The sequence below is a fragment of the Setaria viridis genome, chromosome 2, assembly GCF_005286985.2.
Source record: "Setaria viridis chromosome 2, Setaria_viridis_v4.0, whole genome shotgun sequence".
NCBI classification, from domain to species: Eukaryota; Viridiplantae; Streptophyta; class Magnoliopsida; order Poales; family Poaceae; genus Setaria; species Setaria viridis.
Window position 1 is genome coordinate 10,153,821 of NC_048264.2, and position 143,341 is coordinate 10,297,161.

Sequence of the window (143,341 nt, forward strand, 5' to 3'; positions counted from 1 at the left end):
TGTTGACACAGAAAGCTAAGTCTGGTCTTGTTAGAGTAAGTTATTGCAAAACTCCTACAATACTTCTATAACGAGTGCTATCATCTTATCCAACCACTACACCTTCATGTTGTGAGAGATTTTCACTAGCAGAAAGGGGAGTAGGCGATGGCTTACAATTTGACATACCTACTCGCGCCAATATATCATTTGCATGTTCTTCTTGTGATAGGAGAAGTCCTTCTTCCTTCTTTTGTACTTCTATTCCCAAGAAATAATGAAGATCTCCCAAGCCTTTCAGAGCAAAATCCTTCTTGAGATCAATCAATAATGCTGATACGACTTCACTAGAAGAGCTTTTCACAATGATGTCATCAACGTATATGAGCATGTATACTAAAACATGTGACTTTTGGCAAATAAATAGAGAATTATCAGATTTGCAAGCTCTAAACCCAAGATCTAAAAGTTTAGAACTTAACCTTGAATACCAAGCTCGAGGGGCCTGTTTTAATCCATAGATAGCCTTGTCCAATCTGCAAACAAGATGTGGATTTTATGCACTCTCAAAGCTTGGAGGTTGTCTCATATAAACCTCTTCTTCCAGAACACCATGAAGAAACGTGTTCTGCACATCTAGCTGTTTAAGACACCACCTTCTAGAAACTGCAATAGAGAGGACCAGTCTTATTGTAGCAATCTTGACCACGGGGTTGAAAGTATCTTCGTAGTCAATACCATATCTTTGTCTAAACCCTTCGCAAGTAGGCGAGCTTTGTATCTATCAATTATCCCATCTGATTTCTTCTTTACTTTGTAGACCCATTTACAATCAATCACATTCTTGCCTTTCTTTCCTGGAACCAGATGCCAAATTCGATTCTTTATTAATGTTGTATATTTTTCTTGCATTGCCTTCCTCCATCTATGATCATCAAGAGCCTCTTGTAAATTATGTGGTTCTCCTGTATCCCACAGAAAACCATACCATACTGTCCCATCTAGGAACTTCTTTGGCTTGACAATTCCATGTTGTAATCTTGTTTGTCTTCGTGGTTGTACTTTTGGTGAAGAAACAGCTGCAGGTGTAGGCACATCCGGTGAAGAAGCAGCAGCCGTAGGTGATCCTGGGTGCTCCACAGAAGATCCACCACTAACAGGATCAGCTGGCGCAACAACAGAAGGGGATGTGCGCGGGGGAGTGCTTCCTGCCCCCTCCCCCCCCCCACACGTCGACTGCAGAGAGGCTTGTGGCGGCAATAGCCTGATAATGGAGGGTGCAGGCGCGGCAGGCGTAGCAAGTTCGGGAGCCCAGATCTTCTGCGCGCGGGTGTGAAGCCACAGAGGGTCAGGAACTAGCACCGTTTGTTGCTAATTGTCCTACACATCCAAACTTTCCAACACATCTTCTGAAACAACTTGAATAGTAGCATTAGGAACATGGCCAAAACAACTTACATCCCCAAGATTTCAAAGAAAGTCAGGAAGAAGAAGGATTTCTTTCCTAAGAAGGGCACCAGCATTAGCATGAAGATGTGCAAAGGGAAAATATGTTTCATCAAACACCACATCCTGAGAAATATAGATGCGTCCAGTAGATACATCAAGGCACTTAAACCCCTTATGCATGGAACTGTATCCTAGGAAGGCACATCTGACAGATCTATAAGCAAGCTTTCGAGAGTTATAGGGTCTTAGGTTGGGCCAACATGCACAACCAAAGATGCAAAGAGAGCTATAGTCACATTTTTCATGAAGTAATCTTTCAACAGGATTATCATAATCAGTGACCTAGCTTGGGAGGAGATTAATAAGATATGTGGTCATCAGAAAAGCTTGGCCCCAAAATTTGAGTGGCATGGATGCCATGGCTAGAAGAGAAAGACCAACTTCAACTATGTGGCAATGTTTTCTTTCAGCTACACCATTTTGTTGATGAGCATGGGGGCAAGAGACTCGATGTGCTATGCTAATTTATTGGAAAAAAAGAATTGAACTTCTCATACTCCCTTCCCCAATCAATTTGCATGATACAATTTTCTTGTTCAACTTGCGCTCTACTAGATTTTGGAAGTTCTGAAAAACCTGAAAGATGTCAGATTTCTTCTTGAGGAGATAAAGCCACGTGTATTTTCTATAATCATCAATGAAACTAACATAGTAGATGTGATGATCAACGGATACGGGAGTAGGTCCCCACACATCTGAATGTATCAACTCACGAGAAGAACTAGATGTATTCATAGAATTGGAATAAGGTAACTGATGGCTCTTGGCCATTTAGCAAGAGTCACACACCGACTCAGATTGTTTATCACTAACACAAGGTAAATTATTTTTGCTAAGAACACGCTCAACAATAGGGAGTGCAGGATGACCTAATCAACTATGCCACTTGAAAGTGGAGGGTTATTGACTCCATAAACTTGATTGCTAACTTCTCCTCTTAACATCTGCGACTTTAGTGGGTACAATCCACCTTGGCATCTACCTTGATGGAGAACTGTCTTCATTTCCTTGTCCTTGATGAGAAAATATTTGGGGTGAAATTCAAGGAAGACATCATTATCAGAGGCTAAGCGATGAACGGAAACAAGATTTTTGTGTGTGCTAGGAACATGAAGAATATTCTTTAGATGCAAATTTTGACTACGGGTATGTAAAGTTGAATGGTCAATGTTGCTAATGCACATACCTGATCCATTAGCCGTCTGAACTTGATCACACCCATTGTATTTGTCTCTGACGGTCATCTTGTCAAGCTCACTGGTAATATGATCTGTAGCACTACTATCTGCATACCAGTTAGTATCATACCCATAGCCAGATGTTGTTGCGCCTGCCATCTTGTTGTTGTTCTGTTGCTCCTCATCATCATACCTATACCAGCACCTTGGCGCCTCATGTCCTACCTTCTTGTAAATCTAACAAACCGGCTTGGCGCTCTGCTATCCTCCTTGCCTTGTCTGATTGTTGCTGCTGCTACTGCGGTTCTGACCACCACGGCCACTGCCGCCACAACCTTTGCGACTGCCACCACGACCTCTATAGTTTCCTTGTCCGCGGCCTGCCATGTTAGCCGAGGATTGGTACTGGCCTCCCTCTTGATACATCTCAAGGCAAAGTTCATAGGACACTAGCTGAGAGTATAATTCAGGGAGAGAGAGGGCTTCGGATTGGCCAAGTATAGCAGATACAAACGAGTTGTACTCAAAGTCAAGACCATTGAGAATATGCGAAGCCATCTCACCATCATCGATGATAGTGCCTGCAGCTGCAAGCTCATCCTTGATGGCGCACATCTTGGTGTAGTAGGTCGACGATGTCATGCTACCCTTCTTGAGAGTAGCGAGCTGCATGCATAAGTTTGTTACGCGCGCTCTGGAATTCGCCGCAAACATGATCTGCAGGGTGCTCCATGCTTCTGTTGAGGTCTTCACCATCACCACCGGCGCCAGCACGTCCTTGGTGATGGAGTTGAGCAGGTAGCTCAGTAGCTTTTGGTCCTTGGCAACACACGAGTCGTACTCGGGGTTGTGGACTTGCACCTTCTTGTCCACCTTAGCCACCTCGATGATCTTGGGTGGCTCGACATAAGTCCCCTCAAGGATCCCCATAGGCGCCATGGACGGTGGGAAGGAACTAGGCTTTCCACAAGAGAAAGTTCTCTTTGGTGAGCTTCTCCGGTACAGGCGGTCCAAGCTAAGCCAGCGCTGATGAAGAGGAGGACGCCATGGCTTAGATGGAAGGTTTGTAGATGTGTATGGAAGAAGATGCTTTGATACCATGTAAAATATGGTAGAACATGGTTGCCTAACCTCGGCATTGCCAAGGTACATGTTTATACAGGGGCAAAACACCCAAAGAGATTACAAGAGATAGATGTGATCCTGGTTGGTGTACACTGCTGGAATACCCTGAATTGACTTATATGGTTACAAGAAATACAGCAGCAAGCGGGGTGAAAGGAATTAACGATCAATTCACCAATTCGGAGTACCAGTTCCAAAACCAAGATTTTAGGGGTTTTTGGAACTTGTACCAAATGGATTGTACCAAAATTTTCAAAGAAAATATATTTAAGAAATATAAATAACCAAAATGTATTTGAATTTCATTATATAACTTCATGAGCAAACTATTCAAGCCTTCTTTGCTTCTTGCCTTTTTTTAAATCCCGCAATCATACTTTCTTACTCTAGAAGACACGACAAAGAAATGGATCTCCATGTTTCAAGATTCGCTTATAACAAAAGCTAAATTGTGAAAGATGGCGAAGTTCATGGTAACCAATAAAAATGAGAAATTCGATTGTGATTAAACCTTGGTGTGAAATGCAATGACTTGGGAATACTAATAGAACCAAAGGTCAAGCATACATGCATGGATCTACTTATGCACCGTTACGCAACGCAATTGAGAAATAAGAAATTTGATGAGAGATTGGGAGTGCAAGCATGGCCTCAGGACAGGACTGATACTTCCTACTCGGCAATACACGATTACGCAGACATGACCATGGCAGCTGTCGTCAACTCGCAGTCACGAGACGCGGCCTCAGCGCCTGGCGTCGATCGCAGAGCGTCCAGCTTGGCTGTGTCGAAGGCAAGGCGTCTCCGCATCTCGGGCTCTCGGCGTCTGGCGTCCATTCCATCCGTCCTCCGAGTGACCGTGTCTGTTTTCAATGCCTGGGCTCCTGACCTTTCATGTGAGCTTGGAAACTTGGAAGCACATAGGCTAATTAACTCGTGGTTAGGTGCCCCTTAAATTTTGAGGGCCTGGTGTGGTAGCTCCACTTGCATGGCGGCTACTAAAGCTGCATTTTCCAGCAGTGAGCAGAAAACACAACACATCAGCAATATGAACACCGGTAAAAAAAATTCTCCATAAAGCTTGGTTATAACAGCCAAGACGGTAGAATAGCACAAACCTTCTCCTATAGTAGGAACGGAAGGCATGAGGAACAATTCACGGGTATTGCAGAGAAGTACACGGGTATTGCAGCAGTGGAAGTACATGACACGGGGATCACAACTCACCTTGCCTCTTTGAGCATCTGAGAAAGCCAGTTAGCTTACATGATAGTGTGGTGTACACTGGAGCTTGGCCAAACAGAGTATGACCTATCATGCTCCAGCTCCTGCAGCATTCAGCGCCGGGGAGATGATGCGTAGGAATGGTTCGTGGGCTGTGTCGGATTGGCCAATCGATGTAGTGTCCTTCGCTCTTCTCTTCTTCCAGCTTTGATTTCCCTAGCTCTTCGGTCAACAAGCAGACGCAGTTTTCCATTTGCAGGAATATTCTCAGGTGCCATGTCCATGTTTTACTGCTCTCAAACTCTCCAACAAGCAGCTATGATGCGCCACGTGAAACAGAGGAGTTCGATTCACGAGTCTGTATTGACCGTTTACCATTACTTGCTAGGATGATCAATAACAACGCCCTCTACTGCGCTTGTAATAATGCTCAATTAACACTGCCTGGACAACAATTTTCCGCCAAGACAGCATCTTCCGTAAGATGCTCCCTCTGTTGGCTTTTCTATAACACGCAAGAGAGCTGCGCATCTTTAGAGAGGAAAACAAGGCTCAAATTACAAAACAACGTCACCCCACTTTGTGCTAGGGCAGGGGATATTGGGGTTAAAAAAAAGACTCTTACAGGAAAACAGCACTAAGGACATGACCTCGAGGAACCCTGCACACTCTAATCAGACACCATACCCATGTCATAGTATCAGTTATTATAGTCCAAGCGAGCGTAAAAACGGTACTGCTTGATTACCATAAAAAATACGCGTGCAACCAGAGTGTGAACAAGTAGATCAACAACCTTAATGCCTACAACCACACTTGTCTACTTTACCAAAACAAAATATAGGAGCGTCGAGAACAGGAGACGGAGAATAACCAATGCAAAGAAAAGAGAAGGAAGAGTTTTTTTACGGTACACAATATTATTACTTAGTGGTATCTAACTGTTAATAATATAATTTAGTAATTGTTACATTGTGAAATTTGATGTTTCAAATGGAATGGTCTTTTAAACTTTATGCTAGTGTCAAAAATAAAATTATAGTGATATCATTTGTGTTCTTTTATCATGATATTTTTATACTACATATATACTGCTAATGTATACTACCTATACCATATGTGAAGATTTTAGTAGTATACAATTAATCTTGACCGTCAGATGTTTTTATACTAATCCTTTTAGAACACTAGTATAGTCTAGTATTATGTACCATAAAAGAGGTTGCGGAAGCACAAGCACAAGGAGTGGGAGACATCTGGATAGACAGAGGTGACCCTCGGCATAAATAGCATCCATCAGGTCTTGTATCATCAGTAATTAAATCAACCATAAAAAATGCCTGCATATCATTACCATGAATCCTTCTGATGCTTGAACAAACGAATCATTGGTTTTGAGTAAAATGGGGGGTGCCGGCACATCATGGAACCAACTTTCCTCTCGTAGTGTTAGCAACGGGAAGGACGACGCTGCCACTACGGACAACACCGGCGCATGTGAACCGCAACATCTATGCCAAGTCTACACCAAGCAGGCGCAGATCTTGGCCATGTGCCCATGTCGTCATCAAGCACCTCCACTTTTGTCCCCTGTGATGCATCTGCTCTAATCCTTAGTCTAGGTGTTCTAGTGTAAATTGGTCATCTAGTGATGTCATTGTTCCTATAAATTCCTACAGTAAGATCAACTGATTATGCAGTTGCTGTGCTTCTGTGACAAATCAGAATCAGCCGCGGCAATTTTAGCCCATTGCATTGTAGTAAAACAGTAGTTTAACAGGAGTGACCTCAGGAGAAGAAAATAGTGCATTGTGCTAGGATCAAGGTACAAGTCCTCTACGGTTGCCTTTACTAAATTCATGCAGCTGAGATATAGGTGACAAAACTCAAAGCACTCAATGAGTACACTAACATATATTGTAGTCAAGATGAAGTGAGATATTGACATATTGAATGCCATGTTGTTAAAAGTTTTTATCACAAAAAATGCTGCAATAGTTTAATGTTCCATCAACCTTCACCTATATAAATGCGAAGGGGATGCATATATATGTCTTCACCTCGAGCCCCCATGTTCCAGTTAAATGATATACTACATCATCAAAATTTTGACACAGCACTGTTCCTTTTACTGAATACGTTAGCATCCACAAGAACAAATTAGACTATTTGACAAACCCTTTAAATATGTGAGGAATATGTGGGAATAGAAGACATCAAGGAAGAATCAAATACCAAGAGTGGGAATTCCAGTTTTCTTGGAGCTATGCCAAGAGTTATCTGGCGCTCCTTCTAGACGAAATGATAGCTGCTGAAACGTGCAGGCAAGTTCCACGGGCTGGCCTGACCAGTGTTTAATTCACTGATACAGCCTCCAAAAAGCCACTTGCGCCTAAGGACATGCTACGTACTCCTAGTCACATCCTGCATTCCTGTGACTACTATGTGGCATCCGCCTTTCTGATAGCCCCTAGGTGTTTACATTGAGAGAAGGGATTGCTGACCACTTGCAGCGGCGATAGCACCGGTGCTATCTGAGTCTTTGGTTCCTATACAGCTATGGAGTGAATTGAACTGAAAATAGAAAGAAATTAATAAATTGGGATTCCTCTGTATTACATTGTCGAAAGTGACCACCATGCTTCATTTATGTTACAAATCCAATTCCCAACAATTCTGGGTAAAACATCATCAAGGTGGAAGCTTGCTTGAATGGTGAAACACCACACAGATTGTCCAGATACTATGCTCATGGCAAAACCAAGTTCGAAGATTCTTGAAATAGGTTTAGCAGCAACACATAGTTTCAAATTCTAGATTGAAAAATCTACTGAGACAAGAGTTCATAATAGAACAGCGGATCTTTTTGCAAAGGGTCATCTGATTATTTTTCAAAAAAAAAAGAAACATTGGAAATCCTTCACAAAACTAATTAACTCCACAGGCGCAATTGAAATGCATATTTCACCTACAAATCAGTAAGGACAGCTGGCACAAAATTTAAAAGTACTGTGTTTTGATGAACTGTTGATACTTCTCCATTGGATCATTTATGATCATTTGCTGCTGGAGCCAGCACTAGTGGCACTAGTAGGACCATTGAACCACGGTGAAAGAGATAGAGCAATGCATAAAGATAACAAGTGGCTTGAAAAGATGAGGAATGAGAATGAGACCGCAATGGGCAGTGGACAAAAAAAGACGGCAGAAGAACACTTCCATCTCCAACTCGTAGACACTACGGGAAAGCTACAAATTGCCGAGTGCCCCAGGCACTCGGCGAAACCCTAAAACCACTCGGCAACGTGTTTGCCGAGTGTAACACTCGGCGACGAGCACACGGCAAAGTTTTACTCGGCAAAGTTGACTTTGCCGAGTGTCTTTGGTCGGGCACTCGGCAAAGGGTGTGCCGAGTGGCACAAAACACTCGGCAAACAATATTTCCAGAAAAAATAAAAAAAACATACCCGGCCACCGGGGGCAGCTCCAGCTGGCCGCCGCCGCCACGCCCAGGCCATCCACGGCCACGGCCACCACGCCGCCCGCTACCGCCACGCCCGCTGCCGCCCGCCGCTGCCGCCACGCCGCTGCCGCCCCCCGCCACCACGCCGATGCCGCCACGCCGCTGCCGCCGCCACGCCCACTGCCGCCCGCCGCTACCGCCCGCCACCACGCGCCAGATCCGGAGGGGAAAGAGATGGGGGCCGCCAGATCCGCGCCAGAGGGGAAGAAGGGGGCACGGATCCAGCCGGAGGGGAGGGAGCCGGGGAAGGGGAAGAAGGGGGGGGGGGGCGGCGGCCAGATCCGAAGGGGGCGGCGGCGGGCGGCCGGGCGTCGGGCGGCGGGCGGCCGGGCGTCGGGCGGCGGGCGGCGGGGCGGGGTGATATGAACCCGCTAGGGTTGATTCCCGATCTTTCGATGAGAGGCATGGGATAACTCGATTGGTCGATGGAGACGACGTTCACGGCCCGACTACAGCTTTCCAAGCTGCGCCTTAGCAACCGATACACCACCTCCAATGGCTGCCGCGAACTATGTGACGAAATGTGCAAAACATTCTCAATTTTTTTCCACAGCCTCCACCTATGATATCATCACATCATGACAAATCTCATGATTTTCAGACTTTGCTTGTTTTTTTATAATTTAAAAATACCACTGCCACACGTTCGTGGTCGTGTTTCCTGAACAAGATGTTCGAAATTTCTTGTCATTTCATGAGTCAGGTCTCAAATAGGGCCGAATAATATGAATATTATTTTTCTACTCATTTTGTTCCATAATTTGAATCATTTGCGGTTCAAATTTGACTTATACCAAAAATTTCCTTGAAATTCAATTAATTAAATAAATATAGCAAATAAATCCAAAAAATATACCAAATTTTAACATGGAGTACCACATGTTGTATGTGGGGAGTAGAAAAAATTTCATGGCGAAAAGCGGAAAAAAAATTATTTTTTTGCCGAGTGTCAAAAAAAACACTAGGCAAACCCCCCTATTTGCCGAGTGTTTTTTTTGACACTCGGCAAACTACCCTCTTTGCCGAGTGTTTTTTTGACACTCGGCAAAGAGGGGGCTTTGCCGAGTGTTTTTTATTTGACACTCGGCAAAGCCTCAATTTGCCGAGTGTTTTTTTTTTGCCGAGAGTTTTTGGCTTGGCACTCGGCAAAGAGCTTGTTTGCCGAGTGCTCGCAAAAAAACACTCAGCAAAAAAAATACACTCGGCAAATTTAAGGTTTCCCGTAGTGAGAGGGTGAGAAAAGGGGGTTTGGGCCCTTGAGCATCACACGTGCCTTGTGCCACCACTGCATGAGTGTTGTTGCTAGCTCCGGTACCACCAACTTAATTGGCAACCACATCCGTGCGTCACCACAGGTCCCTTTGCCGCATCGAAGAGCACTTGAAATCACCCATCAAGATATGAAAGACTGGAAATATTTGGTTGTATCTGGTAGAGGTACGGTATTGGTAGTTACATTGCAACTTGCAAGCATTATATTTCTGCAAAAAAGAGGCTCTAGTATTGCGAATGTGCTTGCTATATGCAATAGTATTTGTACTGTTCAAAGAAATATTATCCTTTTTTACAAACTGAAATGCGACTGAACTCATCTTGAAATGATTTGTAGTTAGAACCTTATGCATCTGTCTACAATTGTTTTGGATTTTTTTAGGAACCACAATGAAATATTGTTTGTGTCATGGTTTTTCAGTCATCAAAGATTACTGTAAGTTTAACTTATGACATGCTATGCAGGAACCTAGCTTTTCAATTACTGTATGGATATCCATACTTCGGACTACACTACATTCCACGTGAGAAACATCATGTACCCTTGGCTCATTGAACATCTTTGATTTCCTTAATTTCAAATTATGATAATACAAAAAGAAAGCACTCTGAAGAGAAGAATTACATGATCAGGAGTACAGAGGAAGAATATTTATGACAAAGAGTGGATATATAACACAACCTAACTGGAGATATTATAAGATGAAATGATCACTTGAATAGCATTGTACACATGCAGGGAAATATTTCTTGTTTATTTCTCCGCTTCAGAAAAAATATTTTCCTCATTTCTAGTCCTGCAAAAATCATATATAAAAAATTTACACCAGAGTAAGAAGAAAACTTCGCATAAGGGATTCGTATTTCCAGAAAGAATGGAACGTCACATAGTCGTATACAAGAAGGCTTTACGTTACAGTGAACCAAGAAAGTATCAAGCTAGAGATGAGATGATAAAGCCATTTTTCTATAGTCTTGGTCACCAAACCATATTAATTCACATTAACTTATGGAGTTATGGTAGAAGATGATACTTCAAACAGATGTGCAACTGTTTATTAAATCAAATTAATATGAAGCAAATGAAATAATTAATTTAAATCGATGGAACCATGATAAGCTTTGCAATGTAACTATTATAATTGAATTAAATTGACCAATACTATGTTGTCTTATATCCCTCAATGAAACCTGTTCTTAAATTTTGAGAAAGTTTCCTCATTACCATGTCTTATTGTTTACACTACTGCAATTGTCTTATTGTGCCATTACCATCCAGTCAATGGACATGGACCAATGTTTGTCTGCTTGTCTGCTAATTTTCTTGAAATACCATATTGCCCTTTTTGACTAACCATAGCAGCTATTCTTTTGCACATGCGACTGGAGATTGTCTTGCAGCCCTATAGTTGAACTGACTTTTTTTAGTAGTACTAAAAGTGTAAGGGTAGTATCATTTTCTCAAGATGTGCTGACTTGATTGTAATGACAAAAGAGAACTATGAACTGTTATGAAACACTACGAAGAGATGGGCAATTTTTTTGTGGCAGATGGGAGAATAGCACTGAGCTTAGTGGGAAAAGGAAATGTGCAGTTCTACTCATCGTACTCTCCCAATCGGTGATAAGCTTACTCAAAAGAAAAGGTAAAAGCCCCTGAGGTAAGATTATAGCTACATGGATTCACTTTACAGCTCTGTGGAGAGTGCTGGTATTTTGTTACAGTTAATTCAAAAGTAAAAAAGTGATGAAAACCATTTAAATAAAATAAAATGCAAGAATTTGGAGCTTATGGAATCCTTCTGAATCTATAGTTATATTTATGAAATATTTATCCACAAAAATGACAAAGTTTCAGTCTAGCATAGTAAGTGATCAGCATCTAATGATGAGCGATAATTAGCTGGCATACCAAAATTTCAGATAACAGATACCTTGTCATCGTCGTCATCGTCATCTCCCTTCTTAAGACGAGTTGTTCCCCCCTCTTTGCTTATTGGTATTTTCATGTGTCCAAAAGGAGTATTGACATCAATGTGTCCCTTTATGGTGTAACCGGTGCCCTTTCCCCTAATCATATCCCACATAGCTGATCCGAAATCCTTAGGCCTGAAACTGATTGGTAAGTTCATAGTTGTTATTTCCTGTTTCTTAATATTTGTAGATTCTTTGAGCTCAGCAGAAGCAATGCTCACGTCAGCGAGCCACACTTCATAATCCATTGCATTCAGACCCAAGTCAAAATCGTTTTTGTTGTCCAGATTCAAATGGAGGGTTGCAGTTGATTCTTCAAAAGAGAACTGTTCAAACTTGATCTTATCAATGTTAACATCTGGCTTGTATGGCACTGGAATCTCGCCATTTTTATCTAATGGTATAGAAATCCTTCCAATAACAGGGATATCTATGTGAAGAACTACTTTGACTTTGTAAGGAATGATGCTTCCAGGCTTGATTTCCTTGTATGTGCTCCTGATGTCATCATAAATGAGTAAAAAGGGAATTTTAACAGTCTCTGAACCATGAGCATGTATGGTCCCAGCATCAGGAATTGTTCCAGACACGAGCTTTCTTTCTTCACTTTCAATCAAGTATTCAATGTCGACAAGAGGGATGGGGACAGGGTTCGGGTTCGCAATTAAAACATCAACAATAAGCTCTATCTTTTCCAGGCTGACGTGGGGTATGTGAATTCCAGTAACATCAGCAGTAGGCTTTCCGAAGCCTACCACTTCTTCGATCTTTTCACCAACATCTTGGATGAAATCCTTAACCTTGTCAAAGAAACCTCCCTTTTCGTCATCATTGTCTCCATCATGGTCTTTGTCGACTTTCCTTTCTGTCACTTTTGGACTGTCCGAGGATGACATCCTTCGATACAGATAAAAAAAAAAAGTTGACATATCAGATTCCATCATCAAATTTCACACTAAACAATGTCATTAAATTTAAAATAGGAAAAAACACATATTTTGTGCCCAAGATGTGTGCATACTAGCCATATAATATGTTTCCGTCTTAATAATGTACAATAAAGACATCAAACAAAAAGGCACGAACTTAAATGAAAGCGTTCTACTATACGTGAGGGAAATGAAAATGGCTACCATCAAAATATACCATAGTTTAAAAGCAATAGACTGAAAAAAAAAACTGACTATCTATCACACCAAAGAACCATCATGTGCTAAAATCCGGTATGAATATAGAGGAAGAATTTCTGTCCGCAGGTCACTTAGACAATTGCGATTTAGCATATAGTGCTTAAATATAAGTAGAAAAAACAAAACCTTCTTGGCACAAATTCTGACAAATCAAACAACATGATGGTACACAAAACGTAGTTTTTGCTGCTCTTCTCTACACTTATTAAATCAACTAAAGCCATTTGATATTAAGAATGCATTTTATAGATAAATATACACATGTTATTTCAACACTTCCCAACTAAAATATTACCAAAAATCCACTATTATCAAACTTTTCAAAATTGTTTCAGAAAACTTGTCCAAAATGCCAGGTATTATCTTTGATATCCAAAATGGAATGATAACCATGATTCACATTGATCCACAGTTTCAAAACACAGCCACAGTAGCTCTGTACCCATTTACCAAGTCTCTAGCCCTTCCCATTTTTGTTGTAAACCACTTCTAAAAAATTAAAAGCATGTTTAAGACAGAGAGTCCAGATTATCTGAGACTGAAATAAATATAACAAGAAAAAAAACAAATGCAATGGCAAACAAGTAAAATAGGTATAAAGTCCTTGTTTTTTCAAACAAAAATTAAATAATGGTGACCAAATCGCCAGGTGCCGTGGTTTGCTCTGACAGGAAATTAATCTTCAGAGATAGCAGAATTTATCAAATGCATGCACGATGCCTATCTGAACCAGCGATCTAATATTGACCCCCACAACCAGCGATCACCATTGGCGAGGTGACGACCAAATTATTGGATGCAAACGGAGGAGGCAGGGTGGATCACACAAAGATGGCCAGTCACCAAACACAGCCAGCCGGACTCAGCATCGAGATCATCAAGCAAGCAGCAGCAGTTAATTACCTGACAGATCAACAGAAAAGCGCACCTAGGATAGAGGTGTCCTAGGGGAGATGAAGGTGATAGCAAGGCAAGCAGAGGAGGTAATGGAGAACAATGTTTTTGGGAGGAAAAGGAGCCAGTCAATGCAAACACAAATGAGGAAATAGAGGCTATGTTTAGCACCTAGGATGGAGGACAAAGTTTGGGAGAGGAGCGGGGAACCCGGGCCGCCATGTGGGAGTTGAATCCATGGCTACCAATAATAATTACCTGCTTCAACAACGGTTGCCTACCAAGGCCCAAGCTTGGGTCATCTAAATTTGATTATGGTAATCCACTCATTTACAAACGAAGTTAACTGCATGCATGTGATTGGAGAAGAAAGCTTTTCCAGACAACATGCATGAGATAGAAGAAGACAACATATATAGTTGATATCATCCTTTTGCATCAACTTTTTTAAACTTAAAAAGGCCACAACTTTAAATTGACCGTCCAAATTAGAGTCCGATCACACAACATGTTTCTTTTGACAATTGCTTCAAATAAGAACACACTTGAGCATATTTGGATGATATTTTCTTGAAAGCAACTTAATTTTGTGGCACAAAAATGATTCAGAATGTATATAGCTTCCTTACTAAATTTGATAAACTCACTTACAACTTTATGAACACTTTGATACGGATTGAGTTGGTAAGTTGACTATTTGATGTCTACAATATGACCAGAATACAGACAGTTTTGAGTTAGAATGTGTGCAAAGGTGGGTAAAAAGCCGAGTTGAAGTTAGTGTGGCGGAAAAATCGTAAGCACTTCAATTAATTCGTCAAGCACTTTCTAATTCCAATGTAAAATTTGTTTCGGTATAAAAATTACTCCAAATACTGATAATATGGATTCAATTTGGGAAAGCATTGTGGCATGTATACTTTCTGTACCGTCTAATATTAATGGCATCAAAGCTATATATCTGTATGCACCTAGCTCCTTTCCAAAAGCAAAACTTTCTTTACGTCTCTCCCTCAGTCCCTCTAGCTCCAAGCAAGCATGTGAATACACAAAAACAAAAACTGATGATGTCATTGTGCTGACAAATTAATTTAAAACTTAACAGGTTCTGGAGAAATTCAAAACAGAGCATCCAGATTATAATCTGATTATACCATTTTTGCTCTTTTTTAGGAGCAATTTTTTTTAAAAAAAAAGCCTCACATGTATATGCTTTGATTGTATTTTTCGTTAAGCAACTTCACGGTGAAAAATGTTTTAGACAGTATTATAAGTCTCTTACACACTGGTGGAGAACTCACCTATTATCCCGGTTGGTAGGGTGCAAAGATCTCGGAAATGCATCCGGGATAAACCAAAAATTCCCGAGCTCCCAGGAGGCCCCCCCACACGCGCAAGTCGCAAGTCACGCGATTTTTCACGCGAAATATGCGCGTGCGCGGTTCGTGGGATTCGAACCCACAACCTCCAGCCTCGCGCGTAGCTTCCTTGCCATCCCACCTACACACCACATCTGACTATGTAGGGGATACTATCCTTTTGTATTAACTCGTGGGGGACCCTTTTATCCCGGTTGGAAACACCAACCGGGATAAAAGACCCCCTTTTATCCCGGTTGGTGTTTCCAACCGGGATAAAAGGGTCCTCCCGATTTAATTCCTTTCCAGTCACTTTCCAGTCACCTCGTTGGGGGCACTTTTATCCCGGTTTGAAACACCAACCGGGATAAATGACCCCCTTTTATCACCAACCGGGATAAAAGGCTCTTGACCCTTTTATCTCGGTTGGTGTTACCAACCGGGATAAAAGGGGGGGTCTTTTATCCCGATTGGTGTTTCAAACCGGGATAAAAGGCCTCTCAGAGTCTTTTTTTCCCACTAGCCTTTGCAACCGGGATAAAAGGTCCCGGTTGGTGAGCCCCCCACCAGTGACCGAGTTTTAGTCCCGGTTGGTGAACCTTTTGTCCCGGGCCAACTTTAAACCGGGACAAAAGGGGGTGGATGGAAAGTCATTTCTCTACTAGTGACAACCTTTGAAAAAAAATTAGTACTACCTATTATAATTGTGTCTCAATAGATGTAGAATCTTTCTGAATACTTTTTAGGTGAAATCTAGCAAAGCGAATTTGACCTAACTATTATAGTTTTCCTTTCTTTGCATAAGGTGTGATAAGTGATAACTAAACGTCCATACATACCACTATACTAAGTAGGTGCTCGAAGCTGTAGCACCACTTTTTGTTTTTGCACCGCAGTTTTCACCTTTCATATCAACTCCAGTTTAAGATATTTCTCAAAACAATTTTCAAGTAAAAAAGATCTCTATCATTTTTTTCTTAGTCAATGGCCATTCTTCAGATATTTTTTTAAGACATGCAAGCACGTTTTTCATTAAGAAGAAGAGAAGTTTAATTATATACAACAAGGACAGACGACCACACAAAAACAAAAACATTATCCGAGGATGCAAACAACAGCCCTCAAAAGCAAACACCACAACCTAAGGTATTCTAAGGCGCATCAACAAGCAAAGTCCTATGAAGCCAAACCGACCTAAAGTCCTCGCTTCCTCCAATATTACCGGTGCCAGGCCACAGGTTGCAGCACCCCCTGCTCGTGCACCCATCTGTTCTATTCCTTCCAGAGCAGCCAAACCAAGGAATCAAAGTCTTTCTGTTGAGTTTTAGCAACCCTCCTTACTTGGATCCACCATTCGGCGAAAGGAGCCTCGACCTGTGGCATGAGCCACTGAAGACCAAAGAACCTGAGGACATGAAACCATATCTCATGGCTGTGTACATAACCCGTGAGTAGGTGGTCCATCATTTCGACCTCTTGGGCACACAGCACACATTCATCTCTATCACTCAAACCATAATGACGTAGCTGGTTAGAAGTCCAACAACAACCATGGAGCACAAGCCAACCAAAGAAATGACATTTCCCAGCTCCCATCATAGGCGTCTGTCCCAGAAAGAGAGCACGATAAGCCGAAGCAAAGGAGAAGAGACCTGATGGCGACCACTTCCAAATGAACTTGTCCGAAACTTGACGAAGGCTTTGATTCCTTAGTAGGTTCCAAATTCGTAGATATTGGACAACGACCTAAACCTTCGGGCCTGAGAAACATCAAGAACCCAACGTCAACCTTGAATAGCATCCCTGACAGTACGGGTGTTTCTTACTCATGTCGGGACCACCGCACAGAGATCTGGGACCAACATTTTGATGGAGCAACCATTGATCCATCTATCCATCCAGAATAGAGCGCTAGCGCCATCACCCACTTGAACAGTCCTTGAAGAATGCCTTGGTAGTCATTTTCTCCTTAAAGGTGAAGCCCGATCAAGTCTTATCATCATCCGTACGTGCCAACCACAACCAACGCATCCGGAGGGCTAATCCCATGAGCTACAGATTGGGAATCCCCCCTACTCCTTGGAGCAGCAAACATTGATATAAGCGACCGCGCACTTGCCGCCCGAGGTTACCTCTATCTCGCACCAGAGAAAACCTCTGATAAGAGTGTCAATAGCCTTGATGGCCCAAGGCGCGATCTCAATAGCCATAGAGATGGGGATGGGGATGGCACTGAGCATCGTTTTGGTGAGGATTAAGCGACCACTTCTGTTAAGCATCCTACCCTTCCAGGCTGGTAGGTGCTTGGCGACCTTATCCACGAGTGGTTGCATGGCTACCTTTGGTAGATGATGGATGGAGAGGGGGACCCCCAGGTATGTGCAGGGGAAATCCGCGACCTGACACGTTAGCATCTCAGTGAGGAGAACCTGCTCCTCCAAACAATTAATGGATTGGAAAGGCTTGACTCTTGGAGTAATTAGCCGCCAACCCGGAGGCCCTATCAAACAAAGATAGGATCTCTAATGAGAATGAGATCTTGAGCGACCGGAGATATGAAAATGACCACATCATCAACGTAAAGAGAAGCTCGCTGCTTGATAGCTGCCGGACGGCTCGAGTACCCCCTTCCATCCACCAACTTAAGCATGGCATTAAAACACTCCATGACGAGCACGAATAGCATAGGCGAGAGGGGATCACCCTGCCTAAGCCCGCGACCATGGCAGCATTCAAAAACTGATGAGATCTAAAAAAATATTTTGCAAAAAGTAACCTAATTTTCTTGAGCTTCTTATTTGGCCCACAAATTATGACATATATCAATCTACATTATTTTATCCTACATTTCGAGTGTGGGTTTTTTAGCTGCAGCCATTTTTTGCAAATAACAAACATAAAATTGATTAAAAATTTTGGATGCATTGAATTTTTTTAATTTCAACTCAGAATAAACAAAATAGTCAAGTGGTTTTACTTGGAATTGCATTAAACAACAAAAAAAAAAGATATTGACCCTTCAACAATAGGTGAAGAAAAGAACATTTATCTCGAGCTCAATTCAATTTGAGGATTTTACCTAAAAACCGTTACTGCTAAAACATGACGATAATCCTAATTTACTAGCATGGTGATATGGGTTCAGCGTGTTTCCAAACTTTTAAATCGCAATGTTATTTATGGTTAATGCAACACAATATCCAACATGAAAATATTAAAACAAAATACCCAGAAAAGTCATAAAACATAAGCTAAACATTAGGCCCAAGAAACAATTTCTCAAAAAAAAAGCCAAGGCCCAAGAAACAAGCCTGCTAAGTAAAAGCTCACAATTCATCAGGACCATTTTAAAGCATTGATGCCACCAAACCATCATGAAGAGCTTTTAAAATTTGACTGAAATCGACTACATCTCCCTAGTGTTGTTTGGCAATTTCGAAACTTATATGAAAATAAAATGTATTTGGATGATGTTAAAAGAATCGCTCCAACTGTTTAGTCCTTCATAAAAGACAAACTATAAACTACGTGCAACATCTATCAAGCTTTCACGATCGAATTTGAACTAACCAACCATACTACCACAGCATGGACTCTAGACAAATTTTCATGTACTAGTTCTTTCTAGGTTGAAAAATACTCAGAATACGTGACGGAACAATATTCTCAAAAGCCCAAAACGACGTGCTACGAAAGTAATTGTCTTGCAGGAGAGCACGCAACGCCGGCCTCCGTGGGCCGGGCTGGACCCGCGCAGCGAAAACGAGCCGCCGGCCGGGTAAACTAAAGGAACCAACAACAACTTCTGTTATCGTGTCCTCTGCCGCCGCCGTGTTACTCCAACCTCTGCTTCCTCCGCGGATTTCGTGGTCTCTCCCGCGCCGCCGACGGCGCGAGCCGACAAGCCAGGCTTTTTCCTCCCGCCGTCCGTCCCTGCCCTCCGCCGGCACCAGGCAGGGCGGAGAGCCGCCCGGACTCGGATTGACTGGTTTGTTCTCTTTCCTTCTCTTATACTCTTGTTCGTACGTAACCCTAGCATCCGATCCGACTAAATTGAAACCTTTGCGTTCTCCCCGTTCGGTTAGTCGGGGAATTTGTTTGTTGCGTCGCGCGCTGCGAATTTGATCATGTATTCGTTCCCAATTCGATCGCCGTCTACTTCCCCCAACAGAAATTTGGGGATTCAGTAACCCCTAACGCAACACGTTAAGTCCGCCCCCCTGAAATTAGGTGACAGATTTTGTTTCTTGCATGGCGTTTCCGCGAGTGAAAGCACGTTTTGGTGCAAAAGGTATAGGGGGAGGATGGATTTTAGATGAGGAAGGCCCTCTAAGCTCTGCCCCTGCAGAAAATGCAGAGTTTCAGATAACAAGGATCATCCCTGCGGACTCCTCTCACCCAAGCCTTAAAGTTCTGGAATGTTAAAATTTACAGTTTTGTCTATCCTGAATCCCTCATGGTCAATCTGGTACATTTAGCCGTTGGCATGTGCTTGTTTTTCTTCATCGAATCAGTCACATTTTTTTGCAGATGTTTGTACATCTGCAGGTATATTAACCATTTCCTCATTGTAGGTTTTGTTATTTCACAGGGAATTATGTGCTAGACATCGATTGCCATGTCAGCACGTAGGGAGGTTGTCTCGTACCACCCGCTGCCTGCACCAGGAGCAGTGAACAGCTTCAAGGATGAGATCCAGTCAAAAGTTATGGAAACGGTTGGCAATGCAATCAACTCATTTGATCCAAAGTCGTTGCCTCAGCATATAGAAAGGGGATTGGGAACAGCTGGAAACATTATTAATTCATTTGAGCCAAAGTGGTCTGGGCAAAAGGAGTTTGATTTTGGTGGGGAAGCTGATCCTCTTGATGGATATCAGTGCCCTGATGAGTATTGGGGATCTGCACCAGCAAAGGCGCAAAAGCCAGTAAACCTTAAGAACCTGCTGGGGGGTGCGATTGCAATCATTGGTCGTAGTTTGAAAAATACTGAAGTTGAACAGCCAAAGGAGACTAAGACCAGCGTCTCTTTCTTGGGTTCAAGTGATGATGGGAATACGTTCTTGCATTCCTCTGTCTACATGCCAAGTGCTCCACCAGTGCTTGATGAAGAAGCCCTGAATTACAACATTTATAGGGCTGTATTGGAAGCAGAGCCACCAGAATGGCTTCCTGACAGTTATGCTAGATCCTGCATGCAGTGTGCTGCTCCTTTCACTGCTGTCACCCGAGGAAGGCATCATTGTCGATTCTGTGGAGGGATATTTTGCACGGTGTGCTCAAAAGGACGATGTCTTTTGCCTGTCAAGTTCCGTGAGCGCAATCCACAAAGAGTCTGTGATGCTTGTTATGATAGGCTTGATCCATTGCAGAACCTATTGATTAATTCTGTAAGTAATGCCTCACAAACTGCAAAGCATGATGTGATGGATTGGACTTGTGCAAGAGGGTGGTTAAATTTGCCAATCGGGTTAACAATGGAGCATGAGATTTACAAGGCAGCGAATACCTTGAAGAGTTACAGCCAGGTTATTGAATTTCATTTTATTCTGTATCTGCATGTTAGTCCTTTGAAATATTTAGAATCTGAATCTAATACTCATTAAAAAATCTCAATGCAGGTTGCAAGAATAAACCCTGAGAAGTCTATTCCCCATGCAGTCCTTAATGGAGCAAGTGGGCTTGCCATATTGACAGTTGTGAAAGTTGGTGCTATTCTTACTTACAAACTTGGGACTGGCCTAGTAGTTGCTCGGAGATCTGATGGGTCCTGGTCTGCACCATCTGCTATACTTTCTGGTGGTTTTGGATGGGGAGCACAGGTAATAAGTTTGTTGCTACATTTTTCTTTGTGTAGCCAACTTTTAATTGTCACTACATAAGTCATAAATGCCACTGCCTTTTGTTGCTAGGCTACACATTCAGCACACCTGTTTATTTCTGTTGCACGCTATATTGTGTTTTCTTAGGAACGACAGGCATCATATATTTGCTTACGAGAGGCACATCGTGTTAGATTTAACAGTGTTTCTGTCTTCACTATCAGAAAACAAAGTAGTTGGTACTATTTTTTGAATAAAGAAACTGTATCTTGCCATGGGTCTCTGGCTCATCTCATTTTTCAAGGCAGATCATGGAATGATTGAAGAAAGGAGAATTGAGATCATAAGAATTGTGCAGCCAAAGATTACTCACTCTATCTTCTTTCTAAAGTGTTCTGTTTAGCAACTACACCAATGATATGTTGTTTTCTAATTCATTATGTATATATTTTTCCTATGCCCTTCAAATTTAGGGGCAGAAATGAACATACATTTACGTTTAGGTAGAAACAGCAACAAATCGTGTTGCCTGGGGTTCTGCAAATCTTCATTCAGAGATAAACATGTGCAAAACTTGCTGCTTTTTTTCGAAAATGGTGCACTGTGATTCCATAGGTTGCCAGCCGCAATAGTTATGCAACAATACATATTTGTGCTGGTTGTATTTATCTAATGATGATTTATGTTTTGGGTCATAGTAGTCCTTGTCTTTTCGGATAATTTCTGGTTGCATCTTTACATGCTTGCACCTTTGCATAGGTTGGTGGTGAGCTAATGGATTTCATCATAGTGCTTCGGGGTCCAGAAGCTGTCCAAACATTCTGCAGTCGAATGCATTTTTCGCTAGGGGCAGGTGTAAGTGCTGCAGCAGGACCTGTGGGCAGAGTACTAGAAGCAGACATGAGAGCTGGTGATAAAGGATCAGGAGTTTGTTATACATATAGCTGCAGCAAAGGTAACACTGTTGTCTTTCCTTGTAGCCTTCAAACCTCTTCATGTCATTTGATGTTTGCCAATGCTTATGGACTCTGGGAAAAATTAAATTGCAGTGACCATACAATTTATTGCAAGACAGAAAAATTAGCTTACAATGCCTTTATGCTTATTTATCTGAATTTGGTATATATATCAAGGTTTGCGGAGTCAGAAGTTCAGGGTATAATCAAAATTGAATATTTAGTTGTCTGGATCTTGGCACATTTGTTAATATCTTTCCAGAGTGAATGATAACTAAGATATTCTTTTGAGTTAATTTCCCATCTCTTCAATATTAGCCATAGGGAACATATGCTTGGGCGTTCATGTGCTTAAAATTTTTACCATACTTATGGGCGGACCTGTGGCTTTCATCCGCTACAACTAATTTCACATGTCCTTTTTTTTGTGACCTGACAGGTGCATTCATTGGTGTTTCATTAGAAGGGAATCTAGTTGCCACGCGGATAGATGCTAATCTGCGTTTTTACGGCGACCCATATCTAACAACCAGCGACATTCTTATGGGGCATGTGGAAAGGCCAAATGCTGCCAAGTTTCTTTACACTGCGTTGGATGATCTGTACTCAGGGCTGGAATGCTAGATCGACATGAAACCGAACTGTACATATGTGCTTTGATTATTTCGACTGTAACAAGCTGTATATATCCACGAAATGGTCCTCGTTTGGTGGGCGAAATTGGTATAAATGAAATGCCCAATAGTCTGGTACGGTCTTAAGATGAAGTTCTGTGAGTTAATTGCTTTAGCTGTGCAAGTCAGCAAATGGAAATCATTGGGAAATATCTTGGGCCTCGGCCAAATCAGATGGGTAGTTGTTGGCTTCCACTTAGTCAGGGGAGGTTTGATGAGGATTGGAATATAAATGACAACAGTTCAACTGCAGGCAGGTTTATGCTATATGTCGCATATGCGACAAATTCGCATCCTATCGCTGCCGCTGCCGGTAGGGTCAGGGGCTTGCTGCTGCTAGGGTTAGGGTTCGGGGTGGGGGGGGGGGGGGGGGGGGGGGTATTGGGGTTCGGTTTGCTAGGGTGGGGTCTCCAGTGAGCTCTGGCTGTAGAGGGAGGGTCTTGGGCGGCAGCGGTGATAGGTTGTGGGTGGGGTGGCGCCGCGGCGGGTGCTGCCGGCCATGGGTGGCGGAGGATAACTGGTGGGTGGTGGAAGAGGCGGTGGCGTGACGGCAAGCTCCTCGGTGGGTGGTGGAAGAGGCGGTGGCGTGACGGCGAGCTCCTTGGTGGAGCCAGGTTAGGGCAGCGAGAGCCGCTAAAGATGGTGCAGGAGGGTGGGGTGGAGCCGACCGAGAGGAGACAGGTGGGGACAGGAGGTGAGGACGGTAGGCGGCGGCAGCGGATCCGGCGGCTCCTGTCGCCGGAGACGGAGGTGGATGGCGGCGCGGGGAGAATGGGGCCGAGCGGAGGTATTGGGCCTGAAGGCGACAACGTGAATTTTGTCACCTTCAGCGACGTATAGAAGCGCCCTGGTTTGAGCGCTGCAGTCGATGATGTGTCCTCAGGGTTGAATTTGAAATGCACCAGAATAACTTGGGTGTCCGCCGTGGAATTTGAAATGCACTCTTCATCGTTGTGTTGGTGGATTAAGTAACATAGTATCATTGTTCTTTGGGCCGGCCTTTTCCTTTTGTGTAAGGCCCAAATGACGGTTTTTTTGCTCATAATAGAATGTTATGGTCAAAGCATTTTTTTTTTTGCGAAAGAAAGGTTCAAAGCATTTTGGGAGTGACATACTATTTTGTCTCTCCCCGTCTTTCCCAAAAAAAAACAATACATAAAAAAACAGACGTCGCTGATGTCCACGCACATCAAAGTCGGAACACATGCGTTTAGACGTTTAGTTCACTCGGTGAAGCTAGCTGTGCCGCTGCAAGCACTCCACGAGCTCGTCGACGTACCGCTCCTGCCGGCCGCCGTCGTCGCCGACGACCAGCTCCCGCAGCCTCTTCGCGTTGAGCGCGAGCTCCTTCCCCTCCTCCTCCACCATGACGCGCGTAACCGCGGCAGCAACGTCGTCCCTGCTGAACCCGCCGTCGTCGTCACGCCGCGCCACCTCCACGCCGACGCCGCGCTCGGACATCATCCGCGCGATGAGCCCCTGGTCGACGACGAACGGGAGCATCACCAGCGGGTGCCCGAAACGGAGGCTCTCGGCGACGGAGCCCCACCCGCAGTGCGTGAGGAAGGCGCCCACCGCCGCGTGCGCCAGCACGCGCACCTGCGGCACCCAGCCCATGCACGCCGCGCCGCGACCGCGCGTCCGCTCCTCGAACCCCTCCGGCAGCAATGGCTGCTCGCCGGTGCCGGTGCCGCCACCGCCGCTCGGCGGCCGGAGCGCCCACAGGAAGCGCACCCCGGAGAGCTCGAGCCCCAAGGCGAGCTCATGCACGCTCGCCGCCGTCACCGGCGCCTCGCTGCCGAGCGCGACGTACAGGACGCTCCGCGGCGGCTGCCCGTCGAGCCACTGCAGCGCACCAGGCCGCGCCACGGCATTGCTATGGCCACCGCCGTCGCGCGCGTCCTCCTCCGGCTCCGGCAGCAGGAGGCCGGCAGGGACGGCGGGCTTGCCGAACAGCTCGGCGAGCAGGGGGAACACCGTTCGGGGCTCGGCCTCCGGGCAGCTCCGGAACACGAGGAGGCGGCAGCGCTCCTCGGTCCTCCAGGTGCGCTCGATGTCGGAGACGCCGGACGCGTTGGGCCGGAACGCGGCCGCCATCCACGCGGCCTCCTGGCGGCGGAAGGCCAGGGACGGTGGGGAGGGGAACCACCTCGGCATCGGCATGAAGTCGTCGACGGTGACCCGGGGATGGCTGGCGTTCTCCCGGCGTGAGCCGTTGTACGCGAGCATGGTGCCCGTGACGATAAGGAACATCGCGCAGGGAACCTGAAAACTGGTACCAGTTTAGAAGTGGAAATGCAGAACAGTGTAACATTGTTTTGAGTTTTCAAGGTTAATAAACATTGCTATGCATCTAAACATTCTTTGTATCTAGGTGTATATCAGAAAATATATACTTAGCAACGATAAAATGACCTATAATTTTGGACATCCTTCAGACACATTCATGGAAAAAGAAGAACATTTAATTTGTATCGAGATTGTACGGATAATGCTGAGAATCGACCGCTTCATTTTGTCAGGGATGCTTTAATAAATTTCCGGCAACACGCAGGTGAATATGCAATGTTTTATGAGGCAGCAGTGGAATTTCGTTATTGCAAATGATTGTTCCATGGCTTGTCGAGTGGTGAGCCAACTGCAGCAGCTTAAATAATACAAAGGCATATCAACCAACGAATACCAACAGTTACAACTCAATGACAACCGCCGCCTCATCTTACAAATTTTATATTTTCGCCTCCCCACGTTACCTTTTTAGCTTTGCAACCAGCCATCGTTGAAGATAATAACCTCTGGGCTAAAGTTTAGCCTCCCACTTTAGCCTCCATTTTAGCCCTTTGGAAGCCAAACAAGTGGGCTAAAACATGGACATGGTGCTAAACTTTAGTCCTCTTCTTTCCTTTAGCCCCTCCAAGGGGTGCTAAAAGTGGTCCTCCCGCACTACTTGCCCTCCCGCACCCGCACTGCCCTCCTGCTCCTCCGCGCCGCACCCGCATCCTCCACTTGCGCCACAACCGCACTCCCTCATGCTCCTCCATCCCATATCCACATCCTTGCCCATTCGCGCCACCGCCGTGCCGAAACGCCGCCATCCATCGCCCCCAGCTTATGCCGTCGCCGTGCAGACCCACTGTCGTGCCGCGCCTCTGCTTTTCATCCCATCCCATGTCGAGCGCCTCCCTCGTTGCCACCAGGCCTGCACCGCCGTCCTCCTCGAGCTACCTGCGGTGCAGATGGAGGGCCACGGCGACTACGACTTGAGGGATTTGTTCTCCAAGTCGGATCCGGTTTTCCCCACCACTGGCTACGGTTTCTTCTTGCAGGCGGAGTCTTCCCAAGCTCCCCGAGCGGGCATGCAGGCATTGGACCTCAACTCGCAGGCGGAAGATTTCCCAAATCTCACCTCTTTATTCGGAGATGCTTCGGGGAGATGGACTTGCCAGGGGCCACGCCAGTCGAACCCTCGGCTTACGCGCGTCTCGCAATGGCAGACGAGGCGGTGGCAGGGTTGTCCGTGGTGGAGGGCGTGCGAGATCCTTGTTCGGTGGATGGCGTGGCGGATCCTTGGCCGAGGGTGCTGCCAGCGGCGGAGGCCGTGGCGGATCCAGGATGACCGGCGGAGGGCACCGAGTTCGTCGAACGATGAGTGCCGGTGATGCAGAAGCCGTGGGAGAAGACAACTTCATTGATGTTGATGTAGAAAATGGTGAGGATGATGTCGAAGAGCAAGGAATTTTCCCAAACTCTGGTAACCATTTTAGAGACCTCAATCTTGATGTGAAAATTGTTGCAATTGTGTTCTAGATTGAGGTCAGAGATATATTTGCTAGATGACATGTATTGTTATTGCAATTGCTAGATGATATTTTATCTGTCATTGTTGTTCATACATATGTATTGTCTTCTGCATTGATCTCAATCTATGAATTCTTGCAATTGTTTGCTATTATAATCTAGCAATTCTTGCAATTCTTGCAATTGTTCTGTAATTGTTTGCCTATTCTTGTGTTCTGCAGTAGATAAAATGTGACAAGGCACAATGGTCAGAACAAAATACATATTTGTTCTGTGATTTGTGTGTTGAGCAAATTAGAGCAGGAAATTATCACAAATGTACCATGTCAGGATGAGGGTACAAGGTAATTGCTGAAAAGTATTTCATGAAAACTAGACTGAAGCATGACAGGAGGTAGCTAAGGAACAGGATTCACCAACTGAAGACTCTTTACACCTTCTGGGGGTTCCTGCAAAAACAAAGTGGCTTGGGCTGACACCTCAATGTTACTGTTTCTGCACCTAATTGGTGGTGGGAGCAAAACACAAAGGTACATATTCTTTGTTTGCATCCAATCATTTTGTTGCCAACTCAGTTGTTTAATCTTAACATTCACCTTCTTTGCAGAGCAAATTAGAATGTAAGAAACTAAAAGATGGTCCTCCAGAGTATCTTGATTAGCTTGAGAAAATGTTCCATGATGTTGTTGTAGATGGGTCCACCTCCTACATGGCTGGACAAGAGGAGGAGAAGGAGGAAGGAGCTGAAGAAGGAGATAAAGAAGATAATGAACAAGATGGGAACCCTGATGATTTGGATCATAACCCAATGAGCACTAGTAGTAGGAAGAGGTCAAGTAGTACTAGCACCAGGTCCATTGCAACAAGTCCTGGAAAGAGGTCCATGAGCCCAATGGTTAGGATGATGAGGGAGCTAATTACTAAATGGTCTGCATCCGAAGATGAAACTCAAAAGGTCTTGAAGAAAGCTGCCACTGAGAAAGGTCAGAAGAGGAACAAGTTGGCAGATTCTGTTAAGAGGTGCCAGGATTTGGCTTTAGAATGTGGGGCAAGTCCTGACAGTGTTCATGTGCTACAATTTTTGAAAAAGAATTTAACAGAGAATTTTTCTGCAACATACCGACTCCTGAAGCAAGGCTGGTATTCTTGAAGAGATAGTGCTAGAACAATAATATGTATTAGTTATGAGTTAACAATATGTTGCTATCTTGTTGTTATTGTATTAGCAACAATATGAATTTTATGTGGCTATTTCTATAAATTTTATGTGGCTGTTTCTATGAAAGAACTATTTTGTTGTTTCTAATTTCTTACTAACCTGTTATCTTGCTGTTGTTGTTGCTATCTTGTTGTTGCTATGTTGCTATCTTGTTGTTTCTAATATCTTACTGACCTGTTTCTTTCTTGGTCAACTAGGATGGTAATTCTTCAAGTGATTTAGATGGTAATTCTTCCAGTGATCCTGATGGTAATTCTTCAAGTAAGGATGAAATTGAGAAGATGGTACTCATTCGTCGTAAGAGGAATCGGCAGTTACTGAATTTGGCCCTCATGTTTGGTATGTACTATGAAACTTTCATGCATAAAGCTCCAAGGAGGGTAGCCAATGTACCGGACATAAAATGGGTAGCGAAAACACTATCAAATAGAACCTCTGGCTACAACATGTTTAGGATGTGTAGACCATTATTTCATCAACTTCATGATTTGTTGGTCGAGTCCTATGGCTTGAGGGCAACAAGAAGAATGTCAACGTTGGAGGCTTTAGGGATGTTCCTATGGATAGTTGGTTCACCTCAGTCACTTAGACAAGCTGAGGATCGGTTTGTGAGATCATTGGATACAATAAGCCGTACATTCGATAAAGTTTTGTCTAGTGTTCTTAAGCTAGCAGTAGAGATTATTAGGCTATTGGACCCTGAATTTAGGATGGTCCACCAAAGATTACAAAACCCTCGGTTTGCTCTGTACTTCAACAATTATATAGGAGCAATAGATGGGATGCATGTACCAGTTGTAGTACCAAGTGATAAGGTGGTTCAATATACGGGGAGACATGGATATACCACATAGAATGTTCTGGCTATTTGTGACTTTGACATGAAGTTTACATTTGTTGTTAGTAGATGGCATGGATCGCTACATGATATGAGAGTGTTCAATGATGCTATAACCAAATATGGTGACAAGTTTCCACATCCACCTCTAGGTACACTACTCTATATACGATCATTACTACCTCTTAGATGAACTACTTCACTTACCTGACAATAATATTTTTATTTGTAGGGAGTTTTACCTAGTTGACTCGAGGTACCCTAACTGTCCGGGTTACTTTGCACCGTACAAGGGTACAACCATCTCCCGGAGTTTTGAAGTGGCCCAATGCCAAAAGGTATGAAAGAGACATTTAATTTCACACATTCGTCCCTTAGAAATGTCATCGAGAGGTCCTTTGGTGTTTTAAAGATGAAGTTGAGGATTTTGTTGGATATGCCAAGTTTTCCAATGTTGAAGCAAAGCAAAATAATTGTAGCATACATGGCAATTCACAATTTCATTTGGTATTGCAGATAGGGCCTTTGATTTGTGCGATTGTGATGAAAACTATGTTCCAATGGCCGAACCATCTACCTCTCAAGAACATGCACAGAATACCCATGCAGGGGACGAAGACCGTAACATGAATGCATTCCGTGATGAAATAGCTAACGGTTTGTACAATAGATCATAGCTAATGTGTATGGCTGTCTTCTAAGGACAATGACAATGGAATTGATTCTTTCTGTGATTTTATGGTTGTTTGGACAATGAAAATAAAATTGAATGTTTATGTATTGCTTCAATATTTGAGGGAGAGAGGGGCGCACAAGCACCCTAAACCAGCCGTGCGGGAGAGAGTTGACACGGGAGAGCGCACGGGCGCGGGAGACCTGGCGAGGGAAAGGAGGGAAGGAGGGGTAAATGAGTCTTTTGTACACTCATGTGCTAAAGATTAGCCCATGTATCCAAACAGCAAAAAGGGGTACTAAAGGGCTAAACTTTAGCCCAGGGGAAACAAACAGTGTCTAATTGGACAAACTTTTGTTCGCATCATATCTTTCCTTTTCTTTTTGTTGATGTTAGGTGAGAAAACCTCTATCTTAGTCCACTAATTTGTCGTGAAACGCGATATTGTAATACAAACCCTATACAATATATGACGCGGTAGTCTAAGGAAAGTTATGGTGGCGGCTGGCTGTGACGACCGACCCCAAATCTTCCGAGTTAATCCTAATCTGAGCCCCTGATCACCCGTCTTAGCTTTCCCAGCCTAAGTGATCAACCTCCAGACCGGTCCCGACCCCTGAGACCCGACCCCTCTCCGCTGGTCCCCAGTTCCGACCCCACCGACCCCAACTCACCCGCCGAATCTTTCCAAGTTATCCCCAACACCTCCCTTCAGTCTAACCAGTGGACCCACGAGATCTTTTCTCCTAGATTCCCCGCGATAGGCGCACTCGAGTTGCATGCCCGCTTCAAGAGTTTCCCCGCCACGTGGCTCAACTTCTCCGACGTCTGCCGCTCCGCCTCGTCTCTGGCCCGCGACTGAATGGATTCTCGCGCCCCCTTCCCCAATCGCAGCGGAAGCCCCTCTGCAACCTTTCTGCAGCACCTCGCCACCCGCGCCCATCATCACACCGCCAGATCCCGGCCGCAGAGCCCGATGTCGCCCGTCTTTTCCGTCACTTCGACACAGTCGCGCCGCCTGGTCTTCGCTACCCGACGATTCCTCCTCCGCCAACCCTGACCACGGCAGCGACAACTCCTTTCCCCGCCCTGTCAGGAGCCGCCCGACAATCTGTTACTCCGTGCTCGCCCGCGCGCCCACAGCCGCCTGTCTTCTCACCTGTGCGCCCTAGATTCTAGCGCCGTTAACCCGATCTTTTCCATCAGTTTCACCGCACGACGACGCCCGCCTCCGCCAAATCTCAACCACCGGCATACCCGCTCCTGCGCCGCCCTGACGCCAGAGCCCAATGACTGCTGGCGTCATCCCTGAAGTCCTGCTCCACCGCCCTCGTCGCTCAATCGCCACCCAGGCAGAGCACTCCATTGCTTCTTCCCCGGCCTTCGCACCGCTCCCCTTCTCACTCCCGCGCCGCTATAAAAGGGAATGCGCGAGCCCCGCTGGAGTTCCCTTCGCCATCGCTGCCTTTCCGCCATTTCTCTTGCTCCCTGTTCGAGCTTCCACCGCCACCACACTAAGTCCCTGAGGAACTCTCCTCTCCGCTCCACTCCGTTTTTCCCTAAGCCACCCAGCCGCTTGCTCCTCCGTGCTGCGAAAGAGCTTACTTGTGATCCACAAGAAGCACCGCCGCCGCCGGAGCACTGCTGGACCTAGCCACTGTTCAAAGCCTTAGCCCCTCCGCCCAAGTCTGCTTCTTCCCGACCCCAAGCGTTCCTCGTAAGAAGAAGGTAAGCTGCCGACCCCTGGTCCGCCTCGTCCGACCCCTATCCACTTCGCCCGACCCCTCTTATCTGCCCGACCCCGGTTCCGTCTCGCCCGACCCTGTCTGTTCCGCCGACCCTTCTCCGCCTCGCCCGAGGACTTGGCTGTATCCTTTTCTTCAAACAGAGGGTGTATGTGTAAAACTTGGGGACCTTTCAGCGTTGAGTCTGAGGACCCCTAGCACACCAAACCCTCTAGTTTAAGGGTCAGATCATAAGTTCCTTTCCTCCGACCCTTACCTCTTGATCTCCACCAACTCTCTTGAACCTTCCCACCCTTCTGCTTTTTGTCGCAAGTTTCTGGGCTCAGACTTGCAAGTGTTGCTATTGAAATAACCGTCTATGCTAACTAATGCATTGCATTCGTGTAGAGCTGCGCCTCGCCGACGGCTTCTACGAGCTGCACCCGGCGCCAGAAGACGACGGTGTAGCTGAGCTCCTGCCCTCTGAAGCCGAAGCCGCCCCAGAAGTCGAGCAGTTCTCTTCCTCCTTGCTCGAAGGCAAGCCCTGGTTGCATGAAAGCCCTGTGTTGTTTTACCAGACTTGCGCATGCCTTTTTTAACATGCTTGTGCATTTACGTATAGGAGTTGTTTGGAACCCTAGATGCATAACGTAGCTCCCCTGATCTGAACACTAGCTGTTGGATCGAGTAGCTGCTTGCTTAAATAGGAAGCGGTAAAAGTCGAGTGATTTCCTGTCACTCGCGAGTTGTAGGAGTTGGTTGTCTTCCTTCTGTTACAACTGTAAGGACGATGGACGGGGTAGGGTTTTGGGTAACTCTTTGGTGGTCGGTTGATCGCCCCGTCTGTCTATGAACTTGCTAAGGCCCGACAGTGGTGGTGTTCGTGATCAAGTGTTTGAAAGTACTAACCTCATACTTAGTATGGGATGAGGAAGCCTAGTACCGGATTGAACCTAGACGTGAGCGGTCGCCCCATTGTTCTTGGAACGGAGTTTCCCCTGCTGGATGTCGCACGTGGTGGCAAGCGTGGTCACAGAACGGCAGAGGCCGGGTCTGTGGAACCTTGCACCAAAGGAAATGGGCCCGACACGGGTTAGGGGATTGATGGGGAAGGCCGACACGGGAAGCGACCTCCGGGTGCGCGGATGTCGTGAGGTTAGGTTCACCATGCATGGTTAAAGAACTCGAATCGATTCGTTTGCCTCTCACAGTTTGAGACTGCTTGATCGCTATGCTACCCTGAGTAAGAAAGATATATGATGATGACATGGTCTTGTTGATATATACATACCTTGGTTGATTCTATGATTGATTAGAATAGTTGCAAAACTTAGACTGGATAATGAACGTAGAACCTGAGCTAAAACTTGAAAATAGGGTTTCACATAGTGCTTCTTGGCAAACAGACCCCTCAACCAAAGAGCCTTGCATGTCTAGCAGTGGTGGAGTGGTTACTCCCTGTCAGTTAAGTCTTGTTGAGCTTAGTAGCTCAGCCTTATTGTGGCTCCTGTTTTCAGGTGAAGTTGCTGCTCCCGACCCTTCTTCTGCTGGCACTTGGCCGCCCCAGCTCCCTCCGGGTTGGACGGTCGAGTGGGATCCCTCCTCGGATGGCGAGGAGAGGGATCAGTGATGTCCCAGCTGGCCTCACCAGGGATGTCCGACCCCGACGTTTTGCTTCCGCTAGTGATTTTACCTTCTGTTGTTTTTCTTGAAACCTTGTAAAACTCTAATGTTTATTTCATAACCAAGCTAAGTGGTTAAGCTGTTAACTCAATGGACTTGTTGTATTCGCTGGAACCGCTCACCTTCGTGTGGGTTTGCTAAATGGTCCTGTTCAAGTGGTTAAATCGGAAGAAATCCGACGGCACTTCGTGTTTACTCGGTTTAGGCATGAGTGTCGCGTATTATGCGGCTAAATCATGTTTAACCAAGTAGATCCGAAGTGGATCCGCCACAGCTGGTATCAGAGCCGGTTTAGAAATACAGAGAACACAACAAGCCCTAACACTTCTTTAAAAAGATAAAAGTTGCAAGAAACTCCTTGAAAAATATCGTACGATCGTTAAGGATGACTTTAGTACGAGAGGCCCTAGGGAATTTTGGGGGTTGTTTTAGGTGGCTAATATTTTATTGGTTATCTTGCTAACCCTTCCAGCACTTCGCCACGTTTATCATACGTGTGCTGAGTTCCGCATCACGAGTATGCGAGGGATGATGGGGAGTTCTATTCAAAGGACCCTATCATCGTGGTTGTTTTCACCTACGTCTATCATACGTGCGCAAGTTCCGTATGTAATCCATACGAAGGTTGGTACGGTTCGATTCCAACGAGCCTATCAGCACGGTTGTTCGCCACGTCTATTATACGTGCGCTGATTCCGCATCGCGAGTATGCGAAGGGTTATACGGTTCCATTCAAAGGGAACCTATTTCCACGGTTGAGTGCTGTCCATGCAGCCTTAAACGCATGGGTGCCGTTCCTATAGTGAGCGGTAATGTTTGGGAACGCTTTCGTGGGTGATGGCACGAAAGGTTCGTGTGGTGGTGTTTTCTGCAGGTACACTAACCGCGTTTGCTTAAGAGACGTTCCTAGAACTGACTAGCTATTATAGGGAGAGACGTACTTGTTGCCTTGCCACCGGCACTGACCGCGTAAGACCCAAGTTTTGGGCAGTTGTTTTGGTTAAGAGTGAGGTAGGCCGTGCATGCGTCATAAGCTAAAATCTGTGAAGTCACTCTCCTCAAAAGCAACCTTGCTAGGAAAAAGCTCTTCTTAGATTCTAAGGATTTCTAGTTTCTTCCAGTGTTCTTGGTTAAAACCGAATGCTTTCTCTGTCCGACCCCTGACCTTTGGAGTCTATCTCACGTGGTTTTGGTTTCTTGGTTCCAGATGGCCGTCCCCAGACATGTTCTGTTTGGAGCGGATGGTACCTTCCAGTCAACCTGTCTACACTTTGAGGGCTTCCCCGCGATTTTGTGGGACACCTTGAAATGGTTCGGGTACCAGTCCCCACCATTGTACGCAGGACGACTGTACCTGGAGCAGGGCATCCAGACGTGCAACGTACAGGCAGTAGTACCTCCTCCTCCTGTGCGGCCCGACTGGCCCTCATTCGGGATATTAGCATACGGTCTTGCTCCGGAGGACACCTGGGAGTCCGCCGCTCTTCAGCTCCTTACCCAGTTTTGTCAGCTGCACCCCCTGGAGGTCACACTAGACCCCATCGGCCTGTTCCCTTCCAGGAACCGGGTTGATCCGGCGTGGCTCGACCGCGTTGGAAATATCGAGGTGTTGGCCACTACCTACTTCATGGTCACCATCTCCACCAACATCCGCTGTATGACAGCCCTCTATCGGCTGATCGAGCTCCAAGGAAGAGCCATGACCATCCTTGCTCGGACCGCAGTGAATGCTCAAGGACACCTCCAGTCAGCCAGGAGAGACTTGGTAGGCCAAACCTACCAGCTTATCCAACGAGGCATTCAGATACATGACATGCAAGACAGAATCTCCGAGCTCGAAGGAGAAGTAGCCGACCTAGTGGACGGCATGATCGAGCTGTCAGAGGAGAAAATGGAAGTGGAAATGGAGCTGGCGGTTGCCAATGCTCACCTGGACGAGCATCAAGCTGAACTTGACGATATGCACGCCCTCCATATGCAACTAGAAGCTCAAGAGGACCCTGAGGAGGATGAGGGAGCGTCCAGTATGGACATCGAGGAAGACGGCGCCCCTTCTCCTACTCATAGTGTTTATTTGTAGATAAAGAGTTGCAAGGGACTCATTCTTTTGTTGTACTCCTCAGCAGCCTAAATTTTGGAAAGAATTGTAATAGGTTAGCCTTGAGTCGAGTACTCCCTGTGTGGGACTACCTCTGTAAAGATCCCAATGAAGTCAATTCTTGAGTCTGACCTTTAACTCTTGCAAAGTGTTGGAATGTTAGACTAAGTGAGTTGTGTCGCGACCCCACACGTTGTTTTCTGTGGGTCTGTTCAAGTTTGGCCGACCCCGGTTCGCGAGATCGGATGCGCCGACCCCTCGAGGCAGTTCTCCGCCTCGCCCAACCTTTCGAGGCAGTCTCCGCCTCGCCCGACCCCTTTTTAGTGTGGATCGTTGCCGACCCTTTTTCTCGGGAGAGTCACCTAACCCGACCCCGTGGCTTAAGTTCGGATTCCAGGAGTCTGGGTAGGGTATGATTCGCCCGAAGTTGAGTACAAGGCTAAGATAAACGCTAACTAACATGAGGATGAGAAGAGTGTATCTCCCCTATGAGGACGTGAGTTGCATTATCAGCAAGAGTTGTATCGGAGAAATTAACTTATGCGTTCCATCTGTTGGAGTACTTCTAAGGTTTTGAATTTAATGGAACGTTAACTCTTGCAGATGGCGCATCACACCAGATCTGGTTCTGTGCCCGGCAGCAGCGAGCAGAGACAGGATCTTCCCCCACCCCCGCCCTCGTCTCCACTAGAGGCAATCCTAGCGGCTCAAACCGAGCTGCTGAGGCATCTTGTAAAAGGACAACAGCAGCAGCCCCATGGTGGAAGGGCTCAGCAGCAGCCACATGTTGCTCGCTATGAGGACTTTTTGGGGACGCAGCCCCCTTTGTTTCAGAAGACACAAGAACCGCTCGACGCCGACACCTGGGTTCGTACGATCGAATCCAAGTTCGAGCTTCTCACCGCCCCGTGCCCCGACCATAGCAAGGCCCGGTTTGCAGCTCAACAGCTGTGTGGTTCCGCCCGGCTCTGGTGGGACCACTACCATGCCATGTTGCCAGCTGGCCATGTGGTCAGTTGGAACGAGTTCAAGACCGCGTTCAGAGCGCATCACATTCCGGAAGGTCTCCTGGAGCGCAAGCTCAACGAATTCCTGGCTCTTACCCAGGGAACCCGCGATGTCCTGCACTACGCCCAAGCTTTCAATGACTTGTGCCGTTATGCCGGCTATCATGCGGACATAGACGAGAAGAAGCAGGACAGATTCCGCCAAGGACTGAGCTTGGAGCTCAGAGAAAGGTTGAACCCCATCAAGGTGGACACCTACAACGAGTTGGTCAATCTGGCCATCTCTCAAGAGGATTGCATGCAGGCTCTCAAAGCTGACCAGAAGAGGAAGGCCTCCGTGGCATTTCCGAGCCAGCCAACTCGAAGGTTCAGGATGGTTCCTCCACAAGCGCCCAGCCGACCCCAGCAGTCGGGAAGGTGGATTGCCCGACCCCCACCAGCAGCAGCGCCCCGTTTTTCCGGCTTCCAACCACAGGCGCCCCGGCCGACCCCACCAGCACCACCCTGCCCTGCAACTAGTAGCCGCTGCTTCACCTGCGGCAATGAAGGGCATTTTGCTAAGGACTGCCCCAGGAACAGGAATCAGCAGCAAGGCCAGAACCCCATGGCGAACAGAGGAAGAAGGCCCAAGGTGCAAGTTCGACAAGGACGGCTCAACTACACCAGCTTGACCGAACTCCCCAAAGGTGCGCCAGTAATGACGGGTATTTTCCTTGTCTTAAGTCAACCTGTTGTTGTGTTGTTTGATTCGGAAGCCTCTCATAGATTTATCAGGAGTAAGACTAGAGAAAGATGTGAGCTGGATGTCGGTCACACTAAGGAATCCTATGTGATCGCCACTCCGGGAGGAAAGATAGCCTCGGATCAGATCGTTACTCTTGTACCTCTCCAGCTAGGCCCAACTCTTTTTAAGGAGAATCTTATCATCCTTGACCTGGAAGGAATAGATATCATCCTCGGGATGGATTGGATGGCTAGACACCAAGTGGTTCTAGATACAGCTGCCCGAACTCTCCACATCAACTCACCCTTCCATGGCAGTTCTATCCTATCCTTGAAATCTCCTAAGTCCGCACTCCCTTGTGCGTACCCTCTATCGAAAGCCTGACTAGAAAGCCTCCCTGTTGTCTGTGAGTACCCTGACGTGTTCCCAGAAGACTTGCCTGGCATGCCACCTGATAGAGATGTGGAGTTTTCCATAGAATTGATCCCCGGCACCGCACCGATATCCAAGAGACCCTATCGGATGCCACCTGCTGAGTTGGCCGAGTTGAAGACCCAGTTGCATGATCTGTTGGAAAAAGGCTTCATCCGACCCAGCACATCACCTTGGGGTTGTCCCTGTTGGAGGTATGCCCTAGAGGCAATCATAGAGATGATGATATTCCATTTGTATCCATGATTTGTATGTTGTGTTCATTGAATATCCATTGAAGGCTACTTGAATTGATTTGCAATTATGTGAATTGTATGTGAAACTCTTTACTTGTATGGTTATTCTAAAGTTGTCCCTAGTCGGAGTTCATGTGAGGACACACATGAATATTAGACTAGCACATGTATTAGTTGATGACTATGTTTCACAAGTCATGGACATGGAGATGTTGAACTAATATGTGGACACATGTGGAGACATGTGCTAGGACTGACCCAACACGAGAAGTAGTTCTCTCTTTAAACAACATATACGCTTTGTCCTTAGACCTGAGATTGTCGCATGTGTTCTAGATGTGGATTGACCTACTTAGGGGCTATCAAACGCTACGCCGTAACAGGGTAGTTATAAAGGTAGCTTTCGGGTTTGTCAAGAAGCATGCTATGAGACATGGTCAATCAAGATGGGATTTGCCCTCTCTGATTGAGAGTGATATCTCTGGCCCCTCGAGTGATCGGATCCGAAAATGCATGGCCATGCTACGTACGGTTAAGAGTTAACCTACAAAGGGATTCTGAATCATAGGATCGAGAAAGAGCGGTCGGCTTGAAGCTAGACCAAATATCGTGAGGCAAAGGGAATAGCATGTATATTATGTTGTGATGGTTCGTCTGATATGATCTTCATGTGCGTATAGGAGTTGGCACGTCTTGCTAGAGGCCGCTACCGACTATTGGGCCGAGTAGGAGTACTCGGGCCATGTCTATACGTATCCGAACCCATAGGGTCACACACATAAGGGGCTGGAAGCCCAATTCGGATCTGATCCGAGTTGGATTAGGTTTAGAAGTACTAATGGGCCTCGGATCCAGAGGCCCATCAGGAACCTCTATAAATAGAGGGGTGGGGGCGCCCTAGGGTTCACACCTTTTGGCGAAACACACCTGCCGCGCCTCCCACGCCCTCGCCTGTTGCAACTCGCGGATCTAGCAGTCCGGCTTGCGACGCTTCCTCCCTGCACGTGTGGATACCTTGGAGGTGTTGCGCCTGCAGCACTTGGACGAGCCATCGACGAGCCGCCGACGAGCCACGACGAGCCGACGACGAGCCGCGGCACCGGAGGCGATCTTGCTGCACGTGGAGGAGCTGCTGGGCGTGACATGATCGACTACGTACGACTACGTTGATCGACTATGTACGACTACATGATCGTCTTCACTGCATCGACGCATATCTACATCTTCCGCACCAGTAGTGCGTCGAGTGGTAATCCCGTGATCCTTATACGGCAGTTCTTCCTGGTTATACGCGGTAGAAATTTTGATTTGCGCTAGTGTAGCCTACCTCGTATCCCAACAGTGGTATCAGAGCCGTAGCTGCTTAGTTTTGGATTCGGGATGTGTGCATATGGAGATATGCGAGTTTTCTGTTTGATCTATGTCCTGGTTTCGTGCCCTTGCTGCAATGGTAGTGTAACGACATACTCCTACCGGTCGGTTTCCTCCATCGGAGTTAAGTGATACACGTAAATCCAGTTGCAGTGAGCGAAAATCAATATGATTGGTCGAATCAAGATCCAGGGTCATACGCCAGGCGCATTAGATGTGCAATAGTAGATGGGATCTACTGCCGGGGTCGGGATTTTGCCGTATGTGTATGCTTCGGTAAATCAGCCGTAACTTTTCGGTACGATCTCGGATCGGGGCGATTTTTATATGAAAATTGATCTACAGAAAAAGTTACACATGAAATTCAACTGCTTTGCCGTTTTCGGCGAAATTAGATTTCCCAAATTCGGCTTGGAAGATTGAGTTTCGGGCCTCCCAAGTTTGGAACGTTAGGACGCCTAACTCTGTTTTGCAGGATGTATGTATGTATCTTGTGATCAGTATGGCCCTTTTGTGTATGTGATGCATGTGTGTAACTCATTCGTGACCTGCGTGTCGTGCGTACGGCAACACGGCAGGAGCCATATGTGTTGTCACTTTATTGTATTTAATGGTCTGCGTACCAATCTGTGATGATCCAAGCAACTATGTAATCTTCATTACTAGATTCTTTACTAGCTATTAGGTGTAATAGCATGTTCTAGTTCTTGGAGGACTCATCACCAGGAGGATGGCGCACATGGAACATGGAGATCGAGATCACCATGGTGAACAGGTTCTATGGAGATGGAGATCACCATATGAAAACGGGCCATACTGTGTCACAAGCTGTGTGAATGCTATTCTGTTTATGTTTTACTTTCTGCATGCTGTGATGTTAGAAGTAGAACGATCCCTCACAAAGTTTAAGTTAGTATGCCCTCCCAACTAAAACTTGCACCGTCCCATGTCTTGTACAATTAGTGGTGGGTCTATGAAATTAGGGTGCCACTAGTTTTCCTTGACTATACGTGGAGGAGCTGCTGGGCGTGACGTGATCGACTACGTACGACTACGTTGATCGAATACGTACGACTACGTGATCGTCTTCACTGCATCGACGCATATCTACATCTTCCGCACCAGTAGTGCGTCGAGTGGTAATCCCGTGATCCTTATACGGCAGTTCTTCCTGGTTATACGCGGTAGAAATTTTGATTTGCGCTAGTGTAGCCTACCTCGTATCCCAACAGTCCCGCCCTATTTGTGAAGAAGAAGGATGGCAGTCTACGCATGTGTGTGGACTACCGACCCCTCAATGCGGTGACCGTAAAGAACAAGTACCCACTTCCACGCATTGATGTCTTGTTTGATCAGTTAGCTGGAGCAAAAGTGTTCTCCAAGATGGATATTCGTTCAGGTTATCACCAAATCAAGATCCGACCCTGCGACATACCCAAAACAGCCTTCTCCACAAGATATGGACTCTACGAGTACCTGTCATGTCCTTTGGACTCACCAATGCACTCGCCTATTTCATGTACCTCATGAACTCGGTGTTCATGCCCGAGCTGGACAAGTTTGTAGTGGTGTTCATTGATGATATCCTCGTGTACTCGAAGAGCGAAGAAAACATGCCGATCATCTTCATGTAGTTCTCCAACGGCTGAGAGATCACCAACTCTATGCCAAGTTCTCCAAGTGTGAGTTTTGGTTAGATAGTGTCAAGTTTTTGGGACACACTATCTCCAAGGATGGTATAGCCGTCGACCCCTGTAAGGTATAAGAAGTTATGGACTGGAAGCCTCCTGCCTCAGTGCACCAGATCCGAAGTTTCCTTGGACTGGCAGGCTACTATCGGCGTTTCATACCGGATTTCTCCAAGATAGCTAAGCCGATAACAGAGTTGTTGAAGAAAGAGGTCAGATTCATATGGGACGACAAGTGTGAAGAGGCCTTCAAGACCCTGAAGCACTTGCTGACCACAGCCTCAGTTTTGGCTCAGCCCAACCCCTCTAGGCCGTTTGACGTGTACTGTGACGCCTCTGGCACTGGACTTGGGTGTGTTCTTATGCAAGACAACCGAGTCATTGCCTATGCCTCACGGGCATTACGACCTCATGAGCTGAACTACCCGACCCATGATCTTGAGTTGGCAGCAGTGATTTATGCCTTAAAGATATGGAGACACTATCTGATGGGCACCCACTGCAACATCTACACCGACCACAAGAGCCTCAAGTACATCTTCACTCAAGCCGACCTCAACATGCGCCAAAGGAGATGGTAAGAGCTGATAAAAGACTATGACTTGGAGGTTCACTATCATCCCGGCAAGGCCAACGTGGTGGCCGATGCTCTTAGTCGCAAGAACTGTTGCAACTGCTTGTTGGCAACAACCTTCACCGAGACCTTGTGTCATGAGATGGGGAAACTTAGTTTGGAGATTGTTCCCCATGGAACCCTCGGCCACATCACCCTTGACTCAGTTTTGGAAGACCAAATAAGGTCAGCACAAGTGGAGGATGAGGAAGCAAGGCGGATCATCCGGAAGATCTCATTGAAGGATGAAGGATATAAGCAGTTTCGGCAGGATGAAACTGGAAAAGTCTATTATGGAGACCAGCTTATTGTACCAGCCGACCCCAGCCTTAAGAAGCAGATCTTAGATGAAGCTCATCTCTCCAAGTTCTCAATCCATCCTGGCAGCAATAAGATGTACCATGATCTCCGCCAAACCTTTTGGTGGAGTGAAATGAAGCCGGAAATCACCCGTTATGTTTCAGAATGTGACACTTGTCAACGTGTCAAAGCCAGCCATCTAAAGGTAGCAGGTACCCTGCAGCCCCTCCCCATTCCCTCTTGGAAATGGGAAGACATCAGCATGGACTTCATAGTTGGACTGCCCCTTACATCACAGCGATATGACTCCATTTGGGTTATAGTGGACCGTCTGACCAAGTCTGCCTACTTCCTTCCTGTTTGCACCACCCACACAGTCAAGCAGTATGCAGAGTTGTACCTCGACCGCATAGTTTCCCTACACGGTGTACCCAAGACCATCATCTCTGATCGAGGAGTTCAGTTTGTGGCACGCTTTTGGGAACAGCTACAAGCATCCATGGGCACCAAGCTCATCCGTAGCTCAACCTATCATCCTCAAACAGATGGTCAAACCGAAAGAGTCAATTAGATCCTTGAAGATATGTTGAGAGCTTGTGTCATCCATTATGACAAAAATTGGGACAAGTGCTTACCCTTGGCAGAATTCTCCTACAACAATAGCTATCAGGCCAGTTTGAAGATGGCACCGTTTGAAGCCTTATATGGCCGGAGATGTCGGACACCATTGAACTGGTCCCAAGCAGGAGAAAGACAGATCTATGGCCCTGACTTAGTGGCAGAAGCCGAAGAACAACTAAAGGTAATTCAAGCAAATCTCAAAGCTGCCCAATCTCGACAAAAGAGTTGTTCCGACAGGCGAAGAAGGCCCCTACAGTTCGACATTGGTGATCATGTGTATCTTCGAGTCTCCTCGACCAAAGGAGTGCAACGGTTTGGAGTGAAAGGAAAGTTGGCTCCCCGCTACATTGGCCCTTATGAGATTGTGGAGATCTGTGGACCCGTTGCTTACCGGATTCAACTCCCAGAACAGCTATCGGCCATACACGATGTCTTCCACGTGTCTCAACTGAAGAAATGTGTCCAAGTTCCAACCGAGATCTTAGAGCAAGAGCAGCTTCAGATCGAACCCGACCTAACCTACGCCGAGTACCCAGACAGAGTTCTTGACCAGAAAGAGAGGCATACCCGGCGCCAAATGGTCAGGATGTACAAGATCCTCTGGAGGAACCACACGGAGGATGAAGCAACGTGGGAAACAGACGAGTATTTGAACAAGCACTTCCCAGGTTTTCTGTCTCGCCAAGGAGGTAAGAACGGCATACCCTACTTTTATACCTAAATCTCGGGACGAGATTCTTTTTAAGAGGGGTAGGCTGTGACAACCGACCCCAAATCTTCCGAGTTAATCCTAATCCGAGCCCCTGATCACCCGTCTTAGCTTTCCCAGCCTAAGTGATCAACCTCCAGACCGGTCCCGAACCATGAGACCCGACCCCTCTCCGCTAGTCCCCAGTTCCGACCCCGCCGACCCCAACTCACCCGCCGAATCTTTCCAAGTTATCCCCAATACCTCCCTTCAGTCTGACCAGTGGACCCACGAGATCTTTTCTCCTAGATTCCCCACGACAGGCGCACTCGAGCTGCATGCCCGCTTCAAGAGTTTCCCCGCCGCGTGGCTCAACTTCTCCGACGTCCGCCGCTCTGCCTCGTCTCTGGCCCGCGACCGAATGGATTCTCGCGCCCCCTTCCCCAATCGCAGCGGAAGCCCCTCTGCAACCTTTCTGCAGCACCTCGCCACCCGCGCCCATCATCACACCACCAGATCCCGGCCGCAGAGCCCGATGTCGCCCGTCTTTTCCGTCACTTCGACACAGTCGCGCCGCCTGGTCTTCGCTACCCGACGATTCCTCCTCCGCCAACCCTGACCACGGCAGCGACAGCTCCTTTCCCCGCCCTGTCAGGAGCCGCCCGACAATCTGTTACTCCGCGCTCGCCCGCGCGCCCGCAGCCGCATGTCTTCTCACCTGTGCGCCCTAGATTCTAGCGCCGTTAACCCGGTCTTTTCCATCAGTTTCACCGCACGACGACACCCGCCTCCGCCAAATCTCAACCACCGGCATACCCGCTCCTGCGCCGCCCTGACGCCAGAGCCCAATGACCGCTGGCATCATCCCCGAAGTCCTGCTCCACCGCCCTCGTCACTCAATCGCCGTCCAGGTAGAGCACTCCATTGCTTCTTCCCCGGCCTTCGCACCGCTCCCCTTCTCACTCCCGCGCCGCTATAAAAGGGAATGCGCGAGCCCCGCCGGAGTTCCCTTCGCCATCGCTGCCTTTCCGCCATTTCTCTTGCTCCCTGTTTGAGCTTCCACCGCCACCACACTAAGTCCCTGAGGAACTCTCCTCTCCGCTCCACTCCGTTTTTCCCCAAGCCACCCAGCCGCTTGCTCCTCCGTGCTGCGAAAGAGCTTACTTGTGATCCACAAGAAGCACCGCCGCCGCCGGAGCACTGCCGGACCTAGCCACTGTTCAAAGCCTTAGCCCCTCCGCCCAAGTCTGCTTCTTCCCGACCCCAAGCGTTCCTCGTAAGAAGAAGGTAAGCTGCCGACCCCTGGTCCGCCTCGTCCGACCCCTGTCCGCTTCGCCCGACCCCTCTTATCCGCCCGACCCCGGTTCCGTCTCGCCCGACCCTGTCTGTTCCGCCGACCCTTCTCCGCCTCACCCGAGGACTCGGCTGTATCCTTTTCTTCAAACCGAGGGTGTATGTGTAAAACTTGGGGACCTTTCAGCGTTGAGTCTGAGGACCCCTAGCACACCAAACCCTCTAGTTTAAGGGTCAGATCATAAGTTCCTTTCCTCCGACCCTTACCTCTTGATCTCCACCAACTCTCTTGAACCTTCCCACCCTCGTGCTTTTTGTCGCAAGTTTCTGGGCTCAGACTTGCAAGTGTTGCTGTTGAAATAACCGTCTATGCTAACTAATGCATTGCATTCGTGTAGAGCTGCGCCTCGCCGACGGCTTCTACGAGCTGCACCCGACGCCAGAAGACGACGGTGTAGCTGAGCTCCTTCCCTCTGAAGCCGAAGCCGCCCCAGAAGTCGAGCAGTTCTCTTCCTCCTTGCTCGAAGGCAAGCCCCGGTTGCATGAAAGCCCTGTGTTGTTTTACCAGACTTGCGCATGCCTTCTTTAACATGCTTGTGCATTTACGTATAGGAGTTGTTTGGAACCCTAGATGCATAACGTAGCTCCCCTGATCTGAACACTAGCTGTTGGATCGAGTAGCTGCTTGCTTAAATAGGAAGTGGTAAAAGTCGAGTGATTTCCTGTCACTCGCGAGTTGTAGGAGTTGGTTGTCTTCCTTCTGTTACAACTGTAAGGACGATGGACGGGGCAGGGTTTTGGGTAACTCTTTGGTGGTCGGTTGATCGCCCCGTCTGTCTATGAACTTGCTAAGGCCCGACAGTGGTGGTGTTCGTGATCAAGTGTTTGAAAGTACTAACCTCATACTTAGTATGGGATGAGGAAGCCTAGTACTGGATTGAACCTAGACGTGAGCGGTCGCCCCATTGTTCTTGGAACGGAGTTTCCCCTGCTGGATGTCGCACGTGGTGGCAAGCGTGGTCACAGAACGGCAGAGGCCGGGTCTGTGGAACCTTGCACCAAAGGAAATGGGCCCGACACGGGTTAGGGGATTGATGGGGAAGGCCGACACGGGAAGCGACCTCCGGGTGCGCGGATGTCGTGAGGTTAGGTTCACCATGCATGGTTAAAGAACTCGAATCGATTCGTCTGCCTCTCACAGTTTGAGACTGCTTGATCGCTATGCTACCCTGAGTAAGAAAGATATATGATGATGACATGGTCTTGTTGATATATACATACCTTGATTGATTCTATGATTGATTAGAATAGTTGCAAAACTTAGACCGGATAATGAACGTAGAACCTGAGCTAAAACTTGAAAATAGGGTTTCACATAGTGCTTCTTGGCAAACAGACCCCTCAACCAAAGAGCCTTGCATGTCTAGCAGTGGTGGAGTGGTTACTCCCTGTCGGTTAAGTCTTGTTGAGCTTAGTAGCTCAGCCTTGTTGTGGCTCCTGTTTTCAGGTGAAGTTGCTGCTCCCGACCCTTCTTCCGCTGGCACTTAGCCGCCCCAGCTCCCTCCGGGTTGGACGGTCGAGTGGGATCCCTCCTCGGATGGCGAGGAGAGGGATCAGTGATGTCCCAGCTGGCCTCACCAGGGATGTCCGACCCCGACGTTTTGCTTCCGCTAGTGGTTTTACCTTCTGTTATTTTTCTTGAAACCTTGTAAAACTCTGATGTTTATTTCATAACCAAGCTAAGTGTTTAAGCTGTTAACTCGGTGGACTTATTGTATTCGCTGGAACCGCTCACCTTCGTGTGGGTTTGCTAAATGGTCCTGTTCAAGTGGTTAAATCGGAAGAAAACATGCCCATGAATGCCCATGAACTTAGCTGAAGATAAATAAATGCATCCTTTCCACACCGTTTAGACCCATGCCCATGATTTAGTGATATACATGCCTGCAGTTTGGGATTGATCATATATATGTAGGACTTTTTGAAAACTTGTAAAAAAGCTTCTTTCGACAGAATAAAAGAATAAACTAATTAAAATCTCCCGTGTATATCTTTTGTTGATATACGATGTTCTTATTGAGACATTTAGTTGTCTTCAACTGCAGATTGCACTTTGAAACAAAACAAAATGGTCTTTTGAGATGTATGCAGAAGCTGATTATTGCAGAAAAAACAAAAAAGCTAAGATGATGCGATTAATACAAAATCATATGGGAAAGAAATAAAAATTTCGTGTGTATAATCTCTTGTGAGTTGAAATTACAAGAAAACGATGCCGAGAGCACGTACGGCTCACCTGGTGTTGGTCGGCGATGGGGCACAGCCAGTGGTGCGCGAAGTCGAGCACGACCCAGTCCGGCCTCCTCTCGAGCTCCCCGCTACGGCCATCGGCGGAGCAGGCGGCGGCGAGGAAGTCCGCGAAGGGCGCGGCGAGGCCGTCGAAGGCGGCCTTGAGGAGCTCGACCTTCTCCGGCGGCAGGTCGGCGGTCGACTCGGCGCCCTCCGGCAGCCCGTCCACCGCCGGCAGCGGCAGGGCAACCATCCGGACTTGACCGGACAGGCCGGCGGCGGGCACCGGCGGGAGCCTGGCGACGTTCCTCGGCGTGGAGACGAAGGTGACGGCGTGGCCCCGCGCCGCCAGCCGCTTGGAGAGCTCGAGGAAGGGGATGAGGTGGCCGAACGCCAGCCATGGGAAAACCACGACGTGGAGGGGAGCCTGCTGCTGCTGCTCGTCTCCCGCCATTGTTGTGGCTTTTGTGCTTAATTGCTCTGGCGATGGGGTGGTGGCGGCACATCGGCTAAAAATGCCATGGCACTGTGTGCCAATGACAAGTGGGGCCTAAGCACTAACATCGACGCCAAGACCACGAGGAACACGTGAGGTGTAATTTAACTCGTAATGTCGTTGTCGTAGCGATTTTTTAATTACCCGCTCATTTCAGATCTTTTTGTTTCCTCCACCTTTATCCGTACCAACAAGCAAGTGAATATCCAACTGAATTATTATTCACGGCAACTTTATATGCACGTCACGCTTCTGTAATAAAGCAGAAGAACATCACTTGCAAAATGCCTTTTTTTTTAGGTCACCAAGTTACTTTAAGTGATAAGGGTATTAATTACAAACGTATTCCGTCGGGGTGAACCACGGACATCGACCTACGACGTTATCATACAACGCATCGCCAAGTAAGATGGAAATGTGAAAATGGATATCCGAATTATCCGACATTCGTATCCACTAAAATGACAATATGGATATCCGTATTCGTATCCGAATTTAATGTGGTACTAAAATGGATACATCCGAATTCATTTTTCTTAATTTTCTCTATCAGATTCCGCATTCGTATTCGACAATATCCAACACTATCCATATCCGACCATATGAAACTAGTTATCTCTATAACTATGATAAATGATGTTAATTTGAATATAACTAATAGTATATCATTGAAACTATTCGAAAGTTATCTTTATAACTAATAATTAATGATATTAATTATATTATTATTTAATATTTGTATCCAGAAAACTATTTAAAATTTATCTCTAATTTGAATGACCAATGTCATTAAAGTTAATAATAAATATATATGAATATTAAATTTATTTTTAAATACTCTATTTTATCTATTTATTAATAAAAAAATTTATATAGTTTTATTATTCATAGATAAATGTTTATATATTTATTGAAATATATATTTATCCATAGATTAATTTTTTCATAAAGTGCACTATTTTAAATAATTATTAATTAATGTAATATTTTTATGAGCGATCTTTGTATACACTTGTTACGTAATCATACTTTAGTCTCTACTTGTGTAATGATTTTGTTATTCAAAAATCATCAATAAACAAAATAAGTAAATGTTATCTTCAGTAAATATCCGATGGATATCCGAATCCATCCGGGATATTCATTTTGTATTCATATTCGAGAACATTCAAATTCATATTTGTATTCAATTTAAAGTTTGGCAAAAAGTGCTATCCAGATCCAATTCCACGTGGATCGGATCCGAATTCTGTCCCTATTGCAAAGGCATGTGAACTACTCGGTTCCCTTTGCTTATTTTTAGCACGTGTCACATCAAATGTTTAGATACTAATTAGGAGTATTAAATGTAGACTATTTATAAAACTCATTACATAAGTGGAGGCTAAACGACGAGACGAATCTATTAAACCTAATTAATCCATCATTAGCAAATGTTTACTGTAGCAACACATTATCAAATCATGGACTAATTAGGTTTAATAGATTCGTCTCGTCGTTTAGCCTCCACTTATGTAATAGGTTTTGTAAATAGTCTACATTTAATACTCCTAATTAGTATCTAAACATTCGATGTGACGGGTGCTAAAAATAAGTCAGAGGAACCAAACACGCCCTTAGTTCATGGACTGCTCGGAGCTGGTTAAAGACCGTGCGGCTCTTGCTTTGACCTTCTGGACAATGAGATCGTACAGTCCCATTGCTTCTCCACGGATGTTTCTTACCGCATTGGCGCAATAACTTGCCACTAGTATATCACTTTTTTTTTCCGTTAACCCATAAAAACAATAGTGCTTATGATTTCCTAATAAAGTGACGTGGAATCAAAACTATGGTATACTGTACTCCCTCCGTTTATCTTTATAAGGCGTACGCGCATCAAGATTCAAACTTTGTTATATTTGACCAATAATTTAACTAATAATTTTTTATTTTTATGATGTAAACTTGAATTGGTTGGATTTGTAATTAAATGTACTCTTCAATGATTATAAGTTTAGAACCATAAGCAATATAATATAAGATAAAGTAATGATCAAAGTGTAATTTGGGAGATCATACCATGTCACATCACACTTATAAACGGAGGGAGTAGTAAACAAGCTAAGATAAATAGATTCTTTTTGGCAAAATTGGATATCTACCATCAAAAGAACCAATGTGTGGCTATTTACCATCAAAAGAACTACCCTTAGATTTTTACCATCAAAAGGTTACACGTTAGAGGTATGTACCACTCCGTTCACTTTCGTCGTTCGTTCGCTCGTTTTACGGTTTTTTTTTTCTTTTGCTGATCACAATTGCTGGCTTCCAATTTTACCCCTCGGGCCAATTCCTCAAGTGCGCTTGTTTTGGGCCCAGAATCCCCGACGCCCCACACGCGGAAGCCTCGTCCGCACGAAACGAGCAGGAGCAGGCGACCGGCGGCGCGGCTCGCCCGTGCATCTCCCACTCCCAGGCGACGGCGGCCTCCTCCACCCTCCCCTCCACAGTATGTGCCTCCTTCCTCCTCTTCCTCCTCCATTGCTGTTCTGAACCCTAGGGTTTTCTCCTCTCTTGTAGTGCCTAGAAATCGACCCGGAATCGAGGCATATGGATCCTGCAGACGTTCCTGAAGGGTAATAACCTTTCTCCTCTCTATCAAATCGCTGCAATTTCTTGTCATTTTAACCTAGTTTGCTGGTTTGGGATGGGGAGGAGGCGAACAGATGGCTTTGTGAAGGGTACAATGGTCACAGTTAACTTGGAGATAACAGAAAATGGTAAACATCCAAGAAGTGTTATCTTTTAATAGTATATTTCAATAGTTCAATCTTTTGATTTAATGGTAGATATCCAATTTTGCCATTCTTTTTTATGTAATAGGAGGGGTGTGACCCTACTGGTTATATATTAAAACATTAAATAAAGTATTTTACAGGAACAAAAAGATCAAAGAAAGAGAACATTATAACAGATATTGTAATCGTTCCTGAATTCTAGGGAGATATTTCTTTTTTTTGCCCTATGGATAACCAACAGAAACTCTTTGATAAAGACTGCTATTACGGCCTCCACCGAAAAAAGTTGATGGTTAAAGATCATATTGTTCAAACCAATTAAGTTCCAACATGCAGAGGCGAATTGACAATGGAGGAAGAGGTATTCTATGTCTTCATCATTTGTATTTGTACAGAAAACACAACTGTAGTCTTCAAGAAACATTGCGTTGGAAAAGAGGCATTTTACAATTAATTTTAATTCGAAATATTAAATAAGACATGGCATACATGATAGCAAAAACAAGAGCACGATCCATTGTGTCTATAGCAACGAACATAAAGCATGCAATGGCTACAACAAGAAGTAAATAATGAACTAGTAAGTTCAGTAGTAAGTTCATGAGAGAGTACCCTACAGCAGGGCCAGTGCTGGGGGTGCCAGATGCGCTGTTACTCGACATATCGAGCTTGTTTGGTATAGTCGATCAAAGGTGATGCCATGCAGATGCGTCTCAGGAAGTAGTGGTGCGTAGCAAGCTATTGCGCAGATGTGCTTCTCAAAAACTTGATCCCTCTTCTACTCCCCAGGTGCAGTGTCATGCAAGAGCGCAGCTTTGGAGGCCTACTCTTTCAGCGTGTTCTGTGCACACAGTTCGTCGGAATGCACGGGGACAACAAAATGCAGTGCAACCGAGGAGACAGCTCTGGTGGGTGGTGTCACTAAACAGTCTTTGCTGAATCACAGTAAAGGTAAAAAAAACCAACATGAATGAGAGACCAAGTTCAGATGTACCTTAGTCTATTTGTGATGAGTGATTGATTGGATTATTTGAGACTTTTCCGGTTGAGTCCATATTTCATATGTGCATGATTATGCTAGTGGCTAATGTGCTTCTTTGGCTCAAGTTTCATCTCAATTCGTTGTGGTTCGAGGGAGTACTTTTTGTTTGAAGTTGGACCTGTTCTTTATCGACTAGTACGGCGTGCGGCTCCTGTACGTTTTGATTCAATCGGTGTAGCACGTTGCGACAAGGAGTCGCGCAGAGCAGGCTGGCACGCGCGAGACTCACTGCGGATGCGGGGGGGGGGGCTTTAATGGATTCAGAAGATAAGATTCCAACATTTTCCCTGGATTCAACCTTTCAAAAGATAAGATTTCAACATTTTCCCTGGATTCAACCTTTCAAAAGATAAGATTTCAACATTTTCTCAGTAGGATTCCACAATTTTGAAAAGCTAGATCAACATTTAAAAAATAATATCTTCAATATTTTTTCAAATCTATTTCAACACTTTTAGCAGATTGATTCAAAATTTGTAAAATACTAGATCGACATTTTGGAAAAAAAAATAGATCGCCATCTTTTCTCTAGCGACGGTGGCGGCGGGCGGCTCCAGCTCCTGTGACGGCGATGGCGCGCAGCAGCAGGAGCACCCGCGGCATCCAGCAGCAGTGACGACGCAGGACGGTCGGCCTGGTGGCACCCTCTCCCAGACGGTGGCATGCGTGGAGGCATCCTTGCCGAAAGCGGCGCCTGCGGGGGTGCCGGCGGGCGCGGACAGTGGCAGGGGGTAAGTTGGGGTGGCTTTGGACGTCGACGTGCGTGTGGGTGACAGCTAGGGATGGATTCGGATCGGATACGCGTGGAATCAAATTCGGATAGCACTATTTACCACATTTTAATTCGAATTTGAATACGAGTACGAATATTAGCAAATACGAATACAAAACAAATAGTTCGAATTTGAATTCGTATTTGGATACTTGCTCAACTTATAACATAGCGTCCTAACGAGTATCAATTTTCCTTTTATCGATGGTTTTATAATTGATCAAAAATCATGTTACAAGTAGGGAGTAAATTATGAGCATAGTACATAATAGATATCTTAATGAAAATAACATATTTATTACTAAATAATTGAATATATCAAAATAAATATAAAATTAATTATTTTTATAAATATATATCATTTAATAATAAAAATAAGTTCATTAATACATTTAAATATGATCTATTCATTTCATAAATAATATAATGTATTTAAAATTAATATGATTAGTCATATAAAAATTAATTAAACTTTATCATTATGTATCACTAGTAATATTAGGTTAACATAATTAGTCATTTGTCATATAGATAATTTTTTAATAGTTTAAATGGTGTAAATAATTGTTTTATTAATATTAAAATTAACACCATTTGTAATTAGTATTTAGTAATATAAATAAGTTTTAGATGGTTTCATTAGGTACTTTATTCCTTGCAGATACGGATAGTGTCGGATATTTCATATTTTTGTCGAATACGAATCTGAAACTAGATAGAGAAAAACACTGTAAATCGAATCCAGATACATCCATTTGACATCCACATTAAAAACGAATACGAATACCGATATCTGGTAGTTTTAGCGGATACGAATTTGGATAATTCGAATTTTCAGACATCCATATCCATCCTAGGTTGACAGCGGTGCGTGCGAGCACAGGAACGAAGTGGCGGACTGAAACCTGGTGCCGACTGACGAGGAAGCGCATCTGACGGATGAGAATCACCACACCAATCTTAAACACTGGAAGCCCAATAGTTAACGGGCTTCCGGAAACTATATAGGAATCCCGGAACCAGGCAGGTTAGCAGCGTCGCGGGGACCTGCTATCCGACGCAGGCCAGCTCAGGCTGGTGGCCAAGCAGCCCAGCGGAGGAGGCCGCAGGCGGCCGCCGAGGCTGGAGACGAGCCAGGCCGGCAAGGCCTGCCTGAGCGGGTGGCCAGCGGCCCACCCAGGCGCAGGAGACGGCGGCCTGGCTGGCTCGCACCTTGCGGCCCAGGCTGCTTGACCAGCCCAGCAAGGCGACCAGGCTCGCTCCAAGCAACGCAGCCCAGCTGCAACTCAAGCAGGAGCCCATCAAGGTGAGTTTTTTTAAGCCCTTTAACCTATGCAATTGTTAGTTAATCACTACATCTTTGCTTAGCTACTTAATCAGTACTTCCACTTGCTAATATTTGCATGCTTAGCCAAGTACTCTTTGACTAATCTTTGACTGATTAGTCAAGTTGCGATTTAGTAGTGGGTTTAGCTTTTCAGAATCTCATTTTGCTTCGCTTCCGCTTCGTTGTGAGCGTCTCAGGAATCATTCCTGAGGTGATAACTTGACTTATGTCATCTTAGTGATTTGATACAAAGTATGTTTGGATTAGTAATCAGGATATAAACTTTATTGTTGGAGAGAATTTCAAAGGCTATCATTTACCCATCCTCTAATCGCCCACTCGGTCCTTCAACAAATGTCCATGCGATCGTATACGCATTTTACATAAAAGTCGTCGAACCCATACATAGCCTCAATTCCTCAAAGCACCTCGGTGAAGCTGTGCCGCTGCATGCAGTCCACGAGCTCGTCGACGTACCGCTCCTGCCGGCCGCCGTCGTCGCCGACGACAACCTCCCGCAGCCTCCTCGCGTTGAGCGCGAGCTCCTTCCCTTCCTCCTCCACCATCACGCGCCTCACCGCCGCGGCGACGTCCTCCCGGACGAACGCCTCGCCGTCGTCGTCGCGCCGCGCCACCTCCACGCCGACGCCCCTCTCCACCATCATCCGCGCGATGAGCCCCTGGTCGGTGACGAACGGGAGCATCACCAGCGGGTGCCCGAACCGGAAGCTCTCGGTGACGGAGCCCCACCCGCAGTGCGTCAGGAAGGCGCCGACGGCGGCGTGCGCCAGCACCCGCACCTGCGGCACCCACCCGGCGATCACCAACCCGCGCCCGGCCACTCGCTGCTCGAACCCCTCCGGCAGCAATGGCTGCTCGCCGGCGGCGCTCGGCGGCTGGCGGAGCGCCCACAGGAAGCGCGCGCCGGAGAGCTCGAGCCCCAGGGCGAGCTCATGCACGCTCGCCGCCGTCACCGGCGCCTCGCTGCCAAGCGCGACGTACAGGACGCTCCGCGGCGGCTGCCCGTCGAGCCACTGCAGCGCACTAGGCCGCGCCACCTCAGGGCCGTCATCACCATGGCCACCGCCGTCGCGCGCGTCCTCCGGTAGCAGGAGGCCAGTGGGGACGACGGGCTTGCCGAAGAGCTCGGCGAGTAGGGGGAACACGCGGAGCTGAGGGGGCTCGACCTCCGGGCAGCTGCGGAAGACGAGAATGCGGCAGCGCTCCTCGGTCCTCCAGATGCGCTCGAAGTCGGAGACGCCGGACGCGTTGGGCCGGAACGCAGCGGCCATCCACGCGGCCTCATGGCGGCGGAAGGCCAGGGACTGTGGGGAGGGGAACCACCGCGGCATCGGCATGAAGTCGTCGACGGTGACGCGGGGGTGGCTGGCGTTCTGTCGGCGTGAGCCGGCGTACGCGATGCTGGTGGCCGTGAAGATGAAGAACATCGCGCAGGGAACCTGAAATTAATTCGTAATATTATATGAATGGAACATGGATGTGCGAAATATTATGGCATCAGTAAAATATAAGCTAAATGACACATGGTCTAAACACTTTTTTTGCATATTATTTCCTCCGTCTCAAATTATTATTCGTTTTGTCTTTTTATATACATATATTTTTCTAGTTCATATGTATGTATATCTAGATATGTAGTAGAAGTTATGTACGTGAAAAATTCAAAACAAATAGTAATTTGGGACGAAGGGAGCAGTAATGAAACATAGGGAAAATGTATTCGTATGCTACAATTCAATATGAATCTACTCGTGTCATTTTCAAATACGCAAACTAAAAAAAGTAATTTTTGTAACTAAAGTTTGAATAATTGAATTAAATTAATTAAACAGCTACAAAACATTGCTTATTTGTGACGTAAGGGACTAGGGTTTTTCAATCACAGCTGAAATAAAAAAAGCATGTAATATTTATTGTTGAAATCATAATGAGAAGTTTCAACTGGGTGCTTCATTTTCTCAAGGTTGGATTTTCTTTCAAAACATGCTATGATTGGAAATTATTTTGATATTTATACCGATAGAGTTTTGGTACACTCCAAAGTCCGAAGCCAAATCCCGCGGTACAAAGATCATTTGCGGTCTATTTGGATACACACTCCTAAAGATTACGACTCCACTTTTAGGACTTGTGCATCCAAACATAAATTCTAAAAGTGCACTCATGAACTTTAGGAGGGTTATTTTCATTAGGAGGGCCAAGGCATCCTAATGGGTCCTTTTTCTCCTAAAAGTGGTCCCCAAACCCCCCTTTACCCCTGTTGCCCTCCCAAGCATTTAATGACGTGAACAGTGCAGGGGCATTTAGAGGAGTAATTAGGGGTAAAAAAGTCATTTTCCCTCTTAACATCCTAAAGATTAGGATTCCATCCAAACAACCCTCTCTAATTTAGGACTACCAATTTCTGAATCCTAAACTTTAGGAATTTGTATCAAAAGGCCCTAACCTACCACAAATTGCTTTTCAGTTTTTTTGCAATTACTTTTAATAGTGTGCGCGCTATTATTGCGTATGACACCGTGCTTACTTGTCTCCCATCATTAGTGGCGGGAACAAAACCAGATCCAGTTCATGACTCCCGGTACCACCAACGCCAACCATTGTACCAGCTGGTCCCTTTTTGTCGCTCCCAATGTCCCCATGAACCACCAGCCATCCTCTGCAAATTGCCTCACATTCCTAAAGCATTTGCATTCCAAGCCTGGACCTCCCAACCACCACTGTAAACATTGCTGGCAACAGTGCATACCGAACCAAAAAGCTGCTCTCTCCGTTTCAAAATGCAAGTCATTTTAATTTTGTAGATACGTAGATTTTGCTATGTATCTAGATATAACCATATATTTAGATGCATAATAAATCTATATATCTAGAAAAATCAAAACAATCTATATTTTGAAACGGAGGGATGTAACGGAGGGAGTACACTATGCAGTTTTTCAGTTCTCATACCACTGTCCTATAGGAGGTGTTCCCAAATGTGGTCAATATACTATCTAAATTAAACCGATTGCATTAGTACTTTTGATGACTATTTGTACACTTACAGCAGCCACTGTATATGGTACTCCAACTAAATGGATTGTACAAGTATTTTTGACGAATCTTCTTCAAGCTGTTGTCATTTGGATCCGGGTAGATTCTGAACAATGTTTCGCCAAAAAAACAAAAACAAAATTCACGCTGATTCTTTTAACATTGATGCAAATACGTACACACTTGCGGCTCAGTCTCACCTGGTGTTTCTCGGCGATGGGGCAGAGCCAGTAGTGCGCGAAGTCGAGCACGATCCAGTCCGGCCTCCTCCCGAACCCCTCCGCCGCCTGCTCCCGGCCGCCGGCGCAGCAGGCGGCGGCGAGCAGGTCGTCGAAGGGCGCGGCGAGGCCGTCGAAGGCGGCCTTGAGGAGCTCGACTTTCTCCGGCGGCAGGTCGGCCGTCGACTCTGCGCCCTCCGGCAGCCCGTCCACGCGCGGCAGCGCCAGCTCCACGATGCGGACGCGGGCGTCGGACAGGCCGGTCGGCAGCCTGGCGGCGTTCGCCGGCGTGGTGACGAAGGTTATGAAGTGGCCCCGCGCCGCCAGCCGCTTGGAGAGCTCCAGGAACGGGATGAGGTGGCCGAACGCCAGCCATGGGAACACCACGACGTGGAGGGGATGGGCTGAGGCTGAGGCTTCCTGCTGCGGCTGCTGCTGCCTTTTGTCTCCCGCCATTATTGCGTGCCTTTGCTGCTTGCTCTGGCGTTGGGTGGGTGGGCACTGGGCACATTGGCCGCCTAAAATGCCGTGGAGGTACGCCAATGACAGGTGGGGCGTCAGCACCAATAGTGACGCCAATGGCGCGAGGAACACGTGTCATAGTGACACCAATAGCGACACTTGAATATGGTTAACCAGGAACCAGTTGTCCTCTTAAAAAAATTATATTGAGAGTGAAACACCAGGAACCAGTTTGGATTCACATGGGTGTGGTACAGAGCAAACCATTACTGAGAGAAATCCCAGACTGCTTCAGCAACACACCACAGGTTAGAGCACCTACTTGCTAGTATATGGAGATTCTGTACACTGAACCTACATATCTAGATACACTTTGTATGACCTAACAAGCAAATATACATGCGCGGTGCTACACCGAGTCTTGCTTACGGCCCGAACCTCAATTATCAAGGATCAAGATGCGGCGCGCAGGGACCTCAATTATCAGTTATTGGATACCCCTTCGGCACCGATTTGTTGTTTGCTCACTTCTGATTTCAGGGCGGAACAGGGAGAAGATTCCCCTGACTTGCCCGGCTCATCGGGCGGCAGGCAGTGTTGGGAGGAGTGTGGCGCTGCACATTTCGGGCTTGCAACTTTATCTGTAACAGAAATCATGGCATAATTGTATCACTGCAGAGAACACGGCATGTGACAGTGCTGGGTAAAACAAGAGCTAATTTTGGCGGCAAGGGTTAAACACTTTTACCAATTAACAGATGTGATTCGTATCACTCGTGTCAAAGCTTGATTTAAACACCACATCAACCATACTTGGGCGGGTGGTTGATAGATGAGATATCTAAATTGTTTCATAGCAACACTATATCACGTTTCTAAAGCAGAAAAAGTATCACTCGCAAAATCTAGTATCAAACGTAAAGCATAACTTGAGTACCTGGAGAAAGACATACACTGTACATATCCAAGATATCCTTCTTAACCTGTTCAAAATGGTACTCTTATCTCACATGAAGTAAATATAGCTACAAAGGTTCAGGGAATATTAGCGTAAAAAAGCAAAATACCTGCCAGCGATTATGGGTAAAGTCAGCTATCTCCCGAACTTTGTTCTTCAGTTGCAACTTAGAGACACATGGAAATCTCTCATGTAATAAGTCCACCAATTTGCCCATCCCATGAGAGCATGATGTAACTAGTTTGGCCTGCATAACAACATGATTTAACAGGAAATCTTACTTTACTGCAGAGAATAGTGCCATCTAAATGTCTTCCAGAAACTTACAAATTCAGGCATGTCTGACTCTGAAATGGATTTGGATGGTACAGGTGTTCTAGGGCTCTTTTTGTTTGATTGGCGAAATTCTTGATCTTCTATTGTCACTTTAGCAACCACAGGCACATCAATGATAGGGCCGCTGGGGTATTTCTTCATACAAAGAGCTTGCAAACAGACTTTCTCTGCAGTGATACCTTCAGCTTTCTTCAGGTCAAGTTTCCTATGATCTAGGTTGGATATGACTAAAGGCATGTCTATCTTGAGAGCATCTTCTGTGGCTCTATGAAGAAATCTCTGCTCATCTGTAACCCCAGGGTTGCTCAGCATGCTGCAGGATTCATCATATTTGACAGATACAGGCTCATATTGCATTCCCTACATAAAAGAAACGAAGGCTCTGAAGAAGTAATCATGCAATGAAGGAATAAAGAACAACAGGTTTTTCACATTACTACAATTTCTGCTCAAATAATGACCCAGGTTTTCAATCATCTTTTTATTTTCTATAACTACGGGGCCCTATTAGCAATACATATATCCCTAGAATGTTGCCCATCTATCAAAACATGTAAAAATGCAGCATGCAACAGAAAGTTGAAATTGACACGTTCAGAAGGTTAGAGAGGTGGTTTTAAGAAAGCTACCTCATCCCCTGAAAGATCACCATCAGGCACTACAAAACTGTTCTCAGTTTCCTCTTCCACATTAATCACGTAATCACGTTCATTCATAGTCTCATCATCTTCCTCAAAATCAGATAGTCTTTCACCAGAATCCTCCTGTATCATGACTATATACACTGAGAATTCTTCTCCACAGCAGACAAAAAGGGAAAAGAGAGAATACCTCTTCCCATTCTTCATCACTCTCAACATCGTAATTGAGTTCTGGGTCCCTCTGAAAGGGTTGCCTTCCACTAACTGTAGAACTGTAGAAAAAACGATTTTATATGAAATGCTGTCTTTATGCATGACATGAATGAAAAACCACCAGTTGAATTCAACTATGCTATTCTCTAAACAGATTTTGTTAATTAAAATAAAAAGATGAAAAATCGATATAGAGAAATCTGTGTAATCATACATAATATCTGGAGCATACCTCTTCTTTCTCCAGGTACCGTAATATGCTGGCCTAAAGCTTCTATCAAACAGCAAAAGCTTCTTGACCAAAAAAGCTGAAGATGATATGCTATTCTGAACAGTTCTAGAATGGATATTCTTCCCATGAGATGATATTTTCAGTTCATCAAGAAGTTTGCTGAAATCAATGCTTCCTGTGCTCTCCTGAGATGACTGTTCTTTTATTGGAATTGGCATATTATCAGAAGGTGCAGTTGCAGAGGACTTCTGTAGCTTTAGCTCAAGAAACAACTGAACCTTAGGACTTCTCCTAACACCCCAATGGTGCAATCTGTTATGTTGAGAGAGTTTTCTCCATCTAGAAACATGTTCCCTGCATTGTAAAGTCACAATAAACTTGGCAATCTATAATGATCATCAGGTGATCTGTCTGCTTTCCCAATAAATGCATCAATACATCATTCCAATCATGACTGGCATTTTAACCTTTTTTTAACTAGAATATAATGAAAATGTGGGGGGAAAAATGTTCATATTGATTGAGCATACAGGCTTGCAACCTGATTGTATGGTATCCTTTGTGGTTAACATTAAAAAATGTTTCATAGGATTCACTGCCAAATAGAAATCTGATTGTATGTTATGCTAGCATATATTATTAACTGAAAACTTGAAATAGATGCAGACGCAATAAATTATAACTTACACCCAGAATTCCCCCACTCTCAAATGATTTGCTTGAGACAATGTACAGTCCATTGCTAATGTAGCTGCAACAGGAAGTTCTTCAATAGTTCCTGATGATTTTGAATTTATAGTTTTCTCCAAATAATGATTACCAGAACTTTCCATGTTACTATTGGGCTTTCTTATAAATAGACCTTCCATGAAGTTTGCTTGCTTTTTAGTGGCAGCCTTCCTTTTCAACTCAGCCTCTTCCTTCTCTTTCCTCTTCTTTGCCCTCTCTACTTCTTCCTGATGCTTCTTTAGCCGCTTATTTTCTCTCTCGACACCTTTTGCTTCCCTCTCAGCTTTTTCTTTCATATGCTTAAGTTCCATATCCTGTAATATCATAGAAGTTATTTAGAATATCAGACAAAGCATGATTACGCAGCACAAGTTAATTTATTACAGCCTTCCCCAATAGGAAACTAGAATCTAACCTGGGTCGTATTACTACAGTTATTAAGGAAGTTATTACTATCTATCACATCACAGCAGTATCATTGAAGGGATTGCTTTACAATAGTATTCTTTATGGCAGCAACCCATCCAAGCTCAGCATTTGGATCTTGATTGGACAACAGTACTTAAATGCCCAATGCTCTAGGCATCATACTTGTGATTGGAAAGTTCCCACTTGCCAAAATTGCAGTTTTTGGGTAAAAAACTAGCAACAAAGCAATGGTTAATCAATGTTACAGCTATTATCCACGGTTTTAACTTGTAATGTACAAGTTGAAATCTTTCAGAAGTTCACTTTATCATTTCATTGCTTCTAGTATTTTATTTTAGACGCTATGAAACTGTTTAGATATAGTTCCACTACTAGATCGCTGAAGATGCAACATATGATGAGGCCAAGACTCACATACGAAAGGACAAAGAAATAGAAACAAAAGTTCTGACGTCTAATGAGATATGAAAAAAAAGAAGCATGTTTTAATCGACTTTCAGTAAGACCCAACAAGTTTCCAGTCAAGTCTCAACTTCAAAATAACCTCCATCAATTTTGAAACCATCTTCACTCACCAGGTAATGAATAAAGATCAGCAGATACAAATATCTGGAAGATCAGAGCATTAGATATCCAATTTTCAACAAGCTATTTTAGGCAAAGAACTATTTCAATGGAAGTGAACATGGTACCATCAGATATATGAGCAATATAGATTTTATTTATCATTTTTCCAGAGAATTTATCATTAATTGCAACGTTAGATACAACACTGTTTTTTTAGTTAAGAAAAGAACTTACTTTCTTCTTTTGCTCATTTTCGATCTGCCTCGCCATCATTTGCTGTTCCTTCACGGCTTTCCTCGTAGCTTGTTCCCCTTGTGCTTTTGTTTTGCTTTGCATTTTAGTTCTACAGGTAAAAGCAAGATCCAGTAAGTAGTTAAACAATTTAAAAATATGTTGATGAAGTAAGATAAGTACATGTCAGCATCAATCTTATCTTTTGACTTCTCAACGTAAGAGCAAATCTCATCCAGATTTTGCACTTCCACAGCATTTACTGAACGACTGTTCCGGTTGGTATGAGTATTAGGAGCGTCTTTGGCAGCCAGCTTGCCTATAAGATAAAATATGGAGAAAAACATTCAGCGTCCGTGATTCATAACATCATATTCTACATGTTCAAAACTCATGTTGTACTATTGTAGGGCAAGAACAATAACTATAAATGTCCAGGAGTAATTTCAATGATAAAATTCTGTCAAAATTAAATCACAAATTCGTGACAGAGTGTTAAACTAGCACCAAGTCATCGAACTACAGTCAAAGACAGATACTTGGACAATTATGAATTGAATGTGGAATGTTAGGAAGTAGAAAAGATGGCAACAACCAATTAGTAGCTTCCGAAACTCTTCTTATATAAAACCTAGTTTCGCACAAATCCAAACTTGTTTTCTTCCCTGTAGTTGGTACACTTAGGATGCAAAATACAAATATGCAAAACAAGGATCCTCCAAATGCCTTCCAAAGATTCACCAAAGTTCCAAAGCTGAAGTGCTGAGAGTACACTGCTACGCTTACTGCAACAACATAACTACGATTGAACAAACACCAATTGAGGATATGGATATAAATGAAATTTATGTGTTAGAAAGTGGGCAAAAGGGTACTACCATGCAAAGAAAATAGTAACATGATGATGCCTTTTTTGAAAAAAAAAAGAACTGCTATAACTATAAGATAGGTTTAAAAAGTAATAAACTTCAAAAAGGACAAACAAGCACGATAAGGTACATGTCAGCTCAATGATCAAAATTGGAATAAATGAACTGACCATTTGACCAAAGCCCCTGTCAAGTAATGGAAACCAGTAAAACTGATCAAGCAGCTGGTTGTTCATGAATTTGAAGCAATTATTCCAAGTTAACAAAAATCGAAACTGTAGCCCCTCTGCTATGTACAGACATTTTCCCATTAGACGAATAATATAGTGTGCAGACTTGATGCATATCCACCACTGGATACACTACACATTTGGTTTTCCCTGTCAGAGATTTTTTTCTTTTTTTGGAAGTAATTATGTCCAGTGTGTTATATAAAATCTCCTGTATTACAGTGCCCAATAAAACATTAGCATATCCAACCATCAACTTAAGTGGTCCTTGTTCATATATCCTAAAAGAATGGACATTCATTTCATCTACGACAACTTCTTCCATCTTAGGTTGGAGTAATTTGTAAAGCTGCTAATATATATGACTGCAAGCAGCGCATCAAAATAATGGAAAGCAAGCTTAAATGGCTTTTTTTGCAAGACAATTATGGTTCCTCCTTCTCCAATTTGCTGGTCTGTCTGCTCTTGCCACACAGCCTGATGAACCCTCTTTTGAGGAATGGTGGAAGAAGGTCGAATGCTCGGTGGGCAGCGATTTGAAGAAAGACTAGAAAAACAGAGAAAACTAGAAAAATAGAGAGAAGTGCAGAGGGAGGTGTTTGTTCATTCAATCAAATTCAGATAACCATGGCAAAACTATAATCATGAGCACAGATTAATAGCAGTAATCTAACTGAGATCATGCAGGAGAACCAAGCACTAAACTAGAATCAAATGCTTCAGATGTCATTTATTTATTTTATAGATGCATCCACATTAACAGCATATATTTTTATACTTTAAGGACAAAATTGGGGGAAGAGAAAAATTACCAAACCTGAAAGAGACAGAATCCTTTCATGGATTAGCTTTCGAGCTCTCCGTCGAATGCTCAAACTACTATGCAGATGCGAGGGTAACAATGCTAAATCCAGTGTCTGTCCCATAGTCATATAATAGATAAGAAAGCTTAAGGATGGCCATTCAATGAAGTTGCACTAGACAGGAAAAAGAATAGTATTATTACCTCCCAACACCAAAGGCATGAATCAGACTCATCCTCCAGCTCATCAACATCCATAGCACAAATCCCATATGAAGATCTCCTACCAATGTTGAGCACCGAGTTTCGCACTGAAGACTCTGTGACACCATCTTGCAACTTCATTCTCTTGTAGATTTTATCTGTTAACTTTGCACAAGGGAGACTGCTCTCCTCCAGCAAGCATGCTATATTCGAGTCACCTGTCAAGCACGCAAGCTCCTCTGGATTCAGATGATGACCAGAAACCTCCTTGTAATATTTATACAATGCATCAATTTCTTGTTGCCATTCAGCAGAAGCAGATTCTTTATCCACTATATCCAATTCAGAGGAGGCCCTCTTCCTCTTCTGCTGCTTCTTTGCTGGCTGTGTTGATTCATGCTCACAAGAGACATCAAGACACATAGCACTGGCTGCTATGGATGCAAAATCCGGAGCTGATTCTTTTGCTTCATCGCCATCCATCTGAAACCCTTTGAAAATGTAGATTAGGCGTTATGCATTAATGCAAAATTGCAGACTAGCTAAATATAAGAAAATTATGTCATCCGAACAGTTATTGTCCAGCAAATGTTTGACACCAAACAAGAAAAGACCAAAACAGAAAAAAAAAGCATCAAAACAGATTCATACAAGCTGCCTGATCAATTCACTTCACAACAATTACGCTAGAAAATTAACCACTGTCAGTTCAGTTCCCACCAACCAAAAGAAAAAACCTCCAATAAATGATTCTTTTGCAGAAAGGAACAGGCAATTAACCACATTTCTGTCAGAAACAATTCAAGAAAAAGCCCATGATCCGGCTAAATTTTCTGAACGGGATTTAAACAAAATCAATTAAAATGCTGACGATACAGTTCCCATCAACAGAGCAACCAAGAAATCGATTCTTATCCACAATTCAGATTAGCAAAGATCAGAGCATCGTAAGAAACCCAACAACTATTACTTGCTCCAGCTCATATAATCAAGCAATCACCCACGATTTTCCGGCCAAATTTTCTGAGATTTCAACAGAATCGCTTAAACTAACCACTTAAGCAAGACAAACCACCGGCCAAGAATGTAGCGGGGAAACCCCCAAGAACCTCCATTCCGCTGCGTTCCTCAATCCAAGCACCCAGAAATGAAAGGAAAATCTCCTAGTCAAGAAAGAACCTTGAATCCAAGCATTTCCACGCACCAAACGAAAAGCCCCCAAAATGTCCTCTAGAACCCGCGGCAATCAGCCCCGCGTTACCTCCAGACGCAGCCCGGAAACCACCGGACGGCCGCGCACCCCGACGGGTTCTCCGAAGATAACTCCGATTTCCCCCTTCCGTTTGATACGCCTCGTGTCCCTCGCCGCTCCGGTCCGGTGGAAAAGGAAGCGGCCGGAGTTGAATGACAACGTTTTCTCCGCGAGAGCGTGAAGAGATTCGTGCGGCCGAGGAAGCAGACGTCGGGGATCAGGTTTTGGTGGGGAGTGGAGCGCGGCAGGGGCGGTTGGGGGGGGGGGGGGGGGGGGGGGGGGGGGGGGGGGCGCGCGTGGCGGGCTCGCCTTCCCGCCAGAAATGAGGGGGTGGAGTGGAACTGCGAGGGGTACATTTATGGCGAAATTTAGATGGAGAGCACCTCGATTTACCACACTCACGAGAGCCCTCGAAATACGAGGCAATGTTGGAAGAAAAAATTATAAAAAAAGAAGTCATACATGGAAATAAAAATAAGAGCACGTTTGGTTTGAGTTGTAACTTAAAGTTGCTTATTTGAAGCTGTTTGGATAGCCTTGCTTATGATCATCGAATGAGGTGGATATTGTCATATTTGCCTCTTATGTTGCTACCCCTCTTTACCTCCCCACGCTTCTTCTTTCCTGCACACGCCCGATCCCGGGGGCCGGTGGCAGGCAGGGAGCAGCAGCAGGTGACCAGGGCGGCGGTGGGGCGGGAGCGGCGGGGCGGGAGCGGCGAACCGGGGTGGAAGCGGCGGGCCGGCGCAGAGGAAGGGGATCTAGCGACGGGGAGGGGAGAGAGAGGAGTAGAGTGCATTGAATGAGGGCAGGAGGTGTAGAGTGCACATTTTAGCCCCCATAAGCAACTCTGCTAAAAATAAGCAGCCCCATAAGCAACCCAATAAGCAAGGGTGATTGATTTCAAATAAGTTGCTTATTTTAAGTTAAACCAAACAGGGTCTAAGTACATTGAGCACAACCTCTTCCTCCTTCGGCGAGCACTTCGTCTTATCAGAGATTTTAGGTTGGGATGGGAGGCTCTAGAGGGATGGCTAGGGAGGCTAGTGGACGAGGCTGGATGGAGAGGGTTGGTGGTGGTGGCATCGTGGCTGCAACAGCATCAAGCAACTGAGGCGATCGTAGCAGATATGTAGGTGACGGATCGGAAGAGGTTGTGGTGGAAGCGGAAGAGTTTGGGTGAGGAGGCAGAGGGAGAGATAGGGAGCGGTCATCGCCGGTGAGAGAAAAGCTGGTGCTGCGGGGTAGGTGGTTTGTTGATACCTAGGCGAAGAATATGGAAGAGTGGGATACGAGCGGAGGTAAAGGATTCTTTTTTTTTTAATTTCACGGAGGCCACGTGTAAAGGTACAGGCAAGCGGGAGGGGTAAGGGGACTCTCGACCGATTGTTATCCGAAGAACCCTCTCCATAGTGGCATCCTTGTTTTATAGCATTTATGTTAGGCTACTGTCCGGTGATGTTAGCTTAATAGTAGGTGGATGTAAAGTAAAAGTCGAATGATAGAAATTAAGTATATACTAAGAACGATGCATATTTATGCTATTTGTGGTGGTGCTTCTACTTGCTTGTAGAAATGTATATTTAATTACTATCTCATATTTTATATATGTAGTGGCTATATTCTTGCATTGCGACTGTACGGGATAAGGTGGCATATATTTATTGAGGTTTCTTGTCAACTTATCATCATTGAGTTCCTAGGCTCACACATCGTGTGATTTTATAGGAGAGGAAATATATGAAAAGAAAATAGAGGAACGGATAGGTTTGCGTGTTTTTTTAATGGTGTTATCCTTGTACACAGTGGTCATGTATACATTTAATTAGTCAAGATGGGCAAACCTAGATGCGACAAGTTAGATACACTCTTATAACATACTCCTTCCATCCTAAATTATAGGTTATTTTGGATTTTTTTAAATTCGTAGAGTTTGCTATCTATATGCATAATAATATTTATACATTTAGAAAAGCCAAAGAGATTTATAATTTGGAACGGAGGGAGTAGCTATTTAAATTTTACATTGGTATGGTGTGGTGAAAAATATAGATGTCGGAGAATCAGAAGCGAGTTAGGAGGCGCTCTATCAAACATGCCCATAACGTTCGGGTTGAATATTCTAGCGGTCTAGCCTTGGATGTAACAACATGATACATTGCATGAAATTAAAACAGTAGCATCATGATACTTCCCAATATGGACATAACTTTGCAGAAGGGGTTTTAACAAACAAAACATACCACCGTGCAAGTTGCGGGGGGCGAAAAATCGAAGTGTGCGCCGACAAATCCGTGTCCAAATTGGATTTGGATTTGCAAAATCCATCAATTCAGCAGACTCCTGCCGACAGCAAGCACGGATCAGCTGCATTGCATCGTCAGGGACAGGTTAGTTGGGTACAACCCTTACCCCTCCTGATCTGATTACTACTCTTGCATTGCATCTTATGCGAGATAGGAATAGGATACTGAAGAATCCTAATTAGGACCCCAGTTAGTTTCCTAATCTTCCTCCACCGTTGCAGTAAATCAGGCCATGGAGAGGAAGAAGCACCTGCTGGATCAGTTGGTGAAGCCGAGCATCGTGGCCGGGAAGTTGAGGCAGCTGCTGACCCACAAGTTGGAGTGAACTTAGATTGCTCAATCAGGCGGCTCTTCCAGCAGCTTGTTCATGTTCGAGCTGCCATCTCATCCTCCTCTAGTGGATCACGGCTGTCCGATGCTTGGTTGAACGGCATCAAACACTTATCCTCAGATGCACAGGGATCTCTTGAAGATCTGCATGACTGCATTACAAGATGATCCTGGCCATGCTTGATGTTGGGAGACACCGGAAGAAGGCAGTTTCCAATGTGTCAGGCACTTCTTCACCAGAGGAACTTGCCATCTTATCGATTACCGACAAACTGGAAGGCCTGCAACTTGGAAGTCCTGGATTGTCTGGTGCAGCTATTGATATTCACAATGAAATGCTATCACTTCCTTCTTTGGTCATGCGGTGCATCCTTTTGTGCCGTGGCATTTTGGGCGTTATGAGCATAGCTAGAGCAGAGGATATGAAGGAGACCCTGGAACTTCCAATATTTTCTTTCGATGATCTAACATACAGTGGTCATAACAAGGGAGCTGGGATGAGTGCACACACTAGTATACCACCACGCGTGACTGACCCTATATATCTATTGCCTATGTTTATCAGAAGTCTTTTGTATTTGGATCTCTCAAGCTGCAGTGGCCTTACACAGCTGCCTCCTTCCATTGGCAACCTTCATAATCTGGCTGCATTGAACCTCTCTGACTGTTATTCCCTTCAAACATTGCGGTGTCACTAGGAAGACTCAAGAATTTGTAGATTCTTGTTCTTTCCTGCTGCCATGAACTAAGGAGTCTTCCAGTGTCACTTTGTAAGCTTTCCAAGCTAAGATTGCTGGATTTGGCAGGCTGTTTCAGCCTTGAGTATTTACCTGATTCTCCGGTCAACCTTGGCCATTTAGAGAATCTGAACCTTTCAGACTGCAAGCAACTGAAGGTGCTTCCGCAACCATTTGTTGACCTTCACGAACTGAAGTACTTGAATTTATCAGGCAACCATGGAGTTGATTTGGATGCTGAGTACCTATGTACACTTGCCAATTTGAAATGCGTAACCCTGTCGCCGATTACCAATGTTCAAGGCTTTCCTGATTCCTTCCTAGAGCTTGCGATCCGCCTGGACAGGTTAAGATGGTGGAAGAACAAACGTGTCCATCAACATTGCAACCCAAATGTCACTAAATAATTTTAATCATCTAACCAGTCCTAGATGTTAATCAGTTGATTTATGAATAATATTGATATTAAAAATATTTTTTTGTACATAGGCTGCTTCTATGCATTCATATTGTTGTTATGACCAAAGTATTATTAATAGGTTACTGTCTGATGAGGATGACATTAGTAGTGACAAGACAGTCACTTCTATTTGCATAGTTGGTGAAAGTGGCATGGGCAAGACTGAGCTGGCCGGCAAATTTACAGTAGCCAAATGATTGTGGACACCTTCAATTTGACAATATGGGTATATATGTGTGATAAAAAGAGGCTATTAGCCAAGATAGTAGAATTTACAAGTTGTGCATATTGCATTGATGCCCCAATTAGCACTCTCGAAGAAATTGTAATAAATTATTGATGGGACAGACTCTTCAGGCAGTGATGACATTCCTCCTCATAACTTTAACAATGAACCCGTGCAGGTTGATGTGTTCATTCCCCAGAATGATGGTCAGCCCCTACACATGGTCCAAGATGATATCAATGAAAATGAACTTCTGGGAGAAAATCAAGCTCAGGAAGGACATCATGGGTTTTAAAACAACCCAATGCAATTGGGCTTTGTACAAACTTTTGGACCTTGCCAGGATCCTGTCTTCCTTCAGATGGAGAGGGTTAAACGAACACAAGTCTTTCAGCCATCTGCAGAAATCTATAATCAGTGGGCAAAGCACTTTTCTTCAGGAAATCCGGATTCTCAGGTACAAGTCCCACTGGCATGGTCTCATTTTTTTATGGCTCAACTTCTGAACCCTATGAGCTTTGTCTGGGCCAAGAGCTTTTTATCTTCACCAGCCATGCAGTTCCTCTAGTCTGAGCCGGCTCTACAACTCAGCCTACCCAATAAGTGTCCCAATAACAGACCTCTTGTCTGCCCTTCTAAGGATTCCTCTAATCAGGGTAAGGGGCTCAAAGCCAAGGACATCATGTTTGAAGGGAATCTTCATGGTGATATTGCAAGTTCTTCAGCTGCTCCTTTCATCCCTGAAGGTTTGGAGCAGACCATATCTGATCATGACTCCATCAGCCCTGAGATCACAAACTCACCTTCTACACCACTAGAAAAGATCATACAAAAGGTCTCTTCAACCTCTGGTCCTTGGTCCAAAGCCCTGCTCAAGAAAGCACATCACATGAATGCGTTAGACAGGGTTGATATGGGCTAACGCATTCATGTAGCCAAAACTACAACAGGAATTTAAACTACAATCAGGGATTCAAAAGTTCTGGTTGTAAAGATAAGAATTGCATTGGTTGTTCAGCAGCTCCTCCTACCTTGTCAAAAGAGGTTATCCGTAACTTGGGTGAATCATTCTGTAAGGTGGATGCCTCCAAGCTAACTTCTGTTGCTTTAGTCAAGAAGAAGCCCACAGCTCCGATTACAAGGAAGCTGGTAAAGAAGAAATCTGTTGCAGATACTGATGATGCACAAGAGGCGCCAAGAAGTAACAAGAAGAAGCCCAAGAAGCAGTAGTTTTGGCTGGGGCTTGTGGAACTCTTTTTTGCTCCTAATCTCTTATGCACAGGCACCTTCTTTTGTTATATGTCTAGCTTACCTTGGTTATGTTTGGAACTTGTGTCTATCTTCAGATACTTCTTTTATCTCTATTTGCTCAGAATTGGTACAGGCAATGTTTGCTTACTTTTATGGTTGCTCTCTTTCCCTAATTTACTATGAACCATACTGCTAATACAAGATTATGGAATGTCATGTGTTGGAATGTCAGAGGTATTAACTCTGACAAGAAGTGGAATTCAATTAGGGACAAAATTATTGAAAGCAACCGTGATGTTATATGCTTGCAAGAAACTAAGAGAGAGCATCTTGACAATAATTATATCAGAAAATTTTGCCCTCGAGCATTTGATAAGTTTGAATACCGGCCTTCTGTGGGAGCTTCAGGGGGTATAGCAATCCTATGGAAATCCAAACTTTTTGATGGGGAACTAGTTTTCTCTAATGAGTATGCTTTGTCAGTGAAATTTCTGTCCACCCTGTCTGAGAATGAATGGGTACTTACAAATGTTTATGGTCCATGTACGACTGAAGGGAAACATGACTTTGTCCATTGGCTAAAACATATTCAGATGCCTGATAATGTTGATTGGTTACTTTTAGGGGACTTCAATCTCATGAGAAGTCCAGAGGATTGAAATAAACCAGGAGGAAATGTTGCAGATATGCTTTTGTTCAATGAAGCTATTAGCTGTCTTGGTCTTGTCGAGATCCCTTTCAAATCTAAAAAATCACCTGGTCAAATAAACAACAATCACCCTTGCTGGAGAGGCTAGATTGGTTTTTCTCCACCCCATCCTGGTCTTTATCCTACCCTAACACTTTTGCTTACCCTCTTGTGATGGAGACTTCTGACCACTCGCCATGTATTATAACCATTGGAACAGACATACCGAGAGGGAAAGTTTTTCGCTTTGAAAATCATTGGCTTCAGCATGAACATGTTATGGACATTATCAAACATGGCTGGTTGATCCCTGTACAGGCAACAGATAAAGTTAAGATTATTACTGGCAAGTTCAAAAACCTTAGAAGGGTGCTCAGAGCTTGGCAAGCTCAACTCTGTAGCCTGAAAACAGTCATCTTCAATGTGAAGCTTATTTTATCTTTCTTGGAACGAATAGAGGAATGCAGGGATCTGCTGTTAATTGAATGGAATTTCAAAGACATTCTACAACAACATTTATAATTCCTCCTAAGACAGCAAAACACATATTGGAAGCAGCGTGGAGCCATCAAGTAGGTAAAATTTGGGGATGAATCTACAAAATTCTTTCATGTCAATGCAACAATTAAGCACAAAAAAAACTTTATCAGATCCATTGAGGATAATAACGGTATTCCCCAAACCAGTCACAAGAACAAAGAATCCATTCTCTGGGAGGCTTATAAAGAAAGATTGGGAACTTCTAATCCTCAACCAATGGATTTTGATCTAAACCATTTACTGCATGTGGATGATGACTTATCCTGCCTGGAAGTACCTATCTCTATGGAAGAAATTGATGCAGTCATCACCAATATGCCAAATGACAAGTCCCCAGGGCCTGATGGGTTCAATACTGACTTTATCAAAAAAACATGGCCTGTTATCAAGCAAGATTTCTATGCTCTCTGCCAAGCCTTCCATGAAGAAGATTTATGCCTGCAAAGTATCAATGGTTCCTACATTACACTAATTGCTAAAGTTGATGGAGCTGCAACTGTTTCAGATTATAGGCCCATATCTCTGTTGAATACTTCAATCAAATTGCTCATAAAATTACTTGCCAATAGACTGCAGGGGGCAATAACAAGGTTAGTGCATACCAATCAGTATGGTTTTATTAAAATAAGAACTATCCAGGACTGCCTTGCTTGGGCTTTTGAATACCTTCACTTATGCCATAAGTCAGGAAAAAAAATTGTTATCCTAAAATTGGACTTTGAAAAGGCTTTTGATCGAATTGAGCACACTGCCATGTTAGACATTATGAGGCATAAAGACTTTGGACCACGGTGGATCAAATGGATGAAATAAATTTTCAGCTCAGGGACATCATCCATCTTACTAAATGGAGTTCCAGGAAAACGATTCACTTGTAAAAGGGGAGTTAGGTAGGGAGATCCACTATCCCCCCTTCTTTTTGTCCTTGGGGCTGATTTGCTACAGTCAATACTAAATAATGCAAAGGAGCAGGGCCACTTGCAACTGCCAATTCAGATTAATCACAATCAGGACTTTCCAATAATATAATATGCTGATGACACACTTATTATTATGGAAGGATGCTGCTCCACCTAAAAAACCTTTTACAGTCTTTTGCCAACTCAACTGGGTTGAAGGTAAACTTTAGCAAATCCATGATGGTGCCAATTAATATCTCAGAGGAAAGGATACAGCAGCTAGCTCAGACTTTTGGCTGTTCAATAGGAAAAATGCCCTTCACATACTTGGGACTACCACTGGGATTGACTAAGCCAAGAATTGAGGAATTTCTCCCTATGGTGACTCGGTGTGAAAGAAGATTGCTGTCCACCTCAAACCTCCTATCTGAAGTAGAGAGACTACAATTAACAAACTCAATATTCACTGCCCTGCCGATGTTTCACATGAGTACCTTTCTGCTACTTAAGTCAGTATATAAACAAGTGGATAAATACAGAAAGCACTGCTTTTGGAGAGGATCAGACATCAATAACAAAAAACAGCCTAAAGCAGCATGGGACATGGTGATTTTGCCAAAAAAGGAAGGTGGCCTAGGTGTCTTGAATCTGCAGACACAAAACGAAGCTCTGTTGCTTAAATTCCTACATAAATTCTATAATAGAGCAGACATCCCGTGGGTTCATCTGTTATGAGAAAAATACTATGGGAATGGTAAACTGCGAGGCACTGTATCTAAAGGATCCTTCTGGTGGAGAGATATCATTAAACTTTTGGACAAATTCAAAGGAATAGCTTCAGTGTCAGTGAAAGATGGCAGTACTTGCTTCTTATGGCATGACTTATGGAATAATCAGGTGCCAGCGCAAGTATACCCACATCTCTTTTCATTTGTTCAGGATAAAAATTTATCTTTGAAGCGGGCTTACTCGATCACAGATCTACAGCAACTCTTCTTTTTGCCCTTGCCGGCACAAGCGTATAATCAATTGATCCATCTTGCTGAAGAACTAGAAAGATTGGACCTTTCACTTGATCCGGACTTTTGGGTATATATCTGGGGTAATGCAAACTTCTCTTCATCAAAGGCATATAAGTCCCTCATTGGGTATAGAGACATTCATCCAGTGTATGATTGGCTATGGAAGTCGAGATGTCAAAATAAACATAAAGTCTTCTTTTGGTTGGTTTTGAAAGATAGACTTAGTACAAGAGATATCATGCGTCGAAAACATATGGCTCTGCCCTTATATAACTGTGTCCTTTGTCACTACAACAAAATTAAGACACTCTTCCATCTTCTGTTGGAATGCCCGTTTGCTCAAGACTGTTGGATCCATTTAGGCCTTTATGCAAATTTACAACTGGATCCTTTTTCCATTATGAATATCTTCAAAACTCAGCTTCAAGTTCCCTTCTTCATGGAAATTATCATAATTATGAGCTGGTGCATATGGATGGCAAGAAATGATTCAATCTTTCGTGACATACCACCAACAACTCAAGGGGCCATCCCACGCTTTAAGACTATTTATTCTTTAGTTCTACATAGAGTTAAAGAGGTCCGGAAACAATCAATGGTGGAATGGCTAGAGCTTATGTTGTAATCTTCATAATTTTCTTCTTAACCTTTTTTGTCTCTTAGTTACAAACTGCTTTGTATTCGTCTCCTTTTAATATATAACCAGCAGGGATAAAACCCTCCTGTTTCATAAAAAAAAAGAACTTACTGGCAAGAGGCTCTTACTTGTACTAGAAGATTCTGATAGTAAGAGCCAGTATTTGTGGAGTTATGTACAGAGGCTGCTTAATGTTTGTGCAAAAGGAAGTGCTCTCATTGTAACCAGTAAGAGCAATGAAGTCGCTAACCTGGTCGGAGGAATGCAAACGTATTACTTGAGTCCTTTATCCAAAGAAAAATGCTTCATGATTTTCAAGGGACATGTACTCGGTGGTTTGGATATGAGTAGTTACCCTGAGTTAGAAAGCATTGGCTGGAAGGTCGTAGAGAAATCTGGTGGTAACCCAATGAGCATAAAAACCCTAAGTGGGTTGTTGTGTCATTCTGAAATTGATTTGTCTGAAACTGATATGCTTGTCGATAGTACCTTACCAGCATTATTGCGACTTTGCTATGATCTTCTGCCATCACACCTGCAGCACTGCCTCAAATTTTGTTCATTGTTTCCAAAAGGTCATATCTTTATCAAGCATTACATCATCCGGTTATGGATATCTCAAGGTTTTGTCTTACCTGAAGAAGGTAATCAGCCAGAAGATACTGGGTTGCATTAGTTTGATGAGTTCGTCTGCAGATCATTTTTTCAGCGCCATCCTTTCCAATTTTCAGGACGATGAATTTGTTATGCATGAACTGTTTCATGATCTGGCAACCTCTGTTTCAAAGAATCAATACTTCAGATGTGAGGAACCATTCTGCAGCTTAGCTGAAAATATTGGCAACCTATCGATTGTTCTCTCAGATTTTAAGACGGTCGCACTAGCTAAAGAAGCAAGAAATCTGCAGTGTTTCTTAGTTGTCAGAGGATCCTTCCCAGTTGTGAGAATTTTGAATTCAGATGATCTCTTTGTGAAATTTAGATTCTTAAGGGCACTAAATTTGATATACAGACATAGTAGAGTTGACACGTTCTATTGGGAACACTCTTGTCTCTCAACAACACAAATATCAAGGGCCTTCCATTTGAAATAGGTCAGGTAGGCACTCTGCAGACATTGGAACTCAAGGATTGTTGCCAACTTACTGACTTACCAGAAACCACAAGTAATTTGGTAAAGCTTCGGCATCTTGATATCCAGAAAGAACCTGGCAACATTAAAGTGGGCATGCCTAGTGGTATCGGACAGCTGACTGATCTCCAAACATTGACAGAATTTAACATTGGGAATAATTTGTCGCAATGTTCAATTGCGGAGTTGAAGAATCTGAATGGACTAAAGGGCCATGTTCATGTAACATGGCTCAAGAATATTAAGGCCCCGTTTATTTAGGCTTTCAGCCAGCTTCTCATCCCCAGAAGCCGAAAGCCTAAATAAACGGCAAGCTTTCGAGCCTAGCTTTTTGTGGGCCAAAAGCTCTGGAAAGCCACGTTACAATGGAAAACTGAAAAGGAGGGAAAAACGAGCTTCTGGCGAGCTTCTAGGTTATTTACCTGCCCGCCACAGGTAAAATACCGAATCGGTATGTTTCTTTTTCGTCTTCCGCCTCCTCCTCCGCCCCAGCTCGCACCACCCACCGCCCTCCCTCTGCACCTGCTCGCACCCATCATGCCACCCTCCCTCCGCCCCTGCTCACGCCCGTCGAGCCGCCCTCCCTCCGCCCCTGCTCTCGCCGCCCGCCGCCCTCAGCTCGCATCGCCCGCCACCCTCCCTCTGCCCTAGGTCGCGCCGCCCGCCTGTCACCCTTCCTCCGGCCTAGCTCGCGCCGCCCGCCCGCCCGCCCACCGCTCTCCCTCTGCCCCAGCTCGCGCCGTCCTCCCTCCGCCCCAGGTCGCGCCGCCCGCCCGCCACCCTCCGCCCCTGCTTGTCCTCGTCAGCCCTGTGCAAGATCTACTCGCCCGGCCTTTGCTCGTCCTCGTCGGCCCCTTCTCGTCCTCCCTCCGCCCTTGCTCATCCTTCCTCCGCCCCTGCTCGTCGACCCTTGCTCGCCCGGTCCCTGATCTCTTCCAGCCACTCTCATCCTCAGAGAAGCTAGGTTACCAAATGGATCCCAGCTTTCAGAAAGCCAGCATTCCAGGACGAGAAGCCAAAAGTCAGCTTTCTGAAAGCAAAAGCTCAAACAAACAAGACCTAAGATGATGGCTGATGATGCCAGTGAAGCGAATATAGTTGGCAAGGACTTCCTAGAAGCTTTGATGCTGGAGTGGTCTTACAGCGACGACAACATGGATGATTGTTTAGGCCATGAAATTGCTAATAAGATTCTTCGAAATCTTCAACCCAACAGCAACCTTCAAAAGCTTATCGTTCGAAATGATGCCGGCAATCTGTTTCCTCTTTGGATGCAGGAACCTTACCTTATCAAGCTTGTCTCAATTACACTTGATAACTGCTATGGATGTAGTGAGCTCCCATACCTTGGCGATCTGCCATGTCTGAAATTTCTCTTCATACAGAGAATGAATTCTATAGAAAGCTTTGGAATCGGGAGTAATTCTTTGGCCACTGAAGAAAAGCATCCTCCTAGATTCCCATCATTGGAGGTACTGACTTTATGGGAGATGTATGAATTGCAATTTTGGGTAGGCATAAATGAAGGGGATTTTCCACGGATTTGTCATCTTTCCATCAGTAGATGTCCAAAACTCACAAACCTACCCTGCCTTGTTTCTCTAGTGCATCTGTCAGTACATTACGGTGGTCAAGTGCCATCCTTCTCAGAACTTGCATGACTCGAGTCCCTGAAGATCGAAGGATTCCATGAGATTCGGTCTATTAGTTTTCCCCATCAACTGACAACGTTGAAGAAGTTGGAAATTAGTGATTGCAAAGAGTTGTTATCAATGTTTGCTTATTCCTTATCTGTTTCAGATTGAAGGGTTGTGAGGTGCCCAAAACTTGATTTGGTAGGAATTTCACTGGAAGATCATCACAGACAGAAAGTGGACGGTGGAAGGTAAATGAGTTCTCTTTTACAGTAGGACTGTAATTTATATTGTTATATTATTATAAAAAGGTAACCTTCTTAGCCATGCCCCAAAAAGGAATTAAAAGACAGTGTGGTTCCTTGCCTTGCTTGGTAGAGCTCCATCTGATAAAGATTCTCTACGGGAGCTGATTCTTCGAGAGAAGTGATTCTGTGACTGAAAGTGATTCTCTTTGATTCTCTAGCATAAACTCTTAAAATCAGGATGGAGAATCACTTCACAGAAATCAAGAGAAACTACTTTTTTCAGCTCCTAGCCTCTTAGTTGAATCAACAGAGAATCACTTCTCTCTGAAAAACTATTTATTAACAATCGGTAGTACAGGTTAGAGTTCTTTTTCTTTGTTGTAGGCAACAATACTGAAAGGGGATATCACTTTGGATTGTCAATGTGTCACCATTGATGCTGTATCACTACTGCAGCTTCATTAATACTTTCTTTAGTTATATTCACTAATACATAAATCATTGTATAAAAATGACAACAAAATTACTCTACATTATAAGGAAATACAATGTGCCGGATTAATTATTTTATTTGAAGTAACATATTTTCATCAAAGTGTCACATAGGAATCCTCGGCAATATTCTAAAGAAAATTATACTTTGGAACAAAAAAAATTAATATGCAAGATGCATCCTTTAAGTAACCTACAAGATACTAGTATTTGTAGTATTTCGTTTCCACAACAATGGTAGAAACTTCTGCATGCCCTTTGGGAAAATTTATAATATGGTAAATCAAGTTTTCAAAAAGGAATTGAATAATGGGAAAAACTGGCAAGTTCTTGTATATCTGCATGCATACTTATTCACAAATTAAGTTAGGTGGCCACTGTGCCTCTTTGTGGTTAACTACTTGGGGAACGAAGAATGGGAAAGAGATAAGAGAATGAATATGAGATCCAGAGACGAGTTAGTTTATTTATTTCCTTCCATAAGTCATAGACTTTGGGTATAGAACCTGCACTACACGTTGTTTTTAAGTTAAGTTTGGCTCTATTCATTCACTCACAAGTTCAGGATACACAATTATTATAAAATTGCATTGGTGGTAGTGGAAAGAATTGAAAAAACTTGCACCAGATTTTTGAAAGGCAATCAATATTGTTATCATTTTGTTGAATTGATCTCAGTTTTCTAGTTCTTGAGGGATACTTAATTGTTTCCACATTTACAGGAAAAGTCCAACAAAAAGGTCTATGGTACTGAAAGCCGCAACAGATACAAATCTCCAAGACGACGGTTGGAAGTGGGAAAAGAATGGAGAAAAAATAATATATTTGGCTCCAATAATGCAAGGTTAAAATATAATGTTCATAGGGAAAACTACTATCGTTTTCTAATGGAGCTGTTGCATCTGTTTCATCTTTGAGGAGTTGCCTTCGTGTCCTTCATTTTTATAATCATCTTTGAGATTAAATCCAGGAAAATCACTACAGATAATGGTATTATATTACCATGCTAATAGACTAATATAGTAAATACCTTTTCCGTTAGGATTTTATACTGTGTTCAGCAATTGAAGTGATCATTACATTTTCTGTATCTAATACAAAGTCGGCAACATTTCAGGTCATACTACTGCAGATGCCTTAACAGACACTCGACAGGATGTTGCGCAACGAAGATTTTGCACCCCGGCGACACTGACCCTAACATGCTGTGTGCAATGTATATCTCTGAGCACAACCACGAACCCCCCCAATGATCCGCACCATAAACCATCCCCTGGACCTGGAGGGACACGTAAAAGAAAGGAATCGGACGTATCTAGTGATGAACGTCCGGCAGAGAGACGACGGAACTGGTGGCCCCAACCGGTTTAACCGGTGGTCGTACTATGTCAGTCCGGTTATAGTTCAGTCATAATAATTTGTTGAGGTTTTGGCCTTTTGCTTTTCCGGAAATTGCTTCGGGCTTAGTCGTCTTTTGAGACACTGCTTTAATTTTGCATAAGCGGCTTTTCTTAATCGATTTTTAGACTAATTAAGTCAAGCCATGTATAGCATTGGCCAGTAAGCAACATTTGGGTGAAGAGAAATCCAAAATCAGTCGATTTGGTAATCAACAGCCACCGGAAAAACAATGAGTGAAAACAAAACTGTATCAACCAAATAATACATACAAGAAAAATAAAATAAACACGGAAAACGAATGAATGTTTTTGGACGTAGTTTTCATTCGTTTATTCCACGCACGGCTGTGGGCTGTTTTTTCATTTCTCAGCCCATGTTAGCCCAATACGCTGTAGTCGTGTTTCTTCGACGTTTTTTTCCCTTCTTTTCTTTATTTTTTTGACCGGTATTTTCTTCTTTTCTGATAGCGTTTGGCAACGTTTTTTCTTATTCTTTTCTACTATCACATGACATCAGGTTATTTCCCTTTCTATTTCTTTCTTCATTTGTCTTTTTTTTCCTTCCTTTCTAATTTTCCTTTCTATTCTATATTTCAATTCACGTACGACTAGGGTTTTGTTTTCTTTTTCGAAGCTACTAGCATCCGGACGTCCGATCCAATCGCTTGCATGCAACACGGTAATAATTTTTTTTCCTATTTCGTTTATTTAAGAAAATCTTAGATTTACAAAAAGTGAATAAACGTAAAGATATTATTGTTGAATGAGTAGAAAACACCGGTTTGATACACTACAAGAAATGTGTGGATCTATGATGAAAATTTTATGACACATTTGTTCTCGTCATAGATCTATGACATTTCTAGCTGAAAACGTCATAAAGTTTCACATCCGAAAAAATTTAGTGACAAAGTTACGGAACGTCATAAAAGTTGCCACTGTAGCCTATAAGAAATTCATAGTTTTGTGATGATATAAGCTCCACGAAAATGTTATAAACCAACGAGGGTCTCACAGGTAAGTTTAAGCTGATAAATAAGGTGGTAAAATAAAATAGAAAACGTGCTCCTCCCGTAGGTCCAACCTGCTACGGATCGAATGGGAAGTCTTTACCACGATCGGGTCCCACATGTAAGGTAAGTTTCAAGTGTGAGTGTGGTAGTTGGCGCCATAAAAGCCCACGTTGCAGCTAAAAACTAGTTTACCCACCGCCGCTCTCCTGTGATAGGGAATAAAGAAGAACAGAAAGAAGGCAGCTAGGACAGAGAACTCCGGCAGATATCTGCGCCTCCCTGTGGTGGCTCAGTCCTACGACAACACAAATCTAATACTTCCTTTTGCGGCGTGTCAATCTGGTCAGTAATTTTGAGTTGAATTCGTCAAAATTTCATTTCGCATTGAGGTCTTTCAATTTAGTCAGTAATTTTGAGTTGAATTCATCAAAATTTCCAAGATGGATAGAAGTTGGATACACGGTTGTCAACTATTAACCCCCGAGCATGAGAAAGGGGTCAATGATTTCATGGAATTTGTTAAGAGTATATACTCTAATGATGAACAAATACTATGCCCGTGTTGTGGATGCTTGAATCAGTCTAGATGTACTGTAGATGTGGTGAACCTACACTTACTTATGAATGGGATGTCAAGCACCTACACTAGGTGGATTCATCATGGAGAAACATTCGAGGATAAGGTTTAGGAAAATGCAAATCTGCAGGATAATGGGGTTCAGAAAAATACAATTCTGTAGGATGATGGGGTCAAGGAAATTGTAATTATGCCGGATGAGCGGGTTGTGGGTAATGCAGTTCTGTAGGAAGATGGTGATTAGGAAATAGTTCAGGAAAACGAACACATATAGGGTATGGAAGGCACTGAAGATGGAATTTCTGAAATGATAGCTGACATGTGCCACGCTAAAGAGCTTGAAGAGAAAATGTTAGAATGTATAAAGGAACATATAAACCGTAAGGTGTCACGGGATCTAAATATACACAATTTACATTTGTTGTGAAGTTACTTCATATCAAGTCTTTCTATCAGATCAGCAATGTCGCATTCAATGCGCTTCTGAAGGTGTTATCCCTTGCTTTCCCAGGAGCATGTGTTCTGACATCTTACGTTGACGTAATGAAATACATACGTGCTATGGGACTTGGCTATAAATCTATCCATATTTGCAAGAATAATTGTGTATGGTTTCGTAAGACGCTAGAGAAACATGATGTGTTCCCAATGGTGAACATTACAAGAAAAATCTTCCAAACTATGACGAAAAAAAAGTATCATAAATGCGTTTTTTTCGTCATAAACCGTGAGTCATGACGCGGGAGTGACGAAAACCCTTTGTCATTAATCCAGTGTCATAAACTGCGACTAGTGACATCCCTTATTTCGTTGTGTCACTAAGATTATGACGCCTATGAATCGTCAAACAGAATCATCATAAATGGGTTTCTACTGCTTTACCACGATGGGCAGAATCCGATGTGACATGATAATTGTGATAAATTATTGTGTCATAAAATGAATTTGGCCAATTTGTTGTTGGGTTGACCCCAAAATTGTTCCCACAGGTCAATGTTGTTTAGATAGCCCAAAATTGATTCCGGTAGGACCATTTGTTATTGGGTTGAGCCCAAATTTGTTCCTACAGGTCAATGTTGTTCATATAGCCCAAAGTTGATTCCGGTAGGCCCATTTGTTGTTGGGTTGAGCCCAAAAGTTATGCAAATTGTTTGCGGTCCTTTTAGTCCTGATTTATGAATGAAATTAACTTTTGACCCAATTATATGTGGGCTAAGTCCACTTAAGACAAACATAAATTTAACCAATCAGGCCTGATAAAGTCATGATTTCATTTCAATTCTGATCCAGTTGGCAGAATAATAAACATAACACACATATTTATGTATACTCGAAAATAAATTATTATTCCCCATCGAGACAACCACTGCCATACTGTTCAGCACATATCACAAACTATTACAAGATAACTGTCTCACAAAGAACAGAGATTAACATAGTTGCATCCAGGTCATAATCTCAAGAGACAAAGTAGAGCATTGATCTTAACCTCTTGTATAGGTTTGCAGTTGACGAAGGAGTGCTTCACTATTAACAAACCATTGTCAAAGTTGTACCCCATCTGATTTGTCGACGTCAACTTGCTCCCCATCAACACTGCTGCATAAGGGTTTGGTAGAGCTTCTTGAGTACTCCGCTGCCTCATCAGGTTTTTTTTAGCAAGAAGCAACATTGATTTGAGAACTTAACTTCCATCTAGCAACAGTGGATCCGAAATTAGATTGTGATCTTGTAATTGATTTAAACTAAGGAAAGTAGGAACGTCAATAATCATCATGTGTTTAATTTGTTACCCTGGAGCTGGACTGAACAGGAGCGACTATAGATGTTGACCCTTTGGCCGGCTGAAATAGGATATAGTCAAACTTCAGTTGATACATTTGTTTAAGTATAAATTAAGAACGAACAAATAACCAAGCATAAGAATATGTGGGAATGGTTGAGATCATCTGCAAACTGAAACAATTTCATCTATTAAGTTCTACAAAAATAACTATCGAAAAAGGTGAAAGATAAAGGGGATCTGCTGGAGTAGTATTTTTTCATCAACTCTACCAATAGGGTATAGCACATCCACATTCCCCAATCTAACTACAATGGTGAAAGCCAAAGAGCATGCAGAAGCAATCTAACATTTTCATCTATTAAGTTCTACAAATCACATATATAATTTGTCTTGGCACAAAAATAATTATTGGAAAAGGTGAAAGATAAAGGGGATCTGGTGGAGCAGTAATTTTTCACCAACTCTCGCAATAGGGTACAGTAGATCCACATTCACCAAAGCATACAACTACAATATTGAAAGCCAAAGAGCATGGGCAAGCAATCTAGTAATTGAATTTAGTAATACGGGGAGGAGACTGCTGACCTGACGAACATGAAGAGAAGGAGGTGGTGAATGCCGCTTCGATGGAGCAGCTCGGGCATGCGCTGCTTCCTCGATCTTCTTCGCACGTAGTCGAGCACGGCAGCTGCCGGTGGTAGCCTCGAGGAAGCCAACGGAGCGACGGCCTTGAACCATCTCGTAGCTTCAAGCCTGTCGCCGAGGAAGCCCGCCGCTCATAGCTGAGGTAGCCCGCTGCCAGTCTAGTTTGACGGTGCTGCTGAGGTTGCGCTTGTTCCTGCCACCGCAGATCTACTAGGGCTATTCGGTGGGAAGAGGAGAGGGGACTGATTTTGGAATTACCAGGCAGGATGTAGGAGGCTTGGCTCCCCTCTTTTATTTGTATATAACGGGGGAGGATCCGGAGGAGGAGCGGGGAATTCAAAATTTCAAATCCTGCCTTTGTGCTCGGTAGAGGGAGACAAAAGTCTTTGGAAACCGCCATGAGACCTGGGTCACTAGCATGTTGGACCGCTTGGGACTCAGACCCAAGCGTTAGTGACCTTATGTAGATGAGTGGTTCCAAAAGGGAGTCTGGGACAGTCCATGGCATCATGGCATTGATGAGCACTCCTCGGATTATCCTCCTTGTAGATTCATGTCTACAGAATGATCCGACTATTGCATTACAAATGTACTTTAGTGCAACAAATTAATGTACCGTTCTGTTTACATGATAAAATACACTTAAATAATACATTAAAACTATAGCAGACCCTGACGGTAGCTTCCAAATATGTACTTGATGTCTTTAAAGCAAGCACGCATATCCTCTTGATAACTCCGGGATGGTGGTAACACAGAAACACAAAATCCTCTATGAGAATTCCGTCCGACGAGATTAACGCTAAGAGAGACATGTACTTCTCCTGCAATTAGGTGCACTTAGTCTCAAATGGCCATCATAGAAATGTGGTCACAGTTTTCTCACATGCCATGTCCCACATCTTTAATGCATAGTGCAGCTTCAACTGTTCGACGTAGTACATGTTGGCGAGTGAGAGTAACATGGGCCAAGTGTTGATAGGGGTGTCCCATAAATTAGCCTCCTCTAGGAGTGATCCTTTGCAGGTGTATTTGATCAGCAACAAGAAGCTAGTAGGGTTAGTGTCTTTAATTGAAATATTTTCTGACTTTGACTCTACTCCTGTAACGCCCGTAAAATACACCCAGTTAAATCACCCGTTAAAAATACTTTCCAAAATTTTTCCGACCGCCGAGCTCCGTCAAATCCTCTCCCATCCGTCGGCCGCGCCGTCCTGGCCCCGGCTTGTCAACTCTCCATTTTCCGCTCCCCGTAATTTTCGCCGCATGCCCGTCAAGTCCATCACCGCGCGCAGACGAATCCCGCAATTTTCGCCATCTTTTTCCCCTCCCTTTCCTCCCTTTCTCTTCTTTCTTTCTTTTTCTTCCTCTTTCTTTCCCTTCTCCTTTTTCCTTCTCTTTCTTCCTCCTCTCCTCCTTCTTCTCTCTCTTCTTTACTTCCCCTGCCACCCCCACTTGCGCCTGGCCTGGCACCCCACGCCGGCACGCGCGCCGCCGCCGCCGTGCTGCGCCGCCTGCGCCGCCCGCGCCCGCCGCCTCGCGCCGCGCCGCCGTCGCCCGCCCCGCGCCGCGCCGCCACGCCACCGCCGCGCCCTCGCCGCGTCACGTCGCCCGTGCCACGCCCGCTCACGCCTTGGCGTCTAGTGCTTGGCCCGGTGCGTCGCGTCGTGTCGCCGGTCGCCGGTCACCGCTCCTGTGGCCTCGTCGACCACGCCGCCACGCCATCCACGAGCTCCACCACTCCGGCACGCCACCGGCCAAAAGTCCGGCCGCCATCATTGCCTCGGCCCTCGCCCGCCCGTGCGCCGCCTATAAAAGGGGGGAGCCGAGCCTTCACCTCCACACCCTCGCCACGAGCACCTTGCCTTCCTCCACCACCACCACCAGAGCGCCGACGACCATCCTTTTCTCAACCTTCTGTTGTCTCCAGGAAGAAGAAGGGGTAAATCCCTCTCCTCGCGATCCAACCCACCAATTTCCCTGATTCGCGAACAAGTCCTCCCACCATTCCAAAAATAATTACAGATAGGCCCCTGCTCTCGCGGTTCAGTCCTAAACCTCGTTTTAACGCCCCTAATACTCCTTTAACCCGTCATTTCATGCGCCAAATTTCCACCAATCCACCCCAAATTCGACCACAGCCTCCTCTCATATATTTCCGCCGAGGCATATCAAAATTTCATGAAAATACCCTGCCTACCTATTTTCCGTTCATATTTCCTGTTCGGAGCTCAACGGGTAAAATCTTTTTCCTTTTTATTTATTGTGTGCTCGTTTGTGTGTGCCGTAGATCGCGGAGTACCCGAGGAGGAGCGCGAGGAGGAGTTCGACCGCGAGCCCGAGCCCGAGGACCAGTACCGCGAGCAGGAGCTCCCGGAAGGCTTTGAGAACGGCAAGTCCAATCTCACCCTTTGATGCATATTTAATACCCAGTTTTTCAGACACAACCTATTGGCCTGTTTTATAAAATGCATATTGTTTTATCGCAAGACATGGTTGGATAGCCACCCCTTGATTGTTATGACTATTCCTTGTTGTCCCATATTTATCTCTAAATATGAGTTGCTCTGTTTAGATGATAAATACTGCTAGAATGCTTAGGAACTCTTTATCCAAATTCAAACATGACTACACCTGTTTACTCGGAAAATAATGTGTGAGTATGTTTAACTGAGGAGTTGGGTTTTCGGGTGTAAAGAGAGGTGGTGGATGAGATGGATGGGTGTTTCTTGTGTGGAACGCCGGGTTGTTGGGCTCGTACCTCAGTGGTTGAGCAAAGTGGGAGATATCCATCTTGTCATGGCTAAGGACCGAGTTGATGTGTCATCCTGCCTAATTCCATCATCGTACAACCACTCGACCGTTGTATGGGCAACGGCTTAGCATAAATCCCACTAGCTAAACTGCTAGGCTTCAGGTGTGCTGGTGAGCAACGGGAGGCCTTGGAAAAGGACTAAGCTCTTGGTGACTTAGGTCCCGGTTTCGGCCCCGTGAATGGGTTGCTAACCCCTTGAGCGCTTCCGTGTTGACTAGTCAGTGTTGGCTAAGGTGGGTAATGGCTCTGTTAGGATCCGTACCGACACTAAGGTGATCGCGATACGGTACCCTACTTGTGGGAAAAGTGTACAACCTCTGCAGAGTTAAAACCTATCCGGGTAGCCGTGTCCACGGCATTGGACGAGTTACGGCTCGGTCACACAACTAGCTTTTGGGGATGACTGGTATTTTACTGCGTGTGTGGGTGTGTGGAATTTTGGAAGTGTCCGGCAGGTGTGCCGTGCGCTACGGCGGACGGGGAGTTCGATAGCGATAAAACTTGGATCCTTTGTGTAGGATCAACCCCACTTGATATGTTGTTTACTAAAATGTTTTTCATTAAACCTCTTTGAAATGGAACCCCGCATGTGTCTAAAAATTCAGCTTTACTGCAAATAAACCCTAGCTTATTCCTTGATTATTCATATGCATATTCTTGTTGTATCCCCCTCCGTGGATGGGGTTGGACTTGCTGAGTACTTTTGTACTCACCCTTGTGTTGTTACTTCAGAGGAGGATCCGGACTTCGTCGCCGAGGACTTCGAGTAGGAGGTTGCGTCTGCACCCAACGCTGCCTGCGGTGTTGGCCCTTTTGCAGGATGCTTCCGCTGACGCTTAGCTTCGATTGCAGCCCGGAGTCCGACTGGACTGCAACTTGGATTTGTGTTGTTATCGCTTTAGTCTTGCTTTGGGTGTGGCTTGCCCGCCCGCTCCTTCGGGAGCTGTACGGTTTCTGAACTATCTGTTGAATAAATGTGTTATCAGCCTCCTGGGACTGATAAATTGGATCACATTTAGTCTCTACTTATGTGGGGACGCTTCAGGTGGTATCAGAGCCGTCGTTGGCCGTAGGACGTAACCATTAGGACCAGAAAAGCCTTTTTGACCAAATTAAATGATTTACAAAATTTTTTGCTACCCCTGCTCAATTGCAAAACTGATTTACACCCCGATTCTTTCCAGATGGCCGAAGAAGGATGGACCAACAGCCACTGCCTGGAGGAGCCCAGTTTTCCAGGTTGCTGTTCGCCTGCATGGACCGCCTCAGGATTTACGAGCGCCCGGAGTACTCCAGCAGGGAGTATGAGGACCGTGGGACTCTCCGGTGCGAGATGACCATCTTTGTGGGCAGGAGCAGCCGCTTCCCCGACATTCAGCCTTGGAATGTGTCTGCCACTGGTTTCCGGCGGAAAGACACTTACCAGGTGGCAGCTTGAAAAGCCCTGCGCTACCTGTGCCAAATTTATGAGCGGCACATCGGACGCACACCGATGAGGTTCTACCCGCCTATCAAGAAGAACCGCCCGGTTTGGCTGGCCCGGGTGAGGACTTTGGAGGGACGTGGACAGCGCGAGGATGACCCCATCGTGCTCCATATGGCTGCTTATCTTCTCACTTTGGATGAGCTCTGCGATGAGCAGGCCGCCCATTTGAAGCAGCAGATCCGCAGAGCCGAGGATGCCGAGATTATGGTGAGGAGGCTCCAGGTGAGATTGGCAGCAGCTGAGGCCCGAGCCGCGGCCGCCCAAAGCAATGAGGCCCTCGCCATCGAGGCCCTCAAAGAGGCCGAGGACCGGCACGCGCAGGCACTGAAGGAAGCCCACTGCTCGGACCGCACAAGGAGGAAGATGCGGATCATGGAGGACGACGAGGCCCCAGTATTGGATGGAGTCCCTGTTGCCCAGGGGTCCGGAAAGCGGAAGAGCCCCGATGCCACACCAGCACCACCGCCTTCGGAAAGGGACTCTGAGGTGGCCAATGAACTCCCTCCCATAGGTGGGACCCTAAGAGATGAGGTGCTGGCCCTCCTTATTCCGCCAGAAGACCACTCCGCGCAGTGTGCAGATTCGTCCCGCGAGTAGAGTGCCCAGCCCAGAGTTTGCCCGAGGGAGTGGAGTCGTCATGGTCCGTGGTCCAGAGTTGTACTCCAGAAGCTGTCCCGAGTCTAGATTTGTACCCCCCCCAGTTGTGTCGTTGTACCAGTCGTGTAGCACGTGTTTTGGTCCCACCCCAAGTGTTGTAACCACCCCGGCAAAATAATAAAATCATTTGTGCTTGTGGTTTGTTAGTCTGTGTGCTTGTCGACAGGAGGTGGATTCTGTCTCTTCGAAAATTCGAAATAATTAACTAAACATCACCTTAATATCTAAATCCAAGTCTCATGAAAGTTCACTCAATCTGCAGATGCCTCCCAAGCGTGCCACCAGGACCTCCCCGAGTCAGGCACGTGCCACTCCTAGTGCGGAAAGGCAACAGGAAAGGCAGGGACCCCCACCAATAGTGCACCATGAGGAGCAAGAGGTGAATCAGCCCGAGGGCAGGGGGGAAAGTCAAGTGGGAGCACAGGAGCCACCGCCCCCACCAGTCATTGATTTGGTACAAGTCATGAACAACCAGACCCTTCTGCTGGAAGCCTTGGCCAATGCCATCACTCGCCAGAGGCCCCGCGGACAGGGTATGAATGAGAAACTGACAGACTTCCTCCGCACCAAGCCACCCACTTTTGGCGGGTCCATCAACCCCCTGGACGCAGATGACTGGCTGCGGGTCATTCAGAGGAAGCTAGAGCCATTCGGCTGTGAGAGCAGGGACAAGGTTCTCCTGGCTGCACACCAGCTCACTGGGACTGCTTTAGCCTGGTGGGAGAACTACTGCACAGCCGCCCAGGATGCCTCCACTATCACCTGGGATGAGTTTGTGACAGAGTTCCGCTGCTATCACATTCCTGCGGCTACCATGAAGCGCAAGGCAGATGAATTCCATGAACTGCGTCAAGGCAACAAGTCCATGGAAGAGTACACCTATCAGTTCATGGAGTTGGCCCGCTATGCTCCAGAAGAAGTAGACAAGGATGAGAAGAAGCAAGACATGTTCAAGAAGGGCTTGAATGCGGAACTGAGGACTCTGCTTACTCCTCAGATCTACCCTGACTTCAACACCCTGATGAACATGGCCATTCTGATTGAGAGAGCCAAGGCAGATGAGAGGAGGGACAACAAGCGCCGGTTCCTGGACAGCAAGACCCACCAGCAGGACAGGTTCCAGAAACCAAGAAGCTTTGGTTACCCCATGCCCAGGTCCCAAGCTCCCATGCAGTACCGGACCCAGTCTCAAGCCTCTGGTTCCCATCAGACCAATGCCCCATTCAGAAGCCAGAACCCTGTCAAGGCCCCACAGAATAGCGCCAGTCAGGTCACCAACAACGGCAGGGCATGCTTCAACTGCCGTGAGCCAGGGCACTTCATTGACAATTGCCCCTACGCCAACAAGCCAGTTGCATCAGCCTTCTCCAACGTAGTGACTGGGCCAAGGGCAGCAGTGTCAGGAGCCAACCGTGTTCCCGTCCGCAGCAACAACCCCGGCAACAACAACAACAACAACAGCCAGCAGATGAGGCAGCCCCAGCAGTCGTTTGGACGAGCCCGCGTCAACCACATCAGCGCGCAAGAGGCTCAGGAAGCTCAGGGCGTTGTACTCGGTGAGTTTCTAGTCAGCTCAGTTTTGGCAACAGTACTCTTCGATTCTGGAGCATCACATTCATTTATATCATCAAGCTTTGTGGATAAGCACCACATACCTATAGTACTACTAAAGGTACCCCTAATAACCCGGACGCCTGGAGCCGACATCCAGTGTCGACTAGGTTGTTCCCGGGTAAGGATCAATTTAAGTGGGGTAGAATTCCTAGCAGATTTGGTAGTACTGAAGTCTAAGGGAATAGATGTGATCCTTGGAATGGATTGGCTAAGCCTACATGATGGACACATAGGATGTGCTGATAAGGTAGTGCGCCTAATTAACCAGGATGGCGTGCAAGTGACCTGCCACACCCGGGGAAGTGGGCCCGACCCAATGGTTTTTAGCATGGAAGCCAAGGCCATAGAAGGAGTCCCGGTAGTGAGTGAATACCCGGATGTTTTTCCTGAAGAACTACCTGGAATGCCCCCGGACAGAGATATAGAGTTTGTGATCGACCTTATCCCTGGGACCTCCCCTATAGCCAAGAGGTCCTATAGAATGGCAGCATCTGAGTTAGCAGAGCTGAAGAAACAGTTAGGTGAACTGCAGCAGAGTGGCTTTATCAGACCTAGCTCATCCCCGTGGGGAGCCCCAGTGCTATTTGTCAAGAAGAAAGATGGAAGCATGAGGATGTGCGTGGATTATCGCGCACTAAATGAGGTCACCATCAAGAATAAATACCCCCTTCCCAGAATAGATGACCTATTTGACCAGTTAAAAGGAGCTAAGTACTTCTCCAAAATAGATTTGAGATCAGGGTACCACCAGCTCAAGATTAAGGAAAGTGATATCCCGAAGACAGCTTTTGTTACCCGGTATGGCCAGTTTGAATTCACAGTGATGTCCTTTGGACTGACCAATGCCCCTGCTTATTTCATGAATCTCATGAATAAGGTGTTTATGGAGGAGCTAGACAAGTTTGTCGTGGTCTTTATCGACGACATACTTATTTACTCCAAGAGTGTCCAAGAGCATGAGCAACATCTGCGAGTAGTACTGGAGAAATTGAGAGCCCACCGACTTTATGCTAAATTCAGTAAATGTGAATTTTGGCTAGAGAAGGTGGCATTTCTTGGTCACATCTTGACCGCAGAAGGAGTAGCAGTCGACCCCGAGAAGGTGGAAGCCGTCTCCAACTGGCAGCAGCCCACCAATGTTAGTGAAATCAGGAGTTTTCTTGGTTTAGCTGGGTATTATCGGAGGTTCATTGAGGGATTCTCCAAGATAGCCCGACCTATGACAGAGCTACTCAGGAAGGACAAGAAATTCAATTGGACTGAGGCATGTGAGAGGAGTTTTCAGGAACTGAAGAGAAGATTAACGACCGCCCCAGTGTTAACCCTACCGGATATCCAGAGGGACTTTGTCATTTATTGTGACGCTTCTCGACAAGGGTTAGGGTGTGTCCTGATGCAAGATGGAAAGGTAGTAGCATATGCCTCCCGTCAACTTAAGCCCCACGAACAGAATTACCCCACCCATGACTTGGAATTTGCAGCCGTAGTGCATGCCCTCAAGATCTGGAGGCACTACTTGATTGGAAACAAGTGTGAGATTTACACTGACCACAAGAGCCTAAAATATATCTTCACCCAACCAGATCTGAATTTAAGGCAAAGAAGATGGTTCGAGCTGGTCAAGGATTATAATCTGGAAATTCACTACCACCCCGGTAAGGCCAATGTGGTAGCGGATGCATTAAGCAGGAAATCCTATGGGCAGATCGGACCTAAGGACCCTCACTTACAGGAGGAAATGGCCCGATTAAATGTGCACATCATTCCTCAGAACACCAGCCGCAAGCTAAGTGTTCAGCCCACCCTGGAAGAAAGAATCCGAGAGGCCCAAGGCTCGGACCCGGACCTGGTGAGGATTCGCAGGCAAACCGGGGAAAATAAAGCCCCAGACTTCAGAGTGGATGAAAAGGGAACCTTGTGGTACAAGAATAGGATTTGTGTACCCAAGGAAGGTGAATTCCGGCAAACCATCATGGATGAGGCCCATAACTCAGCATATTCCATCCACCCGGGATCCACCAAGATGTACATGGACTTAAGGCAGAAGTACTGGTGGAACGGGATGAAAGCGGACATAGCCCAGTTCGTCGCTCATTGCGATATTTGCCACAGGGTTAAGGCCGAACATCAGAAGCCAGCCGGGTTACTGCAACCACTACCCATTCCAGTTTGGAAATGGGACGAGATTGGCATGGATTTTGTAGTGGGATTGCCCAAGACCCAAAAAGGGAATGACTCCATATGGGTGATAGTGGATCGACTAACTAAAGTTGCCCACTACTTACCCGTACGGACCACCTACGGAGGAGAGAAGCTAGCTCGGCTCTATGTGGACAACATAGTGAAGTTGCATGGTATACCTAGCAGAATTGTTTCGGATAGAGGGACCCAATTTACCTCTAGATTCTGGAAGAGTCTTCATAAGGCTATGGGCACCAAACTGGATTTTAGTTCAGCTTATCACCCCCAGACCGATGGCCAAACAGAGAGAGTAAATCAGATCATGGAAGACATGTTGAGGGCATGTGTCCTTACTTATGGCAAGGATTGGGAGCAGAGTCTACCATATGCAGAGTTCTCATACAACAACAGTTACCAAGCCAGCTTAGGCATGTCACCGTTTGAGGCCCTCTATGGAAGAAAGTGCAGGACCCCGTTGATGTGGTCAGAAGTGGGAGAGCGCACCCTGGTAGGACCTGCCTTTATCAAGGAAGCAGAAGAGCGAGTAGCTGAAATACGAGAGAAGTTGAAAGCAGCACAGTCTAGATAGAAGAGCTACTCAGATAAAAGGAGACGAGAGTTGATTTTCAGTGAGGGGGACTTCGTGTACCTTAAGGTCTCTCCGATTCGAGGTACCCGAAGGTTCCAAGTGCAAGGGAAGCTAGCCCCTCGGTATATGGGACCATACAAGGTGCTAAAGAGAGTTAGAGCGGTAGCCTACCATATTCAGTTGCCCGAAGAAATGTCGGATATCCACCCGGTATTTCATGTGTCCCAGCTAAGAAAATGCCTGAGAGTGCCAGAAGAGCAAGTACCGGTGGAAACCATAGATTTGCAGAAAGATCTGCGATATCAGGAGGTACCCGTCAAGATTCTAGACACCGTCACCAGGAGGACAAGGAATTCAGCAGTACGAATTTGCAGAGTCCAATGGAGTAGGCATGGTGAGGAAGAAGCCACTTGGGAACGCGAGGATGCGTTAAAGAAGGAATTTCCCCATCTGTTCAGGACTCAGCCGAATCTCGAGGACAAGATTCAATTTAAGTGGGGTAGGTTTGTAACGCCCGTAAAATACACCCAGTTAAATCACCCGTTAAAAATACTTTCCAAAATTTTTTCGACCGCCGAGCTCCGTCAAATCCTCTCCCTTCCGTCAGCCCCGCCGTCCTGGCCCCGGCTTGTCAACTCTCCATTTTCCGCTCCCCGTAATTTTCGCCGCGTGCCCGTCAAATCCATCACCGCGCGCAGACGAATCCCGCAATTTTTGCCATCTTTTTCCCCTCCCTTTCCTCCCTTTCTCTTCTTTCTTTCTTTTTCTTCCTCTTTCTTTCCCTTCTCTTTTTTCCTTCTCTTTCTTCCTCCTCTCCTCCTTCTTCTCTCTCTTCTTTACTTCCCCTGCCACCCCCCACTTGCGCCTGGCCTGGCACCCCACGCCGGCACGCGCGCCGCCGCCGCCGCGCTGCGCCGCCTGCGCCGCCCGCGCCCGCCGCCTCGCACCGCGCCGCCGTCGCCCGCCCCGCGCCGCGCCACCGCCGCGCCCACGCCGCGCCGCCGCGCCGCCGCCGCGCCCGCGCCGTGTCACGTCGCCCGTGCCATGCCCGCTCACGCCTTGGCGTCTAGTGCTTGGCCCGGTGCGTCGCGTCGTGTCGCCGGTCGCCGGTCACCGCTCCTGTGGCCTCGTCGACCACGCCGCCACGCCATCCACGAGCTCCACCACTCCGGCACGCCACCGGCCAAAAGTCCGGCCGCCATCATTGCCTCGGCCCTCGCCCGCCCGTGCGCCGCCTATAAAAGGGGGGAGCCGAGCCTTCACCTCCACACCCTCGCCACGAGCACCTTGCCTTCCTCCACCACCACCACCAGAGCGCCGACGGCCATCCTTTTCTCAACCTTCTGTTGTCTCCAGGAAGAAGAAGGGGTAAATCCCTCTCCTCGCGATCCAACCCACCAATTTCCCTGATTCGCGAACAAGTCCTCCCACCATTCCAAAAATAATTACAGATAGGCCCCTGCTCTCGCGGTTCAGTCCTAAACCTCGTTTTAACGCCCCTAATACTCCTTTAACCCGTCATTTCATGCGCCAAATTTCCTCCAATCCACCCCAAATTCGACCACAGCCTCCTCTCATATATTTCCGCCGAGGCATATCAAAATTTCATGAAAATACCCTGCCTACCTATTTTCCATTCATATTTCCTGTTCGGAGCTCAACGGGTAAAATCTTTTTCCTTTTTATTTATTGTGTGCTCGTTTGTGTGTGCCGTAGATCGCGGAGTACCCGAGGAGGAGCGCGAGGAGGAGTTCGACCGCGAGCCCGAGCCCGAGGACCAGTACCGCGAGCAGGAGCTCCCGGAAGGCTTTGAGAACGGCAAGTCCAATCTCACCCTTTGATGCATATTTAATACCCAGTTTTTCAGACACAACCTATTGGCCTGTTTTATAAACTGCATATTGTTTTATCGCAAGACATGGTTGGATAGCCACCCCTTGATTGTTATGACTATTCCTTGTTGTCCCATATTTATCTCTAAATATGAGTTGCTCTGTTTAGATGATAAATACTGCTAGAATGCTTAGGAACTCTTTATCCAAATTCAAACATGACTACACCTGTTTACTTGGAAAATAATGTGTGAGTATGTTTAACTGAGGAGTTGGGTTTTCGGGTGTAAAGAGAGGTGGTGGATGAGATGGATGGGTGTTTCTTGTGTGGAACGTCGGGTTGTTGGGCTCGTACCTCAGTGGTTGAGCAAAGTGGGAGATATCCATCTTGTCATGGCTAAGGACCGAGTTGATGTGTCATCCTACCTAATTCCATCATCGTACAACCACTCGACCGTTGTATGGGCAACGGCTTAGCATAAATCCCACTAGCTAAACTGCTAGGCTTCAGGTGTGCTGGTGAGCAACGGGAGGCCTTGGAAAAGGACTAAGCTCTTGGTGACTTAGGTCCCGGTTTCGGCCCCGTGGATGGGTTGCTAACCCCTTGAGCGCTTCCGTGTTGACTAGTCAGTGTTGGCTAAGGTGGATAATGGCTCTGTTAGGATCCGTACCGACACTAAGGTGATCGCGATACGGTACCCTACTTGTGGGAAAAGTGTACAACCTCTGCAGAGTTAAAACCTATCCGGGTAGCCGTGTCCACGGCATTGGACGAGTTACGGCTCGGTCACACAACTAGCTTTTGGGGATGACTGGTATTTTACTGCGTGTGCGGGTGTGTGGAATTTTGGAAGTGTCCGGCAGGTGTGCCGTGCGCTACGGCAGACGGGGAGTCCGGTAGCGATAAAACTTGGATCCTTTGTGTAGGATCAACCCCACTTGATATGTTGTTTACTAAAATGTTTTTCATTAAACCTCTTTGAAATGGAACCCCGCATGTGTCTAAAAATTCAGCTTTACTGCAAATAAACCCTAGCTTATTCCTTGATTAATCATATGCATATTCTTGTTGTATCCCCCTCCATGGATGGGGTTGGACTTGCTGAGTACTTTTGTACTCACCCTTGTGTTGTTACTTCAGAGGAGGATCCGGACTTCGTCGCCGAGGACTTCGAGTAGGAGGTTGCGTCTGCACCCAACGCTGCCTGCGGTGTTGGCCCTTTTGCAGGATGCTTCCGCTGACGCTTAGCTCCGATTGCAGCCCGGAGTCCGACTGGACTGCAACTTGGATTTGTGTTGTTATCGCTTTAGTCTTGCTTTGGGTGTGGCTTGCCCACCTGCTCCTTCGGGAGCTGTACGGTTTCTAAACTATCTGTTGAATAAATGTGTTATCAGCCTCCTGGGACTGATAAATTGGATCACATTTAGTCTCTACTTATGTGGGGACGCTTCAACTCCGTTGCCATCGAGCAATGCTTCTATCACACGAGATAGTGCCGCCACATTGGCCCATCTTGCTCGAATCACCCAGGCGGCTATGTCGAAGATGACGTCCACAGGGGCTTAGGCTGCAATTGTTGTGCATATGCTTCGGCCTACTGATGGAGGTGAAACTTCAATGCAGTCATCCTCTTGTATTGTAACAGTGTAGGATATGTTTACGCAACCGGAATGGTCCCACACACGCTCAATCTCATGATGCCCCACGAGGCAGCCATAGCCATGTTCTAGATTCCCATTCCTGAATTCAAGTTCCTTTAAATCTTGAACTCGAAACGTATCATCATAATCTGTTGCATCTCCAGCCACCGCACGGAACAAGACTCGTACCTACGTGCAAGCATTCACAGGGTTGACCATTGGAGCGTATATGCGAGCATGTGTATTCATAGCAACGAGACACATACCTTTTGTGCGCTGTTCATCAAAACGAGGATGACGGAAATTCCTTCTGGTCCTATTGGTGGGTACCATGGATCATGAATACCCATAGGGTAGCAACGTATCCTCCATTGATGGCCTTCAATCATGAATGTACTAGATTTCTTGTACTGCCCAATAGTTCCTTGTGCTTTTGCTTCCGTGCTTGAGACTAAGAAGTCGACTTGCGACGTAGGGAACATGGTAGTGTGTAATGCCATGTCGGATTTAGTAGCCTGGCAGTCCACCAAGGGGTTACCCAAGTGGTAGATTTGTAGGCAGGGAGGATTGCGAGACCAAGAACTCAAAGGTAATCACGAGAACATGAAGGTTTAGATAGGTTCGGGCCTCCGGAGAGTAATACCCTACATCCTGTATTTTGTTAGATTGTATTGCTTTGCGTGGGTGCGAAGTACATATTGGAATGGATTGCCCTTGGGAGGCGCCCTTGGTCGCCTTATATAGGTTGACGACCTAGGGTTACAAGTCGGTTTTAATCTAATCCTAGTCGGTTGTTACATGGAAAGCAATCTGAGTTGGATTACAACAAGCATCCCGCAATATCCGGGCTGGTTTGGATCGCTCAGCCTGTTTGACTTGTGCTCCAAGTATCTTCACGTCCTTAGCCCGCATGTTCTGGTCGGGCAGGTCCACTTGTCAGGACCGGGCAGTATCCTGGTTGGTGGGTACCCATGGGGTACCCATATCCCTCAAGCCCAGAGCGATATGTAGGCGAAAAGGTACCTGAGGACATCGCAGCGAAGCTTGGAATGTGATCGGCTGAAACTGCGATGGCATCATAGTGACGGAGAGGCTGCACAGTGCTCAAAAAGAAGAAAATTTGAGCGAACACAAAGCCATACGCGTAGAGCAAAGTCGAGCGCCGAGATGATGGATGTTGGGCATCCAGAAGGTTGAAGCGAAGGACATGGAGGGCGTTGCAAGATGCACTCCATATGGAATAGCCCCCGAGCATTGAAGCGATTAGTATAATCAGTCCAATGGTCAAAAAGAAAGAAAAAATTGATCCCAGAAGCAGGTCCTAGTGTCCGAGCACAAGGATAGGCGAAACCACGGAGGCACGCCAACCGGAAATAGGCGCCTAGCCACCGAGTATGAGTACTGGTGGAGCCACGGAGGCACGCCGACGTGAAGTAGGCACCCAACCCTTGAGTACGAGGACTAGCGGAGGCACGAAGGCACGCCGACCTGAAGTAGGCGCCTAGACCCCGAGCGTGTGCGTGAGGACTGACGGAGCCATGGAGGCACGCCAACCTAAAATAGGCACCCAGCCCCCGAGCGTGAGCGCGAGGACTGGTAGAGCCGCAGAGGCATGCTGACCTAAAATAGGTGCACAGCCCCTGAGTACGAGGACTGGCGGAGCCACGGAGGCACGCCAACTAGAAATAGGTGTCCAGCCCCCGAGCGTGAGCATGAGGACTGGCGGAGCCACGAAGGCATGCCAACCTGAAATAGGCACCCAGCCCGCAAGCGTGAGCGCGAGGACTGGCGGAGTCACGGAGGCACGCCGACCTGAAATATGCGCCCAGCCCCCGAGCGTGAGCATGAGGACTGGTGGAGCCACGGAGGCACGCCGACTTGAAATAGACGCCCAACCCCCAAGCATGAGTGCGAGGACTGGCGGAGCCACGGAGGCACGCCAACTTGAAATAAGCATCCAGCCCCCGAGCGTGAGTGCAAGGACTGGTGGAGCCATGGAGGCATGCCGACCTGAAATAGATGCCCAGCCCCCGAGCTGGTGTTATTTTGCAATGTCAATGACTTGGCAATCTACAATAATTTGCCACAGTATGAGCAAACAAATCTATACAACGCAAATGGGACTGGGAAATTTCCACTTCCTGGCCCCTGTTGCACAAACTTGTGCCTCCTTTGCCAGTTTTAGCAGCAATTCAAATGCACAATCTTCCCAGGAAAGAAGCATAAAGTTTAAACTAATAGAAGAGTAATTAAGCCTACCAAACTATACTCTTGTCACTAAATCTCGTTCCTAAAGCCTGAAGGTGAAACCTCCTACATCGAACTACAACCAGATCTGAACCCCCTTGAACCAAACCAAACCAAAATTTTAGGCACATGTAAATGACGATGGCAGGAAGCTCACCGGTGAGATCGCCGGTGATGAGGACGAGTGCGGGGTTAACCACGGCGAGCGCATCGCCCACGTGGCGGCGGAAGGTGGCTGCGAGCTCCGGGTGGAAGGCGCTAAGGTCGAGGCCCGACAGCTGCACCGCCCACACCACCGACCCCTGCTCCCCCGGGACCTCCACCACTCGCCGTAGGTCGCCGCCGTGGAAACGGACGGCGCCGCAGGGCGAAGAGCAACAGCGGTAGCGCGAATAGGAACACCGCCGACCGCTGCTGCGTCGACGCCATCATGGGACTCCGGCCGCTGCCTCGGTGGGGGGCTTGGGAAGTTGGGGTCCCGGATTGAGCTCGATGCGGTGCCGAAAATGGAACTCTGGGGTGTTTGGATACGAGGTGCTAAACTTTAGGAGTGTCACATCGGATATTCGGATGCTAATTAGAAGGACTAAACATAACCTAATTATAAAACTAATTGCAAAATCCCTATACTAATTCGCGAGACGAATCTATTGAGCCTAATTAATCCATGATTAGTTGTTTACTGTAGCAGCACTTTGTCAAATCATGAACTAATTAGGCTTAATAGATTCGTCTCGCGAATTAGACTCCATCTGTGCAATAGGTTTTGTAAATAATCTATGTTTAATACTTCTAATTAGTATCAAACATCCGATGTGACACGTACTAAACTTCAGGACCTAACCCGAATTGCTTCCGCGATGGAGAAGAAAATAAACTTCGGGACCGCGATGGAGAAGAAGAAAATGGATTGGGAATTCGGGATGCATTTTCTACCCAAACATCGCGCAGTTACTATAGCATGGATTGGGAATTTGGGATGCATTTCTGAAGCCGATTCATTCTAATTCAAAAATTCAGTTGATTCCAACAACCACAAACATGAGTACACGACTGACTGATACACTCTCGATACGTGTATGAATTTAAACCCGTGCACAAACTTCAATCATTTTGAGAAACAATGCGAGCAGCAGGAATGTAATTTGAACAGGTGATATCGAGATGCATCTGAATAACCACTGCAAGGCACTCTTTCCATGGGCTTTAATATATGGTCCTGTGCCACATTTTTTTGGTAATGTTTTGATGGGCCGAATAGTAAGCCCAATCACATCTGCCGAACTTTAGATTTCAGAGCATGGGAGACCTCACATATCAATACTCTGAATATGTTAACTTCCATAAGCGAATGGAACTGTCATTGCTCATTGGTAAACTATTTTGGTAAAAAACTTTTCACGGTATACTTTGAGGAAAGAACCAAGCAACACTAAAGTGAAGAAGTATTGCTTTGAAGATGTACTGTACTGATGAAGGGTATATTTCTTTCATCAGAAACTGGATAAGAACCAAGCAACACTAATGTATGTTGAATCTGAAAATTACAAAAAATAAAGGCTCAAGTATTGAATCTTGAAATGATAAAAAAAAGGCTGAAGCATTGAATCTGCTAAAAAACTTGTGTACTATATCAGAGACTCAGGTTCCCGGTTTGCATTCCTGAATGCACCTGTTCTAACATACTCTTAGTTCTTTTTTATTTTAGAAGAACTAAAAGTTCCAGCCTAAAATTGAAATAGTACTGACTTTGGAGTGATTGGTGCTTACCAAGCTAAAAGGAGTGATAACAATCCAGCAATTTTCACATATATTTGGTTTGCATTATATTGACGTGTAGAGAAGAGAAGATAAAATATGAAAGGCATCATCAAGCCCTATAAGCAGGCTCTATTTCATGAAGACTGGATGGCGAAATCTTGACATAGCAAGCAGTTATACCTGTAAAATTATGTGGTAACTTTCTCTATTTTATCTAGGTATAGGGGGATTGAATGTCCAAAAAAAAGCTCCCCATCAACATATACACCTAATAGATACATACATGCAGCAATTTGTAGAAAAGAATATTATATTTCTATAGGCCATAGTCTTCTTTAAAATGTCATTTCCACATCATCTATATAATATAAATTGGGACCATTTGATCCGCAAAGAAAGGTTGCTTATTAGAGATTTTTGGTCTTGACATTTCATATAGGTCATTCAAAAAAAAAATTAATCCTAGACATCTCTTTCTTGGACCGACCAACAACCACAGCCTTGGCTATTGCCATCCTTGTGTGTGCAGCGCACAATGCGTGCTGGCCACCCTCCACCTACCCCGCCTACTTTCCTTCATGTGGGATGCAAGCCCCGACCTGGACCTTAGCAATAAGACAAGGGGAGTGGTACCCTCTCTTCTTCGCCCATCCCTCCCCTTCCTCCTCCCCCCACGACGTCCTCTTTCGACCTCAATCTCATCCTAGAATCTTCTTTCCTAGTTCCATCAATCCAAGTCTTCTTCTCAGACACCCGATATCTCTAACCATGAGGAGAGTTGTGGCATCGATCTAGGAGAAGATTGATGGTAGTGGTGGTATGAGGCTGGTAGCGAGATTGGTCTATGACCGCAACTGTGGGCTCTCTATACTTGACGCCATGGTATCGATCTACAACGACGATAGCTTCCCTCTACAAGGGTGGCCCCATCCCCATCTTGGTTCAAGCAAATATTTTGCAAGGTATGGAGAAAATCCATTTACTTTGCATCCCCAGTATGATGGCTTAGTGCAAATGGCTTATATCTCTTTCATGCTCCCATTTTGATGATGTTTGTGTGTATTACGGTTTATGAATCACGGTTTATGATGCAAAAAATATGTTTATGACACGTTTTGGTTCGTGGTTTATGATGCAAAAAATATGTTTATGACACGTTTTGGTTCGTCATAGACTGGAAGATTTCTTGTAGTGTGGTCTTAGTCATTTAGAAAATATAACGAATTTGTTAACCATGATAAAAAAGACCAAATAACATCCTCTAAGATATGCGTGGCATGACTAAACATAATACATCTTTCTAGGGACGAAGAAGGATATGTAGGTAACTATAAGGGGAAAAAATCGTGGCATGTGAATTTGAATAATATTTCTACATGCCATATTCCTATGTTAAAACTAGAGGAGGGCTCTCTCATGATGTTAGGCTTTCTTTTCCTCCCATGAAATTCATTAATTTGGTTTTGCCTAGATTGTTTTGGCATCCATAATAATTTTGGTTTAGTCTAATGTCCGTGGTAGATTGTACTCACAAATTACTCTCCTTTGAGCACCCCTTGGATATCCATCCACCAAAAAGTTATTTCTCATCCCCTACCCTTTTTAACAAGGAAATATGATAGAATATATGGAAGGCATAATCAAGCCCTATAAGCATTGCTCTCTTTCATGAATACTAGATGGTAAAGCAGCTATACCTATAAAATTATGTGGTAACTTTCTCAAGTTTATCTAGGTCTAGGTGGATTGAATGTCCAAAAAAAAGCTCCTCATCAACCTATGCACCTAATACATATGCATACAACAACATTATAGAAAAGAACATTATATTTCTATAGGATAGTATTTTATAAAATACCATTCCACATCATCTATAAAATATAAATAGGGACTATCCGGTCCGAAAAAAGAAAAGGTTGCTTATTAATCTTTTCATCCTAACATTTCATCTACGTCCTTCAAAAAATCAAAAATCCTATACAGTACTTTTTGGGCCGACTAGCAACCGCAACCATGGTTGTCGCTATTCTCGTGTTCGCAATGCACAACATGTGGTGGCCACCCTCCACCTACCCTGCCTACTTTTCTTTTAATGTGGGATGTGAGCCCCACCCAAACCTTAGCAATAAGAGAAGGGGAGTAGTACACTCTCCTCTTCGCCCCACCCCTCTCCTTCCCCATTCCCTAGTTGCGCCCTCTCTCGATCTCAATCTCGACCTAAAACCTTCTTTCCCCGACTCCACCAATCCAAATCTACTTCTCAGACGCTTGATATCTCTAACCATGAGGAGAGTTGTAGATCAATATTTGACAGCAGTTGTGGGCTCTCGATGCTTAAACCAAGATCTGGTAGCGGTGGTATGAGGTTGGTGGGGATAGGTCTACGACGGCAACTGTGGGCTCTCGATGCTTGATGGCATGGCCTTGATCTACAACTATGACAGCTTCCTTCCACAGGCTGGACCCATCCCCATCTCGGTTCAAGATAAAAATTTGCAAGGTATGGAAAAATTATATTTACTTTGCTTCCCCAGCACGATGGTTTGGTGCAAATAGCTTACCTCTCTTTCATGCCCAATTTTTATGATGTTTGTGCGTATTGGTCTTAGTGGTTTAGAAAATATAACGAATTTATTAACCATGATACAGAAAGAGCAAATAATTAACATCCTCTGAGGTATGATTCATTCTGGGCACAACTAATCAGAATAGATCTATCTAGGGCAGATATGTATGTACCATAAGAAAAAGAACCGTGTCATGTGAATTTGGGTAATATTTCTGCATGCTATCCATGTCCTGTGTTAGAACTAGGGGAGGGCTCTCTTATGTTGTTAGGCTTTCTCTTTCCTATGGTGAAATTCATTAATTTGGTTTCACCTAAATTGTTTTGGCATCCAATAATTTTGGTTTAGTCTGATCTCCATGGTAGAGGGTACTCACAAATTATTCACTTTTAGCACCCCTTGGATATCCATCCACCAAAAGTTATTTCTCATCCCCTACCCTTTTAACATGGAAATATGATATAATATACGGAATGCAATAACGAGTAGGAGGTGATAATGAATTTAGATTGATGTCATTCGTGTCGGAATCAAGGTCTACTAGCACAAACAACTAATGTCACAGGTGAACCCATCCCACCTAGAAAAGAATGGAGAATAGTCAAAATCAAACATTCTCATGATTTACTTTTTCAGGGAAAAAACACAACGAATAGGAATGAGGCATTTTCAGAATTTACTAAGGGAAAACTCCAACATATCTCAATAGTACTGTGCTCTCACGTAACACAACACTATTAACCATACTCCCAGATAACATTACAGAAGACAGTACTGTGATATCACATCATGCAACAGTAGATATATTACAACAGAAACTTAGTGGTTAAATTATGTTTTGGAAGGCGGTACCAGTGTCCTAACAACACTTTCGTTGACATGAGGGATTGCTATCTAACTTGAGGATACAAATAATAATGTCGGATAAATACTGAATAAGTTCTAAAGAACTACTTGCATTGTGATGGCCTGAACAATAATTTATGGTTTGCAACAGCAGCATGCTTCTAACTAGACCATGTTATACAAGAAAAAACATTACAACACAAAAACTCCTACAAACAACAAAGCAAAATCAGCTCATAATGACCCCAACAATGAGCCAAAAGTACTTGTTACAAGCTCAGTGTACCTGTATACCATCTATCACCTTCAAATATTGGGTATAGCTCAAGATCATTAATCAGTTCAGAACAGTGAAGTCAATCTATATTAAACCCAAGAAGTAAGCAACTGTCCTGGGAGAGAACTGAATAACCCCAGATATTTCCAATTCCAGAATTCAACTGCCTCTACTAGTGCTGAACTGCATCATCACAACCAAAATATCATACAGGAGAATGGCAGAAACAGTGGAGAACAAACAGGTAATGTCATAGGCGTGAACCCATCCCACCTAGCTAGAAAAGAATGCACCAAACAAAATTAAACATTCTAATAATTTACTTCAGGAAAAAACCTAACGAATAGGAATGAGGCAATTTTCAAGGAAAACTCCAACAGATCAATAGCACTGTGTTCTCACATAACACAACATTATTAACCATACTCCAAGATAACATTACAGCAGACAGTACTGTGTGATATCACATCATCACACAAACAGCAGATAAAAGTCTTAATTAAGTAATTAACACAGAGACGACATTAGTGTTGGGTTCATGACATAAACTTAAACCATGCCGATCAAGGTTCCACAGACGGATTATTATAGGGAGCGAGAGAGAAGAAGACGTCCCATGGCAGTCTAAGAAGCTGCAGGGTTTATTCCAACGTTTTTGGGCATGCATGTGCCGTAAGGCACCAAGCCTGGCCCCAACATCCAGGCATGTGAGATTAGCTCAGAAGTTCTGAGCTTTCTTCCTCTTTGGAACGAACTTCCGAGCCCATAGGTGTTTCCCCCTTATCACAAACTTGACCCTCGGGCGACCAGCAAGGATGTGGAACAGAGTTTCTTGATTGTAGAACGTGATGTGTGCATAAAGTGGTGGCTTAGGTGCAACTGGCTCCTGGACGCTTATGACTTCAACATCATCTCCAAAGTTCCTGTGAAATCAAAGAAATACAAAAATAATATTAAGGAAAGAACAAGCATATGTAACTCAAATACTAAAAAAGTAGCTCCTTTTTTACTGAGTTGTGTGATGGATCGTGGCGGAAGAAATGAGTAGCTGTTAGAATATACATCTCTTAAGTTCAGTATTGTACAATTACGAATTGCGCACAGTGGATGCGTTGAGAACATGTATACATGCAAAAGATTTAAACTTTGTGCTTCTGTGCCATTGTTCAAAACAGATTTAACTGTGTAACTCTTGTAATCAGGTATCCAAATTAATCACCAAAAATGATTTGCATAGCACCCTTTTGTCCAGTCACTGATGCAAACAATACCTAGTAGGTATTTGTGGTTCACATTATAAGATTCTATAGCATCAGTATATATGTAGTCCATGCATCCACCTACTATTGCTTCACATTTCTGGAAATAAGAGGCCAACACTACTACTGTGCTCCAGCATACATCGGCCCCTGCGGCCCTTCCTATGGGTCATGTAATATAGGGCACCTAACTGAATCTGTCATACATCTCACATTGCAGTAATCTAGCCTGTAACGTTTGATATCGATCTCAGCAAATGTTTCATTGTAAGAGGACAACGTTATCTAGTCAGCAACCATAAAATTCACAGTTTACGACATATCTGCAAGTATCTTATCATGGCAAGGATAGACTTTACCTTGTGAAGAACTCATACAGTTCATCTGCAGTAAATGGGTAGCCATTGGAGAAAGTCACGAAGAGTGTTCTCTCATCACGTGGTACGCTGGGGGGTTGCTGTATCTGGATCTGTACCAAAAACATGTCACAGAATATTTGAAAGAAAGCAGGTATTAGGCGGTCTCATCAGCAAAACAAAAGAATAAATGATGTGTAGATCAGGAAAGTAAGACTTTGCAACGTTCTTACTGCATCAGCAGCTGGCTCCTCCTCCTCCTCCGTTATGGTCAGGGATTCGAAAAGGGTAGCCAAAGGGTATGATGACAGGCACTGTTCGATTGGGTTTTCTATGTCTTTGAGGGTGTGAGTTTTTGGCGCAGACGGCATAATGCTTCTTGAACTTGAGCCTTCTGCTTCATGGCTCCGAGCGCTAATATAGGAAGCCTTGATCCTGGACAAGAGATCCCTCTGCATGCAGGAATGATAAGGGAAACAAAGTGAAACGATTTCTTTTCAGCATCTCTCTGCAGACTTGCAGATCTACAGTACCAGACTCTTACCGTGCTCATGGGAGCTCTTGCCATCACGTTTTGTTGCGGCTGAGCTTGATGGGCACGGTGGCAGATGCGTTCCTTTGCCGTCGCTACTTGCAGAATATCTTCTAAGACCTTGCAGCAAACATTGTTGAGGTACAAAACAATACCTTTCAAAGCTTCTATGCAGAAATAGCCTCCTTGCACAGATCTATGATTTGGCTGGTGACCGGAGTTACGACGCAGAGTTTCAATAAGCATTTTTGCAGCCAAAGCAATGGATCGGAGATCATGGTTATCGAGGGCGTCGATGCTTGCAAGGAAGTCAGCATGGCCGATCCCTTCAAGCCACATCCAGAAGGAGATTATCTCCATGGAAAGGGAGGACTCGAACTGGAGAGAAAAGACCAAACGGATGAACAACTGGCGCACAATCATGTGCACGGAACGAGTTGCACTGAAGATGCCGGGAGCCATGGGAGGAACTTCGAGTTGTGGAGAATGGGAGGAGAATGGAGAAGATGGAGTCTCGACTAGGCTTCTTATGAGTTAAGCAGATGCATAAATGTTCACTTTGGGTTGTTTGGGATCTCTGTCCACATTCGAGATAGGCCCACAATGCATGACTTGATCGAGCATAGCCAGAGGGTGACAAAACAGGCATACGAAGCAAAAGCTGTAGCCATTAAAGATGTAGTCACATTTTGAGCGCACCTGCCAAAAAACTGATGAAAATTTTGCACGCACCACCTTTCAAAAAATTGGGCACTCACAAAGGTACAACGATTTTCTCTGTAGCGTCTGTAGATTGTAAGAGTAAATGCATGCGAATCCAAGTCCAAGGGTTGTTGAGAGGTCCTTTGGATGAATAACGAAAAATGCAGGAGGGAATTGCAAATGTAGTCACAAACACAAAGTTGGTAAAAATTAATGTTCCTCTAGGAGAAGGATATCTGTGCAAGACCTGGATCCGCAGAAAAGGATTATTCCAACGGCGCACAAAAGATTTCGTAGTAATCATTTTAGGGCAAATCCTTAATGTGGAATTGAATGCATTCCTTCAAATGATTTGCTATAGAGGAAATCCGGATCTTTAAGTAAGAGTTTGGTTCAACAATTTCTTTGAACTACAAGTATCTTGTTTACGTACACTAGAAAATTAAACACAATTTTGGTAATGCATTCCACAAAACTGGATGTGTTATGTTCATATATAAGATCTATGGAGCACCACAACTATATAAGTGCTAATAATGAAATGTGGTGAGATGGGGGGATAGATAGTGGCAGCTAAGCTCGATGTAGGTGGGAAGATATTTGTATTCAGTGAAGCTATTGCACCATAAGCTAGTTTTGGTACTGATAGATCCAAAATTAATTCGGTCACTATATTTGCACGAGGAAAACTTTTGGAATAGAAAGATCATTGAAACGGGAACTCCGACACTCCTCGAATATTTGAGGAACAGTTTTTAGCCCATCAACCCTTTTCACTCGGAACTCGGCCCATGGATTAGCTTCAACACCACGTGTTTAACACGGCTTAATGCACCAACAATTATGAACAAAAAAACCTGCCTTCTTGTAAAAAAGAATCATCCAAACATGTCACTTATTTCCGGCACTCATCATAAAAAAATTCTAAAATGAAGATGCCAAGTTAAGGAATAATGTTTGTTGAAAGCTCAGATGATGGTGATTATCCATGGCGTGGTCCTGAGTTTCTCTCCTTTTTTTCTGTTTCTTTTTTGTCTCCTGCTGCCACTTGTACAGCAGGGTGGAGGTCACGGCGGAAAGACCGGGTCCTGTAGAAAGTGCCTTTTGCCTGAATAGCAGGGTCCATGCAGTGATAACCGTTTCCCTGGTTTCCAGTAAGACCAGGCGTTTTTTCACCCAGGCGTCCTCCTCCGTTTCTCATCCCCTGCAGCCCACATCTCGTCACGCGAACAGGGTGGAAGTAGAATCCTACACGCCATGTCTTCTCGCTGGCTCAAGGCGGAGGTATATGTGAATCTTTTTTACGAAAGTTCATCGTGTGCAAGTTTGGAAGTTTCTTGGCTGTTTCGTTCCTCCATTATCATAATGAAGCCTGCTGGAAACAACCATTTCCAACAGGATTATATTGCCAATGATTCTAATGCTCACCTATATATCCTCGTTTCTTTTCTGGATTAGTATGTAATTAAGATTCATTCATGTCATATTCAAGCTGTCCATCGTTGTAAATTGATGATATTTCATGCATGCAATATATGCAACGGTCGTCATTTCTCAACACCAAGCAACAACAATGCATTGTCACCACATTTCAAAAACAACAAAAGATCTATCGTCGTGTACATATAGAAACAATTCGACGACGTCGTCGTACGTGCATAGATCATCACTTATGGTTATGGATGCAACGATCAAGAAAGAAATGAATTGCGTGCAGGTGTACCCGCTGTTCGTGACGACGGGGGTTGCGGTGGGCATCTGCGTCATGCAGCTGGTGCGCAACATCACCACCAACCCGGAGGTGCGGGTCACCAAGCAGAACCGGGCGGCCGGGGTGCTCGACAACCACGACGAGGGGCGGCGCTACTCGCAGCACGGCGTCCGCAGGTTCTGGCTCTCCAAGCGCCGCGACTACATGCAGGCCATGGACAAGGTGCCCACGGACCCCACGCCGACCAGCGAGTAGAGAGATGCTATGCAATGCAATGCAAACGGCTGATCGATTCATCGGATAAGTAGTATTGGGTACGTGTTTGCACTGCAAGCATTTGGGCTGTCTTAATTGTGGACGAGATGCCCATGGGTGACCAGTTTCATACTGGGATTTCTATTTCGGTTTGTTTTCGCTATTGGTCTGGAACTGTGGACACGAACATTTGAATGTAAGCTGTCCCAACTCTATAAGATGGTTCTCATTATTCCCACTATATTTTTTGAGTGTGTGCAAGCTGTTTCCTTTTTCCTTGATGTGTTTGCTTTAATTTTCTAGCCCTAGCTATTCCCCGTGTAGATAGTCCTTCGCGTCTAGACCCTGTCAGTGCCACGTGGCAAAAAGGAGAGATCGAGCAAGCAAGTCTGGGAGATCAGTGGATAAAGGTCGGCGGTGATGGGGCCATCACCACCGAACCATCAACCCGCAATGAAGTATATTAAAAAAATAAAAAAATGGGTGCAGTGCCGGATCCGGCCGCCGCGCCCCACCACTGGAGCTTGGAGCGCCACAGCATGCCGGATCCGGCCTCCGCGGCCCACAGCCGCATCCACAAAGAGAGAGAGAGACAGAGGGAGGAGGGAGGAAGGGAGGGACGGGTGGCGAACCTGGGTCAGATCCTTGTACACTGTGCCATGCCACCACACCTTGCTCTCCTGCGTCGCCACGGCTTGCCTCTGAGGGCCAACAAGAGGGCCGGATCTGAGGGAGAGGTGGGTTACAAGCAGCGCATCGAGGAGAGAGAGGTTGCCCCATCGGAGCACAATCGGAGCACCGCCACACCCACCCTGCTACCATGTCACGCCGCCGCACCTCCGCTACAACCACCGCGCTCCCTCCTTGCTGGCCGCCACCACGCCTCGCCCCACCACCACTCCTCACCACATGTACAAGGTGAGGGACGAGCGGAGCAGGGAGGAGAGGGGCGGTGATGGGATCTGCTGCCAGAGAGGAGAGAACTAGATAGTAGAGAGGGGGGGGGGGGTGCGGCGACGAAGAGGTGGGGAGAGACAGGGATGGCGACGAGGTGAAAGGAGGGGATTGTGGGAGAATGGGGGCAGATGGCGGAGGGAAGTGGGGGGAGGGGTAGATGTAAGCTCTGCCAAAATCTGAGTTTACAAAAATTTTGGGTCCGAAGGAAACATCATCGCCGGTTTGTATTACGAACTGACGGTGATAGCTATCACCACCAGCTCATAATACAAACTGGCGGTGATGGGAAATTATCACCGCTAATTTCTGCCGGATCATGTAAAAGACCAGCAGTGATAACTCATCGGCTGTGATGGCCTCCTCTCTAGTATAGTGATATGTGGTCATCCTTCTTTATCATTTTTTCTCTCAACTCTTTTTTCTTAAAATGTTTTCCTTCTAACCATTTTTGGAATTTTCTAAATGCTTTCATCAATTGTTGTGAAAATATTTCCCTTCAATTTATTTGTCAAAAAATTATATTTTTTGCTAAAATATTTTTATGATTTCTTTTTGGGGAAAACGATTCCTGGTGAAAAAAAGGGAGAGCAAGTCCATTGGCGTGTGTAGCACACCATGCCTCATTGGCGTGTGTAGCACACCATCGATATGCCCATGGATGCCAAGTTTCATACTAGGATTTTTGTTTCGTTTGTCTGGACATGAACATTTGAATATAATCTCATTCCCACTCTATAAGATGGATCTCATTACCACTGCACTTTGTGAGTGTTCAAGCTGTTCCCTTTTATAGGTGGGTTGTCTTGTTTCTATTCCATGTTTGGGAAAATAATTCCCGGTGAAGAAAAAGGAGAGCAAGTCCACTGGCTTGTGTGCGTGTGTGGCACACCATCCTTCTTTACTTTCTTGTCTTCCGTTTCTTTCTTCTTGTTAAAAAGTTTTCATCTGTTTTCTAACCATTTTTGGAGTTTTCTAAAAGATTTTGATCATTTATTTTGTAAAAAGTTTAGATTTTTTTTTGTGATAGTTTGTAGATGAAGGTCCTTCTTCCTTGTGTAGATAGTCCTCGCATAACAGGTTTTCTCCGCGGTCGTAGTAGAATTAATCGATTCCACGGACATTGACATAGCTTGGCCTTGGTTCTCCTCGTTGAGGACGGGGCAAGAGGGCTTGGTTTTATTGTAGCTGGGCGCCCACGACCAACAAGCAGAGATTAATTATTTTGTGTCGTCATTGATCTCAATCGATCGATGCAACTGATTGATCCAGATAAGTAGCATTAGATACGTTCCTCATACTTGTTCGTATTGCATGCATTTGGGCTGTGCTAATTGTGGACGATATGCCCATGGGTGACCAGTTTCATATATAGTGGGATTTCTATTTCAGTTTGCTTCCGCTATTCTTCTGGACCCAGAGATTTGAATGCAACCTATGAGTTCCAACTCTATAAAATGGGTATCGTTACCAATATGGCTTTTGAGTGTGCAAGTTGTTTCCTTTATACAATAATGTGTTTGCTTGTTTCTCCTGCTCTATCCCGTCATTGTCACATTTTTAGTTAGGTTTAACAATATTCCAAAGATAGCCAAGTCAGATCCCTAGGATATACACATATACATGGAAGCACCCAGCAGCCCAACATTTCCATTGATGGAAAGGATATGTGCCATGACATGGTCTAGACGTGGCGAAAAGAGGAGATCAAGCACACAAGTCCATTGCCATTTGTTGCCATGCTTCTTTATTATCATTTTGTTTCTCTCGTCTCTTTTTGCTTAAAAAGTTTCATCTGCTTCTCAGCGTTTTTGGAATTTTCTAAATGCTTTCATCATTTGTTTTGTGGAATTTTCCCTTAAATTTATTTTTAGTTTTTCTTTATTTTTAAAAATTATTTATGGTTCCTTTTGGGGGAAGTGATTCCTGGTGAAGAAAAAGGAGAGCAAGTCCATTGGTGTGTGCGCGCGTATGGCACACCATCCTTCATCCTTGTTTACCATCTTGTCCTGTATTTCTTTTTTCTTATTAAAAGGTTTCATCTGTTTTCTAACCATTTTTGGAGTTTTCTAAAAGCTTTCATCATTTGTTTTGTGAAAAGTTTTAGATTTTTTTCTGAAAGGTTTTATAACGAAGGTCCTTCTTCCCTGTGTGAGAGTCCTCGCATAACAGGTGTTCTGCCCTTCGGCGGTCATAGTGAAATTAATCGATGCCGAGTGTTGATGGCTCTCCTCATCCATGATGGGGAGAAAGGTTTTTTTTTTTTTTTTTTTTTTTTTGCAGATGGGCGCCCGCAACCAACAAGTAAAGATGAAGAGCTTGCTTGGTTTGATCCCAATTTTTGCCCAGCCAAAATCAGAGCTTGCCAAAATCAAGGCATGCCAAAATTAGGGTAAGTAATTTAGGTATTCACATGGTTTAGTGCCAAAATATGATAACATATATTTTTCCTTTAAGAAATTTATAGTATCTTGCCATAGATTTGTGTAGCAACTCTACCTTAATTAGGTGTAGTTAAACTTAAGAAAGTCATTAGTCACTAAGTGGAGGTAGCGAAAGGTCCAAATTGCCCCTAAAAAGCTCTTTTTGGAGTTAAATAGGAAACTTGAAATTTTATACACAAACTTAAAATTTTGTCCAAATAGGAGTGGTAAAACTTTTAATTTTAAACAACTTTTATTAATAGAACTTTGGCTAATTTGGAGTGGGAGAGGGTCAAAAATAAGAATCAAATCAGGACTACATCAAAATCCTACAAATGACCTGTCCTGGAATTCATATTTTTCCTCAACTTTGCAACCTGTTATCTCACAATTCTATATCTAAACTCGAGTCAGACCCCTAATAGAAGTTCTAGTGCTACGAGTGTGTTACAACTTTTTTATACTAACCTAAGTCTAATTCACAACCAAACCTGTTCAAAATCTTGGTCAAAGTCACTCAAAACAGTCAAACCAGCACAAATGCTTTTCTGCGCTAAGTCTGGAAGAATGTCCAGAGCGCGCATCTTGGCGAGCCCGTTCCTCCTAAAAGTTGAACTGAAGTCGAGAAAAGTTTTTAATAGAAGTTTATGTTCTAAGATTAAGGAACAATTCCTTCAATAATACCCTTGCCTAATTCAAATCTCAAACCCCTCAAAAGTTACATTAAAACCGGCCAAAATCCATAAAAACGGTCCAGTACCTGATTTTGCCTAAGTCCGGGACAAACGCGTTCTACCGATGTTTGGAGCTTCTTAACTTGAAATTCATTTAGTTTTTGGGTGAAATCCTTTTGTAAGACTTTGAGCTGGACATTAGGTCTACATGTTCTACTTTTGGAGTTTCACAAGTTCTTTTGAAAAGTTTTGAGCAAAAGGCCCCAAACTCGGCCCTTTTGGCCTGCCGCGAGGTGCACCACGCCCAGCGCGCGCCCAGAACGCGCCCGCACGTCCGCCCGTGTGTCGCCCGCCGCATAGCCTCTGTTCACCGGCAGCTCATCGCTGGCCAATCCTCGGCCAGACTCAACAGGACGGCGCGCCCGGGTTGCCCAATCCATCGCCGAGTCTATCTCCCCCACATGCGCTTGATCTCTTCCACCAAACCGCGTGCCGAGCTCTGTCCCTCCGCTTGCGCCATGCAACCACCACCCACTAGCTCCGCGCCTCCGCCCAATACGCCGCCTGGCCGCAACATCTCAACGCCCAGCCTCGTCAATCCCTCTACCCGGCAAAGCCGCTTCTTCATGCCCCAAATCGCCTCGAGCCAATGGCCACGAAATCGCGCTCGGAGCTCGCGCCCTATCACCAATGGCGCCCCTCCACCAATGGCTTGCCAGCCGCACCACCAACGCCCCTCCGGTCTTATCCACCCACGCCGGAGCCTCGCCTCACTCCTCTGCTCCCTCCCCGCAGCTATAAATAGCACCAATGCACCGCTCGAAGCACCCCGCACCTGAGCTCGCCCCTGCTCTACTTCCTGCTTCGCGCCACCGAGCCACCCTCCCGTGGAACCCCCATCTCCGCCGCTCCGCGTGCCTCGCCACCTCCAACACCACGCGCTCCTACCTGAGCAGCTTGTTGCCCTCCCAGAGCCCCGCCGTCGCCAGAACTCTGTCGGGACTCCGCCGCCGAAGCCGCTCCCCGTCCCCAAGCCGTTCCACCTCCGCCGAGCCTGCTCCAACGCCCCAATCGCTGCCAATCGCTCCCTGGTGACCTCCCGCGCTTCCCCCGCCTATTATTGCCCTCGATTAACCCTGGGACTCGCCGGAATCGAGTCGAGCACGCCGCCGGCCGCCGCAAGGGCCTCTCTGCATCCCCCACCTTTTTCCAGAGGCTTTAGCACAAGAATAAGGGACCCCTGCGCAATTAAACCTTATACGCGAGGGTTAGATTGTAAGTTTGCTTCGGTTAATTGATTTAAATCGGCAGAAAATAGATTAAACTTTGTAAATGCACTATAAATCGTAGAAAAATTAGAAAAATGCCAAACCACTTTTGTTGGACTTAGTGAACTATCTAGTTTCATATAAAAATGATCTTGCCCATGTTACTATTGGAAATAATACCCTATAGTTTTATTTCTTGCTTAGGCCTTTTAAATCATAGTAAATCGAGGAAAAATGCAAAAAAGACAAATCCAACTCTTTGGTGTATGTTTCTGAGCATGGAAGCTTGGAAAAATAGTTAAGACCCTGGAGTAGTACTTTAAATCACTGTTTTAACCCTATCTTTGAAATCTAAGGCTAAATCTTTCTTTTTACATAAGTAATGGAACCTGTCAGAGAAAAATGTGAAACCTTTTGGAATAGGTAAATGGTGAAGTGTAGTTTGTAGGAAAAATATAGAACCTGGCCAAAAATAGTAAGAAACGAACTTTTCTTTTGAGAGAAAGAGAAATAGGATTAATATATGGGATATAGTTGTCCTTCACTAAAAATCATGAAAAATTCACCAAAGTCTCTACAACACGCCTTCAACCCACTGTTAAAGTTTGACCCTCAGAATCACTGCAAGTTTGAGATAAAAATGGTGAAGTACATGCCAACCCTAGGTAATAAAGTAATTTTAATTATTTTTGTACTAATCCAATGGATCCCAAATTTTTACAGTAACTCATTGATGACATGAGTGAGATGCTGCTAATTTCTCAGTGCCATACGTTACTGTTTGATTGTGGAAATAAATTTTGGATGAGGAATCAGTTTAAATGAATAAGGAAAAGTTAAGTCCTAGTAAACTTAATTGGTAATTTTTGGAAGAGGTACAAAAAAAACATTCAGAAATAAATGACTTTCCAAATGAACCCCGAACAATCCTAAAAGCAACCCCCCACCTTCCTTGTGAAGTCTAAGTTGTAAAATCATATATATATGTACACAATCACCACCAAAGTCAACCCCGAGTTTTAAACCACAATACACCTTACTTTATGAAGATAATGAAAGTTAGAACCTTATTTAGGTGAATATGGTCAAAATGCAAATTTCATTTTAGCAACAAGCATGTCTACATCCTTCATGTGAAAGCATGGAAAATTTGAACTTTCTGCATGTGCATGTCGTGTAGAAGCTAATTGTAGGAGGTATGCCCTAGAGGCAATCATAGAGATGATGATATCTGATTGTATCCATGATTTGTATATTGTGTTCATTGAATATCCATTAAAGGCTACTTGAATTGATATGCAATTATGTGAATTGTATGTGGAACTCTTTACTTGTATGGGTATTCTAAAAGTTGTCCCTAGTCGGAGTTCATGTGCGGACACACATGAATATTAGACTAGTACATGTATTAGTTGATGACTATGTTTGACAAGTCATGGACATGGAGATATCAAACTAATCGTGTAGGCACATGTGGAGACATGTGCTAGGACTGACCCAACATGAGAAGTAGTTCTCTATTTACACAACATGTATGCTTTGTCCTTAGACCTGAGATTGTCGCATGTACTCGAGATGTGGATCGACTTACTTAGGGGCTATCAAACTGTGACGACCGACCCCTAATCGTCCGAGTTAATCTTAATCGGAGCCCTTGATCATAATCATCTACCTTGTTTTACCGCGCCTGAGTGCTCAGCCTTCCGCCCGGTTCCGACCCCGGAGACCCGACCCCTCCCCGTTTCGCTCCTCTCCCGACCCCGGCGAGCTCAGCCCACCGTCGGATCCTGATAAGCTTTCCTCAAACGTCCGTTCTATCCACCGATGGACCCGCGAGATCTTTTTCCCAGATCCTCCGCGACAGGCGCACTCGAGTTGCATGCCCGCTTCAGAGTCTTCCTGCCGCGTGGCTCGTCTTCTCCGACGCCGCCGCTCAGTTTTGTCTCTGGCAAGCGACCGAGTGGATTCTCGCGCCCCCTTCCCCAATGGCAGCGGAAGCCCCTCTGCAACCTTTCTACAGGACCTCGCCTCCCGCGCCCATCATCACGCCGCCAGATCCCGGCCCCAGAGCCCGATGTTGCCCGTCTTTTCCGTCCCTTCAACCACAGTCGCGCCGCCCTGTCTCCGCTACGCGACGATTCCCCCATCGCCAACCCTGACCGCGGTAGCGACAGCTCCTTTCCCCGCCCTGTCAGAAGCCGCCCGACAATCTGTTGCTCCGCGCTCGCCCGCGCGCCCGCGGCTGCCTGTCTTCTCACCTATGCGCCCTCGATTCTAGCGCCGTTAAACCGGTCGCTTCTATCAAATCTTCCGCACGACGACGCCCGCCTCCGCCAAATCTCAACCACCGGTCTGCCCGCTCCTACGCCGCCCTGACGGCAGAACCCAATGATTGCTGGCGTCACCCCCGGAGCCCTGCACCACCGCCCTCTTCGCTCAATCGCCGCCCCGGCAGAGCACTCCATTGCTTCTCCCCAGCCTTCGCGCCGCTCCCCTTCTCTCTCTCTCGCGCGCCGCTTCCTTTCTCCGCCCCAGCAGCTATAAAAGGAATGCACCAGCCGCCGGAGTTCCCTCCGCCATTGTTGCCTTCAGCCATTCTCTCGCTCCCTACTCAAGCTCCTAGCGCCACCCACCAAGTTCTTGAGGGACTCTTCCCTCAGCTTCCCTCAGTTTCCTCCAAGTCACCCAGCCGCTTGCTCCTCCTTGCTGCGTAAAAGCTTACTTGTGATCTGCAAGAAGCATCGCCGCCGCCGGAGCCTTGCGGGTCTTAGCCTTTGTTCAAGCCTTAGCCCCTCCGCCCAAGTCTGCCTCCTTCCGACCCCAAGCTTTCCTTTCAGGAAGAAGGTAAGTTGCCGACCCCAGTCCGCTTCGCCCGACCCCTCCTATCCGCCCGATCCCGGTTCCGTCTCGCCCGACCCTATCTGTTCCGCCGACCCTTATCCGCCTCGCCCGAGGGCTCGGCTGTGATCTTTTTCTTCAACCCGAGGGTATATGTGTAAAATTTAGGAACCCTTCAGCGCTTCTTCTGAGGATTCCTAATATACCACATCCTCTAGTTCAAGGATCAGATCATAAGTTCCTTTCCGACCCTTGCCTCTTGATCATCACCCGCTCTCTTGAACCTCCCCACCCTCCTACTCTTTGTCGCGAGTTTCTGGGCTCAGGCGAGCCAGTGCTGCTGTTGAAATAACCGTCTATGCTAACTCTTGCATTGCATTCGTGTAGAGCTGCACCTCGCCGACGGCTTCTACGAGCTACACCCGGCGCCAGAAGAAGAAGGTGTAGCCGAGCTCCTGCCCGCTGAAGCCGAAGTCGCCCCAGAAGTCGAGCAGTTTCCTTCCTCTTTGCTCGAAGGCAAGCCCCGGTTGCATGAAAACCCAGCGTGTTTTACCAGACTTGCGCATGCCTTCTGTAACGTGATTGTGCATCTACGTATAGGAGTTGTTTGAAACCCTAGATGCATGACTTAGTTATCCTCATGATCTGAACACTAGCTGTTGGACCGAGTAGCTGCATTGCTTAACTAGGAGACGGTAAAAGTCGAGTGATTTCCTGTCACTCGCGAGTTGTAGGAGTTGCATGTTTACCCTTCTGTTACAACTATAAGGACGATGGACGGGGCAGGGTTTGGGTAACTCTTTGGTGGTCGGATGGTTGCCCCGTCTGTCTATGAAATCTTTCTAAGGCCTGACAGTGGTGGTGTTCGTGATCAAGTGTTTGAAAGTACTAGCCTCATACTTAGTATGGGATAAGGAAGCCTAGTACCGGATTGAACCTAGACGTGAGCGGTCGCCCCATTGTTCTTGGAACGGAGTTTCCCCTGCTGGATGTCGCACGTGGTGGCATGCGTGGCCCCAGAACGGCAGAGGCCGGGTCTGTGGAACCTTGCAGCAAAGGAAATGGGCCCGACACAGATTAGGGGATTGATGGGGAAGGCCGACACAGGAAGCGACCTCCGGGTGCGCGGATGTCGTGAGGCTGGGTTCACCATGCATGGTTAAAAAACTTGAATCGATTCGTCTGCCTCTCACAGTTTGAGATTGCTTGATCGCTATGTCACCCTGAGTAAATGAGGAATCTGATGATGGCATGTTTGTTGATATATCTACACATCTTGTTTGGCTCTATGATTGTTTAGAATAGTTGCAAAACCTAGAACGGCAAAATGAACTTAGAACCGGAGCTAAAACTTGAAATAGGGTTTTACTTAGTGCTTTGGCAAACAAACCCCTCAGTCAAAAAGCCCTGCATGTATAGAAGGAGGAGTTTTGCTCCTATCGGTTAAGTCTTGTTGAGCTTAGTAGCTCAGCCTTGTTGTGGCTCCTGTTTTTCAGGTGAAGCTGCTGCTTCCGACCCCTCTCTTGCTGGCGCTTGGCCGCCCCAGCTCCCGCCGGGCTGGACGGTCGAGTGGGACCCCTCCTCGGACGGCGAGGAGAGGAATCAGTGATGTTCCGGCTGGCCTCACCAGGACATCCGACCCCGATGAAGTCTTCCGCTAGTGTTTACCTCTGTTGTTTCTTCTGAACCTTGTAAAAAAAAACTCTGATGTGGATTTTATGGTCGAACTAAATGAGTAAATCTGCCTAACTCAGTGGACTCGTTGTATTCTCTGTAACCACTCACCTTCGTGTGGGTTTGCTAAACTCGATCCTGTTCAAGTGGTTAAATCGGATGAAATCCGATGGCACTTCGTGTTAACTTGGTTTAAGCATGGGTGTCGCATGTTAGGCGGCTTAACCCTATCTAATCAAGCTAATTCGAAGTGGATCCGCCACACAAACGCTACACCGTGACAGGGTAGTTAAAAAGGTAGTTTTCGGGTTTGTCAAGAAGCATGTTGTGAGACATGATCAATCAAGATGGGATTTGCCCTCTCTGATTGAGAGTGATATCTCTGGACCTCTCGAGTGATCAGATCCGAAAATGCATGGCCATGCTACGTATAGTTAAGAGTTAACCTACAAAGAGATTCCGAATTACAGGATCGAGAAAGAGCGGTCGGCTTGAAGCTAGACCAAATATCGTGAGGCAAAGGGAATAGCATGTACATAATGTTATGACGGTTCGTCTGATATGATCTTCATGTGCGTATAGGAGTTGGCACGTCTTGCTAGAGGCCGCTACTGACTATTGGGCTGAGTAGGAGTACTCGGGCTATTTCTATACGTATTCGAACCCATAGGGTCACACACTTAAGAGGCTGGAAGCCCAATTTGGATATGATCCGAGTTGGATCAGGTTTAGAAGTACTAATAGGCCTCGGACCCAGAGGCCCGTTAGAAACCTCTATAAATAGAGGGGTGGGGCGCACTAGGGTTTTATCCTTTTTGGCTGAAACACATCTGCCGTGCCTCCCACGCCCTCACCCTGTTGCAACTCGCAGACCTAGCAGTCCAGCTTGCGATGCTTCCTCCCTGCACGTGTGGATACCTTGGAGGTGTTGCACCTGCAGCACTTGGACGAGCCGCCGACGAGCCGCGGCACGAGGACGATCTTGCTGCACGTGGACGAGCTACTGAGGAGCTGCTCGACGTCGACGTGATCGACTACGTGTCCGACTACGCTGATCAACTTCGCTGCCCTGACGCGATTCTACATCTTCCACATCAGTGCGTCGAGTGGTAATCCTGTGATCCATATACGACAATTTTTCTAGTTTACGTGGTAGAAAAATTTTGATTTACGCTAGTGTAGCCTACCTCGTAGCCCAACAGTGGTATCAGAGCCGTAGTTGTTTTGTTTTGGATTCGGGTTGTGTGCGTATGGAGATATGCGAGTTTTTAGTTTGATATATGTCCTGGTTTCGTGTTCTTGCTGCAATGGTTGTGTAACGACATACTCCTACCGGTCGGATTTCCGCCATCGGAGTTAAGTGATACACGTAATGCCAGTTTCAACGAGCGAAGATCAATGTGATTGGTCGAATCAAAATTCAGGTTCATACGCCAGGCGCATGAGATGTGCAATAGTAGATTGCATCTACTACCGGGTCGGAATTTTGCCGTGTGCGTATGCTTCGGTAAAACAGCCGTAACTTTTCAGTACGATCTCAAATTGGGGTGCATTTTATATGAAAATTGATCTACAGAAAAAGTTACACATAAAATTCAACCACTTCACCATTTTCGGTGAAATTAGATTTCCCAAATTCGGCTTGGAAGATGGAGTTTCAGGCCTCTAAAGTTTGGAACGTTAGAATGCCTAACTCTGTTTTGCAGGATGGATGTATCTTGTGATCAGTATGGCCCTTTGTGTATGTGATGCATGTGTGTAACTCATTCGTGACCTGCGTGTCGCGCGTACGGCAACACGCTGGAGCCATATGTGTTGTCACTTTAATGTATTTAATGGTCTACGTACCAATCTGTGATGATCCAAGCAACTATGTAATCTTCATTACTAGCTATTAGGTGCAATAGCATGTTCTAGTTCTTGGAGGACTCGTCACTAGGAGGATGGCGCACATGGAATATGGAGATGGAGATCACCATAGTGAACAAGTTATATGGAGATGGATATCACCATAAGAGAACGGGTCATACTGTGTCACAACTATGTGCATGTTATTCTTTATGTTTTACTTCCTGCATGATGTGATGTTAGAATTAGAACGATCCCTCACAAAGTTTAAGTTAGTATGCCCTCCCAACTAAAACTTGCACCATCCCATGTCTTGTACAATTGGTAGTGGGTATATGAAATTAGGGTGCCACTAGTTTTCCTTGATTAGACGGGTTTGTGTCGGACACTTACACGCATAAGGGTTGGTTTGCTTAACAAAGTTACCTTAACGGTTAAGGACCTTAGGGCATAAAGGTTGGGCGTCGAGACATGGAGATGTCACCCAACAACAAGAGTCATATGTGATATGATTAGCAAGAAGTTGCTTACCGATCTACCTTGTTTGCTAGCGGTGATGCTAAAGCTCACTAGTAGACTTGTTAGTTGTGGATCCTGAATCACTAAATATCAATAGAGGGATATTGATTTTAGTGGGAGTAGATTCTGTTAAATAGTTTAATGTGATTTGCTCTATCATGGATACGTTTGTCTTAGTGTATTTTACATTACTTTTGTTGTAGATTAAATGGCACCTAGCAGCACCGCACCATTTGCTTTGCGTTCGGTCCTTGAGAAGGACATGTTGAATGGAACAAACTACTCGAATTGGATCCGTAACTTGAGAATTGTTCTCAGGGCTGAGAAAAAGGAAGATGTTCTAGACAACCCATTACTAGAAGAACCTGCTGATGATGCACCTGCTGCTGTTAAGTATACTTACAAGAAAGCATGTGATGCTAACCTCGAAGTAAGCTGCCTTATGCTTGCTTGCATGGAACCCGAGCTGCGGATGCAGTTCGAAACAAACCATGAGGCGCACGATATGATCGTGGCGCTTAGAGACATGTTCCAAACACAGACCAGGACTGAAAGGTTCAACGTGTTTAAGGCCTTTGTGGAGAGCAAGCTAGTAGAAGGCGCAGCAGTAGTACCACACGTAATCAAGATGGTTGGTTACACTCAACGTTTGGAGAAGCTAGGCGTCCCACTGGGCGAAGAGTTGGCTACTGATTTCATTCTTTCGTCTCTTCAGTCTAGCTATGGGAACTTCATCTCGAACTACCATATGCATGGGATGGAGAAGGGTCTGAATGAACTGTGTGGCATGCTTAAAACAGCAAAGGCTGACATCAAGAAAAGCGCTAGTAGCAGCCATGTAATGGCTATACAGAACAAGCCTAGCTTTAAGAAGAAGGACAATTCTTGGAAGAAAAAGGGCAAGGTTGGAATGTCCAAGCCAAACCCAGCGCCCAAGGTTAAAGCTGGACCTGGACCTGCTCCAAACAAAGAGTGCTTTTATTGTCATGAACTTGGTCACTGGAAGAGAAATTGCAAGCAGTACCTAGCTTCGTTGAAGAATGACAGAAGTAAGAGTACTTCCACCTCATGTACGCTTGTTATTAATGTTATAGACAACATATTTCTCACTGATACAATTGTTAATTCTTGGGTATTTGATACCAGATCAGTTGCTCATATTTGCAATTCGATGCAGTGAATGATAAGAAGTAGAAGCGTGGAAAGAGGAGAAGTTGATTTCCGCGTGGGCAATAATGCAAGAGTTGCTACGTTGACCATCGGGATGATGCAACTTCATCTCCTGTCAGGATTTATTATGGAGTTAAATAATTGTTATTTTGTTCCTAGTTTAAGTCGAAACATTATGTCTCCTTCATGCTTGATGAAGGATGGTTATTCATTTGCGAGTGAAAACAATGGTTGTGTGATCTCTAAGAATGATATATTTATGGCTTTTGCATTAATTGTGAATGGATTGTTTGTTTTAAATCTTGATGCTTCACCTATCTGTAACATAAGTGCTAAAAATTCTCAGCCTAATGATTTGAGTCCTACCTACTTGTGGCATTGTCGTTTGGGTCATATAAGTGAAAAGCGCATGAAGAAGCTCCATTCTAATGGACTTCTAACTCCATTTGATTTTGAATCATACGAGACATGTGAGGCTTGCTTGCTAGGCAAGATGACCAAGACGCCTTTCACAGGTTTTCCTGAGAGAGTAGTTGACTTGTTGGAACTCGTACATAGCGATGTATGCGGATCAATGAGCACGACGGCTAGAGGAGGATTCCAATACTTCATAACTTTCACTGATGATTTTAGTAGATATGGCTATGTCTACTTGATGAGGCACAAGTCTGAAACCTTTGAAAAGTTCAAGGAATTTTAGAATGAAGTTGAAAACAAGCGTGGCAAGAAAATTAAGGCCTTACGATCTGATCGCAGAGGCGAGTATTTGAGCCACGAGTTTAGCAATAATCTAAAGAGTTGCGGAATCATTTCACAACTTACACCGCCTGGACCACCTTAGAGAAACAGTGTATCCGAGTGACGTAATCGAACTTTGTTGGACATGGTTCGATCAATGATGAACCAGTCGAACCTACCATTATCATTTTGGGGATACGCTCTAGAAACAGCAGCTTTCACACTTAATAGGGTACCGTCTAAATTCGGAGTTAAGACACCATATGAGATGTGGACTGGAAAGACTCCCAGTTTATCTTTTGTAAAGATTTGGGGATGTGAAGTGTTTGTCAAGCGACTTCAGTCGGACAAGATCACACCCAAGTCGGATAAGTGCATTTTCGTGGGATATCCAAAGGAATCTTTAGGATATTATTTCTACAACCGGTCAGAGGGCAAAGCGTTTGTCGCTCGAAACGGGGTTTTTTTAGAGAAAGAGTTTCTCAAAGGAGAAAAGAGTGGAAAGATAGTGCATCTTGAAGAAGTTCGAGATGAGCCGATCGGGCAAGAATCAACGAGGGATGCTAACATAGCAGAACAAGTTGAGACACCCATGGCAAGAGAAGCTCCGCCACAACCACGAAAGTCGGCAAGGCTCCACGAAATGTGGGAAATATTATTGTTGGGCAATGATGAGCCTGCGACATATGCAGAAGCAATGATGGACCTAGACTCCAAAAAATGGCAGAGTGTCATGCAATCTGAAATAGAGTCCATGGGAGACAATCAAGTTTGGAACTTGGTTGACCCGCCTGATGGTGTTAAAGCCATAGAGTGCAAGTGGATCTATAGGAAGAAAAAGGACATGGATGGAAATGTTCACATCTATGAAGCATGACTTGTCGCAAAAGGTTTTCGACAAGTTCAAGGAGTTGACTATGACGAGACCTTCTCGCCCGTAGTGATGCTTAAGTCCATTCTGATTATTCTAGCTATAGCTGCATATTTTGATTATGAGATATGGCAGATGGATGTCAAGACATCTTTCCTGAATGGAAACCTAACTGAGGACGTGTATATGATACAGCCCAAGGGTTTTGTCAATCCGAAAAATGCTGGAAAAGTATGCAAGCTTCAAAGATCCATTTATGGATTGAAGCAAGCATCTAGGAGTTGGAACATTCGTTTTGATGAAGTGGTCAAAGGGTTTGACTTCACTAAGAACGAAGAAGAGTCTTGTGTTTACAAGAAGTTTAGTGGGAGCTCTGTAGTATTTCTAATCTTATATGTGGATGACATATTGCTGATTGGAAATAACATTCCTATGCTTGAGTGCGTAAAGACTTCACTGAAAAATAGTTTTTCGATGAAGGACTTAGGGGAAGCGGCATATATTCTGGGCATTAAGATCTATAGAGATAGATCGTGAAGGCTTATAGGATTAAGCCAAGATACTTACATTGACAAAGTGTTGAAGCGGTTCAGCATGGAAGAGGCGAAGAAAGGGTTCTTGCCTATGTCACATGGCATACATCTCAGCAAGACTCAGTGTCCTTCGACTGCTGATGAGCGGGATCGCATGAATAGAGTGACATATGCCTCGGCTATTGGATCTATCATGTATGCAATGATAAGTACTCGCCCAGATGTTTCATATGTGCTAAGTATGACAAGAAGACACCAGTCTGATCCGGGTGAGAGTCACTGGACAACGGTGAAAAATATTCTTAAGTACTTAAGAAGGACTAAAGATATGTTCCTCATCTATGGAGGTGAGGAGGAGCTCGTTGTAACAGGTTACACCGATGCTAGTTTCCAAACCGACAGAGATGATTCAAAGTCACAATCAGGATTTGTGTTCACGCTAAATGGCGGTGCTGTTAGTTGGAAGAGTTCCAAGTAGGAGACGGTGGCTGATTCTATGACAGAAGCCGAGTACATCGCGGCTTCGGAAGCCGCGAAGGAGGGTGTTTGGATAAGGAATTTCCTTATTGAGCTTGGTGTGTTCCGAAATGCGTCCAGCCCATTGAATCTCTACTGTGATAATGATGGGGCAATTGTGCAAGCGAAGGAGCCAAGGAATCACCAGAAGAACAAACACGTTATGCGGTGATTTCATCTCATTAGAGACTTCGTTAATCGGGGTGAGATCAAGATATGTAAAATAAAGACGGATTTGAATATTTCTAATCCGTTGACAAAGCCTCTCCCGCAGTCTAAGCATGATGTGCACATAAGAGCTATGGGTATTAGATATATTCTAGATTAACTCTAGTGTAAGTGGGAGACTGTTGGAGGTATGCCCTAGAGGCAATCATAGAGATGATGATATCTGATTGTATCCATGATTTGTATATTGTGTTCATTGAATATTCATTAAAGGCTACTTGAATTGATCTGCAATTATGTGAATTGTATGTGGAACTCTTTACTTGTATGGTTATTCTAAAAGATGTCCCTATTCGGAGTTCATGTGCGGACACACATGAATATTAGACTAGTACATGTATTAGTTGATGACTATGTTTCACAAGTCATGGACATGGAGATGTCAAACTAATAATGTAGGCACATGTGGAGACATGTGCTAGGACTGACCCAACACGAGAAGTAGTTCTCTCTTTACACAACATGTACGCTTTGTCCTTAGACCTGAGATTGTCGCATGTACTCGAGATGTGGATCGACTTACTTAGGGGCTATCAAACGCTACACCGTGACAGGGTAGTTAAAAAGGTAGTTTTCAGGTTTGTCAAGAAGTATGCTATGAGACATGATCAATCAAGATGGGATTTGCTCCTCTCTGATTGAGAGTGATATCTCTAGGCCTCTCGAGTGATCAGATCCGAAAATGCATGGCCATGCTACGTACAGTTAAGAGTGAACCTACAAAGGGATTCCGAATTACAGGATCGAGAAAGAGCGGTCGGCTTGAAGCTAGACCAAATATCGTGAGGCAAAGGGAATAGCATGTACATAATGTTGTGACAGTTCATCTGATATGATCTTCATGTGCGTATAGAAGTTTGCACGTCTTGCTAGAGGCCGCTACCGACTATTGGGCCGAGTAGGAGTACTCGGGCCATTTCTATACGTATTCGAACCCATAGGGTCACCCACTTAAGGGGCTGGAAGCCCAATTCGGATATGATCCGAGTTGGATCAGGTTTAGAAGTACTAATAGGCCTCGGACCCAGAGGCCCGTTAGGAACCTCTATAAATAGAGGGGTGGGGCGCCCTAGGGTTTTATCCCTTTTGGCTGAAACACATCTGCCGTGCCTCCCACGCCCTCGCCCTGTTGCAACTCGCGGACCTAGCAGTCCGGCTTGCGATGCTTCCTCCCTGCACGTGTGGATACCTTGGAGGTGTTGCACCTGCAGCACTTGGATGAGCCGCCGACGAGCCACGACGAGCTGCCGACGAGCCGCGGCACGAGGACGATCTTGCTGCACGTGGACGAGCTGCTGAGGAGCTGCTCGACGTCGACGTGATCGACTACGTGTCCGACTACGCTGATCGACTTCGCTGCCCTGACGCGATTCTACATCTTCCGCATCAGTGCGTCGAATTTTGTAAACTCTGATGTAATAAATTGTTGAACTATGTTAATGTGATGGGAATGTTGTAATCTCTGTGCCACTCACCTTCGTGTGAGCAATGCTTCTCGATCCTGAGTAAGTGGTTTATTGGATGAAATCCGATAAACGACCAAGTTGACTTGCTTAAAGTGCACAATCGCGTGTCAAGCGACGTAAGCATTTTAGTCAGTTTAATTTGGATGGTTCCGCCACAATTTGGCTAAAAATATTAGCATACCAAATTCTTGGTAATGAACCAACTGATAGTCAAACTTTGGGCATTGCAAGTTTATGGGTGATCGGACGGAGGCATCCGTCCGATCATTTCCTGACACGCGCACACGCACCTGGCCATAGGTGCCGAAGCTGCGAAAGTGCCCCTTTCGATACGTCCATGTGATGCAAAAATTATATAAACAATATTTTGGAATAGAAAATCAACAAAAACTTTTGCACGAAAAACTTTTCGGATGAAAAATTCAAATAACAAAAAAAGTTTATATAATTTTTTGACAAAACAAATTTTGAAAATATTAAAAATGTCAAAAAAACATTGCAAACAAAGTTTTTGATAAACAAAAAAGGTACTTGAAAAACTTTTTGTTGCAAAACTTTTTCTATTTTTCTTTTAAAAATTTTGCGGAAAAATTTTGGAAGAAATATTTTTGACAAATTTTCAAAAAATATATAGAAAAAATAAGCTAAAAATTTGAGAAAAATGGAAAAAAATTATGGAAAGAATTTGAAAATGTGGTGTACAAACTCTTGCAACAAAATCTGGGAAAAAAGAGTGAAAAAGGAAAAAAAAGGAGCGGTGTCTTCGGCAAACTTGCTGGCAAGGTTGCTGCACAACTGCGCCGCATCCCCACAGCGCACCTCATGCGCAACCGCTGAGCTCCCGCGAATTGTTGTCGCTCGCCGGGCCTATCACCACTGCCGAGCGCGGTCACTCACTAGGGCCCGCCACCACGCTCCCACCCGCTTCCGCCACCCCGCACCACCTCTCCCCACGTCGTTGCTACGCGCTCACTCACACACCGCCGGTCGCAACTACTCCCCCGGGCTCGTGCGCCGCCACCCTGCAGGCTGCTCGATCCCTCCCCGCTAGAGAAGCTCTCCACTCTCAGGGGGTGCTCGCTCATGGCCGCGCGGGGGCACCACGCAGCCTCCCTGACCACTGTGGTGCAGCGCTTCTAAGCTCTCTCAGCTTCTCCACCGGTTATCTTCTCGTGGGGAGAGAGAAAAGGCAGAGAGAATGAGAGAAAGAGAGTCACGGGAAAAGAAATGGGCAAGGATGAGATGATAGGAGCCTTATCTTCTAATGGGGTGGGGATGGTGGGCCAGCGACCTAGTGTGGACACGCGTGACGCGTCGTCGGCCGGAGGGAGCAGACCCTCCGATCGGTTGTAAATTCAGCTTCGTGCCAAACTTTTTAGGTATTACTTGAATTTGGTAGGGCAAACCAATCAGGCTCTAAATGATTTGTATCGTCGTTGATGGCCAATATCTCTATGGATGCAAACTGCTAATCATCAATTCAGATTTGTAGCATTATGTACATTCGTACATGTTTATTTGCACGCATTTGAGCTATCTTGTGCATGGACGATGTGCTCATCACTACTAAAAAACAATTTGTAGGGGTGCTCCATTTTTTTCCTAAGGGCGGGTGAAATTGCCACCCATGGCGGTTACTATAGCATCCGGCCCGCCTCTGGAGAAGCATTTGCAGGTGCGAGCCACATGCTGACCCACCCCTGGAAATGGCCCGCCCCCAGAAAGGATCTTTCCAAGGGCAGGTGACGCCGTCACCCGCCCCTAGAAATTGCCCCCATTTCCAGGGGCGGGTCACGGGGCGACCTGCCCCTAGAAATAGGTGACAAAACAATCAGCTAGGGCTTCTTCCTACTCCCAATAGCACAGTCACTGCTTGGGGAGGTGCTGCTCAAAAATCAAAAAAAGCAAAAAAAGGTGGGGGAAGGTTTTCAACTTGGTTTCGGCCTTGTTTAGTTCCCAAATTGGGAGTGGCAAAGTTTGCATTTTTCCATAAATGCGTAACTGTAGCATTTCATTTGTATTTGTGAATTATTATCCAAACATTGACTAATTAGGCTCAAAAGATTCATCTCGCAAAGTACAACAAAACTGTGCAATTAGTTTTTGATTTCGTCTACATTTAGTACTCCATGCATGTACCGCAAGTTTGATGTGATGGGAATCTTCTTTTTGCATAGTGCCAAAGTTGGGAAAGGGGGGGGGACTAAACAAGGCCTTCCTTGGAGTTGGAGCTTATAGGAGGTAAGTTGATGCTAATTCCTTATCTTTTTGAAGGTTATTGCATAGGTTTTAGGCTCAAATGGAGTTCCATATATCTCTAGATAGATCTAGATCTCCAAGGTGTAGATTAGCCATTTGGAGCTCCATTTACCTCAAACTTTTGGATGAAGTTAAGTTATTTAGGTAGGAGAAGAATATTATCTAATCATTTGGACTCAACTTTGATGTTTTAGCCTCATTCATGAATGATGAATTTCCTAGATCTATGGATGAGAGAGAAGAAGATTTGATTTTTTGTATATTGATGCATGCATGATATAATTTTCATTTTTTTCAAGATTTTGTGGGACAAAACAAGTTGACATGGATGATGAATAAATGTTTTTTATTTTTTCCAAGATTTCTATATTTCCAAGTTTATAGCGTCACCCGCTCCTGGAAATGGCTTTACAGGGGCAGGCCAGTTACCCGCTCCTGCAAACAAGTATTTATAGCTGCAAAAGCTAGGAGCGGGTAGCCCGCTCCTGCAAATGACATTTCAACCGTCTCTAGAAACTGTTTTTTAGTAGTGCATGAATGACCAGCTTCATACTGGGATTTCTATTTCAGTTTTAATTATTTTCGTTATTCTCATGGACATGAACATTTCTCATTCCCACTTCACCTTTTGAGTATGCAAGCTCTTCCCATTTCATGATGTGTTTGCTTGTTTTTCCAGCCATATTCCCCGTCATTATCTCATTTTTTTCAAGTTTAACAATGTTCCAGAAATAGGCCAGGTCAGTTCCCTAGGAAAAGAGGTGCCATGACGGGGTGTAGACATAGAAAAAAAGGGCAGAAAAAGTCCATTGGCATTATTTGTGGCACACCATCCTCATCCTTCTTTATCATTTTGTCCCTCCTCGCTTTTTTTCTTTAAAAGTTTCGTATCTTTTCTAACCGTTTTTTGAATTTTCTAAAGCTTTCGTAATTCGTTACGTGAATTTTTCTTGATTTTATTGGGAAAAGTTTTTAGATGTTTTGTGAAAGTTGTTTACGATTCCTTTCTCTGGTGACAATTTATTGATATTTGTTTTGGTTGGTATTTTATCGGAAAACATCTTTTCTGTTCCCAAAAGAAAGAGGGGCTTTTTCCCTGCGTTCGCTGCCCTTTTTGCGGGCTCCTCGTACGTATTATTTATGTGCAGGCTTATTTTTTTTAAGATTAGGATCGTGCCCGTACGATGCTACAAGCAAAATAAATTTCGTCTATAAGTATCAAATATTATCGTGTGAAATATTTATTTCTACAAACTCAAACACATGAGAAATACGCCCAATGTGAAATAAAAAATGACTTTGCAATGAGTAATAACATAAGCATAAGTACATTTGGATGTTCTTTATCTCAACTTGTAAAACAATAATCATGTGACCAATTCCCAAACAATATATGGCAATTAATCACCTTTACATCGTATTCGTTTGTAGCAAGCTCTAACGGCAACTTGAACAACTTTCAACATTGGACTCAGCAGGACAATAATCATATGAAAAAAGTACAAATACAGGTCATCCAAAGTCCACCCCCATCTATCCTATTTTTTTGCCTGTGATGCGCCAAAGATAATGTTTCACAATGCCTAGTAGTCTTGTCCTCCAGGCATTCGCTTTGTGCGCCAGAAGATCGATGAAGAAGTTGCGCCGCATCATAATAGCCTCCTGTACGTAAACTGAGTGCTTACTTCAAATTTAGCTCTCCTGTGATGGGATTTATCATATATTGTAAAATCATAAAGGAACGTGCAACAAAGTATATTTACTCACTGTATAGATGTGCACGTTTCAAGGACTATCCCATCATGCTATGTACTCTAGAATAAGCCATCCATCTGAAAATCTGTGGTACGATGAATCGTCAGCTATATAAATATACAAACATATATTTTGAAAAAATAAAGGATATTGACACTCTAAAATGTCGGTGTGTCAGAGCTGGTTACCCATCAGTGTCTTACGCAATCCCTTTCGCATGTTCAAATTCCTATTTGTGAATATCCTCCCATGAATCAAGTTTAAGCTGTCTAAATGCAGCCTGAAATTTTAGGCGAAACCCTACAATTAATAGCATGCTACCCCCACAAACAAATCTTCCCTTTATTGATGGATGCATGAGCTGATGCAAACCATTCCTTTCATTTTTTATCTCTCAATCGTGCTCATGCATTGCTATGGGCAAAGTTACAACAAAGTAATAATGAGAAGAAATCTTGAGAAAAAGGAGGTGTAACTAGCTTTGTGTTAATCACGCCGCTGGACACCACAAAACTGAGGCATCTCTGCAGAAGCAAGACTAGGACCATTAATGAATGAAGTGCAGCACAAGTGCTAAAGTTAATATTCCGAAGTCAGGAATTGATTGCCTTATCAAATTGGCAGTGAAAGAATCATGCAGAACCCGAGGCTGAGATAATTAGCCACAGAGGTTCAGAACAGCGTTCGATTTCATACGATGAATTGTATGTTTGAAACGTCAAACACTTGAGAGTTCACAGTACCTTCAAGGCTTCAATCCCATCAACAGCAACCACCATCTTAGCCCTACAACATGCTCTCCCAGGACGGAGGCAGCATCCCTTGCTAGCATCGCTGGTGGCCGCTTGGCAACACCTTTGGATTGCATATCAACTGCCACTGCGTGGTGAGCACCTGCGCTTGATCTCTGCTGCCTCTCCATAAAGCATTAAGGTCCTATTTGGCATGGCTCCAACTCCGGGTGGAGCTGCTCCACTCCTGAACTCCACATGAAGCCAGCTCCGCTCCAAAACTCCAGAACAAAAATGGGGTGTTTGGCTAGATGGGTGCTCTCAGCTCCAAAAAAGATCAATTTCAGTGTGGATTGCCATTGTTGCCCCCCAATTAAGGCCCCACTTGTCATCCTCTCTATCCCATCTTCTTCTTCCCCTTTTTCCACTGCACTGTGCTGCACACAGGAGACCCTCCACGGGCGGCGGGGTGGGTGGCGGGCTGGGCGGCGACGGGCGGCGGGGTGGGCGGCGGGCTCGACGGCGGGCGGCGGGGTGGGCAGCGCTAGGCGGCGATAGGCGACGACGGGCGGCGGGCGGCGACGGGCGACGACAGGCGGCGGGCGGCGACGGGCGACAGGTGTGGCGACAGGAGGCGGCGGGCGGCGACGGGCGACAGGTGCGGCGACGGGAGGCGGCGGGCGGCGACGGGCGACAGGTGCGGCGACGGGAGGCGGCGGGCGGCGACGGGCGGCGGGGTGGGCGGCGGGGTGGGCGGCGACGGGGGCGGTGACGGGTGGGGCTCTGGCGGCGAGTGGGGCTCGAGAGAATAGAAGGGAGAATAGAATGAAACGTTTTTTTTGTAACCAGTGGCATTGGTGGGTAATTACCCACCAACTCCACGAGGAGGTTCAAAAGAGAGGTTTCTGGAGCAGCAAAAGAGGTGCTCCAAAACTCCACCTCCATTTGCACTACAGCTCCATGGAGTTGGCAACTCCATGGAGTTTTGGAGTTGGGGTGTTTGGCTGAATTTTTTGATGGAGTTGCTGGAGTTTAGGAGTGGAGCCGTGCCAAACAGGGCCTAATTCCTTCCCCCGGACAGCCCAAGAAATCTGCATGCCTTGCGTTCAGCCAATTAGATTCCTTTACAACCCACTCGACAAAAAGAAAAAATGAGATTGCAATTACCTGCGGAATCCTCGATGCTGATGCATGTGGCCAAAACTGCGGAGTTGGCGGCGCATCCGACCGGCACTGGCGGCGCATCCAGCCCCCGTTAACTGTATCTGTCCTCCTCCACGCTGCGAATCCAGGCAGCACCCGTGCACCTGCGATGATGGCGGCGGCGGACAGCTCTTCACGCAACAGCGGCGAGTGCCTTGAGGGCGAGGTTGACGTCCTTCCAGTGTCACCCTTGGACTCCTGGAGCTCCGCGGCCTCCAGTAACGCGAGGCCCGCGGGCTTGGCCGCCGTCGCCGCATCGATGAGGAGGAGGAGGACTTGGGTTAGGGTTTGGGTGGAGAAAGGGAGGTGGTAGGGGCGAGGGAGGCGGATCTAGACTCGGGTTAGGGTTTGCACTGCCTCATGGCGTCGCACGTCACCCAGCCATCCACTATCGCACCGTCTCTCGCTCGTGTTCCAAGATAGGCCAGGAGGCACACCACCACGCGCTCCCTACGTTCGCCGCCGCTGCCACCGGGCTAGATAGGATCGAGCTGCGACAAGCGAGTGGGGATGAAATGCCGGTGGTGGAACGGAGCGAGGGGATGCGGCTTCGGTCGAGCGCCGAAGGGTGGCGCGGGGATGGAGTGAGGATGGCGGCTTTGTCAAGCATCGGGGGCGGCGGGGGATGGAGCGATAGAGGCGGCGGCTTCTGTTGTGCGAGGCTAGGGCTGAGCGGTTCGCGAGGAAGGGAATGGAGCCGAGGGATCGCGGATGGGCGGGGACTACCGCGTGCGGTAGGTGATGCAGGAGGCAGCTAGCGGATGGTGGAGGATGGCCGATGGGCTTTGTTGGCCGACACGGAGGGCTCATAATTATTGTAGCGCGGGATGAAGCGGGCGGAAGAGTACAATGTACGACATTTCGGGCCTGTTTGGTTTAGGATTGCTTATAAATAAGTTGCTTATTTGCTTATTGTAGTTGCTTATTTATAAGTCTAGGTGTTTGGTTTGAGTTGCTTATTTGCAATAAATGAGAGTGGTATTGACACATTTACCCCTGGTCCACCCCATTTACCTCTACCCCTAATTAATACTGCTCTTACCCTCCTGGTCCCTAGCGCCAGAGCAAAATTGGCGCCAACCTAGCTCCTGGCCTTGGCGCCAGAAGGAGATCTCCTAGGCACCAGAAGGAGACTTGGTGCCAGAGCCTTGGCGCCAGAATTTTTTACCGTGTGCGCCAGAGAGGGAAGATGGAATTGGCGCCAGAATCTGCTCCAGGGAGGTTCATTTTTTTGCGCCAATTCAGTAGCCATATGGGAGGTTAATTTTTTTTTTCCGGCTTTCATTTGGCTGCCACGGTGCTGGGAGCCAAATTTATTATTCAAATCAAATGTTGTTCAACATTGTACAAGTAACATCGTTACAAAACAAAGGAAGCTAAGATCTATTGGAGAGTCCATCGGCAATCCAATCCCTAAATTGGTTCATGTCTTGATCTTTGTCCCCATGTTGACTAGTATCAGCATTGTTTTGTGACGACGATGCGTCCGAAGGCGCCACATAGGATTCATCGTTATCCGCCCTCTCAAAGTCCACATCAGCAAGTGTACTCTCTCTAATGAAGTTATGAATTGCCATGCAAGCGATAATTATGTTGCTTTGCTTTGCCATTGGATATGCCGGTAAATCATGCAAAATACGCCATTTGTTTTTCAAAACTCCAAAAGACCTCTCAATCACATTCCTTAGTGATGAATGGGCATAATTGAAAAGCTCTTTTTTACCTCTAGGGAGTGGTCCTTGTCGAAACTCTGGGATATGATATTTCATACCCTTGTATGGTGCCAGGTATCCCGGTCTGTTTGGGTACCCAGAGTCCACCAAATAAAATTTCCCTGCACAATAATTAATTTTCGTGTTATACTCAACCAATAGATAGACAATGTGACTACTATGGGAACATAGAATAGGGAAGAACCTTCTGGAGGATAAGGAAACTTGTCGCCGTACTTGATCAATGCATCTTTGAAGACTCTCATGTCATGCACCGATCCAGGCCATCCGGCGACAACAAACGTAAATCTCATGTCGAAATCACATATTGCTAAGACATTCTAGCTGGTGTACCCATGTCGGCCCGTATGTTGGACAACCTTGTCCACTGGCACAATAACAGGCACATGTGTTCCATCTATTGCTCCAATGCAATTATCAAAGTAGGGGGAGAACCGTGGTGACTGCAGTCTACGATGCACAGTACTAAATGTTGGGTCAACTGGTTTAACGATATCACCTGCTAGCTTGCACAGACTATGCAATACCTTCTCAAACTTTCTACTGCAAGTTTCAGTGGACCTAACAAAACGATCCTCAGCTTGCCTCATGCTTTGAGGAGCACCACAAATCCACAAAAACATAGCTAAAGCCTCTACTGATGTCATCCTCCTTGTTGACTTCAACCCATATGATTGGACTAGGATATTGTGTAGACTATCAAACACATCTCTATTCATCCTAAACATGTTGTAGCAAGATGTCCTATTCTGTAATGTACTAACAACCCATTCATAACCAGTTTGGTTTGCAATCCTATATTTAGCTTTGTCTAGGTATGTGGTGTAATAGTACATACCGAAAGCTGCACAAATAGTAGCAAGTTGCCTCCTCCTCTTCTTCCTTCTAAGCAGCAATTCTTCTTCGGAATCAGAAGACGAAGAATTGTGAAAAGGAAGAATCTGTACAAACAAAATAAAATTCATCAGAGTTCATGTTCACTACTCAAAAAATAAACTAAAGTGGCTCACACATAACAGGACATGACACATAAAACTTATCGTAAATGTAATAGAGGGCACAGAAATGGAATGACAACTAGATCAAATGCCACACATAACGAGGGTTCACATATAACGAGGGTTCACACATAACAAAGGTTCGCAAATCAATACAGTTCAAATATTTCACAATTTATTTAAAAGTTCGCCTCAAGCAACTCAAGTAACTAGTGCTCAGTATCTTCACTTGTTCCTCGTGATGTTCATTTGTAGCCAAGTCAACCTTGCCTCATTTGTTTTAATCTTGGAGAAAATTTTCCGGTTGTATCTGTCCCTAAACAACTCAATTGCTATGAAAAATTCCTCTGTACCATCTTCAGCTCCACATTCTCTTGCCATATTGATGCATTCATCTATCTCATAACCTTCCATTTCCTCATTTTTCCTCCTGTACTCCATCTCCATTGCCCTCTGCTTCATCTCCATCTCCCTCTGCTTCAGCCTTAACTCCATGTCCCTCTGCTTCAGCTTTATTGCCTCGGAGTCCTCAGAGCTGTCAGCTTTCATTGTGTGCACTAGGCCTTTGAATATGTTTAGAAACTGATTTTTCCCCTTCTTTGGCGGACTACATGCGGTGTCTTTTGTGCTAGAACTCCTCTTTCGACTGCTATTTCTCAGTGGGCTAGCGCAGTCTTCAGGTCCATCATCTGGTAACATAACATCATCTTCTAGTAAATCAATCACCTCTTTCTCAAGGTCAATACCTTCCTCAGCTACATTTCCTGCAATGGTAGACGAATTTCCATCCACTACCACCTTCTGGTACATCTCTTGTAAGTCATCAACATAGTCTGGCATATATCTTGAAAATAACAGGCACTCTGAACTGTAACCCTGTAACACAAAATGAAACAGCAATTAGAACCTGTCACAAACATATAACCTGGGTTTTATATTTGTTTAGGAAACCGTAATACCTTAATGTTGTCCTCCCACCATTGGTCGGCAGCTAGAATGGCACCATTTGGTTTCCTACCTAGTCCTGACTGTGACATTGCAAACTTATAGAATTCATAAAGTTTCTTGCATGTTGTCCATCTATTTCTGAATTGTTTGGGAGCATGGTTCAGGCCTGTCCTCTCGTTGAATTTTCATGCAATTTCTTTATAACCCCTAGAGTTAATCTTCCCACCTGGGCTATTTCCTAGCCTCATTTGCTCAACACAGAGTTCACAAAAAATACCGGTGTTTTCTGCGCTCCAATTCGCCTTGTCATACTTGTTCTAACACATAACATGGAAAGAAACATATAGCTCAAAATGTACTTATGCAACACACATGTTCACACATAACTAGCTGAGATAAGAGTCCTTACAGAAGGAAAAGAGTCAACATCTTCGTCATCAATATCTTCATCATCCACCATGTTGGTGAACGATGGACAGTGTGTTGCACCCGATTTAGAGGCACCACGTCTGACGCCTCTAAATTGAGATAACCTCCCCCTTAATGATTGACGGAGGGGAGGACTTGCCCCTACAGTGTTGAAAATAAATAACTCAGAAATAAATTTATCGTACTTAACAAATTCAGAGATAACAAGCTTAGAAATAACTAACTCAGAATATAGCACAAGAGAATTAAATAAAGCAACACCTCAGCCCTTCACCTAACAGAAACAGGAAAAAGGCCCAAGCCCAAACAAACAGAAACAGGAAAAAGGCCCAAGCCTAAATGGTCAGGACCAACATATCATCTAAAACTGAAGTATCCAGTACCACTTCCCCTAAATGGTCAGGACCAACATATCATCTAAAACTGAAGTATCCAGTACCACTTCCCCTAAATGGTCAGGACCAACATATCATCTAAAAACTGAAGTATCCAGTACCACTTCCTGCAAACCATGTTATTCAATGCCAGGCAATCCATCAAGTAATTCAAAAGCTCACAGGTTATCAAAACGACGTAGTGCACATGAAAACTAGGATAAGAATTGCTTCAGATTACAGCAATCTTAGTCATACTAGCAGTCTTTTAGAAACAAACAGAATTAAGTACAGGGGGTGCCAACCAATACTATTTTGTACATAAGAATGGCAATTGAACTAAACTACTACAAATTCAGCGATCATATTTGACTGATAGGCTAACAAAGAAGAAATATATGATCCTTATCCATATAAGCTACTTATGCAAAAAGAAGTACAGGACCAAACAGTTACACCAACCTGCGGGCGGCGAATGTGATGCGCTGACACTTCTTCCACGGGCACGACCAGAACCTCGTCCAGCACTCCTTCCCCGTCCAATTGGAATACCACTTGCACTTTGACGGGGAGGTTGAAACGAGGCTGCTCTCCCGCCATCGGCACGGCCTCTTCCACGATCGAGTAACGTCGAGTACTCTTCGATGTAGGGGAAATCTTCTTGCTGCGAGTTTAGATCGAGATTCTCCATCCCAACCCTCCCCGCAGAAACAGTAGGTGCTGTACGTGGTTGCTCAGGCCATTGAGATAGTAGCTCCAACTCATCGGGGTTGGGGACGACATGGGGTTGACGGAAGGATGGACCTGCCGAGGATGAGGCCCCCTGCGAAAAGAAATCACGGTAACCGTCCATGATTTCAGGGATGGCGCAGGGGCGGAGGGAGTAGAACGACCGCAGAAGATTCACTGCCGGGGGCGCCGACGGAGGGACGGCGCAGGGGCGGCGGCGCCGGGGAAGAGGAACACAGAGAGAAAGGGGATCTGGGGAAAAACAGTGCGGAGGGGGGAAGGGAGGAAGGGGATCGGGCGGAGAGAGTGCGGACGAGGGCGAGAGAGAAACGAGGGTAGGAGCTTAGCGGCGGGCGGCTGGGCGCGAAGGCGGGCGGTGGGGCACGGAGGCGGGCAACGGGCCGGGAGCGGCGGGCCGAGGCGGGAGTGGAGGGCCGGGGCGGGGCGGGAGCCGCGCGCGGAACCTTGCGGCGTTGGCAGGGAGGGAGAGACAAACCAGGGCGGGAGCGGCGTGTGGAGGATGACGGCGGAGGCGGGGCGGAAGCGGCGGGCCGGGGCGGGTGCGGCGCGCCGAGTCCCCCGGCGGCGGCTGGGCGGGAGCTGCGCGAGGAGGCCGGCGCTGGAGGCGGGCCGGGAGCGGCGGGCCATCGCGTGAGCGGCGCGCGGAGGCCGGCGGCGGCGGCGGGGAGGGAGCGGCGGGCAGAGATCGGGCGCGGCGCCGGGGTGGGAGAACCAGAGAGAAGGGGATCTGGGGGAGGATGGCAGACGGGGGAGAGAGAGAAAAGTGGGGGAGGGTAGGGGGGTAAAGAGCACCCCATAAGCAAAATAAGCAGCTCCAAACTTGCTTATTTGCTTATGCATAAGCAACTTATAAGCAACTCTATAAGCAAGAGTGTTTGGGTTATAAGCAACTTATTTGCTTATTTATAAGTTGCTTATTTATAAGCAATGCTAACCAAACATGCCCTTCGTCGCCTCTTTGATTTTTTTAGAGTATAGAGAAATGTGCAGGCTCATTTATAGTCAGTCGTTAGGCGTTTGTTTTGTTTTCTCCCGATGGATTGGGCTGGTACAAAGAGGGGATTTGGGCCGTACCATGCCAGCAGCTGCCGGTGGTGGTGGACAAAGGGCCTGTTTGGTTCCTTTGCTTATTTTTAAGCACGTGTCACATCAAATGTTTAGACACCAATAGGGGTATTAAACATAGACTATTTACAAAACCCATTACATAAGTGAAGGCTAAACGGCGAGACGAATCTATTAAGACTAATTAATCCATCATTAGCAAATGTTTACTGTAGCAACACATTGTCAAATCATGGACTAATTAGGCTTAATAGATTCGTCTCGCCGTTTAGCCTCCACTTATGTAATCGATTTTGTAAATAGTCTATGTTTAATACTCCTAATTAGTGTCTAAACATTCGATGTGACGGGTGCTTAAAAATAAGCAAAGTAACCAAACCAGGCCAAAAAAATACATGCTGCACGACGAGGTTGACCCGCTGCGGCCACCGGCGGTAGATATGCTGCGGTACATTCGGCAACCAGTGAGTGGGAAGGCGGTCGCAGCACCACCACGGGCATCGGCTCGCCGAGGTTTAAAACGACGGGATCACTTTAATACGGTGCGCCGCACTTTCATTGACAAGTAGTTGGCGTTGGGAAATTTATTATACTTTTTCTATCTAAATTATAGATCTTTTTAATTTTTTTCATATATTTTATTGTACACTTAAATGTATGTCTATATATAATAAAATCTATAAAATTAGAAAAGTCAAAACGACCTACAATTTGAGACGGAGAGAGTAATACATTATTTCACATCAGCATCAGCCCGATCCTTGCTCAACTTAGCTTTCCCGAGCTCAGATCTTCAATAGTTTAATTAGTGTACTGCTCGCCTCTTTTGTTCATATCACCGCGAACTCATCAGAGGGGTACCTCCACAGTCATCCTTTGACACGCATTTAGCTGTGGAGATTGTCAGTGTTTTAGACCGGCAACCCGCCTAGGGGGTACCTTAGGTGGTCTTTTATGCGGTAAGGATCGTCGAGAATCAAGGAATCAATGGTGACGCAAGGAACACGATTTAGACAGGTTCGGGCCGCTAGATCGCATAATACCCTACGTCCTGTGTGTTGGTTTGTATTGATCTTGGATGATCTAGAGTTGTTCTATTTGAGGGGGGTCCCTGTCCGCCCTTATATACATGGGAGGGCAGGGTTACAAGTCTGAGTCTTAGTTGAGTACTATTATAGAGTTCTACTTGGTATGGCCCGAGTAGTTTTCCATATGCATACTTGACTAGTCTGAGTAGGATACGCCTATCCCTTGTCCTGGTCTCATCCGAGTACATCCCTTAGTGGGCCGTCCAAGGTCTACTCGTGGGCCTGGGGTGCATACCCGACAAGCCCCCGAGTACTTTGTAGTCGCGCGTCACAGTCTTGGGTACTGCGGACACTATCCGAGTAGTTTGTCGTAGAGGTTGCGGACCAAAGTGCTCGAGTACTGTCGCGTGGCTGGAAGGTACTCTTGTTCCTTCGAGTTGTTTCTGTTCCAAGAATTTTTATATGGTAATGCGATGTCAATCGCACTCCATATGGAGTAGCCCCCGAGCCTTAGGTTGAGTCGAAGAGTCAGGCTTAGGGTCAATCCTACTTTTTTCCTATTTTACCCTTGGACATCTTGAAAGAGAAAAATCTGACCATCAGGTACGGTACCCGCAGCCCCCGACACTTAGGCGATTTCTGTCGTTGAAGTGGTCAGCAACCCGTTGAAAAGAGCAGCTGTTGGGTGTTTAAGGCAATTAATCCGCTTAAAATCCGTCCGTTGCGTAACTGACACTTGGAATCTGGAGGTGGTGGAGATAAAACTGGAGGCCCCCCTTTCGGTTAGGTTTACGCTCTGCTGTAATCAGATCTGTTTTTCTTCCTTCCCTGCGCCTCTGCTCCGCATTTTTCACCGTCGCGATTGCCAAGTGCCACTACCGCCATTGCTGCTCCTTGAGAGAGATCCGAGAGTGAGTGCCTTTTGCTGAGGTTGGAATCGGCGGATGCGCACCAAGAAGATGGGCAAGAAACCCGAAAAGATCCAGGGCAAGCTCCGGCGGCGAGCAAGGTGAAGTCCAAAAAGGGGAAAGAACTGGTGCTGCCAGCGCCGAAGGTGGGACCGACGAATCAGACTGCGCCACCCCCGCCTGGAGCAACGTGGCAGCATTCAGTGATGAAGGAGGAAGCCGTGCAAGCGCTAGTCGATGCCAAGCTTCTGCAGACGAAGGAGATACTCGAGTGGCGCCCAGCTTTTCCAAATGCATGGCAATTTGAAGAGCACCCTAGCGAGACGGTGATGCTTGCCCACTTTGTGGAGAGAGGGTTGGCGGTGCCCAGCTCCAACTTCTTCAGAGGTATCCTCGAGTACTACAAGCTCCAACTTGTTCATTTGAACCCCAATGATGTGCTACATATGTTCATTTCCGTGCACCTCTGTGAGGTTTACTTGGGAGTTCCTCCGAGCCTTGAGTTGTTTAGGAAGTTGTTCTGCTGTAAGCCACAGCCAAGTGCACAAAGGACAGAAGTCTTCGGAGGTGCCGGAATCCAACTCAGGAACTCGGGCGCGTATATTGAGTACAACTTGACTGACTCCCATGGGGAGTGGAAGAAAAGGTAGTTCTACATCGGGAACCATGATCCTCGCTTGCCTGTAGTTACTGGCCACGCGCTGAAGCATGCAGAGAAATGGGTGAGCGAACCTGAAAACACCCCGGAACTTGACCACTTGATGCAGCAGATTACCGAGTTGAAGGCACTCGGTCTTACTGGAATTAATGTGGCGTCCAGTTTTCTGAAGAGAAGAGTCCAGCCGCTTCAGAAACGTACTCACCCAGGGAGTGAGTACACAGGTCTTAATGATCCATCGCGTATGTCCAATGAGGATATATCTGATGATGATGTGGAGGCGCTAGTGGCTAAGTTCTTCAGGAACTACCAGGGAGTACCAGTGATCCCTGCAGCTCTCCAGCAGTACGATGCCTAGTATGAGCCAGAAGTGGTATGTCCTTGCACCTGACTTGTACTTTTTGACTTGTGTGATATTTGTTGTTAATATCGACTTGTTGTTTTGTAGTCTCGAGTTCTTGCTGGCTACTTGGCGCAGTCGGAAGAAGAAGAGGAAATTGTTGAGGAATCGGAGGACGAGCCCTCCCCTCCTGTGAAGAAACGAAGAGTAGTCCGCAAAATGTCTGCGACTAAGTCTGCTTCAACTCCTAAGAAGTCTCGGGGTACCAAGGTATGTAGTCGTGTACTCGATTGTAGCTGAGGAATTTGAACTTGCAATCTTTGTGACTACTTTGTCTTGTTCAAAAGGCTGCTGATACAACACTTGGTGATGACGAGGCTGCTTCCGGAGAAGTAGTCGTCACCGACCCGGTGTCGGTATTGCATCTGTTGAGGGGGTACCAGAGAGAGTGCCGTCAACGAACGCTGGAGTAGCACCCAAGCTGACCGCACAGGCTCCGCCAGCTACCACACTGCCAGTTACTGACCAGGCAATCTTGGGGTTGCCCGCCGGAGTAGCGGGCATTGCGAAGCAGGTGTCGCTAGTAGTCGCTACTGGTTCCTTGCAGTCCAGTGTAATCGCCAGTGGTAAGCTTTCTGTCCCGACTAGTTTCGTTTATCGGAGTAGTATTGTAGTCTTGACTTTTGATTCCCAGGTCTTGGTGAGAAGACATCGCCGGCAGCTGTTCCTACGGCGCCGAGTACTCGGCCACCTGTTGCCGAGAAGAAACGTGTGCAATTTCCGCCACGCTCAACTCGGTGAGCTTGCTTGTCTGGAGTATATCTTTAAGTTGTCTTGAAGTCGTGTAATGACGTATCGATGCAGAGACGCAGAGGAAACTATCCTTGTAGAGATAGGGGTAGAGTTGGATCCCCCAACTACTTTATCTGCTCCCCCGGAAGACTTGATTGTTGATGAAGTACCTAAAGTCGACGTCGATCGCCTTGGAGCTACTATGTCAATGCTTCAAGAAGTCATCCACTCGGTGGAGGGCCCCACCGCCGCTTCAGGTTCAGGAAGTGCTTCTTTATCAACATCCACTGGCGGAGCTCTGGCTGTAGTGGGTGTGGAAAGATCCAAGGAGGCAACTGCTCCAGGTATATATTTGTAATCCCCGTATTGTAGCCGTGGTAATCAGGTAACTGATGATACATGTTTTAGGTGCCACTTTGGGTGCGACTCCTCATCTTGCGGAGAGCACTCAGAGACCAGTACTCAGCTTGCCATCCGACTCAGAGTTCCAGAGGGTCGTCGATGTTTTCCGAAGCTTCCAGGTGAATTTCCTGTGCTTTGTTACATAGAGAGTAACTGAGGCTTTTAACTGATCGCATTGCTTTGCACACTTGGACCTTTCAGGAACGAAGTCATCAATTGGAGCAGGAATGTGCTCGGCTTACAGAAGCCTTGAGGGTTCACGAGGTTGGAGCGAAGTCTTTTGCTATGGAACGGTCGGATCACGAAGTCTTGCAGCAAAAACTGGAGAGTCGCTACAAGTCTCTGAACAAAAAGTATCAAGGTGAGTACTTTGCATATTCCGAGTATGTCCGATTGTAGTCGGCTGTGGTTGAACTTGTCTGTTTTTGCAGAACTCAAGAGGCAAGAGGCTGCCGCGAGGAGTCAAGTCCTAGACTAGAGAAATGCGCACGATCGAGTGGCTGATGAAGCTGAACGTCTTTGAGCTGCGCTATCTGAAGCACAGGCTGCTTGCGAGCATCAGCGAGACAGGAAGATGCAGAATGGCGTGATGCTTGCCATGACCATGGTGGCATGCAGAGATCATGCCCAGACCATGGGAAGACTCTGAGGCGAACTCCAAAAGTTGACTGAGGCAGCTCAAGACTTGGTGAATGCCATAGCCCCCGTGGAAGAGGGCACGGGACCTTAGTCGCTAGTCGAGTGAGTGAGGGCTGCCCCGAGTAAAGTGGCAGGTCTCTGCAAGGCTGTTTGCAAACACGTCCTTGTTGTGGTGAAGTCATACTACCCGAGGACGGACTTGGCTGCAGCTAGTGACGGCGTGGCTCGCAACTGCACGGAAGAAGCATATGCGCAGTACCTCGAAGAGGCGGAGCCTATCGCGTCGAAAATGTTTGAGTTTGTCTCTTCGGAGGAGCCTTGAACTTTTTATGTACCCTTGTAGTTGTTTCGAGTACTTTGAACGATATTCTGAAAAATGAATGCTAGTTCTCTTTTGTTGCTTGAAGTAGTTGACTTGATGTGGGTGAGGAGTAGTTTACTCCATACCGCCCGACCTAAAGTTGCGGGATCGGCTAAGCCTGACCCCTAAAGGGGGGAACTCCGCCTCGCTCGACCCTGGGTCCCAGGGTCGGATGCGCCCGACCCTTGGTCCCAGGGTCGGATGCGCCCGACCCTTTGAGGAAAGTACCCCGCCTCGCCCGAGCCTTGGTCCCGGGGTCGGATACGCCCGACCCCTGAGCAGAGGGTTGGACCTTTCCAAGGCCTCGAGCCCAGGCCGTGCTTGGCCAGAGTAGTTCTGAGTTGCAATGCTGTCAAGTACTCTGCTTTTGAGGGTGCACAGGTGTACTGTACTGTTTTTGTCCTTTGTGGCATGAATGCTTTCACGTGGGCAGAGTCAGAGGTCGTCAGACTCATTGATCACGGGTGCATAGTAACTCTTGGGTGGGCGGTAGTTGTAGCGCTTGGCTATAAATAGATCCCCTGGAGGTCGACCCGAACCAATTTTCTGAGTAGCCATGGATTGCCTTCGGTTGTTATTGTTTGAGTGTAGAGAGCCGTCAAAGAGTGCACCGGTGCTAGAAGATTCCTCGTAGATTGAGGCCACCTTCCCTCCACAGACTCCTGCGCTCGTAGGGATAGCCGCGATGCTAGAAGAATCCTCGCAGGAGGATTCAATGCGCGCCTCATCTTGCAGCTTGTGATCCAGTGGAGTATGCGCTGGAACTCACGAGTGATGGGTGATGAGTGCCGCAGTCTTTATCCCGCTCTCTTAGAGGTGGAGGTGTGGCCGTAGAGTGGGTTGGCTCCGCAAGGCTAGCAAAAGAGCAGCCTTGGTTCCCTCTAGGCGCGATGCGCAGGATTCATCGTTGCCGATGTCAAGGCAGCGGCGATGCATGGTTGCGTTTTGTGCAGCTTCCTTGCGTGTAGGCCCTCCCCATTGTAGTCGGCAGACCTGAGTGGCCTTGTGATATAGCAAAAGCCTGGGGCTTAAATGCAGTCCGCCAGTAGGTAGTTGCGTGTAGTTTTTTTGTATTTCG

General features: G+C 45.6%; 7 protein-coding genes, 1 long non-coding RNA gene and 2 pseudogenes across 11 annotated transcripts; 4 read left to right on the forward strand and 6 right to left on the reverse strand.

The window, feature by feature from the left end:
• Positions 1-11,649: 11,649 nt before the first annotated feature.
• LOC117842114 (uncharacterized) lies at positions 11,650-12,680 on the reverse strand. Its single transcript, XM_034722469.2, has one exon. It carries the CDS (start codon positions 12,678-12,680, stop codon positions 11,730-11,732), a length of 951 nt encoding a protein of 316 aa, XP_034578360.2. The 3' UTR covers positions 11,650-11,729.
• Positions 12,681-19,029: 6,349 nt separating this feature from the next.
• LOC117845501 (uncharacterized) lies at positions 19,030-22,770 on the forward strand. Of its 2 annotated transcripts, none has more exons than XM_034726559.2 (5): positions 19,030-19,214; positions 19,801-20,753; positions 20,847-21,047; positions 21,807-22,002; positions 22,443-22,770. In XM_034726559.2, the coding sequence occupies exons 2-5, from the start codon at positions 19,845-19,847 to the stop codon at positions 22,625-22,627; spliced, it is 1,491 nt and encodes a 496-aa protein (XP_034582450.1). In that variant the 5' UTR covers positions 19,030-19,214; positions 19,801-19,844; the 3' UTR covers positions 22,628-22,770. The 2 variants fall into 2 exon arrangements, with proteins under 2 accessions (XP_034582450.1, XP_034582451.1); XM_034726560.2 differs by having other exon boundaries at positions 19,818-20,753.
• A 959-nt stretch (positions 22,771-23,729) lies between these two features.
• LOC117842222 (putative UDP-rhamnose:rhamnosyltransferase 1) lies at positions 23,730-46,602 on the reverse strand. The gene is made up of 2 exons (XM_034722598.2): positions 45,980-46,602; positions 23,730-24,942 (listed from the first exon to the last, which is right to left on the reverse strand). Exons 1-2 carry the CDS (start codon positions 46,424-46,426, stop codon positions 23,914-23,916), a joined length of 1,476 nt encoding a protein of 491 aa, XP_034578489.1. The 5' UTR covers positions 46,427-46,602; the 3' UTR covers positions 23,730-23,913.
• Positions 46,603-48,524: 1,922 nt separating this feature from the next.
• Positions 48,525-50,354, forward strand: LOC117845840 (uncharacterized). The gene is made up of 3 exons (XR_004638162.2): positions 48,525-48,959; positions 49,031-49,230; positions 50,038-50,354. It is a non-coding gene; the product is annotated as an uncharacterized lncRNA (long non-coding RNA).
• Positions 50,355-52,646: 2,292 nt separating this feature from the next.
• Positions 52,647-56,172, reverse strand: LOC117845762 (UDP-glycosyltransferase 91C1). The gene is made up of 2 exons (XM_034726828.2): positions 55,647-56,172; positions 52,647-53,849 (listed from the first exon to the last, which is right to left on the reverse strand). Exons 1-2 carry the CDS (start codon positions 56,118-56,120, stop codon positions 52,809-52,811), a joined length of 1,515 nt encoding a protein of 504 aa, XP_034582719.1. The 5' UTR covers positions 56,121-56,172; the 3' UTR covers positions 52,647-52,808.
• A 138-nt stretch (positions 56,173-56,310) lies between these two features.
• On the reverse strand, positions 56,311-64,022 carry LOC117845761 (chromatin assembly factor 1 subunit FSM). 3 transcript variants are annotated; one of them, XR_011897578.1, is made up of 14 exons: positions 63,829-64,020; positions 62,568-63,058; positions 62,379-62,478; positions 60,646-60,781; positions 60,466-60,574; positions 59,194-59,549; positions 58,507-58,860; positions 58,252-58,333; positions 58,050-58,184; positions 57,412-57,780; positions 57,194-57,331; positions 57,064-57,109; positions 56,875-56,967; positions 56,630-56,767 (listed from the first exon to the last, which is right to left on the reverse strand). XR_011897578.1 is itself a non-coding variant. In XM_072292094.1 (13 exons), the coding sequence occupies exons 2-13, from the start codon at positions 63,048-63,050 to the stop codon at positions 56,610-56,612; spliced, it is 2,466 nt and encodes an 821-aa protein (XP_072148195.1). In that variant the 5' UTR covers positions 63,829-64,022; the 3' UTR covers positions 56,311-56,609. The 3 variants fall into 3 exon arrangements, 2 of the variants coding, with proteins under 2 accessions (XP_072148195.1, XP_034582717.1); XM_072292094.1 differs by lacking the exon at positions 56,875-56,967 and having other exon boundaries at positions 56,311-56,767; positions 62,568-63,050; positions 63,829-64,022; XM_034726826.2 differs by lacking the exon at positions 56,875-56,967 and having other exon boundaries at positions 56,311-56,767.
• A 2,348-nt stretch (positions 64,023-66,370) lies between these two features.
• Positions 66,371-75,936, forward strand: LOC140221816 (disease resistance protein RGA2-like; annotated as a pseudogene).
• A 27,076-nt stretch (positions 75,937-103,012) lies between these two features.
• On the reverse strand, positions 103,013-104,964 carry LOC117844076 (uncharacterized). The gene is made up of 4 exons (XM_034724850.2): positions 104,515-104,964; positions 104,204-104,422; positions 103,974-104,083; positions 103,013-103,278 (listed from the first exon to the last, which is right to left on the reverse strand). Exons 1-4 carry the CDS (start codon positions 104,962-104,964, stop codon positions 103,074-103,076), a joined length of 984 nt encoding a protein of 327 aa, XP_034580741.1. The 3' UTR covers positions 103,013-103,073.
• Positions 104,965-106,070: 1,106 nt separating this feature from the next.
• Positions 106,071-107,411, forward strand: LOC117846402 (uncharacterized). Its single transcript, XM_034727561.2, has 2 exons — positions 106,071-106,488; positions 106,922-107,411. Exons 1-2 carry the CDS (start codon positions 106,462-106,464, stop codon positions 107,168-107,170), a joined length of 276 nt encoding a protein of 91 aa, XP_034583452.1. The 5' UTR covers positions 106,071-106,461; the 3' UTR covers positions 107,171-107,411.
• Positions 107,412-132,214: 24,803 nt separating this feature from the next.
• On the reverse strand, positions 132,215-133,410 carry LOC140221817 (protein ALP1-like; annotated as a pseudogene).
• Positions 133,411-143,341: the final 9,931 nt, after the last annotated feature.

Excerpts from the sequence above, each read along its gene's own strand:
- LOC117842114 (XM_034722469.2), bottom strand. The coding sequence starts at position 12,680 with ATGTCATCCTCGGACAGTCCAAAAGTGACAGAAAGGAAAGTCGACAAA.
- LOC117842222 (XM_034722598.2), bottom strand. The coding sequence starts at position 46,426 with ATGGCGGGAGACGAGCAGCAGCAGCAGGCTCCCCTCCACGTCGTGGTT. Across the intron at positions 24,943-45,979 it reads CCATCGCCGACCAACACCAG|GTTCCCTGCGCGATGTTCCT; the intron begins GTGAGCCGTACG and ends ACCAGTTTTCAG.
- LOC117845761 (XM_072292094.1), bottom strand. The coding sequence starts at position 63,050 with ATGGATGGCGATGAAGCAAAAGAATCAGCTCCGGATTTTGCATCCATA. Across the intron at positions 57,781-58,049 it reads GTGATCTTTCAGGGGATGAG|GGAATGCAATATGAGCCTGT; the intron begins GTAGCTTTCTTA and ends TCTTTTATGTAG. Across the intron at positions 57,110-57,193 it reads TTACCCATAATCGCTGGCAG|GTTAAGAAGGATATCTTGGA; the intron begins GTATTTTGCTTT and ends CATTTTGAACAG.
- LOC117845762 (XM_034726828.2), bottom strand. The coding sequence starts at position 56,120 with ATGGCGGGAGACAAAAGGCAGCAGCAGCCGCAGCAGGAAGCCTCAGCC. Across the intron at positions 53,850-55,646 it reads CCATCGCCGAGAAACACCAG|GTTCCCTGCGCGATGTTCTT; the intron begins GTGAGACTGAGC and ends AATTAATTTCAG.
- LOC117845501 (XM_034726559.2), top strand. The coding sequence starts at position 19,845 with ATGTCAGCACGTAGGGAGGTTGTCTCGTACCACCCGCTGCCTGCACCA. Across the intron at positions 21,048-21,806 it reads GTTTTGGATGGGGAGCACAG|GTTGGTGGTGAGCTAATGGA; the intron begins GTAATAAGTTTG and ends ACCTTTGCATAG. Across the intron at positions 22,003-22,442 it reads TACATATAGCTGCAGCAAAG|GTGCATTCATTGGTGTTTCA; the intron begins GTAACACTGTTG and ends GTGACCTGACAG.
- LOC117846402 (XM_034727561.2), top strand. The coding sequence starts at position 106,462 with ATGTCTTCTCGCTGGCTCAAGGCGGAG. Across the intron at positions 106,489-106,921 it reads CTCGCTGGCTCAAGGCGGAG|GTGTACCCGCTGTTCGTGAC; the intron begins GTATATGTGAAT and ends AATTGCGTGCAG.
- LOC117844076 (XM_034724850.2), bottom strand. The coding sequence starts at position 104,964 with ATGGCTCCCGGCATCTTCAGTGCAACTCGTTCCGTGCACATGATTGTG. Across the intron at positions 104,423-104,514 it reads CAAGAGCTCCCATGAGCACG|AGGGATCTCTTGTCCAGGAT; the intron begins GTAAGAGTCTGG and ends TCCTGCATGCAG. Across the intron at positions 103,279-103,973 it reads CTGTATGAGTTCTTCACAAG|GAACTTTGGAGATGATGTTG; the intron begins GTAAAGTCTATC and ends TTGATTTCACAG.